We start from the raw sequence: 121,215 nt of genomic DNA on the forward strand, positions 1-121,215 counted from the left end.
CTTCTTTATTAAAAAACCACTTATGAAGATTATAGATATTGAGATAGTTCACCAGGTAGAGTGCACATTTTACCATGCCAGAGGACCTGATTTCAAGTCCCAGCTACCACATGGGAACACCATGCCAAGGGGAAGCTTCATAAGCAGTGGAGCAGTGCTGTGGTATCTCTACTTCTCTCACCTTCTGTGAGGGCAGGGGAGGGGTGGAGAGTTCATCCAGATGCGAAGCTTTAGCAGCAAAAAATAAAGAGCTGGGAAAAAAGTGCATACTGAGGCCTCAGGAGCTAGTTCACCTGGAAGAGCACATGCCTCACTGTGCTGGAGGCCCTTTATTCAAGGCCTCAGTCCACATGGATGGTTCAGAGGAGCTGCATGGACCGTGAAGTGCTGCTGTGGTGCCTCTCCTCTCCCCTTCCTGCCTCACCCTGTCACATCCTTCATTTTCTCTCAAGGGAAGAAAAAAAGAAAGAGAGAAAGGAAGAGAGAAAGAAAGAGAGGAAGAAAGAAAGAGGGGAGAAAGAGAGGGAGAAAGAGAGAAAGGAAGGAAGAAAGAAAGGGAGAAAGAAAAAGAAAAGAAAAGAAAAGAAAAGTGGTCTGGGAAGGTTGCTCACTGGTAATGTGCATGTATGAGGCCCTGGCTGCATTGCTGGGCATGTCATTATGTCATTAGCAACAACAGCATATACAGTGTGCCAGATCCTGAGCTTGGTGCTGTAACCCTTTTCAGTGGACAAGACTAACACTGTCCCTGCCCTTTTGGAGCCTACAGCCTAGTGAGGAGGGAGGCACTAAAGACACAACACACAATTTTTACTTAATGGCACCTTATGGGGAACAAGTGATGGTGCCTCCAGTAGAATGCACATGTCCCCACCTACACAGGGAAGCAGTGCTAAAGCTATCTCCTTTTCTCTCGCCTCTATTTTCTCCTTCCCTCTCAATTTCTCTATGGCTCTATCAACAAATAAAGATTAATAAATAAAATATGTATTAAAATAAATGCGACTATGATAAAAGTTAGGTACAGAACAGCATGAAATAAAATGTCAGGGTGGGGCTGGGGACATTGTTTAGTCAAAGGGAACAGGACTTGCAAACCGGAGGCTCCAGGTTCAATCTCCAGACTGCATATGCCAGAACTGAGCAGAGCTTTAGTATCTCCTCCTCTCATTAAAACACATACATAAATAAACCTTTGAAAGGAAAAATAGAAAATACCAAAGTAGAGGGATTAGGGAATACCTCTCTGAATAACATATGAACAAAAGGCTGTCGAGTAGAGTTAATGAGTGGGGAGATAACATAATGGCTATATATATATGAAGAGAGAGAGTAGAGTTCAAAAGGTGCAGGAATTTTTCACACCCAGGAAGCAAGATATGCAGGGACAGGGGAGCAAGAAGAGGAGAGTGGCCCTTGAAAGAGACCCATGAATATGGATGAAATGGTCCTGTTGTCTGTGGCGGTGGTGCTGGGACTGAGCCTGGGACCTCAGAGCCCCAGGCATGACAGTTTTTTGCTGAACCATTATGCTGTCTCTCCAGCCCTCTGGCTTTTTCTTACTGGCATAATGTTTTCATGTTTCACCCATGTTGTAGAAAGGACTAGAACTTTATTTACATGGCTGAGTGATGTTTCGCTGTATTTATACATTACGTTTTGTTTATCCACTTATGTGCTGATGGACTCTGAGTTACTTTCACCTCTTAGCTACGATGCAGAATGAAACTATGGACTAGTATTGTGTATCTGTTTGAGTCTTGTTTTCCATCCTTTTGGGTACATAACGAGAAATAGGATTTCAGGAGCCTACAGTTACCCTGTTTAGTTTTTCGAGAAGCTGCCAAACTGTTTTTCCACAAAGGTTAAACCATTTAAAATCCCTCCCCAAAGTAAGAAATAGTGAGGACCACTCTGCAGCTTGAACTTCTGTTTAAAAGCATCAGCAGGATGGGAGTCGGGCGGTAGTGCCCCGGGTTAAGTGCAGGTGGCACCAAGTGCAAGGATCGGGTCAGGATCCCGGTTCGAGCCCTCAGCTCCCCACCTGCAGGGTAGTCGCTTCACAGGCGGTGAAGCAGGTCTGCAGGTGTCTATATTTCTCTCCCCCTCTCTGTCTTCCCCTCCTCTCTCCATTTCTCTCTGTCCTATCCAACAATGATGACATCAATAACTACAATAATAAGTACAACAATAAAACAAAAAGGGCAATAAAAGGGAAAAATAATAAATAAATAAATGTGAAAAAAGCATCATCAGGTAAAAAGCCTCTATACTTCCACCCCATCAGCTGAGGCCCTAGTCGGGGAGTCCTGAGATTCCCAAACAGACATGATGGGCGTAGACTTCGAATAAACCCCTCTCTCCATTGTTACCGGTCATCTCTGTCAGGAACAACACAATAGACCCCTTTCTGGGCCCCCATAGGACCTTACCCTCAATGTGGATCAACAATGGCAGAGAATGTTCCATCTTCTGAAGGGAGGCTGGACAACATACTCTATGTTCCACCTGAGGAAGATGGGTCCTGAAACTGAGGCAGCTTGGAATGTTCCTACTCATGACCACAGAATGTGAGCTCAGATCTACAGGGATGCAGAGGTCACATAGGCTCCTAAGCTGATTATGGGCTCCAGATCAGATCAGATCAATGGGGTTTACAGTCAACAATATTTATACACCTTTCCTATATTAGGGAGCTACTCTCTTCCCTGATTCAGCTTTCTGGTCCTTTTTCCAGCCATGACATCATCTCCCTAGACAATACCTAGGATCCACCTGCATATCAGATTTCAGGCTCAGGGGGAAAAAAAATAGTATAGCCATAGGCCCTTTGGAATATAACTAAAATAGGCCTACTAACTATCTACAAAACAGAGACTCCCCCTCCCCAACTCATCGTCTGAACTGTTCCAGCCTTTAGGTTCATGATTAGTCAACAGTTTGTTTGGCTTTATATGTTAACTCTTTTTTCAGCCACCAGGATCCAGGTGCTAAGATGATGCCATCAGGACTTCCCTGGGCAGACGACTCCACCAGTGTGTCCTGGAGCCCCGCTTCCCCAGAGCCCCACCCCACTAGAGAAGGAGAGAGATAATTTGGGAGTATGGATCGACCTGTCAATGCCCATGTTCAGTGGGGAAGCAATCATAGAAGCCAGACCTTCCACCTTCTGCATCCCATAATGACCTTGGGTCCATACTCCCAGAGGGATAAAGAATAGGAAAGCTATCAAGGGAGGGGATGGGATCCAGAGGTCTGGTGGTGGGAGTTGTGTGGAGTTATGCCCCTCTTATCCTGTTTTTTGTTAGTGTTTCCTTTTTATAAGTAAAAATTAAAAAAAAAATCTATACTTCCTAGAAAGCAGAGAGCACGGTGCTCCTGCTTCTCTCTCCAGAGCCCAATCATGGGAAGATGCATTCACCAGGAGCATGGTGCAGAGAGCCAGAAGCCAGGGTAGAAGATGGTTGCTCTTACCTCCCTGTGACTCGAACCTCCAGGAGCAGGCTCCTGTGAGTTGCAAGCCTGGATGGAAGAAGCCGCCAGTTTCCAGATGATACCATGGTGCCAACCTGACTTCCCTGGGGAGACAACTCCACCATGTGTCCTGGAGCCCTACCTCCCCAGAGCCCTAGGGAGGGAGAGAGACAGGCTGGGAGTGTGGATCAACCTGTCAAGGCCCATGCTCAGCGGGGAGGCAGTTGTAGAGGCCAGACCTTTCCACCTTCTGTACCTTATGGTGATCATGGGTCTGTGCTCCTAGAGGGATGAAGAGTGGGGAAGCTTTTGGGCCCGGGGGTGGGGTGTGGTGGAGATTGGATGTGGAGCTCTGGGGTGGATATTGTGTGTGAGATTTGATGTGGAGATGTGCCCCTCCTGTCCTGTGGTCTTGTCAGTATTTCCATTTTATGGATAAAAAATAAAAAAATAAATAAAATCCTTCCCATCTACCCTCCCTCACCTGCTCCTCTCCACCCCCTCCCATGCAAGAGAGTTTAATTTCTCTGTGTTAATATTCACTAACACTTGTTTTTGGTTTGTTTTTTGAGAGAGAGAGATTATATCTATCCTTGTAAGTCAGAAATAATATCTTTATGTGCTTGATTTTGACTTCTTTGTCTCTTCAACAACCCATCTCTCCTGAAATTCTGAAACTTTTCCAGGGTCAGTAATTTGACATGAGGTTTATAATGATCTACCCCTGGGGCTTGGAGATAGTGCACACAGTAGAGTACACATACACTTTCTCATGTGGGAGGCTCAGGGGTTTGAGCCCCTATATTGTATGGGGCCCCTATAGCACTCTTCTACCGACAGAGGAGTGGTTCTTTAGCTTCTTTCTGTATCTCTATCTAAAACTGAAACAGACAATGAGAAAACTGTCTTGAAGGCCTGTGAAATCATTTAACTCAAAATAGTATGCTGCTTTACCAGGTGAGTAGCCCAGCTTTGAGCCTAGCCCCCTTAACATTGAAGGAAGTTTTGGTGTCATGATCTCTCTCTCTCTCTCTGCTTTTATTTTAAATATTTTAATTTAGTTTTTATTATTTATTGGATAGAGCTAGAGAGAAATCAAGAGGGTAGAGGTGATAAAGAGGGAGAGAGAAAGAGAGACAGACACCTGCAGCACTGCTCACCACATGCAAGCTTTCTCCTTGTAGGTGAGGACTGGGGACTTGAACCCAGATCCTTGCACATGATAACATGTGTGTTCAACTGGGTGCACCAACACTTGAATTCTATATTTATTTTTAAAAAAACAAAGTTGGTTTGGGAGTGGTGGAATTGTGCATGTGTGAGGCCTGGGTGCTACAAATATAATGGCCTGCCCTCTTATTTCACCCATGTCTAATTCCCTAAATAGATAGTTAACCATTCAGCAACTGTGGGAGGAAAGTGTAGGTGGAAAGTAAAATTTAAAAAATAATGTTTATTGGGCCAGGAGGATGGCATATGGCTTTGCAAAAGATCTTCACACCTAAAACTCAGTTCCCAGGTTTAGTCCCTGGCACTATCATAAACCAGAGATGAGCAGTATTCAGGTTAAAAACATAGAAAGAAATATTTTTATTAATGATTTAATAGCTTACAAAATTAAAAGATTTCAGGGGCATGGTTTCACACACACACGCATGGTGCATGAATGTCACTACATCCTCGACCAAAGTCCTCAGGGCCCCTCAACCACCATAGTTGTCACAAAGTCTAAGAGACAGTTTGTGTATCAAGAACTTTCTGCAAGTCCATGTATTTTGTGTGTGTGTGTGTGTGTGTGTGTGTGTGTGTGTGTGTGTGTGTGTGTAGTTTAAACCTGGCTCCTACCACACTGGAGGGAGATTTGGTGCTGTGATGTCTTTCCCTCTCTCCTTCTGTCTCTATCTAAAAAAAACTTGGTTCAGAGTGATGATACACAGGTGGCAACAACAACAGTTAAAAAAATAAAAGTAAAGTTTCCATAACTTCTTGTCATCAACTTTTATCTAATTAATTTGTTTTGGCTTCAAATTCTTGGTGTTACTTTTCTTAGAAATTATTTCTTTTCTTTTTTTTTTTTTAAATTTTTTAATTTCTTTATTGGAGGATTAATGTTTTACATTTGACAGTAAATAAAATAGTTTGTACATTATATTTCTCAATTTTCCACATAACAATACAACCTCCACTAGGTCCTCTGTCATCCTTTTTGGACCTGTACTCTGCCCCCCCACATACAACCCAGAGTCTTTTACCTTGGTGCAATACACCAACACCAGTTCAGGTTCTACTTGTGTTTTCTCTTCTGATCTTGTTTTTCAACTTCTACCTGAGAGTGAGATCATCCCATATTCATCCTTCTGTTTCTGACTTATTTCACTTAACACGATTTCTTCAAACACCGGGTTAAGTGCACATAGTACGAAGCACAAGGACCTGTGCAAGGATCCCAGTTCAAGCCCCCAGTTGCCCACCTGCAGCCAGGTTGCTTTACAAGTGATGAAACAGGCCTATAGGTTTCTCTCTTTCTCTCTCCCTTTCTGTCTCCCCCTCCTCTTTCAATTTCTTTCTGACCCTGAAAAAATGGCTGCCAGGAGCAGTGGATATGTAGTGCCAGTAGAGCCCCAGCGATAACCCTGGAGACAAAATAAATAAAGAAATAATAATTTTACTACAGTATTGGTAAGTGCAAAGTAGAGAAGCAAAAGATTGTTACGAGAGAGAGGGTCAGAAAACATTCCTCTGAAGACCTCTCTGGGGCCAGACGGTGGTACAGCAGGTTAAGTGCACATGGCGCAAAGTGTAAGGACTGGTGTAAGGATGGCAGTTTGAGCCCCCAGCTCCTCACCTGCAAGGGGGCCACTTCACACACGGTGAAGCAGATCTGCAGGTGCCTATCTCCCCCCATCTTCCCCTTCTCTTTTGATTTTTCTCTGTCCTAGCCAACAATAACAATAACAAACAACAACAAAATGGAAAAAAATGGCCTCTGGGAGTAGTGGATTCATAGTGCAGACCTAGTGATATCCCTGGAGGCATAAATAAATAAATAAATAAATCCTGAAAATGGAATCAAATTTAAAAGAAAAGCGAGAGAGGAGCTTGTTTATAAGAATAGAGAATGCCTAAGTGATGGACCAGTAGAGCCCTCAGGTAGGAAGTGTCCCTCATTTCCACGTGTAAGGAATGACCAGAAGGCTGAAAACAAAGCGAGAAAGTGGTCAAAAAGTGGTCTGAGAAGATACCCTTTTGTTAGTCTCTCTCAGCCGAGGTGAGCAAAGGGGAGAAACCATCTCTCAGACTAAGTTCTTCCCTTCTTGACTCTCAAGCCCACAGAAACCTCAAACTGCAGGCCACATGGCCACCTACTTTAAGATTCATTCACTCAAAGTTCACACATTCCACTTCACCTTTTGATCACAAAGGAAGAGCACATCCTGTCACACACTCCTAACACCGGACAAGTGAAAAGCCCCCAAGACCTTATTTCCTGGAGCCCTTTTAATGTCTTTAAAGCTTTGTTCTTCCTTCTCTATCTCACCTTACTGATTCAACCCTTATTCTTCTCTCAAATGCCTTTGTATAATTAAATGCCTGCATCAGGAGACTAATTGTATTGATCTTTATGTATCAACTCTTGTCATACTAGCCCCTGCCATAGGGGCAAGCTGACCCTTAAGAAACCTGTAATTTTTGACAATGCCCTTTGTTTGGTTTTCTATTTAAACTCTTGCCTACCTGATAATCAATGAGATCTGAGCACACTTCAGTCTCCCCAGTGTCTTTACTTTGTTTTCATTCCTTGAGCAAGCGAGAAAGAACCGGTCGGTTGCCTTTCTGCTGGAGATCACCCCACCAGAAAGCTGACATGCAGTGAAGAGCAATGAAGGGCAGAAAGACGAGGAGCAGGAGGAAGTAGATCTGCAGTTTGCATGAATGGAATGTAACCAAACTACTGTCTCTCACACTCATGAAAAATAATTCATCTGACTTGATCTGAACTGTCTTGGGTGCCTAATAAAAAGCCCATTAGGTGTCTATAACATGAAAGAGGCAAGATCTGCAAGCTTTATTACCCCCACCTTTGTATTGAACACCTACTAGCTGATTGATACAAGAAATACAAGTTGACCCTGTGTGATTATGCTAAGGAAAATGAAATAAAGAAAGGCCAGGCAGTGGCGCACCTGGTTAAGTGCACACATTACAGTGCACAAGGACCCGGTTCAAGTCTCTGGTCCCCACCTGCAAGGGGAAAGCTTCATGAGTGGTGAAGTAAAGCTGCAGGTGTCTCTCTGTTTTTTCCTTCTCTATCTCTAATAATAAATAAATTAAATTAAATAAAGAAGTGGTGGTTCTCATATGTGATATACAGATAGTTAAAGTACATGGACTTGCAGAAAGTTCTTGATAAACAAACTGTCTCTTAGACTTTGTGACAACTATGGTAGTTGAGGGGCCCAAGGACTTATCCTAAGGAACTTTAGGTTATATCTTAAGGAACCCAACACACCTATCCAAAAAGATTTGTGTATACCTATGTTCATAGCAGCACAATTTGTAATAGCCAAAACCTGGAAGCAACCCAGGTGTCCCAACAACAGATGAATGGATAAGCAAGTTATGGTATATATACACAATGGAATACTTACTACTCAACTATTAAAAATGTGCCACCATCCAGCCCCTGTAAAGTAATCTTTATTTTTTTTTATTTTTTAAATTAAAATCCCATCTTCCCAAGGAGTTACAAACCTTAAGGTAGGAAGGAACTTATTTTTCTGTTCAGCAGATGTTACACATGTACTAAGAGCTCAATATATATTTTAAAGATAGAGACAGAGAAACAGAGATAGAGAGTGAAAGAGACCACAGCATTGAAGCTTCTTCCAAATGGGCTGGAGACCAGGACTGAACCTGAGTCATTTGAATAGCAAGGTAGTGCACTATCCAAGTGAGCTATTTTACTAGCTCTCTGTGTGTATTTTGAAGAGATATAGGTGCTCTGGAATCTTTCATAGATGTCCTGTCTCTTGACTGGACTAGATATTTCTAACTAAAATGTTTTTTGATTGTCTGTATTAGGCTTCTATCAAAGTAAGTGCTGCTAGAGAAAGGATAAAAAAGAGAGGAAAACCTTTTGAGGTAACTCATGGGAAGTAAGACTGCAAACTTCCTGTGAGAGAGATTTTTGGCCAGCACAAGACTGTTTCTAGGCCCCATGCCAGGGTGTTGAGCAATGCTTGCATTTCTTTGAGAGCTTCGGCCAAGAAGCAGAAAACTGATGAGTGACCTGTGAATGCTGCTCACATTCTGGGTGACTCAGAGTTTATGGTATTCTGGGGAAAACAGTGTTGAACAGAGGGCTAAGACTGCCATGTGGGTGCTTGAGCTGGAAGTTGGGTAAGAGGCTATCCAAGGCCATAGTGTGATGGCCTCTCTTGCCAAGCAATGCCTGGGCCTTTCAACCACCTTCAAATTAGAGTCTCCAAGCAAGTCACTTATGGCTCCATTAGTTTCCTAGCTTCTTCTAGTGATAACAGCTTACATAGTCCTGGTTCAATAGGGAAAACCAAGAAATTGGCATTGGTACAGTTGACATATAATATATATTTCATATAGTGTGTTACAACTTGCTGTTTTCATTTGATATGTTTTTTTAAGACTATGATATTTAAGATATAGCTATAGTAAATCAGATCATGATCACTTCTTTTTTTTTTTTTTTTTTTAAGAGATTGACTTTTTTTTTTTTTTTTAAAGATGTGGGGAACTGCACAACTCAGCTTTGGCATATGCAGTTCCAGGGATCAAAATATATTTTGTCTTATTCTCATTTCAGTTTATTTTATTTTTGCTTCCAGGTTTATCACGGGGGATTGGTGCCTGCACTATGAATCCACTGTTCCTGGAGGCCATTTTATCCGTTTTGCTGCCATTGTTGTTTATCGTTGTTGTTATTATTGTTGTTATTGCTGTCGTCATTGTGGGATAGGACAGAAAGAAATTGAGAGAGGAGGGGAAGACAGAGAGGGGGAGAGAAAGACAGACACCTGGAGACCACTTGTGAAGCGACCCCCCTGCAGGTGGGGATCCAAGTGCTTGAACTGGGATCCTAATGCTGGTCTGTGCGCTTTGCGCCATGTGTGCTTATCCCGCTACACTACTGCGTGCCCCCAAAATATTGTAAGAGCAAGAGCCAACCCAGAGCACCACTCTGGATCTAGTGCTGGATAGTGACCCTAAGAACTCAAGCATGGAACTTTACCTGTTGAGGCACCTTTCTTTTTTTATTATTATTTATTTTTTATTTTATTTAAGAAAGGATAAATTAACAAAACCATAGGGTAGGAGAAGTAGAACTCCACACAATTCCCACCAACCAATCTCCATATCCCACCCCCTCCCCTGATAGCTTTCCCACTCTCTATCCCTCTGGGAGCATGGACCCAGGGTCCTTGTGGGATGCAGAAGGTGGAAGGTCTGGCTTCTGTAATTGCTTCCCCGCTGAACATGGGCGTTGACTGGTCGGTCCATACTCCCAGTCTGCCTCTCTCTTTCCCTAGTAGGGTGGGTCTCTGGGGAAGCGGAGCTCCAGGACACATTGGTGGGGTCTTCAGTCCAGGGAAGCCTGGCCGGCATCCTGATGGCATCTGGAACCTGGTGGCTGAAAAGAGAGTTAACATACAAAGCCAAACAAATTGTTGAGCAATCATGGACCCAAAGGTTGGAATAGTGGAGAGGAAGTGGGGGTGGGGGGTACTCACTGCAAACTCTAGTGTACTTCTGCTTTCAGGTATATATTTTGCACTAGTTTATGGATACGTGTGAACATATATCTGGTGTATATCTAAGTTTTGGAACTTTGTTAGAAAGTGAACCACCTAGGATGGAATTAGAGAATACTATGAAAGGAAAGGTCTCACCTGAGTAATGAAGCTGAAGGGTTGTCATTCCACATCTGAAGTCTCTGGACACAGTCTGAGCTGAAGCATGTTGAGGTGGCAATCATTGCGTTGATTAGGTTGCGATCGGCAGATGCAATATTATTTTATGTGAATTGGGAGAGGCATGCGGGAAAGTGGGCCCTATCCTAAGGTTCCAGGACTGGGGGAAATATAGGTTCTATAGTGGAAATGTGAGGTTCCTGCTGTCTTGGGGTTCAAAAAGACAATGGATAGTTATTGTTATCATCACATTATTTGGTAATTGGGTCAACTTTGAAAAGTCCTTTTGTTAGGGTTTCCTGTACAGTACCCAGTATCTTGTATATAGCCGTGACACCGGTTGCTTCTGATCTACTTGGTCTAGGCTTTTGAGAGAGTCCGCATATGAAATACACAGCCTATGTATTAAAAAGATTCAGTCTGTGTTTTAAATAGTTTGAGACATATAATCAATTTTCCCCCTCTCTTATTAATTAACTAGTGATTTATATGACTACACTTTAATGGGAGTGTACATAAACACCATTCCCACCACCACCACCCCCAATTGGCCCAGGAAGCTGCATGTCTATCCCTCACTACAGGGTTTTTACTTTGGTGCCCTACTTTCAATTTAGTCAGATCCTGCTTTTAGTTTCCCTTTCAGAACTCCTTTCTCAACTTCTGTTGATGAGTGGGATCATCCCATACTCATCTTTATCTTTCTGACTTAGCTCACCTAACATAATTCCTTCTAGCTCTGTCCAAGATGGGTCAGAGAAGGCAGGTTCATTGTTCTTAATAGCTGTATAGTATTCCATTGTGTATGTATACCACGGCTTTCTCAGCCACTCATCTGTTGTTGGGCACCTGGGTTGCTTCTAGGTTTTAGCTATTAGGAACTGTGCTGCTATGAACATAGGAGTACACACATCTTTTTGGTTGGGTGTTATGGAGTCCTTGGGGTATATCCCCAGGAGAGGAATTACTGGATCATATGGAAGGTCAATGTCTAGCCTTTTGATAGTTCTACAGACTGATCTCCACAGAGGCTGGACCAATTTACATTCCCACCAGCAATGCAAAAGGGCTCCTCTGTGCCCACAGCCTCTCCAGCATTTGTTGCTGCTGTCCTTTTTGATGAATGCCATTCTCACAGGAGTGAGGTGGTATCTCAGTGTTGTCTTAATTTGCATTTCTCTGACAATCAGTGACCTGGAGCAGTGTTTCATATGTTTGTTAGCCTTTTGGATCTCCTATGAGGTGAATGTTTTGTTCATATCCTCTACCCATTTTTAGATGGGGTCATTTGCTTTTTTGGTGCTAAGTTTGCTGAGTTCTTTGTATATTTTGGTGATTAGTTTCTTGTCTGATGTATGGCATGTGAAGATCTTCTCCCATACTGTGAGGGGTCTCGTTGTTTGTTTAATAGTTTCTTTGGATGTGCAAAAGCTTTTCAATTTGATGTAGTCCCATTGGTTTGTTTTTGCTTTAGTCTTCCTTGCAATTGGGTTTGTTTCATCAAAGATGTCCTTGAGGTTTAGGTGGGAAAGTGTTTTACCAATGTTTTCCTCTAAGTATTTTACTGTTTCTGGTCCAACATCCAGGTCTTTGATCCATTTGGAGTTGATTTTTTTTTCTGGCGAGATAAAGTGGTTCAATTTCATTCTTCTGCATGTTTCAACCCAGTTTTCCCAGCACCATTTATTGAAGAGAGCCTCCTTCTTCCATTTAATACTTTGGGCCCCCTTATCAAAGATTAGATGTCCATAGGTGTGGGGATTTATTTCTGGGCTTTCAATTCTGTTCACTGGTCTGTGTGCCTATTTTTGTTCCAGTACCAGGCTGTTTTGATGATGATGGCTTTATAATATAGTTTGAGATCTGGGAGTGTCATGCCTCCATTTCTGTTTCTTTTCCTCAAGATGGTTTTGGCAGTTCTAGGTGTTTTCTGGTTCCAGATATATGATTGTAGTTTTTGTTCTATTCTCTTAAAGAAGCTTGGTGGAACTTTGATGGGTATTCCATTAAATATGCATATGGCTCTGGGGAGAATATTCATTTTGATGATATTTATTCTTCCAATCCATGAGCATGGGATGCCTTTCCATTTCTTGGTATCAGTTTCTATTTCCTTGAGTAGCGACTCATAGTTTTCAGTATACTATGACTTCTTTGGTCAACTTTATTCCTAGTTATTTTATTGATTTTGCTGAAACAGTAAATAGGAGTGATTTCTGAATGTCTTCTTCTTCAGATTTAGTGTTTGCATAAAGAAATGCCACTGATTTTTGTACATTGATTTTGTAGCCTGACGCCTTGCTATATTGCCTAATAACTTCCAGTAGTTACCTGCTGGATTCTTTAGGTTTTTCTGTGTATACTATCAGATCACCTGCAAATAGTGAGAGCTTGACTTCTTCCCTTCCAATCTGTATTCCTTTGATTTCTTTCTCTTGCCTGATTGCTATGGCAAGAACTTCCAATATTATGCTGAAGAGTAATGGTGACAGTGGACAGTCCTGTCTAGTCCCCGATCTGAGGGGAAATGCTTTCAGCTTCTGTCCATTGAGTATGATGTTGGCTGTAGGTTTGCTATATATGGATTCTACTATCTTGAGGAATTTCCAATCTATTCCCATTTTTTGTAGAGTTTTGACCGTGAATGGGTGTAGCTTTCCTATTCTTTATCGCTCTGGGAGTATGGACCCAAGGTCATTGTGGGATGCAGAAGGTGGAAGGTCTGGCTTCTGTAATTGCTTCCCTGCTGAACATGGGTGTTGACAGGTGAATCCATACTCCCAGCTTGCCTCTCTTTTTCCATAGTGGGGTGGGACTCTGGGGAATCGGAGCTCCAGGACACATTGGTGAGGTTGTCTGTCCAGGGAAGTCTGGTCGGCATCATGGTAGCATCTGGAACCTGGTGGCTGAAAAGAGAGTTAACATATAAAGCCAAACAAATTGTTGACTAATCATGATCCTAAAGGCTGGAATAGTGCAGATGAAGAGTTGTGGGGTGGTGGTCTCCATTTTGTAGATAGCTGGTAGGCCTATTTTAGTTACATTTCAAAGGGCCTGTGGCTATACTAGTTTTTTTTTCTTTCCTCTGATCCTGAAATCTGATATGTAGGTGGATCCAAGTTATTGTCTGGGGAGATGATGTCATGGCTGGAAAAAGGACCAGAAAGCTGGATCAGGTAAGAGAGTAGCTCCCTAATATGGGAAAGGTGTATAAATATTGTTGACTGTAAACCCCATCGATTTGATGTGATCTGGGGCCCATATTCAGCTTAGAAGCCTGTGTGACCTCTGCATCTCTGTAGATCTGAGCTCACATTTTGTGGTCATCAGTAGGAACATTTCAAGCTGCCCCAATATCAGGACCCATCTTCGTCAGGTGTAGCATAGAGTATGTTGTCCAGCCTCCCTTCAGAAGATGGAACATTTTTTACCATTGTTGAATCAAGTTGAGGGCAAGGTCCTATGGGGGCCCAGAAAGGGGCCTATTGTGTTGTTCCTGATAGAGATGACTGGTAACAATGAAGAGAGGGATTGATTCAAGGTCTAGGCCCATCATGTCTGTTTGGGAATCTCAGGACTCCCTGACTAAGGCCCCAGCTGATGGGGTGGCCTGATAGTGACTAACGAGTCTTCATTAAAAACAATGAGATACCACTTCACTCCTATGTGAATGTCATACATCAGAAAAGGTAACAGCAGCAAATGTTGGAGAGGGTGTAGGGTCAAAGGAACCCTCCTGCACTGATGGTGGGAATGTCAATTGGTCCAACCTCTGTGGAGAACAGTCTGGAGAACTCTCAGAAGGCTAGAAATGGACCTACACTATGATCCTGCAATTCCTCTCCTGGGGATATATCCTAAGGAACCCAACACACCCATCCAAAAAGATCTGTGTACACATATGTTCTTAGTAGCACAATTTGTAATAACCAAAACCTGGAAGCAAGCCAGGTGTCCAACAACAGATGAGTGGCTGAGCAAGTTGTGGTATATATACACAATGGAATACTACTCAGCTATAAAAAATGGTGAACTCACCGTTTTCAGCTGATCTTGGATGGACCTTGAAAAATTCATGTTAAGTGAAATAAGTCAGAAAGAGCAGGATGAATATGGGATGATCTCACTCTCAGGCAGAAGCTGAAAAACAAGATCAGAAAAGAAAACACAGGTAGAACCTGATATGGAATTGGCATATTGCACCAAAGTAAAAGACTCTGGGGTGGGTGGATGGGGAGAATTACAGGTCCAAGAAGGATGACAGAGGACCTAGTGGGGGTTGTATTGTTTTATGGGCAACTGAGAAATGCTATGCATGTACAAACTGTTGTATTTACTATTGAATGTAAAACATTAATTCCGCAATAAAGAAATTAAAAAAAGAGAGACATCATTAAAGTATGCCAGTCTCTTGCCCTTATTCAGCTTTGCAGTCCTTGCTTTGATAAGGATAGCTTGGGAGTGAGTGAGAGAACTGTCATAGGAAGTAGGTGAGGAGGGTATCTAAGTCTAAGTAGACACTATTTCATTATAAACTTGATACTGACTCACTGTAGACTATTGTGTACTTTTGCTTTCAGGTAGGTATATATTTTGCCCTAATTTATGGATACATGTGAACATATGCTGTATCTTAGGGGACCTGGTCTATACCTAGGTTTTGGGACTTTGTTAGGAAGTGAACCTCCTGGAATGGAATTAGAGACTACCATGAAAGGAAAAGTCTCATCTGAGTAATGAGGGTGAAGGGTTGACATTCTATGCCTGATGTCTCTGGACAGTCTGAAGTGAAGCGTGCTGAGTTGGTACTTGTTGTGCTGATTAGGTTGGGATCGGCCGATGAAATATCATTTGATATTGAGAGAAGCATGCAGGAAAGTGAGCCCCGCCCTAGGTTCTAGGACTGGAGGAAATAACAGGCTCTATAAAGGAAGTGGGAGGCTCCTGCTGTCTTAGGGTTTAAGAAGACAATAGATAGTTCTTGCTATAATGACATTATTTGGCAATTGGGTTAACTTTGAAATATCCCTTTGTTAGGATTTGCTGTATCATACATAATATCACCATAATTTATGTCCTTTGACATTATTTGTATATAGCTGTGCCACTGGTTGCTTCTGTTCTCCCTGGACTATGCTTTTAAAAGTCAACATATCAAAGACTCAGCCTATGTATTAAAAAGACTCAATCTCTGATTTTAAAAGTTTGAGACATTCAATCAATTTTCCCCTCTCATATTAATTAACTAGTGTTTTATATGACTACAAATTAATAGGAGTCTACATAAACACCATTCCCACCACTAAAAGACTGTGTTCCATCCCATCTCCCCTCCCCACTCCCACCTCCCACCCCATGAACCCTCACCCTCAACCCAGGGTTTTTACTTTGGTGCCCTCCTCCCTATTACTCAAATCCTGCTTTCAGTTTCCCTTTCTGTTCTTCTTTCTCAACTTCTGTTTATGAGTGGTATCATCTCATACTCATCTTTATCTTTCTGACTTAGTTCACTTAACATAATTCCTTCTAGCTCTGTCCAAGATGGGTCAGAGAAGGTGGGTTCATTGTTCTTAATAGTTGCATAGTATTCCATTGTGTATATATACCACAGCTTTCAAGGATGTTAGGCACCTGGGTTACTTCCAGGTTTTAGCTATAACGAATTGTGCTGCTATGAACATAGGTGTACACATATCTTTTTGGTTGGATGTTATAGAGTCCTTAGCTTGCTTTTTAAAATAAAACTTAACCTCTTTTTAAATTTTATTTATTGTATAGAGATGTAGAAATTGAGAAGGGAGAGAAAAAAGAGATACCTGCAGCACTGCTTTACCACTTGTGAAGCTTTCCCCTTGGTGGGGGGCACCAGGGGCTTGAACCTGGGTCCTTTTGTGCATTGTAATGTGTGTGCTTAACCAGGTGTACCACCATCCAGCCCCTAGCCTGTTTTTAATCTCTTAATTTGTTTATCCAGTCTTTCTTATTTTATATTGCTTCCTGATTTTAACTTTTCTATTAAATATTTATTTTAAAAATTATATTTATTTATTTATTGGATATAGACAGCCTAAAATTGATACAAATGGGGAGAGAGAAAGAGAGACACCTGCAACATTGCCTCACCTCTTGTGAAGCTTTCCCCCTGCAGGTGGGGACCCAGGGCTTGAACCTGGGTCCTTGTGAACTGTAATGTGTGTGTTCAACCAGGTGCACCACCACTTGGCCCCTATTAAAATATTTATTAGTGAGAGAGAAGGCAAAAGAGAACAAGAAAGAGGAGAGAGAGAGAGAGAACAAGAAAGGAGAGAGAGAGAGAGAGGCAGAGAGAGAGAGAGAGAGAGGGGCAGTCCTGCATTGTTGAGTATTACTCTGGCACATGTGATACCAGGTATCAAACTCAGGACTTTATGCTTGGGAGTCCAACACTTTATCCACTGTACCTCCTCTTAGGTTACACTTCATGATCTTCAGACACAAATTCTGGTATTTTTTATTGCAAGCTCTAGCCCTGCATTTTTAAAAAAACATATCTTGAGACATCTATCAGAAGCAGGTACAAGTCTCAAACCTGTCCTTAATTGACCGGCAGTTGGTTCAAAACTACAAGAGAAGTTAGAAATACAGAGCAATTTTTAAAGTCTTGGAGATTTTAGTTAACTTAAGGATTAGTGAGTTAATAGTGCAGATTCTAAGACCTTTATTGTGTGAATGTGAGGTATTAAGTCTGACATGGAGGAAGCTATAACCCTGTCTTGCCCTGATGGTACCATAGGCTTTTACTTGGTTCTGTCTTGGAGGAGACATACTCTAATGGAACCACATTCAAACTGAGAGGAGGATGAGGAGAAAGACCCTCAAGACCTGGGCAAATGAGGAACAGTGGAGAGAATGGGATATTTTGATCCTAAATAAGAGAAGACCTTGGGTAGAGGTCGTCAAGTGTCTGAAAAGTTAAAAGGTCAAAGAGACATTAGACCTGCTTATTCTGTGATTTCCAGGAATAGAAAACTTGGGTTGAGTGGACTCTTGAGAAACACTAACAGCTCAGACCTACAAGGGTCAAGCAATGCATTACTCTGCAAACTGTGGATTTTATGCCACTGAAGAGTTGCAGACACGTTGGTGGTAGATGAATCCATATAACTTGTTTATTTTAATCAGAGTATTGCTCAACTCCGGTTTATGGTGGTGTTGGGAATTGAGCCTGGTCTCTCAGAACCTCGGGCATGGAAAATCTTTTCCATACTGCTAGGTGCCAAGACTGTGCTGAGGACCTCTTTACTTATTTCACTCCTGTCAATTCCCTATGATGTAGGTACTATTGTTATCTAGTCCTGTATTATAGATAAGGCAATTGGGTAGAATGGGGTCAAGTAGCAAGCCCAGGAACACGTTTGTTAAGTGGCAGAACTGGGATTCTGTACTTTTAGTCCATCAGTGGGATTCCATAGCGGTATAGAGGTAAGATTCTGTGACGAAGAAGAAGGAGAAGGAGAAGAAGGAGAAGAAGGAGAAGAGGAAGAAGAAGGAGAAGAAGAAGAAAGGAGAAGAAGGAAGAAGGAGAAGAAGGAAGAAGGAGGAGAAGGAGGAGAAGAAGGAGAAGGAGAAGAAGAAGAAGGAGAAGGAGAAGGAGAAGGAGAAGGAGACGGAGACGGAGACGGAGACGGAGACGGAGACGGAGACGGAGACGGAGACGGAGACGGAGACGGAGAAGGAGAAGAAGAGATTTCCTACTCCTACAGTGAAAGAATAGGCGGAGTAGCCTAGCAAGGTAGCCGGGACCCTGCAGCTTGGCAATAGCTGCGGTTTTCTTTGACTGGCTCCAGTCCCCTGCGAGGGACGGAGGCGAAGGCCCGTGTATACTCCAGTTGCCCCAGCTCTGGCAGGGAGCATTGTGGAGGCCGGGTTCTGCGTGGGTGTGAGGGAACGGAACAGCGCGCCGGTCCCTGGCGGGCGCGAGAGAGAGCGCGCGCACGCGCGCACGAGCTGGGGGCGGTGCCGGGGCGGCGGGGGCGGGGGCGGGGAGGTAGGGCGCCGCGGCGGCTGCGGCAGTTGCGCGTTGGGCTGGCTGTGGTGCGGTGGGTCGGTGAGTGCAGCGGGACCCGCAGCGTGAAGGGAGGGAGTAGGCGAGTCTGGGAGGGGCGGAAGGAGGGACGGAGGGAGGGTGCGCGACGGGGCGCGCGGCCAGGGTCCAGGCCACCGCCAGCACCGTCCGGTCCCACCCGAACCGCCACGCCTTCGGGCCGCTTTTCTCCTGTGGAGCGCCCGCCAGTTCCGGACAACGGCCCCGTACGCCCGGGGCCTGTCCCCACCTCCGCGCGGACCCTTCCTTGACGTGATGGAGACGCCCCCGCCCCCACGTCACGTTGGCGCCATTGTTTCCCCGCCGTCGGCGGGTGGGGGAGCGGCGCTGACCTCGGGGAGCTGCTTCAGAGCTGGCCCGCTGCGCTTCTCCCGCGCGGGTGGCCGCCTCCCGGACCGGCAGCCCCTTCGTCAGCTCCGCGGGTCTCTCGGCCCAGCCCCCTCCGCGCCGCCCCTGCAGACGGAGCCCGGGCCCTGCGCGCCCCGAGGGACCGGCGGGCCGCGCTGCGGGGCTGCGCGGGTGGCGGCGTCTCTGCGAGACCCGCCGGCGACCGCCTTCTGTCGCCACTGCGCTCGGTCGTTTGCACCACTTCCTCGCAGCCCGCCGGTTATTTCCAGATGGGCCGGGAGCCGGGGCTCCCCGCGGTCAGGTGGCGGGCTCGTCCTTTCCTCTCCCCGGAAGCCGCCCGTTAGGTGTGAGCTGGAGGCTCCGGGGTTTCGTCGATTCCGGGAGGCCCCCGGCTTTTAAAGGCGGCGGGCCGGAGGTGCCGGGCGCGCAGGCTTCGCCTCCCAGGTGGTGCGGAGGGTGACAAGGCTGCGCGCCCGCCGTCCCGGCTTCAGCTCCCCACCGCTCCCGGCGCCCAGGAAGGCAGCGGATGCAAAACAAAAACAAACCGTTGTCACAAGACCGGGGCGGTAAAGACACACTGCTACTCACGGTGGGGGCGTGATGTTATCGCAGCCCCTTACAAATATCTACCACGGTTTTTTCAAAACGAAGACATGCAGGCCCCGAGCGATTTAAGTGCAAGAGGACGCGGGAGCCAGTAAACGGAAGCAGAGCTCCGAGAGAGAGGTGCTTGCCCGCGGCTGGCGCACCCCGACGGACTGCCACACGCCTCTGTATTGCACCCAGGATATCGATGTTAGAATTTAGCAGTCAGCCGATCAGTAAGATGAGATGCTCTGCAAGGTTTCCTCCAGTGCTAAGATGTGACTCCAGTGTATGAAAGTTTGCAGTCGGCTGCGCGTTTCCAAAAGTTAACAATTACAGCAAGACGTGTAGTTTATTACTGGCTTAGTAATTAGTAGCAGTGTATCTTCTCATACCGTTCATTAGGCGAAGGATGCTCATTGATCTTTAGTCTATTTCAAAAGTTTTTTTTGTGGGAATGGGGTGGGGAAGGGGGTGAAAGCACCCACAAGATCATAATTACATTATGGCTATGCCCTTTAACATATTTAAATGTTTATTTTGCATTATTTTGGACAGAGAGATTGAGAGCGAAGGGGAGGTAGAGACCTGCAGCAGCACTGCTTCACTGCTTGTGAAGTCTCCCTGTCCTGTCCCCCCCCAGGTGGCGACCAGGGGCTTTAACTCTGGTTCTGTGCCACTGCCAGGTCCCTTAAAAATTTATTCTTGGGGGCCAGACCGGTGGCACACCTGGTTAAGCCCACACATTGCAGTGCAGGAAGGACCCAGGTTCAAGCCCCTGGTCCCCACCTGCAGGGGAAAGCTTCACAAGTGGTGAAGCAGGGCTGCAGATGGCTCTCTGTCTCTCCCTTTCTATCTCCCTGCTCAGTTTCTCTCTGTTTCTATCCAATAATAAAGAAAATATTAAAAAATTATCCTTGAGTAGAGAGGAAACACACACATTCAGAAACAACAACAAAATAGCATCACTCGGATATATTCAACACTAGGTATCAGAATCAGTACTTGATGTTCGCAGGTCAGGTGAGAGCTCCAGCTGCTGTCCTCCTCCAGGGCCCATTACACCTTTAACATAATTCTTACCTAATCGTGTTTTTTTTTTTTTTGTAGTTAAAATTGCTCTGTACATATTGTTTTAAATTTTGCGCTTGCCAGTGTTTCTGGGATGTTTATGTATTTAGAGAATTTAGCTGATTTATAATTGTAGAGGTTTTAAAATTTGCTTTCACACCCCATAGCCAGCAATTCTTGGTAGACAGGCTTTCAGTAAATTTTTTAAAAATATTCTTTTTATTTATTTATTTGTCTTTGCCTTCAGGGTTATCGCTGGGGCCAGGCGGTGGAGCACCTGGTTAAACACTCACATTACAGTCCACAAGGACGGGTTCAAGCCTCTGGTTCCCCACCTGCAGGAGGAATGCTTTGCACGAGGTGAAGCAGGACTGTAGGTGTCTCTCTGTCTCCATTCCTCTCGATTTTTGGCTGTCTCTGTCCAATAAACGATAATAAAATTTACAAAGATGTTTTAAAAAATACCTCAAACCTCCCCAGAGCCCTGTCCTAGTAGGGAAAGATCGAAATAGGCAGGAGTGGGAGTCGGGCTGTAGTACAGCGGGCTAAGCGCAGGTGGCGCAAAGCACAAAGACCGGCATAAGGATCCCGGTTCGAACCCCGGCTCCCCACCTGCAGGGGAGTCGCTTCACAGGCGGTGAAGCAGGTCTGCAGGTGTCTATCTTTCTCTCCTCCTCTCTGTCTTCCCCTCCCTCTCTCCATTTCTCTCTGTCCTATCCAACAACAACAACAACAATAATAAATACAACAATAAAACAACAAGGGCAACAAAAGGGAAAAAATAAATTAAATAAATTAAAAAAAAAAAAAGAAATAGGCAGGAATATAGATTGACCTGTCAGTGCCTGTGTCCAGTGGAGAAGCAATTATAGACATCAGATCTGCTTGTGTACCCTATAAGGATCTTTGGTCTATACTCCCAGAGGGATAAAGAATAGAGAAGCTAGGGGTTTGGACGGTGGTGCAGCGGGTTAAGCTCACAGGGAGTGAAGCGAAAGGACCAGCTCAAGGATCCCGGTTTGAGCCCCGGGCTCCTCACCTGCAGGGATATCGCTTCACAGGCGGTGAAACAGGTCTGCAGGTGTCTATCTTTCTCCCTTTCTGTCTTCCCATCCTCTCTTGATTTCTCTCTGTCCTATCCAGAAGCAGCAATAACAATAATGGCAACAACAAGGGCAACAAAAATGGGGGAAAAATAGAGAAGCTTCTAATGGAGAGGATGGGATGTGAAACTCTTGGTGGTGGGAATTGTGTAGAATTGTATCCCTTATACCGCAATCTTGTCAACCATTATTAAATCACGAATAAAAAATGGAGAAAATCACTACTTCCTCAGTAAAATGATTTGAGGGAAAAACAAAAGTTTGGGGTTATTAACTTTGTTTTTAAGGTCTTAGTTAATCATAGCAGTGTTTTGGAGAAATAGCATACTGTATCTCCTCAAGCTCAGTCATTTAAAATATTTTCTTTGCTGTCTTATATGTTCCTTTGTGACATAACCATGTTTTGGTGAAGGTATGTTACTAGCTAATGTATTCAGTTAGAAATAACCTTAAGGGTTGAGCAGATTCTAGGTCCAGTCAGAGCTCATCAGAGGCCCCCAGAAGTTCATTCTCCAGCACCAACATAAGCCAGAGCTGAGCAGTTCTCACATTTCTCTCACTCGTTAAAATAAATACATCTTAAAAAAAAAGCACCCTTACATTGGTGTAGAACAAATATATAACATTCTGACATAAAAGAGGTAATAGAATTCTAGGAGTAGCAATAGTAGAATGTTCAGGAGAAGATAATAAAATTCAGATTTTTTGTATACTTTTGACACTTGAATATTAAATAAATTTATTTTTCCAGCTACAGCTTCAGAGTAGATATTGAAGTATGTTATTGCTTGAAGAAGAAAAATGGTCAAGACTTAATAAGTACTTCTCAGTTGACAAGACCTCTTTTAAAAAGTCTTAGTATTTTCCACAGAGAACAAGGAACCTTTTGTTCCAAGGTCTGATGTTGAAATGTTAGCAAAATATTACATTAATCAAGCCAAGAATCTTACGCATTTCTGAACCAAGAGTAAGGTTTCACAAAGATTCATTGAAAGCATTAAAAGCAACATGCAATTTTCTTATGTTTTCAAAATGACAGTTATCTGATAGTCATCTTTCTTCTGATATATTTCCCTTAATATGATTATCTCCAGTTCATCCATGTTGTAGCAAAAGAGATTTCATATTTTCTTACAGCTGAGTGTGGTATTCCACTGGGTATATATACAACTTCTTAATCACTCTGTTGTTGGGCATATGGGTTGTTTCCAAATTTTGGCTATTATGAAGTATTGTCATGAATATAGTTGTGCAAAGATCTCTCTGGATAGATAGATGCCTACAGGAGGAATTGCTGGATTGTATTTATTGTAGGTCCATTTCCATTGTTCTGAGGAATCTCCACACTGTTTACCACAGAGGCTGAACTAATTTGTATTCCGATCAACAATGTGAAAGTGATCACTTTTCTCCCTATCACTTATTTCTGGCCTTTTAAAAAAATATATTTTAAAATTTTTATTTATAAAATGGAAACATTGACAAGACCATAGGATAAGAGGGGTACAAGTCCACACATTTCCCACCTCCAGAACTCCATGTCCAACCCCCTCCCCTGATAACTTTCCTATTCTTTATCCCTCTGGGAATATGGACCCAGGATCATTATGGGGTGCAGAAGGTGGGAGGTCTGGCTTTTGTAATTGCTTCCTCACTGAACATGAGCTCTGATAGGTCAATCCATACTCCCAGGCTGTTTCTTTCCCTAGTGGGGTAGGGATCTGGGGAGGTGAGGCTCCAGGACACATTGGTAGGGTCATCTGCCCAGGGATGTCAGGTTGGCATCATGATAGCATCTGGATCCAGGTGGCTGAAAAAGAGTTAAGGTAAAAAGCAGAACAAATTGTTGACTAATCATGAACCTAAAGACAAGAATATTGTAAGTGAAGATTTGGGGTCTCCATTTTGGAAAAAGCTAGTAGTTCTATTCTATGTGTATTCCAAGGGGCCCATGACCCTACTAGTTTTTGTTTGAGCCTGACATCTAATATGCAGGTGACCTAAGTTATTGTCTGGGGAAGTGGTGTCATAGTTGGAAGAAGGACTAGAAAACTGAATCAGGGAAGAATTTCTGGCATTTTTGATGTATGACATTTTCATAGGCATGAGGTGGTATCTCTGTCTTATTTGCATTTCTTTGATAGTGACTTAAAGCATTTTATTTATTTTTTAATTTATTTATAAAAAGGGAACACTGACAAACCCATAGGATAAGAGGGGTACAACTCCATACAGTTCCCACCACCAGAACTCTGTATCCCAACCCCTCCCTTGATAGCTTTCCTAGTCTTTAACCTTCTGGGAGTATGGACCCAAGGTCATTGTGGGATGCAGAAGGTGGAAGGTCTGGCTTCTGTAATTGCTTCCCTGCTGAACATGGGTGTTGACAGGTGAATCCATACTCCCAGCTTGCCTCTCTTTTTCCATAGTGGGGTGGGACTCTGGGGAATCGGAGCTCCAGGACACATTGGTGGGGTTGTCTGTCCAGGGAAGTCTGGTCGGCATCATGGTAGCATCTGGAACCTGGTGGCTGAAAAGAGAGTTAACATATAAAGCCAAACAAATTGTTGACTAATCATGATCCTAAAGGCTGGAATAGTGCAGATGAAGAGTTGTGGGGTGGTGGTCTCCATTTTGTAGATAGCTGGTAGGCATATTTTAGTTATATTCCAAAGGGCCCCTGTGGCTATACTAGTTTGTTTTTTTTCCCCTGAGCCTGAAATCTGATATGCAGGTGGATCCAAGTCAATGTCTGGGGAGATGATGTCATGGCTGGAAAAGGACCAGAAAGCTTGATCAGGGAAGAGAGTAGCTCCCAAATATGAGAAAGGTGTATAAATATTGTTGACTATAAACCTCATCGATTTGATGTGATCTGGGGCCCATATTCAGCTTAGAAGCCTGTGTGACCTCTGCATCCCTGTAGATATGAGCTCATATTTTGTGGTCATCAGTAGGAACGTTTCAAGCTGCCCCAATATCAGGACCCATCTTCGTCAGGTGTAGCATAGAGTATGTTGTCCAGCCTCCTTTCGAAGGATGGGACATTCTCTACCATTGTTGATCCAAGTGAGGGCAAGGTACTATGGGGGTTCACAAAGGGGTCTGTTTCGTTGCTCCTGATAGAGATGATTGGTAACAATGGATAGAGGGATTGATTCAAGGTCTAGGCCAATCATGTCTGTTTGGGAATCTCAGGACTCCCCGATTAGGGCCCCAGCTGATGGAATGGCCTGATAGCGACTAAAGAGTCATCGTTAAAGTATGCCAGTCTCTTGCCCTTATTCAGATTTTGCAGTCCTTGCTTTGATAAGGTTAGCTTTGGAATAAATGAGAGAACTGTAATAGGAAGTAGGTGAGGAGGGTGTCTAAGTCTAAGTAGACACTATTTCATTATAAACTTGATACTGACTGTAGACTATTGTGTACTTTTGCTTTCAGGTAGGTAAATATATTGCCCTAATTTATGGTTACATGTGAACATATGCTGTATCTCATGGGACCTGGTCTATGTCTAGGTTTTGGGACTTTGTTAGGAAGTGAACCTCGGGAATGTAATTAGAGACTACCATGAAAGGAAAAGTCTCACCCGAGTAATGAGGGTGAAGGGTTGACATTCCATGCCTGACGTCTCTGGACACAGTCTGAAGTGAAGCATACTGAGTTGGTACTCGTTGTGTTGATTAGGTTGGGATCAGCAGATGTGATATCATTTGTTATGAATTGAGAGAAGCGTTCAGGAGAGTGACCCCCACTCTAGAGGTTCCAGGACTGGGGAAATACAGGCTCCATAGAGGAAGTGGGAGGTTCCTGCTGTCTTAGGATTTAAGAAGGCAATAGATAGTTATTGCTATAATCATTATTTGGCAATTGGGTTAACTTTGAAATATCCCTTTGTTAGGATTTGCTGTATCATATACGTCACCGTAATTTAGATCCTTTGACATTATTTGTGTATAGTTCTGCCACCAGTTGCTTCTGTTCTCCCTGGTCTAAGCTTTTAAGAGAGGCAACGTATCAGAGACTGTGCATTAAAAAGTTTGAGACATTCAATCAATTTTTCCCTTCTCATATTAATTAAATAGTGATTTATATGACTACAAATTAATGAGTGTACATAAACACCGTTCCCACCACCTAAAGACTGTGTCCTATACCCCCCCAACCCTCCTGCCCCATGAAGCTGAACATCCACCCTCACCCTCAACCCAGGATTTTTACTTTGGTGCCCTACTCCAAGACTTAAAGCATTTAACTTTCTTCCTGGCCATCTTTGCTAATATGTCTGTTCACAACCTTCCCTCATTTTTAAATGAGATTGTTGTCTTTTGCTTTAATAGTAAACAAAAAACCAAAAGTGCCACCCTGACAAAACATACATTTTAGAAGAAGGAATTGACTGTATACAAACTGTCAGATACATTCCATTAACTGTTAATTATGCAAAAGAAAAATGAAGCTCGATGAATGATAATCAAGTGATATATGTGGGTAGGTTAATGTTGGAATGTTAGCCATCTGTCTTGTGCAAACTGCAAGTGATGGCTTTTGACAGGGATGTATAGTACAAACTGGGGTAAATGGTAGATTTCTTAATGAAAATAATCAGATGACAAATGAACAAAAACTGTTGACATGAATTGTTTAAAAGATAAGAAGCCATTTAACATAATTTATACACAACAACATTGCAGAATTTTCCTTTTTTTGGAAAATTGATATTCCTTTACCTTTAAATGTTTATTTATTTATTATTTCAAAAATATTTTTAAAATATATATTTTAAAATTATCTTTATTTATTGGATAGAGACAACCAGAAGTTGAGAGGGAAGGGAGAGACAGGGAGAGAGTCAGAGAGACACCTGTAATACTGCTTTACCATTCGCAGAGCTTTCCCCCTGCAGGTGGGGACTGGGGGCTTGAACCTGGGTCCTTGCACATTGTAACATGTGCACTCAACCAGGTGCGCCACCACCCGCACCCCCCCCCCAGTTTTTTAATTTATTCCCTTTTGTTGCCTTGCTGTTTTATTGTTGTAGTTGTTGTTGTTATTGATGCCGTTGTGGTTGGATAGGACAGAGAAATGGAGAGAGGAGAGGAAGAGGGGGAGAGAAAGATAGACACCTGCAGACCTGCTTCACCGCTTGTGAAGCGACTCCCCTGCAGGTGGGGAGCCGGGGGCTCGAACCAGGATCCATATGCTGGTCCTTGTGCTTTGTGCCATCTGCGCTTAACTCTCTGTCCTACTGCCCAACTCCCTTCTTTAAATGTTTTATATGATTATTTCATTGAGTGTATTCTTGGTATGATTGAAAGAACTAAAGTTACAAAATACTTTAAAAGCTATAGTTTATTTGAATTATAGGGAACATTATTAAGTATAGACATAGTTTTTTAGCAGTATTGTTTAATTAAACTTGGACCTGATTTTTCTTGTTTTCCAAGGAATTATTTTGTAATTAAGTTTGTTATACTAGAGAGGGAACCTTTGGTGGCAGTATGATGATACAACCAACTTGCTTATCACTATACTTTCTTCTTTTTACTTACTCATCTATCAAAGATAAGAATTGCCATAGGCTATGTGTAAAATGTATTAATCACACATATAGTCAATTATAATTTTAGCTTTTATTTGTCTATAAAGTTAAATTAGTTTGATATTTCTAATATGTAGTTGAAGTTTAAGACTAAAATTTCAGGCTGGTGAAAAAACTTGAGATCATCCAAAATTATCCTTTCTATTTAAATTTTGGAGAAGTGTTCAATGTTCTTAGAGTGGTTGATTATACATTTCATGTTTTGGATTTCAATACAAGGTAAATTTCCATTGAAGCTTAGCACACTGAATGCTTATACTTATTATCGTTATTAGCCTGTTATCTATAATGATACTTATTCCATTGAAAAATGAACTTGTGATTCCAACTGCCATGTTTCTTAAACACTTTGCCTAATAGACTGTTGCATTGTCTAAGTGCTACTCTTCACCAGTTCCTGAAATGATCTGAAGGAGACATTTAAAACGACTTTACTAATCAGACTGCAGACTGATAATTGGTTTTTTTTTTTTTTTTTGGTATTATCTTTATTATTTGTTGGATAGAGATAGCCAGAAATTGAGGGGGTGGGGGAGATAAAGAGACAGAGAGACACCTGCAGCCCTGCTTCACCACTCATGAAGCTTTCCTTCTGCAGGTGGGGACTGTGGACACCAACCTGGGCCCTTGAGTACTGTTAACATATGGGACCACCGCCTGGCCCTGCCATCAAATACTCTTAAAGTGTAAAATTTCAGTAATTTAAATCTTTGAGAGTTAATTTTGTTGTTTTTATTATGCCAACTGCTTTGTAAACTTTGTATTTTACATTGAAACAATCATTGTGTCACTATTTGAAAATAAAATGTTAACTGTCACTGTTTCCCTAGTTGTCCTTGTACTTTACTGAAAATTCTTTTAAGCTTAACACTGTAAATAAGTAACATATAAAATGTTAACTTACTTGTTGGAACTCCTCTCTACATGATAGTCATTTTTAATTTTATTGTCATTAGGTATAAACTTTAGCTAAATGGATAGAGAAAGAATGAGGATATAGAGCAAAACAGAGAGACAGACAGACAGAGAGGAAGAAAGAGAGAGGAATACTAAAATACTCCTCTACCATTCAAAGAGCTTTCCTCAGTGCCATAGTGCTCATGTGTGGTGCTGGGATTTAAACCAAGGGCGTTGCTCATGGTGGCTATCTCCTAACACCTCAAATGTGTGTGAGTGTTTTTAATAGATCTTATTATACAGATATCAATAATAACCTAGTAAATTACTTATTTTCTATTCTAGAATTCAGCATACAATTAAAATGACAACCTCCTGGAGTGACCGGTTACAGAATGCAGCAGATGTGCCTGCTAACATGGATAAGCATGCCCTAAAAAAGTATCGCCGAGAAGCCTATCATCGGTAAGTAGCCTATTTAGTCCTCAGTGGGCAGAGACTGTCTTTATTTATTTATTTTTCAATTATTTATTTTCCCTTTTTGTTGTTCTTACTGTTTTTCATTGTTGTTGTAGTTATTGTTATTGATGTCGTTGTTAGATAGGACAGAGAGAAATGGAGAGAGGAGGGGAAGATGGGGAGAGAAAGATCGACACATGCAGACCTGCTTCACCACCTGTTAAGCGACTCCCCTGCAGGTGGGGAGCTGAGAGCTCAAACTGGGATCCTTACGCTGGTCCTTGCGCTTTGTGCCATGTACGATTAACCCTCTGAGCTACCACCTGACTCCCCAGCTATCTTTATTTTAAAGATGATGCAATTAATCTTTAGAGAGGGAAATAATCATCCCTAGATGATATAGTTAGTTCATGGCTGAAACTCAGTCCAAATTCCAGGCTTTCACTAGTATACTATCCTGCCACTTTCTTTTTTTCTTAAATTTTCCCGCTACTGTTTATATTTACTAGTCAGCAGATAGCAATAACAACAACAATATCTACAACAGTACAACAAGGGCAACAAAAGGGATTAAATAAATAAATATGGGAGTCGGGCTGTAGCGCAGTGGGTTAAGCGCAAGTGGCGCAAAGCACAAGGACCGGCATAAGGATCCCGGTTCGAACCCCGGCTCCCCACCTGCAGGGGAGTCACTTCACAGGTGGTGAAGCAGGTCTGCAGGTGTCTATCTTTCTCTCCTCCTCTCTGTCTTCCCCTCCCTCTCTCCATTTCTCTCTGTCCTATCCAACAACGACAACAACAATAATAACTACAACAATAAAACAACAAGGGCAACAAAAAGGGAATAAATAAATAAAATAAATATTTAAAAAAATAATAAATAAATATTTCAAAAAGATCTTTAAAAACATACAATAGTGCGTTCCACCAGCTGCACCACCACCCGGCCCCCCAGTTTGTTTCTTTTTGACTTTGTTCTTTTGATTTGTTTCTCTACATCCCTCATATAACTGAGATCATCTGCTATTTGTTCTCCATTTTCAGTAATTTCTTCTCCTCCTTCTCCTCCTTTTCCTTTTATGAAGCTGGAACTTCATGCATTGGTGATTTCACTGCTCTGACTGCCCTTTCTTTGAGGCAGAGAGGCAGAGAGGGCCAGACAGCCACAGCACTGGCGTTTGCTCCAGTGCCACAGCACCTTCCATGTGACATGGGGCCTTGAACCTGGGTCACACGCATGGCAAGACATGTACCCTACCTGGTGAGTTGTGACTCCAGTTCCTGACTAATTTCGCTTAGCATAATTCCTTCTAATTCTATCCATGTTGTTGCAAAGGGCAAGAATTCATTTTCTTATTTTCATGATAGTGGGTGAGAGACAGAATTAGAGACACCTGTAGCACTACTCCACTGCTTATGAAGTTTCCCCCTTGCAGGTGGGGACTAGGGGCTTGGGACCAGGGCTAGGACCTGCATGCTTGCACATTAATGTGTATGCTTTACCAGGAGAGTCACTACCTGCTCCCAAGGGTTCATCTTTTGTCATAGCTGCATAGTAGAGAGTCATTTGTTTTTTTCAACAAAATTAAGATGCTTAACCTTTAAATGAATTTATAGGATAGAAAAATCTAGGTTCTAGTAGCTCTATTTCTGTTTCCCATCCTAGAAAAACCAGAAATAAGTGGAAAGGTTGGCATTTTGGTACTGCTAAAAAGTTGTATGGGAACTCCACAACGACTCATAACCATCCTTCTTCCTTGCCATAGTCTTTGCCACAGTACTCTTCCTCTCCTTTCTTGCACAACGAAGTGGAGCCATTTCTCCAGCTTAATTGTCCTCTATATTTTTAGAGGGAGAGGAGGAGTACTAAGGGGATTAGTACAATGGATATGCAAAAGACTTTCATCTCTTGGGTTTGGAGGTCCTAAATTTAATTCCAGATACCACCGTAAGCCAGAGCTCTTTGTTGCATTGATGAGAGAGAGCGGTAGGGAGAGGGAGATGCATCATGCCTCTGTTTTGTCATCCAAAGAGTTTCCATGGCCAAGTGCTCTTCTGTTGGGTGGTAGTAAAGAGGAAATATTGCTTACATTTATTTGTAATTTATTTTGTGTTACTGGGAATTAAACATATGTAAGCTATATACTCTACCACTGAGCTACAAGGCTGACCTAGAAATACTACTTTTGAGTTTTATTGGACAGATAATCCAATAATTTTAATTTATTCTAGTTTATATAGATTTGATTTTTTGTGAGTACCCTAAAAAATTAAAGTCTGGCTCCATATCCCTCTATAGAAAAACTAGGTCAGAATTAGATAGCATTTTGTTATTTCAAGCACTAATATTTTGATATTTAATGTTTTGGAAGTTATTTTATCAATAGTTGTTTTTAAAAGTCATCTAGTGATTGGAGGCCACTCACTAAGTAGTGTTTCTTTTCTTTCTTTCTTTCTTTCTTTCTTTCTTTCTTTCTTTCTTTCTTTTTTTTTTTTATGACCTCTGGTCTGCACAAGTTTGCTGTTTTGATTACTTTGTGGTACAAAGCTATCAGAAAAAAAAACATTATTTATACTAATGGTGTATGTACATCAAGGATCTGGAAAAGGAATTTATATTGACTTTATTTTTTAATTAAATTAGGGTGTGAGGGACAGGGAAAGACCACAGCACCTGAGCTTCCTTCAGTCAAGTGGAAGCTGTGTTCAAACCTGTGTTGTGTACATGCAAAGCAGCACACTATCCAAATGAGTTATTTATTTATAATTTTATTTATTTATTGTCATCATTGGGGCTTCATTGCCCTAGATTAACTTTTTTCTGATAAGTAGATGGAGAGAGAGAGAGAGAGAGAAAAACACACACACCCTCTGAAGCTTCATCCAGTGCTGTGGATTCTGGGCTCCAACCTGGGTCATACTCATGGCAAAACTAGCATATTCACTATCCAGATAATCTGTGCTGCCAATCCTATATGTAATTAAAAATATTAAAAAAATTTTAAATGGGAGAGATATAGACAGAAAGGTGTGTGTATGTATAAAAGAGATAGATAGACACCAAAGTGCTCAACTCTGGTTTATGGAGGTGCTGGGGTTTGAACCTGGTACCTCACAGCCTCAGGCATGAAAATTGTTTGCATTATCATTATACTCTTCCCTCAGCCCCTATATGTAATTTTAATAATCAAGATGCTCAGGAAATGCACCCAACTGAATGTATCTATTTTAAAATACGTATATGTGTGTGTGTGTGTGAATCAGAATCAGATACAGAATATTTCAATACACTAGGCCTAAGAACACTAGTGAAAATGACAAAATACAGGGTTATAATACCTCTGAAATTATTTCTAAGCAGTGAAAAGAAGAAAACAATTATAGTCAGTCAGAAGAGCTAGATCCAGGTTTTATAGTGTGATTTCTGGAGGGTCCAGTTAGCTTGTCTGAGTGATGGTTTCTTCATCTGTATATGATGGGATTAAATAGTATAAATCTCTGGGCCAACCAAATACTATACTTGGCTAATGTGCTATGTTGTCATATGTGTAACCCAGGTTCAAGCCCAACTCCCACTTGATTAATGGAAGCTTCCATTCCACTATTTCTTTCTTTTCTTTTCCCTCCCTTCCTTCCTTCCTTCCTTCCTTTCTTTCTTTTTCTTTTTCTTTTTCTCTTTCTTTTTCTTTTTCTTTCTTTTTTTTGCCTCCAGGTTTATCACTGGGGCTCGAGGAATCCACTGTTCCTGGAGGCTTTTTTCCCCCATTTTGTTGCTCTTCTTGTTGTTAATGCTGTTTTTGTTGGATAGGACAGAAAGAAATCTAGAGAGGAGGGGAAGACAGAGAGGGACGAAAAAGATAGACACCTGCAGACCCGCTTCACTGCCTGTGAAGTGACCCCCCTGCAGGTGGGGAGCTGGGGGCTCAAATTGGGATCATTACCCCGGTCCTTGTGTTTCATTCCATGTGCACTTAACCTGCTGCACTACCGCCAGGCCCTCTGTGGTTTTTTTCTTTTTGTGCCTCTATGTCTTGCTACTCTAAAAAATAGTAAGATCTCCCAGGCTTCTTTCAACCTTATTAACTTATTTTCTCAATTCCTTGCATGTGTGAAATTCCATTGCTGTCTGGCTGACATTTTTTTTTTATGCTTTTAATATCAAGTAAAGGTAGAGACAGAGAGGGAGAAATTGCAACCCACATATCTCTCTGTTGTTGTTCAGTATCTCTTAATCTCTTTCTTAGTTCTTTCTTTCTTTGAACTTCATAATTACTACTTAATAATTGCTCCTTTGGCAACTTATGATCCACACTGCTTGTTAGAATCTTTTAGTCAATAATCAGATGATCCACAGGTAAGAACAGGCTTCACATCTATGAACAGACTGAACAGACTCTTAGTTGTGGCCTATCATGTCATGATTCCAACAGTTAAAGCAGCTTTCTGGTATGTGGCTCTATTAAAAGGAAATAAGATATATCATAACAAATTGATAAAACTACTATACAGAAACACCTGCTGATTGAGTAACATTTCTAATTGTTTAGACTGTTGTTCCTTAAGCTGTAAAACTGAAAACATTACAGTCTTCATATATAAGATATGAAGACTCATAATGAGTCAGTTGGTACAAATGATCCTTTACAATGTATGACATGTGGGTAAATATGCATTGAATTAAAGTATAAAACAATGTTTATGTGTATCTATATGAAACATTAAATAACGGGCATTTGGAAAAGACTGTAAGATGTTGTATGCATTCTATTTAACAATTTGCTTGGTCATTCTATTAATATGCATTTGATCATGATTAACATTTATTAGTAGAAACAAAGGGGAGAATTAGGTAATGTAGTACAATGAAGAGAGATCACCTAGTAAACATCAGGTGTGTGTCTGACTCATTGGAATGATACTTCCTGAAGGATTTTACACAGACTTTGTGCCCTTTCCTCTTCATACAATAGAATAAAGTCGTCAGGGGCTGGGTGGTGGCGCACCTGTTGAGCACACACGTTATAATGCTCAAGGACCAGGATTCGAGCCCCTGGTCCCCATCTGCAGGGGGAATATTTTGTAAGTGGTAAAGCAGTGCTGTCTGTCTCTCTCTCTGTGTCTGTCCCTCTCTCTAATTCCCTTCTCTTGATTTCTAGCTGTCTTTATCCAATAAATAAATAAATCTTTTTCATTAATAAATAAAATCATAAAGTTGTTTACAGCTAAGAGGTATTATGTACATTACTGTATAGCTCTCATGACTGTCAATGCTTATAGCTCTTCATCTTGTAAAATTGAAGCTCTATTAAATTGAAACCTATTAAATAACAATCCTGTTTTTCTCTTGCCCCAGAATATAATAATCACCATTGTACACTTTGTTTTTGTGATTTTTGAATACTCTTGAATACTTCATTTCAGTGGACTCATAGTATTTGCCTTTTCAAAAATATTTATTTGTTAATGAGAGAGAGAGGGAGGCAGAGAGAGGGAGGGAACACAATAGAGCATCACTCTGGCACATGTGGCCAGGAACTGAATTCATGACCTTTTGCTTGAGAGTTCAACATCGTACCCACGGTGCTACCTTGGGACACTTTTATTTTATTGCCACCAGGCTTATTTCTGCATTTTAGTTAAAGGGGTCAGGGAGAGTGAGGAGGAGGAGACACTGCATTAGTGCTTCACTGATTGTAAAACTTCCCATATATAGGTGCTCCCATGTGGTGGTGGTGGGGTGGGGTTGGGGATTTGAATCCAGATTTTTACACATAGTTAGGTGTGTGCTCTACCATCTAAGCTATCTTCCACCACCACCCCCCATACACAGTATTTGTCTTTTTGTGGCTGACATTTCAATTAGCATGATATTTTCCAAGGCTTATTCATGTTGTAGGGTATCAACAGTTTCCCTTTTATAACAAAGTTGACTTTTTGAACTCTTGCAGATATTTATTTACCATCAGGGTTATCACTGAGGGCACTGTGCCTGCATGATTCTTTTGTGTTCAGCAGACTTCCCCCCCCCCCCCTTTTACTTTTGATAAAGAGTGACAGAGAGGGAGGGAGAAACAGAGTAGGTGAGAGACTAGAGCACTGCTCTATCACTTGTGAAAATTTCCTCATTCATGTGCTTCTAAGTGTTACGGGGGGGTGGGGGGTGAGGGGGCAGGGAGCTTGAGCCTGGGTCCTTGAGCATGACAAAATATATACTCTACTGTGTGAACCACCTCCCCCTCCTCTGGTCTTTATTTAAAAAATTATTTTCTTTTAAAATATATTTTACTTATTTTATTGGCTAGAGACAGGGGAGTCGAGAGGGAAAGAAGAGACAGGGTGAGAAACACCTGAAGCATTACTTCTCCGCACATGAAGCTTCCCTGCATGTAAGGACCCGGGCTTTGAACACAGGTCTTTGTGCTGATATTTAAAATCTTAAGCAGAAAGGCGCCAGGCAGTGATGTACCTTGTTGAGAACACACATTACAGTGATAAAGGATCTGTGTTCTAGCCTGCAGTCCCCACCTGCAGGCAGGAAGTTTCACAAACAGTGAAAAAGTGCTGCAGGTCTCTCCTCTCCCCTCTCCTTTCCTCCCCCTCCCTGCCCCTCCCCGCCCCTCCTTCCCCCCCACCTTCCCCACCATCCTTCCCCCCCACCTTCCCCACCATCCCTCTTAATATCCCTCTTAATATCTTCCTGTCTCTATCCAAAAATAAATAAATTAAAACAAATAGAAATTATCTTTCAAAAAATTATTTAAGCAAAAACCATTTATAAGAAATTTATTTTAGTTTTCTAATTAAGTCAATTTGTATTGTTTTGTTTTCAGGGATTTATATTAAATATGTTTATTAGAAATACTGATTATTGGTTAAATTAGCTGGAATATGATGATCATTTGTTATAGACGCTACATTATATATACTTTAGAGTACCCTTTTAGAAGAAGCTAAGTATTTTCAGTTAGGTAAATATATAATATCTACTTTTTTTCTTAATATTATTCTAAATTTCAGTACAGAAATTGTCATGTGCCATTATTAAGAAACTGAGATTTTGGGGGCTGGGTGCTGGTGTACCGGGTTAAGCACACATATTATGAAGCATAAGGATCCCAGTTCCAACCCCCAGTTCTCCACCTGCAGGGGGGTCACTTCGAAAATGGTGAAGAAGGTCTGCAGGTGTCAGTCTTTCTCTCCTCTCTCTATCTTTCCCTCCTCTTAATTTCTCTTTGCCCATTTTTCTCTGGAAAAAATGGCTCCCATGAGTAGTGCTGGCACCAAGCACCAACAATAACCCTGGAGATGAAAGAAAGAAAGAAAGAGAGAGAGAAAGGGAGAAAGAAAGAGAAAGAAAGGAAGAAAGAAAGAAAGAAAGAAACTGACTTTTTAAACTTAAGACATAAGAAAAAGTTTATTGAGGAAATGTGGATTTACAAGACCATTGTCATAGTGGATCATGTGACTGTTGTCCTCCCATTTCCTTATTATGACTGTTGCGACTTCTAGACGGAAGCTCATCATCAGACCAAACCCTTCATTAGAATAAATTTTGCTATATAACCAGTTGATTGGCTGAGCTGCTCAGATGTAGTAGTGACTTGAAGAAGGCAGGTGAACCAGTTGCCTGTAGTTCCTTATTTGACATGTACTCTGACAGTGACCAATACATATAAGAATTTGCATCTACTAAACCCAGTAATGGATCAATTAGATTTTTCAACTGCTCTGCATGTTGACTCTGACCAGGATGCTGAAATCAGGTATTTGATTCTACTGTTCCTTAAGTTTTAGTGATTATAGACAACAACAAATTTCTATAAATGAGTTAGCTCTTTGTGAACACAGCTTAAGTATTCAGTGTTGGAATTTTTTTTTCTTTTCCTTTCCCTCTTCTTCCCTTCTTCCCCTCCCCTCCACTTTTCCTCTCCTCTTTCTTTCTGTCTTTCTTTCCTGCTGCTCCTGTCAGACATTTTTCCTCTTTCAATTTCAATTAGAAAAAGACAGAAAAGAAAGAGTGAAACATACTGAGTAGAGACACCACAACATCTTTTCATGATTCGTGAAGCTCCCCCTTGCTGCTGTGTGGTGCACGGGGCTTGAACTTGAGTCCTTTTACATGGCAAAATATGTACTCTACTGGGTGAGCTATCTTCTCGCCCCTGGGAGTGGATTTTATTATATTGAACTGGTAATTTGAAAAATGATTGGGCTTGCAAATTTTTGGTTATCTAGTCTCTCTTTGCTTTATTTATTTGCCTCCAGGGTTATCTCTGGGGCTCGGTGCTTACACTACAAATCCATTGCTCCTGGAGGCCATTCCCCCCCCCCCTTTTTTTGCCCTCGTTGTATTTGTTATTGTTGTCATTGCTGTTGTTGGATAGGACAAAGAGAAATGGAGAGGAGGGGAAGACAGGGAGGAGGAGAGAAAGATACAGACACCTGCAGACCTGCTTCACCGCTTGTGAAGTGAACCCCCTGCAGGTGGGGAGCTGGGGACTCAAACCAGAATCCTTATGCCGGTCCTAGCGCTTTGCACCATGTGCACTTAACCCACTGTGCTACCGCCCAGCCCCCTCTTTATTTTAGGAGAGATCATTATCACATTGTCTTTTTATTATTTAATTAATTTTTATTCCCTTTTGTTGCCCTTGTTGTTTTATTGTTGTAGTTATTGTTGTTGTTATTGATGTCATCAATGTTGAATAGGACAGAGAGAGATGGAGAGAGGAGGGGAAGACAGAGAGGGGGAGAGAAAGATATAGACACCTGCAGACCTGCTTCACCGCTTATAAAGCGACTCCCCTGCATGAGGGGAGCTGGGGGCTCGAACTGGGATCCTTATGCCAGTCCTTGAGTTTGCGCCACCTGTCTTTTTATTTTATTTATACTATAAGAGAGAGAAAGAGGCCAGAGTATTGCTCTAGCGTGTGGGGGCTGTGTTTTGAACCATGATCTTTGCATGCAAGCCCTGCATTCCAGCTACTGAACCATGCTGTCATTTTATCTTTTAAAGTTCTTTGTATCGTTTGCTGAAAGTATTTTTTAGTTGGAATTTAGGCTTTCAAAACTATATCAGTTTTATTATTCAATCAAAATAAATTTACTGCTTAAGGAAAAGGAATATATATGTAGTTTGACACACTGGTAGGATTACAAATGTTTATGAAGTATATTCTTTTTAATCTCAGGATTAAGTTAGGTAGTAGGTTTTATGCAGACAGAGATGGTCAGGTTTATAAATCTTGATTTACTTCTCTTTTAACCACTATTGGTTTTAATTACTAATTGTATTACTAATATATTACTGTTTGTATTACTATTAAAACTAAATTAACAAAAAATAGAATGGGAGTTGGGCTGTAGCTCAGCGGGTTAAGTGCAGGTGGCGCAAAGCACAAGGACGGCATAAGGATCCCGGTTCAAGCCCCCAGCTCCCCACCTGCAGGGGAGTTGCTTCACAAGCGGTGAAGCAGGTGTGCAGGTGTCTATCTTTCTCTTCCCCTCTCTGTCTCCCCCTCCTCTCTCCATTTCTCTCTGTCCTATCCAACAACTACATCAATAACAACAACAATAAAGACAACAAGGGGCAACAAAAAGGAATAAATAAATAAATATTTTAAAAAGATAGGAGAATGGGTTTTTTTAAGATGATGAAACTGTTAGATTCTAGATTTTATAATAATACATGAATATAAGTATGTATTAAAATTCATAGATTTGGGAAGATGCCTACTTTGCCATGTGTGACCCAGGCTCAAACCTGCGCTGCCCCCTTCACTGAGGAATGCCAAGACACTGTTAGTGTCTTACCCTCTCTCTTTCCTCTCTCTCTTTACCTTAAAAAGTTGTGCTGGAGTTGTGAAGCCCTCGAGACAATGAAAAACAAAAATCAGACATGCCCTATGTTCATAGCAACACTATTTGTAATAGCCCAAATTTGGCACAGCTCAGATATCCTTCACTGTTGGGTTAGGGTCAGCCTTAAAACCTTCAAAGTCCCTTGGAGTTATAGCCTCTCGTCACAGTTTTCTTCAGATCAATTTCATAGTTTTATAAGACACTGCATTCCAAGTCTTAATTGTCATAGTTAACATAGTCGAGGATAATGAAATGGTATCACCTCAGTATTTAAGGTCACCTGAAAACACCACTGGAAGAGGGCACTGTTTTTTTGTTTGTTTGTTTGTTTGTTTAAGTTTGAACTGACATGCTGGTCCATGTGCTGGAACAGAGAGATTGTACTAGGAAGAAATAACTTCAGTTATAAAACTAAACACCTCTAGCAAGTTGTCCTGCAAACTTGGAAGATGAAAAGGAGCATTGCCCATTAGGAAGAGAGCCCTTGGAGACAGTGAACTTTTCTTGTAAAAAAAAAAAAGTATATGTGCCCCCATCCCCATCCCTCTAATGATGCACCTTAGTGTGCATCATTCATCTGTTTGATGAATAACTTTCTGGTTACCCAGGCTTTGCTGTTCATCTTCCACATGACACTTAGCTTGCTTTTTATTGTATTTTCTCTCTTGAAAATTCAAGGGTTTAAGTTTTAAATCCCTACTAGCATTCCAACACAACAGAATAAGCCTGTGCTTTATTTGCTTGTGCCCTGGCAGTGCCTTCTCTTTAGTGAGGTTGGCTCTGTTTGCCATTGTCTTCTAAAATGAACCATTCTAAATTAAAAACTTACTGAAGACTAAAACCCTAAGCCTCTACATAGTCCCTACACTCAGTGACAGAGGTTTCAGCAGCTTCTTTGTTGGCACTAGCTGCCTCTGCATACTTCACACTATGCATGCCCTCTCTCTTTTAAATGTATCAAACCACCCATCACTAGCTTTAAACACGTCACTGCTCTCATTACTTGTTCTAGGCATGTCTTTTAACTTATTGGCATGTATGTGTGTGTTTTGCTTTTCCTGCAAAGTATATACATATAGATGCAGAATCAACCTATTTATTTATTTATGTGAGTGTCAATGGTTTATAGTGCAGTTGTAGAAACCTGGCTACAAGTATCTCCCTGTGCATCATGCACAGGACTTCAAGGTGTCCTCCGCCCCTCTCTCCTTCTCCTTCCCCGGAGACCTTTGCTTTGGTGCAGTACACCACACCCAATCCAAGTTTTGTTTTGTGCTTTCCTTTCTGTTCTTATTCTCAAGTTCCACATGTGAACTTGCTATTTCTGATATTTTTCCTCTTCTTGGCTTATTCACTTAACATAATGTCTCCCCCCCTTTGTTGCCCTTGTTGTTTTATTGTTGTAGTTATTGTTACTGATGTCATCATTGTTACATAGGACAGAGAGAGAAATGGAGAGGAGAGAAAGACAGAGAGGGGGAAAGATAGACACCTGCAGAGAAATGTAAATTAAGACAAAAATGAGATACCATTTCTCTCCTTTGAGAATGACATACATCAGAAATGATAACAACAACAAATGCTGGAGAGGTTGCAGGGGTAAGGGAACCCTCCTGCACTGCTGGTGGGAATGTACATTGGTCAAACCCTAGTGGAGAGCAGTCTGGAGAACTCTCAGAAGGCTAGAAATGGACCCTACCCCATGACTTGACAACTACTCTCTTGAGTTATATCCTAAGGAACCCAACACACCCATCCCAAAAGATCTGTGTATACCTATATTCATAGCAGGACAGTTTATAATAGCCAAAGCCTGGAAGCAGCTTAGGTATCCAGCAACAAATCAGTGGCTGAAAAAGTTGTGATATATATATATATTACTCAGCTGCTAACCAGGCAGTCGCACACCTGGTTAAATGCACACATTACTGCAAAGGATGCAGGTTCAAGCCCGTGGTCCCCACATACAAGTGGGGAAAACTTCACAAGTGGTGAAGCAGTGCTACAGGTCTCTCTCTTTCTCTCTCCCTCCCTCCCTCCTCCCCCCTTCTTCCCTCCTTCCCTCCCCAGCTCCTCTCAATTTCTCTGTCTCTATTCAACAATAAATAAACAAAAATTAAAAAAGAGAAATACTACTCAGTTGTTAAGAATGATGAATTCACCTTCACCTCATCTTTGATGGAGCTTAAAGGAATCATGTGAAGTGATAGAAGCCAGAAAGAGAAGGATGAATTATGATATGACCTCACTCATGGACGGAAGTTGAGAAATAAAAACAAAGGGAAAACACAAAGAAGAACTTGGACTGGGCTTGGTGTGTACTGCACCAAAATAAGGACTCTGGGGGTGGTGGTGGGCTTTCAGGTCCTAGTGCATGATGGTGGTGGAGGACCTAGGGGCAGGGGGTGGGTTAGTGGGGGAGGTGAGAGTGTTTTGCAGAAAACTGTGAAATTTTACACATGTATCAAACAACTGTGTCTACTGTAAAGCTTAAATTCCCCCAATAAAATTTCCATTATATGCTATACTTTTCTAAGTAAACTGAAAATTATTATTTAGTAGTGATTTTAATTATTTGGTAATTAAGCACTTTACTAACTATGGTAAGGTTTTTAGGGTACTACTTAAAGAAATAAGGCTTTTTAAATGACAGTAGTTTGGGAGTCGGGCGGTAGCGCAGCGGGTTAAGCGCACGTGGTGCAAAGTGCAAGGGCCGGTTCGAGCCCCGGCTCCCCACCTGCAGGGGAGTCGCTTCACAGGTGGTGAAGCAGGTCTGCAGGTGTCTCTCTTTCTCTTGCCCTCTCTGTTTTCCCCTCCTCTCTCCATTTCTCTCTGTCCTATCCAACAATAATGACATCAACAACAGCAACAATAACTACAACAATAAAAAACAGGGCAACAAATTGGAATAAATATTTTTTAAAATGACAGTAATTAAACACAATTTTTAAAAAATCAGTCGGAATCCTCACTAGGAGGACTTCCTTGCCATCTCAGTACTCTTCAGCATACTTCTTTCTTTCCCTGTTGCATCATCCCTATGCACTATATTGGCCAGGAGGGAGGAGTGTTGCAGAGGCTTTTCTTTGAAAAGTCAATGCTCTCAGATTTGGAATTACCTTCAGAATGTTCTAGATTTACCCTCTTTTTGACAAAGAACTGTACATTTCTATCCACATGAACCCAAATTTTCAGACAATAGAGCAATTTATTTGTTAATACAGATGCTTTCCTTAAAAGCAGTAATTGATCAGGGGGAAAAAAAGATCTTAGTATGGAAAAACTTTGTTTCTCCTGTGATATGAATGACACATAAATACTTCCTTCTTTTATAGTTCACATTTTCACTTTCTAGAAGAGAAATAAACTGTTAAAAAACATTACTTACCTCGTTAATTGTTATTTTCTTCCAGAATAAACTGAAAATGATTTGGACTAAGTAGGATTGCTTGATTCTGTGATCTCACATTGTTTGCATACTGTTAAGCGGGCCTCATTAAGGGGCCAACTTGCTTTTTCTGTGTGTTTGCCAGTAACAATCCTGTTTCCTATGTGAACTTGCCATTTGGATTGTCTCCTTTCTAAATTTATTAGTGTTAAACAGTTCAGACCACTAGTTATTTCTCTTGCTTTCCATTTCCCCTTTGTTACTAGGTTTTCAAGTATTTAAAAACTGGATATTGGTCACTAAGATATTGCCTGGTTAGGGTTCGGCACTGTGCCCGAATTTACTGGGCCTCTCAGGGCCTGAGTTCTCTGTGATTTAACAAGTGAGCTACAGTTCTCAAGAGATTAGTGAAGCTTGTTTGTTGATCCTGTATTCTCATCCAGAGGAAATAGGTCTTTGAGAATGTCTAAGGAAGGGTGAGTTTGTTATTTCTTTTCCCTAATTTTTTCTTTCTTTCTTTTATTGAAGAGGTAGATGTTCTAGTTATCTAAATGAGCTGGGAGAGTAATAAGCAGTGCTAGCAGTTCAGGAATGATGATAGAGGCAGAGATTGAAAGTTTATTTTGATGGCTTCAAGTATAATCAACTGTGAAGTTAGTACTACTGTTTTGAAAGATAACATTGAAAAGGGACAGTCTTTTTTAAAATATTTATTTATTACCTTTTGTTGCCCTTGTTTTATTGATGTCATTGTTGTTGGATAGGACAGAGAGAAATGGAGAGAGGAGGGGAAGACAGAGAGAGGGGGAGAGAAAGATAGACACCTACAGACCTGCTTCACTGCCTGTGAAGCAACTCCCCTGCAGGTGGGAAAAAGGGACAGTCTTAACAGGAATATAAGTACTGTTTACTCCTTGGTATTTCAATAAAACTGTAAAGTTTGCAAGCAAATAGTGATACCATCTGAAATACTTACATGATAATGAGTGAAATTAAAAAATTTCAAAAATCATTAAAAATTGTACCTTTAGAAAATAGTATATAAAAAAAGGAAATAGTATAAAAGATTAAAGAATCAGCCTTTGGTTTGTTTCTAGGCTTTGTGGTGAAAAAAAATTAAATAGAATCTCCCTTCCTCTTTGCAGTATAAAATAGTTACGTTGTGTATGTGTGTGTTCATGTTATTTTTTCTTATACTTCAGAGTCTGAATTTCTGCTGGTTTCCTTTTTGTGACCACTGTAATAAATAACCTATAAATTAATGTCTGCATGTTGCTTATTATTTCTACCCTTTAGGCATAACTAGTCCAGGTTAATTTTAGAGAGGCATCCCTTTTGATTTATTTTTTAATATTTTATTTAGTTTAGTATTTTAATGAGGAAGTGTAAATACAGAGGGAGAGAGAGAGAGAGGTACCAGAACACTGCTCAGTTCTGGCTTATGGTGGGGCTGGGGATTGAACCTGGGACCTCAGGGCCTCAGGCTTGAAAGGCTGTTGCATAACCATTATGCTGTCTCCCCAGCCCTCCCCTTTGATTTAGTAGGACATTGATCTTTCAGAAAAAACTTAAAATACAGTAAAAAGTTAATTTTCTGGAATGTCTTAATATGTTTTTTTTAACATTTATTTATTCCCTTTTGTTGCCCTTATATAATTGTTGTAGTTATTATTGTTATTGATGTCGTCATTGTTGTCTAGGACAGAGAAATAGAGAGAGGAGGGGAAGACAGAGAGGGGGAGAGAAAGATAGACACACACCTGCAGACCTGTTTCACCACCTGTGAAGTGACTCCCCTGCAGGTGGGGAGCCGGGGCCTCGAACTGGGATTCTTACGCCGGTCCTTGCGCTTTGCGCCACCTGTGTGCTTAACCCACTGCGATACCGCCCGACTCCCTTAATATGTTTTTTTTTAAGAATTGTTCTGGAAATAGTTTTTGAGCACTCTGTTTATGTTATTTTATCTGATCCTGTTTGATTATGAGTAAAACAAAATTGGCCAACTTGACTGCTCTTTTTTTTAATTTTTTTTTTTTTTTTTAGGATTTATTTATTAATGAGAAAGATAGAAGAGAGAAAGAACCCGACATCACTCTGGTACATGTGCTGCTGGGTGGGGATTGAACTTGGGACCTCATGCTTGAGAATCCAATGATTTACCACTGCACCACATCCCGGACCACTAGACTGCTCTTTTTAAACCTCACTATTGAATAGAAAGAACAACCAAGTACATAAATACTTCCGTATTACTTTTAGACCTCTCATGACATCACTAGAATTTTAAAGGTTTTTTTTTTTTTTTAAATATGAAAATACTGCTTCTTTAGATCTGTTTTCTTCTATAAGTCTCCAAATTGCTACAAATCTGTAGTTATTAAACAGTTTTTGTGATGGTTATTATGATGACTTTACATTATAAGTTTTGTAGGTGTGTGTAAAGTTGGTTTTTAGATTTAAGAACTGAGTTTCTTAAATGCAGTAAAAAAATCTTTGGCAAGTAATTAGTACTTTTTCCCTATTAAAAAGTGTATGTTGGAATTGTATTGGTTAGTTAGGAGATCTGTATAAAGAACACTACAATGACTGCATCTTTTTAAAAAAAATTTTATTTATAAAAAGGAAACATTGACAAAACCATAGGATAAGAGGGGTACAGCTTCACTCAATTCCCACCACCACAACTCTGCATCCCATCCCCTCCCCTGATAGCTTTCCTATTCTTTATCCTTCTGGGAGTATGGACCCAAGGTCATTATGGGATGCAGAAGGTGGAAGATCTGGTTTCTGTAATTGCGTCCCCGCTGAACATGGGTGTTGACAGGTCAATCCATATTCCCAGCCTGTCTCTCTCTTTCCCTAGTAGGGTGGGTCTCTGGAGAAGCGGGGCTCCAGGACACATTGGTGGGGTTGTCTGTCCAGGGAAGTCTGGTCAGCATCATGCTAGCATCTGGAACCTGGTGGTTGACAAGGGAGTTAACATACAAAGCCAAACAAATTGTTGACCAATCATGGACCTAAGGGCTGGAATAGTGCAGATGAGGAGTTGGGGGGTCCTCCCTTTTATAGATAGCTAGTAGGCATATTTTACTTAAATTCCAAAGGGCCTGTGGCTATACTAGTTTTTTTTTTTTTTTTTTCCTTTTTGCCCCTGAGCCTGAAATCTGATATGCTGGTGGATCCAGATTATTGTCTGGGGAGATGATCTCATGGCTGGGAAAAGGACCAGAAAGCTGAATCAGGGAAGAGAGTAGCTCCCTAATATGGGAAAGGTGTATAGATATTGTTGACTGTAAACCTCATCGATTTGATGTGATCTAGGGCCCATAATCAGCCTAGGAGCCTATGTGACCTCTACATCCCTCTATATCTGAGCTCATATTCTGTGGTCATGAGTAGGAACCTTCCAAGCTGCTCCAATATCAGGATCCATCTTCCTCAGATGTATCATAGAGTATGTTGTCCATCCTCCCTTCAGAGGATGGAACATTCTCTACCATTGTTGATCCACGTTGAAGGCTAGGTCCTATGGGGGCCCAGAAAGGGGCCTATTGTGTTGTTCCTGATAGAAATGACCAGTAACAATGGAGAGAGGGATTTATTCGAGGTCCAGGCCCATCATGTCTGTTTGGGAATCTCAGGACTCCCCGATTAGGGGCCCAGCTGATGGAATGGCCTGATAGTGACTAAAGTATGCCAGTCTCTTGCCCTTATTCAGCTTTTGCAGTCCTTGTTTTGATAAGGTTAGCTTTGGAATGAGTGAGAGAACTGTAATAGGAAGTAGGTGAGGAGGGTATCTAAGTGTAAGTGGACACTATTTCATTATGAACTTGATACTGACTCACTACAGACTATTGTGTATTTTTGCTTTCAGGTAGGTATATATTTTGCCCTAATTTATGGATACGTGTGAACATATGCTTTATCTTACGGGACCTGGTCTATGTCTAGGTTTTGGGACTGTTAGGAAGTAAGCCTCCTGAAATGGAATTAGAGACTACCATGAAAGGAAAGGTCTCACCTGAGTAATGAGGGTGAAGGGTTGACATTTCATGCCTGACAGTCTGAAGTGAAGCATGCTGAGTTGGTACTAGTTGTGTTGATTAGGTTGGGATCGGTGGATGTAATATTATTTGGTATGACTTGAGAGAAGCATGCAGGGAAGTGATCCCCACCCCAGAGGTTCCAGGACTGGGGGAAATACAGGCTCTATAGTGGAAGTGGGAGGTTCCTGATGTCTTAGGGTTTAAGAAGACAATAGCTAGTTATTGCTAGAATCACATTATTTGGCAATTGGGTTAACTTTGAAATATCCCTTTGTTAGGATTTGCTGTATCATACACACCATCACCATATTTTATGTCCTTTGACATTATTTGTATATAGCTGTGCCACCGGTTGCTTCTGCTCTTCCTGGACTAAGCTTTTAAGAGAGTCAACATACCAAAGACTTAGCCTATGTATTAAAAAGACTCAGTCTGTGCTTTAAAAACTTTGAGACATTCAATCAGTTTTTCCCCTTTCATATTAATTAAATAGTGATTTATATGACTACAAATTAATAGGAGTGTGCATAAAAACCATTTCCACCACCAAAAGACTGTGTCCCATCCTATTCCCCCACCCCCACCCCATGGAGCTGACATCCACCCTTACCTTCAAACCAGGGTTTTTACTTTGTTGCCCTACTGCATCTTTTTTTTTTTTTTTTTTTTTAAAAGGTTTCTTTGTGAGAAAGAGTGAGGGAGAAAAAACTAGAGCATCTCACTCTGACTTATGAGATGCCAGGGATGGAGCTCACAGTTTCATGTTTGAGAGTTCAATCTGTGAGGCATTCGTTTCGGTTTTTTCCTGGGCATTACAGGGACAATCTCTTACTCTGAATTAGGTACAAGCACAAGTATGTTAGAAATGTGTATGCCATGTAAATGGAATTATTTAGCTTATATTCTTTTTTGCTGTTTTTAGAGATGAACACATCTGTGCATTGGCAGGAAATCAGTTGTACTCAGTTTTCCTGTGTGTGCTACTTTGACACACAGTATGCTTGCCATTTGTTATCTATGAAATATTTTCCAAATAGTAATAGGAAAGGATTGTTATGTGAATTAAATCACCAAAATTATACTTGCGCCTATGTAAACCAATAGTAGTTAAGACTTGTGTAATATAGTGACAGGGTCCGTAGGCCTATGCATATTTATATTTAGCATAGGAACCTATATGATCTCTGCGTCCGTCTCAGTCTGAGCTCACAGTCCATGGTCCACTGCGCACATTCTAGGCTGCACACATTGATTGGTCCAATAGGATGAGCTAGCCTCTCTTTAGAGAGTGAGGCAGTCCTTAACCGTTACTAGTTAGTAGTGAGGATAAGGTCTTGAAGAGGCAGGCCCACAAAAGGGCTACCCAAGGACCTTTCTGGTGGAAGTGATAGTGATGAAAAAGAGGAATCCACTAGAGATCTAGGCCCATAACACCTGTGTGAAAATTTAAGGATTCCCTGGCTAGAACCCCAGGTGATGAGGTGGCCTGGAACTGGCTAAAGTGACCCTACTAGGAATTTTGTAGACCCACACATATTGAGTCAGTTGATTTTTGATTGAGGCAAACGTAATCCAATGGTAAAAGGCTAGTCTTTGTAACAGGTGTGCTAGAAAACTACATTCATTAAATAAGTGAATGTCAGCCTTTGCCATACATAAAAAACTAACACAAGGGTTTGGGAAGTAGCTTATTTGGCAGAGCATACACCATTGTATTTACCATGTGTAAGGACCTGGATTCAAAGTCCTGGCTACCAAGTGGGGGCAGCATGCTACTGGGGAAGCTTCACAAGCTGTTGGGTAGTGCTGTAATGTCTGTCCTTCTCTGTTTCCCTCCATCTTTCTACCTAGTACTGGGGGGGACAAAAGTCCATGGGGGCAGTGGCTTCGAATAGATACAAAAAGCCTCAGTGATAAAAAAAAAAACAACTAATGAAATCAGAAAATGAATCATAGACTTAAATTTAAAAGTACAGTGTCCACAAAAAAGTCCTAGTGATCTTGGATTAAGACTTTTGTAAATAAAATACATGAAAACACAAAGGCCAGTATTGATAAATTGAGCTTTATCAGAATTTTAAAATTTCTGCTTTTTGATTGATATCAATAATAAAATGAAAAGGCAAACCATAAACTGGGAGTAACATGAATGTTTACATAAAGACTAGCCAATAAGGGGCCAGGTGCTGGTGCACCTGGTTGAACACACCTGTTACAATGCACAAGGACCCAGGCTCGAGCCTACGGTCCCCACCTGAATGGGGAAAGCTTTGCAAGTGGTGAAGTAGAGCTGCTGCAGGTGTATCTCTGTCTCTCTCCCTCTCTCCCACCCCCTTCCCATTTGATTTCTGACTGTTTCTATCCAATAAATAAATAAAGATAATAAAAAGATTTTTTTAAAAAACTAGCCAATAACATCTTACTAATTTGCCTTAATATATTCTCTAAGATGCTGGGTAAGTGGCTCAGTGGAGAAAACATGGGATCTGCATTTGTGAGACCTCAAATTTGCTCCCCAGCACCATATATTCCCAAGCAATGCAATGCTCAGATCACTCATGAGATAAATCTTAAAATAAGCATTAATTTTCTGAGAACATACTTACCCAAAGGAATACATTTTATCAGCTTGTATCTAGAGAACAGTGTTTGCTCTTTCTCACAGCCTCTGGCAACCACTAACTGATTGATAGTGAAATTTTAGTTGGTTAAATATTATGTCTGCTCTTTACAGACTGAACATGAAATGTTGGGAAGACAATAGATTATGGATCAGTGTTTATAATCTAGTAAAGAATGAAAAAATTGAGGCTACAGGAGTCATTGTCACATAGTCTATGGCTCAGTAAGAATAGTTTGTTTCTTCCTCTCCCTCCTCCCGTATCTCTCTCCTTCTTCTTCCCCTCTCCTCCTCTCTTCACATCCCCTCCCTTTCCCTTCTCTTCCTTTCTTTCCTTCTTAAAGTTCTAGGTAAGAACCCACCTCTTAGACCCATTCTTTCTCTCCCACACACATAGCAAGGCATATACTCTGCTGGCTGAGCTATTTTCCATTTAATATAGCTGAATCTTAAAAAGTTAAAATAAGAGTTAACTGAGAAAAACATTTCAGGTATAGGTAACAACATAAATGACCTCAGTGCATCTTAAGAAAATAGCAAATAGTTTATTTTGATCATTAGAGCAAAAGGTGCATGAGGTGGAACAATTTGATAAATAATCTAGTTTGAGAAAAATGGTAGAATACTTGAACTCTTTGAAGGTACAGAATATTGTAATTAATTGGTTGGATAGATTAGATGGTGGAGAGTGTAAAAAGCTTACTAAGTAGGACAGCTAAGTGATTGGAACTAAGTCCTATGACAGCGCTTTTCAAATTATAATGAAAGGTCACTGATTTTCCCCCAGTCTGTGTCAAATTGATATACTTATAAATTAAACAAAAAAAAAAGAAGAAGCACTAGAAGAAGAAACAAGGGCTAGGGAGATTTGTATTGGTAGCGCATTAGACCTGTAATGCTAAGGCCTCAGAAGTCTCAAAATCATTATTCATCATCACCATTTGCCAGAGCTGAGCAGAGTTTTGGTGCCTATCTCTTGTCTTTCTTATGAACATAAGTCATTTCTCTTAAAAGACTAGAAATTATTTTAAAATTATTAATTTTTAAAAGATAGAGACGGGGGTCGGGCGGTGGTGCAGTGGGTTAAGTGCATGTGGCACAAAGCGCAGGGACCGGCGTAAGGATCCCAGTTTGAGCCCCCGGCTCCCCACCTGCAGGGGAGTCGCTTCACAGGCGGTGAAGCAGGTCTGCAGGTGTCTATCTTTCTCTCCCCCTCTCTGTCTTCCCCTCCTCTCTCCATTTCTCTCTGTCCTGTCCAACAACGAACAACATCAACAATGGCAATAATAATGACCACAACGAGGTTACAACAACAAGGGCAACAAAAAAGGGGGGAAAATGGCCTCCAGGAGCAGTGGATTCATGGTACAGGCACCAAGCCCAGCAATAACCCTGGAGGGGGGGAAAAAAGATAGAGACAGTAAGGCAGAGAGAGAGAGAGAGAGAGAGAGAGAGGAAGAGAGAGAGACACCGAGACCATAGTACTAAAGCTTCTTTCAGTGTGGTAGGGGCCAATTTTAAACTTAGATAGTACACATGGCAGAGTAGACACTATCCAAATTAGCCAATTTCATGGCCCTAATATTAATATATATACATATATATATAACAAAAGTCTGCCTTTTGAATTATAATCAGTAGGTAATTTCTCAAGTTACTATAAAAGTGCCTAAATATTTTCAGTTTCTCTATGTATAGTATTCTGGGTTAGTAATAGTTGTTCATAGACCAGCTTTTGGCTTGCGGGTTATACTTTGTAAATGGCAGAAGATTTATGCAATCTGAAGAGAAAGCAGAGTGTGTGTTCCACTTTTAGTAGCATTAAATCAGAGCAATTAATTTTATGTTTTTATGCAAGAAGAGCTATTGGGAAGTGATTGCTGAGAAGTTAATGAAGGTGTGGACAAGTTATTAGTTATTAGTCTGCATTCTGGAGAATTGAAATTTAAATGAAGCCATATGAGATAACAATATGGTATGGATCTGAAGGAGAGGAAAGAATCAAAGGATATTAACAAAATTTTAGGTTTGAATGAGATGAGAGTGTCAAAAACAGAAGAACTAGCTTGAGGAGAAAACTATATTAAAAAAATTCACAACTGTTTTTCTGTTACATGAAAACACACATGCAGAGAGAGATCATTTGTGTCATAATCTCACCGTAACTATGAAAAAAAGCACAGGCAACTTTTTCTTTATAACAAGCTTTGAGTATATAGTAATACCCGTACATAATCAGAACGTTCCCAAGAAGATTTTATTCTTTGTATTCTTAGTTTTATTTGTTATTGCAGACATTGTTGGGCACTTTGCCAGGAAATTGTGACTGCTAGGCGAGGGAGGAGTGAGGGATAAAGTTTACCATTGCCAAAGAAATTCTATTCCAAATGGATTTGTGTGGAGCAACAGTGATATCCAATGACAAGTTAAATTAGACTCAGAGGTGTTTTCTCCAACACTGCCTCTGGAGATACATGCTGCTGAGAGGCCTAGTGCAGTCTGAAACAGTCTTTTTGAAGTTAGGTTAAAATCACACAAAAATTATACTAGGAACTTGAAGAAGAATTTTGTTATGTAACTTCAGGATCTAGTTAACTCAGATAGTTTCACACTTTGCAAAACGGAACCAGTGGCAGATGAGGTAATTTTGCTTTGAATTAAGTTAAATCTCAATATCACTAAGAATTTGCTCTTTATAAAATTTCAAGTTTAGTTAATTGCATGTTCATGTTCCTTAAATGTGAAACTATTAGAGCCCTCTTCTTAAAGCACTGTGTTAATAGTCTTACTGTTAATATCTGTAGTTATTTATTTGGATGGCATTTCTTCAAATTTCATGCCATATTACAATGGGATATGGTAAACTGCTGCACTGTTGTGTTGAAGTGTGTGGCTGTTTATATAGTGTTCCCCTGTCTACCTCCTAAAGATTGTTTCTCTTGTTCATGTTGAAATCTGTACTTGCAAATTACTTAGTATGTAGAAATTTCTGGCAGATAACTGTTGTGTTAAGGTTGAAAGTTTAAGTTAGCCATAGTTCTAGGTGGAGACTGTGTGTGTTTTTGAAACAGGCTTTGAAAAGTTAATCTCACAAGCATATTAAAACCTTTTGAAGTTACAGGTAGAGAATGTTGTGTTGGTTAATGATTTGAGAAAAGTGCCACAAATGGTATTGCTAAAGGTATGTCAAGGTCCGGGGATCAGTAGAAAAATTTTGATTTCTCAGGTAGATATAATTGTTGTATTTTAAATGTATGGTAGGACATTGAGTTAGTATTTTAGTATGGTACCTAACACTTCCATTTGCTGCAACAGTAAAGAATAAGCATTGGTTTAGGCCAGGAGATTAGTTTCTCTTGAAGACTGTATCCTGGAAACATGGTATTTCTGGCTCAAGCCTGCTTCATTCTGCTAAAGTTGGTGCATGCTTTTAGCATTTGGATGTTTATTCTTTTTGTAAGTAATATCATACATACATTACTGTACTTTTATATTATAGCTGTTTCATTTTGTCATTAGAGCTTTACTTATATTCTCATTAGATATAATTTGCACACAAATTAGACTTAATTTCATATTACCCTGCCCCTAATGTTCTTTTTTTGTAGCATGAATTAGTAAAGAAAAGGACATATTAGAATATATGTGAGATTTTTATTTTTGTTTTATGATAGAAGTGAGCTAGATCATTTGGACATGGAGAGGAAGATTTAAATTCAGGAATTGTTTTTGTGGGTGAGGATACTTATTTTGAATGCAAATGAAAAAAACAGAAGTTTTTTGGTGAAAGATATTCATAGGAAAACATCCTACTTCTTAATTTTCTACATTTAGAAAGTCTTTCTTAGCTTTGGCCACTCCCTAAAGGATGGTTTCTGTAATACAAGATTTAATAATTTTTTTAGTAGTGTTGTGTAGTAGGCATTCAACAGATGTATTAATCAAAGAATTAAAGTGATTAGTCAAAGAGGAGATTTGATGGAATTTAACAGTATTTGGGAAAAATACATTTCTGAAATACGTGATTTTCTGTTTGTTTAGATAACTAAGGTACAATATAGTCTTTATATGTTTAGGAAATATGGTAAAGAATACAGCCTTAATTTTTTTTTCTAGTCAAGAAGGAAACTGGTAAATTATCTTGTTGGATTTAGCAATACTTTCCTCATTAACTCTGATTGAGTGATACTAGCATGCCCCTACCCTAAACCAGTTTATATTTTTCTATTAGGATCAAATATTTTTAGTATGTGGTTCCACATGTATCTCTCCTAGATTGTGTAGTCTTCCCAGTTCATTCCTTCCTAAATTCTCAAGGAATATTTTAGGCATGTCAGCTGTTTGCACTCTGATCAAGGATTTGATCCAGTTGGCCCCTTAGTCTGAATTGAGAGTGTGTTTAAAAAGTTTAAGCTTCTTTGGTAACATTTAGTTTCCAGAGATTATTTTTACCATTCAGTACATATTAAAGCCATGAAATTATTTTCTACTTCTGTTTTGTTCAAAAGAATATATGTGACTGGGAAAAGTTGATAATAAAGTAGGTCCACTTTTTAGTAAAAGCAGAGTGAATTTTGATGTGATGATGGAGGGGTGACAGTGATATAGTTTACGGTAGTGGATTGTTTTAAAAAAGATTTGGGTCAATATCATCCTCTAACTTTTGTATGCTTTAGTTGTTCACTATCCCTTCCCCCTTAATTGATTATTAACCTAAGATAATATAAGCACTGATATTCCAGAAGACTAGGATTTTGTAGAGAAAGAAGCTATAACTTTTCTATAGAGCATCTTTCTCAGCAATTAAGAGTTTTATAGAGCTAATCTAATATTTACTAATTATCTCATAATGTCCTATGAGATAAGTAGTAATTTTCATATTTTAGAAGAACCGTGAATTTAAAGGTCTATTGATTTTAAGTTCTCAATAAAATTTTGTAAGCAAATATTTGAAAAATCATCTGCATTTAAAATTAGTGCGTACATTTTAAGGTGAGAGGAAGAAAAGTCTGCGCAAGATTGAGTTGGTGTTGATTTCCAGAGTTATTGCCTAGGTCTTTCGTTTCCGAATTCTTAAATATTTCATCAGTTAAGATATGCAGTGTTCATCCATTTATGTTCTTATTTATAAATTATCTACATTAGTGTATTTACATAGTTATTACATAAATTAGGCATTTTAAAATGGTGAAGTAGATTTAATAATATGTTATTTTTTTAAATAAAGTTTATTTTATTATTTATTGTATAGAGATGGAAATAGAGAGGGAAAGGGGAGCTAGAGACAAAGAGAAAGACGTCTTCAGCACTGCGTCACACTCATCGTGAAGCTTCCCTCCTGCAGGTGGGAAACGGACTGAACCTGGGTTCTTACACACTGTAGTAGTAAGTGTGCCTAACCAGACTCACCATTACCTCTGACCCCTAGTATTTTCTTCTACAGTCCCAGTGGAATTTATTCCCTGCTTACAGTCACTCCAATTTGGAGTCTACTGCCCCATATCATTCGTGGGGGAGCCCAGGCCTGTCTCTCTCTCTCTTTTTCCAAGGTTTTACTGGGGTTTGGTGTATGGTTCTTCCCAGTGACCATTTCCCCCCTTTTTCTTTCTTTTTGATAGAGGATCAGAGACAAAGATAGAGACAAAGAAAAGGAGAGACATTTGCAGCACTGCTCCACCATTTCCCCCTATAGGTGGAGACCAGGAACTTGAATCTGGGCAAATTCACCACTTGGCCCTCCAGATTTTTTTACGTTAAATTTTTTTTATAGTGTTAGAGTATAGCTCACTGGATATAGAGCACTTGCATACCTTGCTGTGCATATGACTCAGCCAACTTCAGCACCACATGGGAGATACTTTGGCATTCTGTCCCTGTCTATCTCTCTCTGTCCTTCTATATGAATTAAAAAGGGGCCTGAAGCAGTGAAATCATGCATGCCCAGTGCCTCACATCTGCTACCTAACAACAGCAATAACAACCCTCTTAGCAGTCTCATTTGTTACACTTTTTTAATATAATTTTTTAAATATTTATTCCCTTTTGTTGCCCTTGTTTTATTGTTGTAGTTATTATTGATGTTGTTGTTGTTGGATAGGACAGAGAGAAATGGAGAGAGGAGGGGAAGACAGGGAGGGGAAGAGAAAGATAGACACTTGCAGATCTGCTTCACCACATGTGAAGAGATTCCCCTGTAGGTGGGGAGCTGGAGCTCAAACCGGTATCCTTAAGCCGGTCCTTGCGCTTTGCGCCATGTGCGCTTAACCTGCTGCGCTACCGCCTGACTCCCTCATTTGTTATACTTATGAAATGAGGGCAAAGAAATGGTTTGGTTGTAAGAGAATGAATAATCCTATTGTAATTTTGGTCACCAAGTTATGCATCAGATGGAAAGGGCCACCTTATTTTCAGAGATGACAGAACTTATATCAAAGCACAATCATGGTGATTTGACATATGACTGTATGTTTACTACCACACTACTATATGTTTAATTCTTCCTGTGTCTTCTTAGTAATTCTGAAATTTGAGCTTGGCTATTTTATATCCTCAAAATTCTAAGAATTTGTTTCTGTCTGCCAGATAATATCCAAACCCCCTATGGTAACATATCACATTTTCATAATTTTGATCCCTGCTATCCCTTGTAGCTTCATAGCTTTTATTATCCTTTCCACCATTCCTGTTCCTCTGGAAAAACTTCCTTTTATAAGACCATCATGGGGAATTAAAAAAAAAACAAAAACCTTTTAGAAGAACCGAACCCCCCCCCCCAATTGCTCAGTCCTAGCCTTAATGCTCTATGGTTCACTATAAACCTTATCCTTAGTTGATTCGCTTTAAAGTATCTCTTCTGATAGGTGGTGCTTCGAGGACAGGGGTTATAAGTTAGTATATAGGTTCCATGAGGGTAGGTCTTTATTTGCTAACTGCCATGCCACAGCTTGTGGCATATAGTAGGTCTTTAATGAAGTATTTGCTGAGTGAATATATTTATGTCTTTAATATGTGGCACATGTTAAGCTTCAAGTGAACCTTTGTTTATTATATAAATTACAAATGAGTGGTTGAATTATAACATTTCAGAAATAAGCTTATTTTATAGGGATATACTTTGAAAGGGAGTGCTGATTATTTTAAGTCGAGTACGATACATTGTTAATATCAAGAAGGCACAATAAGAAAACCTACATGTTTCCATATAATAGCTGCTTTCATGTATCATATAAGGAAAACTTGAATACTTTTTATCATGAATCTTTTTTTAAATTTAATTATTTTTTAATTGCCACCAGGTTGTCACTGGGGCTCAGTGCAGGCACTAGGAATTCACCATTCCCCATGGTCACCTTTTCCTTCCCCGGCCCCCTCCCCTCGCCCTCCCCTCTTTCCCAGTCCAACACTCTTCCCTTTTCTTCCCCTTCCATTATTTCCTTTCCCCCTCCCCTCCCCTCTCCTTCCTTCCTTCCTTCCTTCCTTCCTTCCTTCCTTCCTTCCTTCCTTCCTTCCTTCCTTCCTTATTTTATTTGATAAGATAGAAATTGAGAGTGGAGGGGGATAGAGAGAAAGACACCTGCAGACCTGTTTCACTACTCTGTGAAATGTCCCCCTTGTAGGTGAGGGGGTGGGACTTGAACCTAGGTCCTTGCCTGTGGTAATGTGTGTGCTCAGCCATGTGCACCACCACCTGGCCCCCATCATGAATCTTAATATAGATATTTACATAAGAAGATTAGATTACCAAATCATTTCCATTACATTTTAAGAATTTTAAAAGTTTTCACTGTTGAGATAACCACTTTTTATTCCTTTTTCTTTTTTTTTTTTAGGGTGTTTGTGAACCGAAGCTTAGCCATGGAAAAAATTAAGTGTTTTGGTTTTGATATGGATTATACACTTGCTGGTGAGTAACACTTTCTAATTTGAATAGGAACTGTTTTGAATATAACAACAGTGGAGTCACAGAAGACAATTCAATGATTTAATTTAATCAAACATAACTGCTGCTATAAGCTATTATCAAACTAGTTGATATTTGTGAATATAAATATGACCAAAAATGAAATCCTTGATATTTATAATAGTTTGTACAGATAGGTGGAGCAAATGCTAAATTATTTTAAAGGCCTTCATTAACAAATAATAGTGTGTATGTGTGTGTGTATGTATGTGTGTGTTGGGGGGTTACAGGTGGTCCACCCAGTAGAGCATACACTGTACCATGTGCAAAGGACTCAAGCTTCAAACCACAGCCCCAGGCTACTACATGGGAGGGCCTGTTTGTATGTGGGGAGCTCCACAAGCAGTGGGACAATGCTGTAGGTGCTTCTCTCTCCCTTTATCTAGAGGAAAGATGAAAGAAAGGCTGCAGGGAGCAGTGACGTAGTATGTGCATTAAGGCCCGGCAGTAGCCCTGGCGGTGGGGGGTGGGGGGCAAAGCAAAATCATACAGTTAATGTGTACATTTGGCTACTTTTTCTATTAAGTTATTCTTCAGAGATGGAATTTTATATGTCTTATTCTACCACAAAGTAAACTTACTAGACATTTTAATGCTATTCTTAAGTGGAAACTTTTTATTTTTATGGGAATAATTACAAATGTTATGTAGTTTTTTTTTTAAACTAGGTCTACTTTATTATTATTATTTTTTTGTCTCTTCCTCTCTGTCTCTGTCTTTCTCTATGAATGATAAAATGGCGATGAGGCTCACAAAACGGTTCACTTTGGTAGTGTGATGCTCTTTCGTGTGGACGACCCAGGTCTGGGTCTGACCCCCACCACACTGATGGAAGCTTTGGTGCTGTGGTCTTGTTTTCTCCCTTTCTCTCTCAAAGGGTCATCTGGAGTGGTGAAGCCTTAGAGACAACCAAAATAAATAAATAAATAAATCTGCCAGGGAACTATAAAATTGTACCTGCATAAGGCCCTGACATTGAAAAAAAAAAAATTCACATTAATCAGCAGTACCTTCTTGGCTGTATAAGCTGGAGTGTAGACGACCTAACTTCTGCCCTTAAGAGTATGATATCCATTGAAGACATAAATTTGAAGACACTAGGAGGGGGATCTTTTATGGTTGGTCTACCTTATCTTTTGGACATTATTAAATAGACTTTAAATAGCAGCACTACGTTGTTTTTCCTTTTCTGTCTCTAAGATATGTTTCAAGTAATTATATTGTTGTAATATCTTTTTAGAACTAATATTTTTATTAAAATGTTTGCAGTTTGTTGACAATTTCATCTAAGTAAAGAATAAGGATGAGGGCTGCCGTTTGATCACGTGTGCATACGTATTTGTCATGTTGCATATGCGCTGCTGCTATCACACTCACAAAAGAATCGGGAATTTTCTTTAAATGCTATCTTTTAAGAGCACAGAAACCTTCAGATGTATAAGTTAATTTATCTTCTGGAACATTTATATTAGAAAGCTGATATCTTCTGGAACACTTATATTAGAAAGCTGATGTCTAAAATAGCAAGAAGAGAGCTTATTTACTATATGCTCACCTGTTTTCCAGAATGGTATTCATTAACTTTTTGTGTGAGTAACCTTGTTAATTTATCTTCTGGAACATTTATATTAGAAAGCTGATATCATTTATATTAGAAAGCTATAGTTGTATAAATACTTCTGTATTACTTTTAGACCTCTCATGACAAATTTGATATTTAAATTATTCTTTTGGGTGGGGGGGTAGGTAGGTAGGTAGCGCAATGATTATGCAAAGAGACTCTCATGCCTGAGGCTTCAAAGTCCCAGGTTTAATCTCCTACACCACCATAAGCCAGAGCTGAGCAGTGTGCTCTGGTAAAATAAATAAATAAGTAAATAAAAAAAATTATTCTTTTAATTATAGGTAAATATTGTAAATGTACAAAAATGAACTTTGGCACTTGTCACATATTTGTGTCCATTATATTTATTAGGAAATTATATATTAAAATATATACTGATTTGATCTGAATTATTCTCTCTTATTTTCATACATATTGTTGTTTATTTGGTTTTCTATTTCCTTAAAACTGTTTTTGCAGAATTTAAAGTATTTTATATCTTCCTGACTAGACTCAGAAAAATTCAGGATCATTTGTATGAAAACAGATGCAAGCATTTCCTTCCTTCCTTCCTTCCTTCCTTCCTTCCTTCCTTCCTTCCTCTAAATTGCTCACCCTGTAAAATGATCACTTTATTGAGATGATTTCTCCTTTTTTTTTTTTTTTTTTTAACACCAGAGCACTGCTCAGCTCTGGCTTACTGTGGTGCTGGGTATTGAACATGGGACTTCAGAGCCTCAAGCTTAAGATTCTGTTTGTATAGCCCTTATGCTATCTAACCACCCGCCCAGCATTTATTTTCTCAGTATAGATATTGAAGTTCAAATTGAGAGAAAACACTACAGTTTTTCTCCTTTCTAGAATTCTGACTTTCCAAGGAAAGTAATGACCAGGTCATTCAACAGCTCAAGTGAGATTGTCTAAAATAGCAAGAAGAGAGCTTATTTACTATATGCTCAACCTGTTTTCCAGAATGGTATTCATTAACTTTTTGTGTGAGTAACCTTTAGTTATTTAAAAACCAAATAGGGGGTCGGGCGGTGGTGCAGTGGGTTAAGCGCACGTGGCGCAGTGGGTTAAGCGCACGTGGCGCAATGTGCAGGGACCGGTGTAAAGATCCCGGTTCGAGCCCCCGGCTCCCCACCTGCAGGGGAGTCGCTTCACAGGCGGTGAAGCAGGTCTGCAGGTGTCTATCTTTCTCCCCCCCCTCTGTCTTCCCCTCCTCTCTCCATTTCTCTCTGTCCTATCCAACAACAAATCAACATCAGCAATGGCAATAATAACCGCAAGGAGGCTGCAACAACTAGGGCAACAAAAAGGGGGAAAAATGGCCTCCAGGAGCGGTGGATTCATGGTGCAGGCACCGAGCCCAGCAATAACCCTGGAGGAAAAAAAAAAAAACAAAACCAAATAAACCATACCTTTGAAATACTAAGAACTCTGTAAAAGAAAAATGTGTCATGACAACTACCGGATGGTTTCACTTATGTGGAATCTAGAGAATGTTTTTCAAAACATGAACTTGCAAAAAAAAAAAAAAAAAAAAAAAACCACAAAAAACCAAAATACAGAAACAAGAAAGCTGCTTCTAAGATGTGTGAGAACCATGGAGGTTATCTTTAGGAGATGGGCCGGTATGGACACGGGACTTTGGTGGCGGGTGTGGTGTGGAACTGTGAATTGTCATCTTAGAATATTGTAATCCACTGCTAATCACAAATAAAGGAGAATTGTCACAAAATATAGAGGTGAGGCAAAGCTTTTTTTAAGGCTTTGAGCATTTGTAATATACATGCCTGGTGTTATCTCAGGGTAAATACATACCTTTGTTCTGAAGCCTTCCCTGAAAAATTATCTTCTAATCCTGACATGTTGGTAATTCATTCCATGAATGCAGTTTATTTATCGATTGCAGCTTCTGTTTTACTTTCCCAAATCCCTGTCTTTATAAGAGGCACTCACTTGCTGAGTTCCTTGAGTTCAAAGGCTTGTTCTGTGTGTTGCCTAAAGCCTGATATGTGGTGAACAATTTAGCTCTTTATGTACCAGTTTTAAGAATCATGGTATTTGGATGAAATCAGATAACCTCATTTATAGATGAAGACTTAAGAAACAAAGGGATAATACAGGGTGAAATGTAGACTAACTATAGTCTAAGGGAGAGATGACTGAAAGGGGGTGTGCTCCCAGTGCACTATGATAGAGGAAGCTGTCAGTTGGTAGTGGTTGTGGCATGCAGACACCTATCATGGGGAGATAAGAAACTTTGCATTTGTGACAACTGTTTTATAAATCATTATTTCCCCCAATAAAACAACAAAAAAAGGTTTATGCTTCTTTATCATATCCAGAATAAAATAGATACCAATAAAATAAAGAACTTTTTAACATGAACTTAATTAAAAATGTTATGTACAATAAAACACATGGACTTTCAGTATATAGATTTGATAAAATTCATACATTTCTGTAACCATCATAATTATGACATGAATATTTCTTTTTTTCTTTATTAGATCCTTATCTATTGATAGAGACAGCCAGAAATTGAGAGGGAATGGGGAGATAGAGAGGGAGAGAGGGGCTGGGTGGTGGTGCATCTGCTTAAGCCCACATGTTACAATGCTCAAGGACCCAGGTTCCAGCCCCCCTCCCCCAACTGCAGGGGGAAAGCTTCACAAGTGGTGGAGCACTGCTGCAGGTGTCTCTCTGTTTCTCTTCCTTGCTATCTCCCCCCCTCAATTTCTGGCTTTCTCTATCCAGTAAATAAACATAATTTAAAAAATATAAAACAAAGAGGGAGAGAGACAGAGAGATATATCATAGAATATTTCTACCACTCCAAAATGTTTCCTTGTTGTTTCTCTGAAGGTACTTTTCTCCTATCCATCCCTTTGCCCCTGAACTTTTTGTCACTGTAGATTAGTTTTACTATTTCTAGAATTTCACATAAGTAAAGTCATGTAGTAGGTTTTCTTAAGTCTGGCTTCTTATGCTCCACATAATGTTTTTGTGTATCATTTATGTTATAGCATCTATCAATAAATAGTGCATTCTCCTCTTACTATTCTCTGGGAACATGGCCCAACACACTCATTGGATGCCTGAAACAGTAGTAAGGAGCCCTATATGTTGCCTGTATGTGTGTATTTTTGCCATGCAATCGATGTTGGGGCTTTGAGCTTCTGTGATACCACTGCTCCCTGTGGACTCTCTCTTCCCTCCTACTTCCCCTCCTTCCCTCCCTCTTCTAGTTAGAGAGGGGGAGAGAGATATACCACAGTACTTCACTGCTCATGAAGCCTACCCTGTGCATGTGTATACTTAACCATACACAAATAACTGACTTTGAGTCCCCTATCACTACATGGGAACACCATGTAAAGAGGAAACTTCATGAGAGATGCTGTAGTGACATTCTTTCCCTCCTTATCTTTCCACTTCCTCACCTGAAATAAAAGAATGAAAAAAAAATTCTGTGGGAGCAGTGAAACTGAGGCTTTTGAGCCAATATATGTAATAAATGCTCAGTGCATTGAGAGAGACCCAGAAAGCATTCAGCTTTGGCATATGGTGGTGCTGGGGATTATATTTGTGCCCTCTGGGTCAGCATGAAAGTTTGGTATGCTACCTCTGTGTATTTCCCCAAGTCTGTTGAAGTATCAAATGACTTTTGGGAGTTGGGTGGTAGTGTAGCGGATTGATTAAGCACAGGTGGCACAAAGCGTAAGGACCAGCATAAGGATCCCAGTTTGAGCCCCCGGCTCCCCACCAGCAGGGGAGTGTCACTTCACAAGTGGTGAAGCAGGTCTGCATATGTCTGTCTTTCTCTCCCCATCTCTGTCTTCCCCTCCTCTCTCCATTTCTCTTGGTCCTATCCAACAACAACTACAACAATAAAACAACAATGGCAACAAAGGGGAATAAATAAATTTAAAAAAAATTTAAAAATGGCTTTTAAAACTGTCTATTATTATGTTACCAAAGTTCTTTGTTATCAATTCTGAATACTGCTTATTTTATAGATACATGTCTTGTGAATATGTTTGCTAACTTGTATTTGTTGGCTTTTTTTTTTTTCCTCAGAAAATAGCACATGGTGGTAATAACTATGGTGGTTATATTTGGGAGGTGGGAGGATGGGGGATAGAGGACTCTCATGGTGGGTGTGGTGTAGATACACTGTGACCTTACATTCTTGTAACCTACTATTTATCACAAAAAAAGGAAAGAAAAAAAACAAAAGAAAATATCATGGTTTATAGTTTTGAAGTCAGGTAATGAAAGACCCAAGACAGTTCTCCTTTTGATTTGTTTGGGAAATTGTAAGTCCTTCACATTTCTTTCTAAGTTTAGAATCAACTGTTTTAGTTTTTCAAATAAGCCTGCTGTGATTTTGATTTAAATTCCCTTTATCTCTAGGTTAGTGGAAAAATGAATCTTAATTGTATTTAATTTTCCAGTCTGAGCATGATACATTGTTTTAGTCATTTAATTACCAATATTTCTTAACATTTGAGATTTTTGGTATAAAGCTCTCATATATATTTTGTTATGCTTATCTGTTAAGTATTTGTTTTTGTTTTGCCTCCAGGGTTATTGCTGGGGCTTAGTGCCTGTGCTATGAATCCACTGCTCCTGGAGGCCTTTTTTTTTCTTTTTCATTTTTATTGCCCTCGTTGTTGTTGTTGGATAGGACAGAGAGAAACTGAGAGAGGAGGGGATGACATGGAGAGAGAAAGATACCTACAGACCTTCTTCGCCTCTTGCGAAGTGACCCCCCCTGTAGGTGGGAAGCTGGAGGCTTGAACTGGGATCCTTACATTAGTCCTTGTATTTCGAGCCATGCGCACTTAACCCACTGTATTACCACCCAGCCCCCCAAGTATTAGATTGGTTTTTTTTTTTTTTTTTTTTTTTGCCTCCAGGGTTATTGCTGGGGCTCGGTGCCTACACCATGAATCCAATGCTCCTGGAGGCTATTTTTCCCCTTTTGTTACCCTGGTTGTTTTTACCATTGTTGTGGTTATTATCGTTGTTATTGATGTTGTTGTTGGATAGGACAGAGAGAAATGGAGAGAGGAGGGGAAGACAGAGAGAGGGGGAGAAAAAGACACCTGCAGACCTGCTTCGCCGCCTGTGAAGCGACTCCCCTGCAGGTCTGCAGGTGTCTATCTTTTTCTCCCCTTCTCTGTCTTCCCCTCCTCTCTCCATTTCTCTCTGACCTAACAATGACATCAGTAACAACAACAGTAATAATTACAACAGTAAAAAAGAGAAATATCTTTGAAATGATTATTTTTCAAAAATAATAAAATAATTATTGGGTGGTGGTTAGTGGTTTTTGGTAAAGTTGTTGACACATGGATACAATTTCTCATCACTGCATGACAGGTGTCTATAAAACATCCCCAACTTAGGTCCTTTTCCACCACTGTGGAAACACCTTCTCTACCTTTCCCATCCCCTTTTCTTACAGAATCCTTTGCTTGGGTGCAATATATCACAACCAGCTCAAGGTTCACATTGTGCTTTACCTTTCTTTCCTTGTTTTTAATTGCAAATTAATTACATTTTCCTTCCTAGCTATATATCTCCTTAAATTAAATTTTTTATTTATTCTCTTTTGTTGCCCTTGTTGTTTTACTGTTATAATTATTATTGTTGTTATTGATGTCGTCGTCGTTGTTGGATAAGAGAGAGAGAAATGAAGAGAGGAGGGGAAGATGGGAAGAGAAAGACACCTACAGACCTGCTTCACCGCCTATGAAACGGCTCCCCTGCAGGTGGGGAGCCGGCGGCTTGAACCAGAATCCTTATGCCATTCCTTGTGCTTTGCACCATGTGCCCTTAACTCACTGTGCTACCTCCCAACCCCGAAATTAAAATTTTTAAGGAAGTACACGAACTGTCTCAGATTCTGTGAGAACAGTAGTGGTTATCACAGGGCAGGGCACGTGACTTTGACAGTGCATTGCCTTATACACACTATATATGGGCTTGAACCATCAGTGTCTGGGGCCTCAGGTTTATAAATTGGTGCTCTGACAGACTGAACTGTTTCTCTAGCCCTATCATCATCATCACCACCACCACCACCATTTTTTTCCCCTCCAGGGTTATTATCATAGGCTCACTGCTGGCAGTATGAATCCACTGTTCCCAGAGGCTTTTTTTCTTTTTCTATTTTTTTATTGGATAGGTAAGAGAGAAATTAAGAGGGCAGGGAAAGATAGGGAGAGAGAAATACAGACACCTGGAGATCTGCTTCACCACTTGTGAAACAACCCCCTGCAGGTGGGGAGCTGGGGTCTCAAACTGGGATTCTTGCTTAGTTCTGTATACACTTAACTGAGTGTGCCATGGCCTGGCCCCCTCGTTGTTATTATTACTATTGAAGCTAGGGCCTTGTCCATGTTTTATTTCATTTTTCCAGGCCAGTTTTTATTCCAGTCAAAAGACTCCATAGCAACAAAGCTTCTTCCTTTGCCCCAATACCTCCCAAGTCATGCTGGGGCTGGAATCTGGGTCAAATGTGTGCCAATGTAGGAACTCTACCAGTGAAGCATCTCTGCAGTCCCTAGGAAGCAGCCTTTGGTCTCAGTTGATTACATAAGGAAATGAGGGGGATTTAAATTTAAAGGCAATTTTTAGAGTAATTATACATATGAGGTTATCATCTGTTTGCATTGTAATTGATCCTTAAAAAAGTAATTATTGGGGGGCTGGGTTGTGGCACACCTGGTTGAGCGCACATGTTACAATGTTCAAGGACCCAGGTTTGAGTCCCTGGTCCCCACTTGCAGGGAGAAAGCTTCACAAGTGGTGAAGCAGTGCTGCAGGAGTCTCTCTGTCTCTTCTTCTATCTCCCCTCTTGATTTCTGGCTGTCTCTTATCAAATAAATAAAGACAATAAAATTTTTTTAAAAGTAATTACTGGCTGGGGGAGATAGCATAATGGTTATGCAAATGACTTGTTCCTGAGGCACCAGAGATCCCAGGTTCAGTCCCCATACCACTATTAAACCCAGAGCTGAGTAGTGTTTTGGTAAAAACAAACAAAACATTATATAGTGTTTTGTTGTTGTTTTTTTCTTGGTCACTGCAAAATCTACATGTGCTCTGGTGAAATCTTTGCCAGTCCCTAGCCTCTCACACCTCGAATCAGTGGTTTCACCACTTTCGGGCCACTTCTTTATTCAGATGGACACAGAGCAGGAGAGATACCATAGTACTGGAACTTCCCTAGTGTTAACAGCATCTCCCATATACCGTTGGGGCTCCAACTAAGGTAACATGACATGACAAATAACCTACCTACCCAGTCAGCTAGCTCTATGGCTCCTCGTTGGTGTGGCTCTTTAAATCACTGTTTTGGGTTGGAGCAATAGCATATGTGCACAGGTCTCCAGTTTCACTAAACAGAATTATTGGGTTGCGTGGCGGAGGAGAGAGAAGAGACCAGGAACTCATGGTGGAGCGGGAATGCAAATCTTTATTCACAAGGACGTCCCAGAGTTGGGTGTGAGCACGGCGGTTTAGGCCACGTGGAGCTAGCAAAATGGCCGCCTCCCCCTATGCCCACCAGCCCTTCTCCAGGTCTTCTCCGAGTCAGGATGTGGAAGAGAAAAAAGGGGCGAAATTGGAATAGCAGTGGGTTTTATAGAGTAAAAACCAGAAGTGGCAAGTTGGAAATGGAAATGGCTAGGAAAGGGGGTGGAGAGAGGCAAAAGGCATGCTAGGAAAGTGAAGCGTTCTTAGCAACTGTTTTAATGGTTTTAACTGAACTAGCAATACCCTGAGGGTATAATGTGGTGGGGATCTTTCAGGCAAGACAATGATTATGTAAGCAGAGCAGGGGGGCCCAACACAGGCTTTAAGGCCCAACACAAAATTAAGTTGTCTTGGGAGAACACAAGTTTGCTAGCAGCTACTTCACCATGGCTCCACCTCTGAAGGTCCTGCACAAGTTTTTTTTTCAGGGGTTTCATTGGGTCTTTGCATCTATATAGTTCTACTGCTCCCAGCAGGGTGTTTGTCTTTCTCTATTCCCTCCTCCCTGCTCCAGAGAAGAAGAGACAGAATATTGCTGCACTATTTATGAAGCTTCCCATTTGTATGGTGCTCCCATGTGTTGTCACAGACTCGAATGTGTGTCCTCACACATGGTGAACCTTTGTCTTCTCCCTGGTGAGCTATTGCCCAGTCCCCCACAGTTTTAATTTTGGGAATACTCTTAAGAGTATGAAACATCAGTGGTATTATACAAATGCTCTGTTCCAACCATTAGAATGCTAAAATTGTGCATTTTTTCTTCATTTTAAAAATCTTTGGAATGACTGAAAATATATTTTACATTGATATTTTTATCTTCATCTCCCTAATAGGCCATACATATCATTAGCCAGCAGGAATAAAACTCAGTTAATCCTGCTAGGAAAAGACAGAATCAGGCTGGGGGTATAGATCGACCTGTCAACACCCATGTCCAGTGAGGAAGCAATTACAGAAGCCTTCACAGACCTTCCACATTCTGCACCCCATAAAGATCTTTGATCCATACTCCCAGAGGGATAAAGAGTAGGGGAACTTCAGCGGAGGGGAGGGGATATGGAACTCCGGTGGTGGGAATTGTGTGGAATTGTACTCCTCTTGTACTACAATCTTGTCAATAATAATTAAATCACTAATAAAAAAATACTCAGTTATCCTCGACTTAAGTGCTTTGCCTAAAGTGGAGAGAGAAGGTAGAGTGAAGCTGTTTAAGAGTACTAATTAAATGGGATAGAGAATGGGAAAGCTCTCAGGGGAGGGGGCGGGATATGGAGATTGGGTGGTGGGAATTGTGTGGAGTTGTACCCCTCCAACCCTATGGATTTGTTAATTTATCCTTTCTTAAATAAAAAATAAATTTAAAAAAAGAGTACTAATTAAATTTTTAAAAGCCCTTATTTATTTTTTTATTTATTGTATTTTTTACCAGAGCACTGCTCAGCTCTAGCTTGTGGTGTGGGGTATTGAACCTGGGACTTGGGACCTGGGAGTCTCAGGCATGAAAGTCTGTTTGCATAACCATTATGCTATCTCCCCTGCCCCTGTGATATTGTTGAGTGGCCTTCTGCCCCAATTTTTTATTCTTTACTTCTTTGATAAATAGGGGAGAGAAGAGGGAGGAATAGTTGAGGACGGATGGGGTGGGAGGTGGGGAAGACTATGGAACTGCTCCATCAAAATTCCACTGGTGCCATCTGTGGCAAGGTGCTTTAATCCAGAGCCATGCACAGATAAATCCATGTGCTTTACTAGATGAGTGATCTACTAATCCCCGAAAACCTATTTTTGGTAAATTGGAGGGTTATCCTGCTCCTAGTAGAAGCATTTCAGGACATCTGATCTCTCATTTTATTCTCTCATGCTTAGTAGATGTACTTTGCTCTGTTTTGTTATTGGAATTGACTCAACTCACTCTGACATTCAAATGAATGTTGTTAGCATGGTGTATTTACTTGGACTATAGATGAGGACATGCTGCTCATGCTTCTGTTATCCAGTGTTCATTCTCTCAAACATAGTGGCTTTAGGGACATTAAAGGGGTGAGGAAAAACAAACCAAGGTAAATACTATACTATATTCAAATACTGTCACTGAGGACATTTCAAACAACGTAGAATGCTTTAATTGTGCTAGCCTTACATAAAATTTACTAGTTTAGCCATGCTGAGGTATATAATTAGGTGACACTGCTTATCACTGCCCATTTCTAGAATTTTTTCATCAAACAAATTCTTCATCTATTAAACAAATTTCTCATCCTCTCCTCTTTAGCCTCTAGTAACCTCACAAAGGCCTCTGTGAATGTATTATTTTCTATATCATATTGTTGGTTATTTTGTTTCTGACTTTTTAAATGCTTAGCTTGATATTTCTGGGTTTTATCCATGTTGTATCAGATTTTATTCCTTTTCAAAGTTGAATAATATTCCATTATAGGTCTGTATCATATCTTGTTTATTCATCATTAGTAGACACTGAGGTTGTAGGCTCCCCCACCTATTGCTAATAGTTCTACTGTGAATATCAGTGCAGATGTATCTGTTTTGAGCCTTTTAAAAAATATTTATTCCCTTTTGTTGCCCTTGTTGTAGTTATTACTGTTGTTGCTATTATTGATGTCATCATTGTTGGATAGGCCAGAGAGAAATGGAGAGAGGAGGGGAAGACAGCAAGGAGGAGAGAAAGACTGATACCTGCAGACCTGCTTCACCACTTATGAAGTGACTCCCCTGAAGGTGGGGAGCCAGGGGCTCGAACTGGGATCCTTATGCTGGTCCTTGTGCTTTGTGCCACTGCACTTAACCTGCTGCGCTACCACCCAACTCCCCCTTGAGCCTTTATTTGTTCTTTTTGCTTATATACCCTGGAATAGAATTTTTGTGCTGTGTATTAATTATCTAGTTTTTTGTTAAGTTGCCAAACTGTTTTCACAGTGTTTGTGCCATATTATAATCTCATCAGCAATGTATGATTGTTTCAGTTTCTTCATATTCCTCGCAGAACTTGCTTTGAAGATATCATACAAATGGGTGTGAAGAGGATTTTAGAAGTTTACTTTTCCCTTAAGGCTAGTGATGTCAGGCATTTTTATTTTTTAGCTCTTTGTGATATGTGTGCTTAACCAGATGCACCATCACCCTGCTCCCTATTTTTTAGCTATTTGTATATCTTACTTGGAGAAATGTCTGCTTAACTCTCTTGTCCTTCTTAAACATTATATTGTTAGGGTGGAGAGATAGCATAGTGGTTATAAAGAAAGACTTTGATGCCTGAGGCACCAAAGCTCTCAGGTTCAATTCCCAGTACTACTATAAACTAGAGAGAAGCAGTGTTTTGGTTAAAAAAAAAAATATATATATATATTTTTTTTAATTATCTTTATATATTTATTGGATAGAGACAGGTAGAAATCGAGAGAGAATGGGGTGATAGAGAGGGAGAGAGACAGAGACACCTGCAGCCCCGCTTCACCACTTGTGAAGCTTTCCCCCTGCAGGTGGAGACCAGGGGATCGAACCTGGGTCCTTGCGCATTGTAACATGTGCGCTCAACCAGGTGCACCACCACCTGGCCCCATATATTTTTTTTTTATCACCACCAGGGTTATCATTGGAGCTCTGTGCCTGCACATTGATGCTTCCGGTGTCTTTTCTTTTTTTTTTTTTTAATATTTATTTTATTTATTTATTCCCTTTTGTTGCCCTTGTTGTTTTTATTGTTGTAGTTATTATTGTTGTTGGCGTTGTTGGATAGGACAGAGAGAAATGGAGAGAGGAGGAGAGAAAGATAGACACCTGCAGACCTGCTTCACCACCTGTGAAGCGACTCCCCCCTGTAGGTGGGGAGCCGGGGTTCGAACTGGGATCCTTATGCCGGTCCTTGTGCTTTGCGCCACCTGCGCTTAACCCGCTGTGCTACAGCCCGACTCCCCCGGTGGCCTTTTCTTGCTTGCTTTCTTTTTCTTTTCTTTTTGATAGAAACAGAGGGAAAAGTGAGAGGGAAGCAGGAGATACAGGAAAGAGACACCTACAACTCTGCTTCCACTCCTGTAGGTGGGGAGCAGGATTTTAACCTTGCTTTCTTCTTGAGCATGAGAATGTGTGTGCTCTCCTGGGTGTGTCACTGGCTGGCCCTCTGTAAACTTTTGTGTCCATATTTTGGCATCCTTTCTCTACTTTTTTCTAATGTGCTAGGGAATAAACCCAGGTTTTCCTACATGTGCTCCACTGCTGAACTGCACCAGCCTGATTTTCCTTTTTCTTTCTTTTTTTATTTATTAATTTTTGGGTTGTTACTGGGACTTCACTGCTGCAAGATAATTTTTTTTTTTTTTTTAAGACAGAGAGATAAACTCCACAGCACTGAAGCTTCCTCTAGGGCAATGTAGGTTTTGCTTGAACCTGGGTTGTGTGCATGACAAAGTAGGCATGCTATCAAGTGAACTACTTTGCTGACACCAGCCCAGTTTTTCTCTTATTTTCATGGTGAGGAGAAGGAAAGGAAAAGGGGGGGAGGGCAGAGACAGACACATAGAGAGATGCACAGTAAAGCAGTACTCCACCATCCATGGAGTTCCTATCGGTGAGCTATCTCCTAACCCACAAATGTAAGGTTTTCTTTTCTCTCTCTTTTTTTTTAATTAAAGATTTACTTACTTTTATGAAGGCAAGAAAGACAACACTCCTCACTCTAGCATATGTGGTATTGGGAATGGTCAATCATATAAGTCCTCTGCTTTATCCCCTGAGCTATTTCCTATCTTTTTTTTCACTTAGTGGGGGATTAATGGTTTAGAGTCGGCAATAAAATACAGTAGCTTGTACATACATAGTATTGCTCAGTTTTCCACATGACAGTTCACCCCCCACTAGGTCCTCCTCTGCCATCATGTTCCAGGACCTGAGCCTTCCCCGCCCCCAGAGTCTTTTACTTTGGTGTACACCAAATATTTCCCATGTTTTGGTGTATACCAAATAATACACCAAATATTTCCCATGTTTATTATTTTTAAAATTTTTTAAAAGACTTTATTTTTTATTATCTTTATTTATTGGATAGAGACAGCCAGAAATTGAGAGGAGGAGGGGAGATAGACAGGGAGAGAGACAGAGAGACACCAGCAGCACTGCTTCACCACTTGCAAAGCTTGCCCCCTGCAGGTGGGGACTGAGGGCTTGAGCCTGGGTTCTTGTGTACTGTAACATGTGTGCTCAACCAGGTGTTGAGCACACATGTTACAGTACACAAAATATAAATTGGCCCAACCCCTGTGGAGAGCAGTCTGGAGAACTCTCAGAAGGCTAGAAGTGGGCCTACCCTATGACCCTGCAATTCCTCTCCTGGGGATATATCCTAAGGAATCAAATATACTCATCCAAAAAGATTTATGTATACTCATGTTCATTGCAGCACAATTTGTAATAGCCAAAACCTGGACACAACCCAAGTGTCCAACAACAGATGAGTGGCTGAGTAAGTTCTGTCTATTATACACAATGGAATGCTACTCAGCTATTAAAAATGGTGATTTCCCCTTCTTCGCCCCATCTTGGATAAAGCTTGAAGAAATTATGTTAAGTGAGATAAGTCAGAAACAGAAAGTTGAATATGGGATGATCTCCCTCATAGACAGAAGTTGAAAAACAAGATCAGAAAGGAAAACACTAAGCAGAACTTGGACTAGAGTTGGTGTACTGCACCAAAGCAAAAGTCTCTGGGGTGGGTAAGGACCTGGTGGGGGTTGTATTGTTATGTGGAAAACTGGGAAGTGTTATTATGCATGTACAAAGGATTGTATTTTACTGGTGACTATAAACCATTAATCCCCCAATAAATAAATTAAAAACACACACACACCAGATATTATCCCTTTATACAGTCACCTGATTAGGGTAGATTTATTCCAAACCAACATCTTTATCATTTCTTAAATATTTTAGGAATACTTTTCTGAGCCAAGTTACAGTCCCACAAAAAAAAACTACTCATACCTGTTTTATTTTAACGTAGATTTCTCCATTTATTCACTAATTGCTTGAGTGACTCCCTCTACTCCATTTCAGATTGAAATTCATCAGCTGCTCATGAAAAATTGCTTCGAGGATATGTAAACAATGTGCTGTAGATTCTGAAAGTAGTTTTGAGGAGTTTCAGTTGTTTTTGAGTATTATCATTAGATTGTTGAAATGTATGTTATATTGGGGATTATTTTGGAGGGTAAGGAAAAAGGAGAGGGAGGTAGAGAAAGAGATAAGAGACAGACACCAACCTTCAAGCATCACTTTGGCATATATAACGCTGGGACTAATATTCATAACACTATGCTTATGAGTCTGGCACTCTAGTCACTGTATAACCTCCTGGGGGGCTATTATTCTTATTTTTAAAAAATGCATTTTATGTGACATCTCATAGGTTGACTGTTGCAGCTTTAGAATTGACCTTTTCTGGGGCTAGGTGGTGGTGCACGCAGTAGAATGCACACATTTCAGTGTGCAATAATTCAGGTTTGAGACTCTGATCCCCACCTGTAGTGAAACAGTATTGCAGGCATCTCTATCTCTATCCAAAATAAATAAAATTAAAGGTTAGAAGAAATATAATCTCTTAAAAATAATTGTTTTTTCCTCTAATAATTGTTTTAAGATATTTGCTTCTTAATTTGGAATAAATTCAGTGATCCATAGGTAAAAATACTTGTTTGTTTCTTATTTATTTATTTATTTATTTATTTTCCCTTTTGTTGCCCTTGTTGTTTAACATTGTTGTGGTTACTGATGTCGTTGTTGTTGGATAGGACAGAGAGAAATTGAGAGAGGGGAAGACAGAGGGGGAGAGAAAGACAGACACCTGCAGACCTGCTTCACTGCTTGTGAAGTGACTCCCCTGCAGGGGTGGAGCCGGGGGTTCAAACCTGGATCCTTAAGCTGGTCCTTGTGCTTTGTGCCACATGCACTTAACCTGCTGCCTTGCAGCTCAACTCTCTATGTTTGTTTCTTTAAGCTATTGTGGATGGCATTCATAATTTAATTTTTTCCCCTGGTCCCAAAGATAGTTCATCCAGTAAGGGTTTATGCCTTGCCATGCATGAAATATGAATTTGAGCACTGTCACCACACGAGAGTGTCGAGGCTGTGGTGCCTTTCCCTTCTCTCTCTCTCTGGCTGTCTCTCTCTCTCTAAAAAGAAAAAAAAAATGAAAAAGACAGTCTGGGATCAGTGAAAGACAGCCTGGGATCAGTGAAATTCTGTGTTCATATATATGACACTTGTATTATCGAAATGTTTTGTCAAGTACTAGTTTAACATTCAAACACTAAATGTCTAAAAGCATTTTGAATTGAAAAAAAATTAATTTGATAGGATAGTGAGAGAAATGGAGGAGAAGGGAGGAGTGAGAAAGGAGAGAGAGCCTGAGCACATGTGAGAGAGAGAGCTGCGGCACTGTTTAACCTTTCACGAAGCTTCTTGCAGTTGGAGACTGGGGGCTTGAACCCAGGTCTAAAACCATTTTGATCTGCTGGAGAACAATTATTGAATAGATTGTAGCAAGAATCCAAAATAATGATAATTATTAAAACTTGGTTGATAGGTTTAAAGCAGCTTATTTAATATTCTGCTTTTATGGTTAATTAAAAATATGCTTAGGAGGCCTGGGTAGTGGTACACCTGGTTGAGTGCATATGTTACAGTGTGCAAGGATCCGGGTTTAATCCCTCGTCCCCACCTGCAGGAGCAAAGCTTTGCGAGTGGTGAAGCAGTGCTGCACGTGTTTCTCTTTCACTTTCCCTATTACCCCATCCCTCTAGATTTCTGTCTGTTTTTATCTAGTAAATAAAGATAATCAAAAAAATTAAATATATATAGTTAGGATAAAAGATATAGTTCAACAGGTACAGCACAGGCCCAGGTACAGTACTCAGCCCAGGTTTGAGCCCCATCACCACATGGGAATGCATTGGTGCTGTAGTATCTCTCTGAATGAAGAGATGGCCTAGGGTAGGAAGTTACACATAGTCCAAGGCCTCAGCTCTGAGGAAATGTGCTTCAGTGGGGCTGTTATTAGGAGACTTTCTTGCCTGTGGTTGACAGAGGTTCTATAATGAAGGACAGGTAAGGTCTTAAGTAGAACAAGAAATGTTTATTAAAATGAAAGTATATCCAACAAGAGAGAGCACATGGATATATGATCTCTGTGAAACTCCAAACAACTCAAGTTTACTACTTCCAACATAAAACTAGGCAGGATGGACATACTTCTTCTCTGTCCCTATCATCCATTCCCCCAAACACAAAACACTTTAAAGGACAGAGGAAAGAAACAACAGAAAGGATAGGCCATAACCTCTGCCCCCCACAAAGGGAGCAGTATACTCCTAAAGAGTAGCTGGAGTATATACATATCCCATAAGTTCTTTCTCAAGTCATCTGTTGATGGGCATTTAGGTGCTTCCACTCTTTGCCTATTGTGAATGCAGTTATAGACACGGGTGCACATGTTCCTATGAATTAATGTTTGCATGTCCTTTGGATAAATGCATAAGAGTAGTATTGCTGGATCATAAGACAATTCCATTTTTACTTAAGGACCCTCTTATCAGTCTTCCACAGGATCTACATTGCATTTGTTCCCACCAGCAGTGTAGCAGAGACCCTTCCCACCTCCCCTCACCCCCCCCCCCAGTCTCACCAACACCTGTCATTTCCTGTCTTGTTGTAGGCCATTGTCATAAGGTGGAATCCCAGTGTAGTTTTAATTTGTATTTCTCTAATGATAAATGAAGTGCAATATTTTGATATGTGTCTATGGGCCATGTGTAGCTCTTCTTTAGAAAACTCTGTTTAGTCCTTTGGCCCATTTCTTTATTGGCTTTTTTTTTTTCTTTTGTTGAGCTGTACCAGTCCTTTGTAAATGTTTGCTATCTGATGTTTGTTAAATGCGTGATGTGCAGATATTTTCTCTTAGTTACTGGGTTGCCTTGTGTAGTTGGCTTTTGAAGTGTAAAAGCTTTCTAATTTTTCTAGTTATGGGATATTTACTGTATGGACTACTGCCCTGCAATAAAAAAAAAAGATGATACTGTCTTTTGGAACAAAATGATTGGAACTAGAGGTGATTGTGTTAAATAGTTTCACTCATATGTGAATTCTAGAATCTAGAGTGCACTGTTACCATTTTGAGAACTGGGGTTCAAACTTCTGGTCCCCATCTGCAGGGGGGAGCTTCACGAGTGATGGAGCAATGCTGCTATCATCTCCCCTTCTCTCTGTTTCTCTCTTACGCTTTATCCCTCTGTTTCTGTCTCCCAACCTCTATGAAAAAAAGAAAGGATAAGGGTGAAATGCTGCTGGGAATGGTGAACCTCACAATAACCCAGGTGACAAAACAGAAATTGCCAGCCTTTCAAACTTGACTTGTGTTACTTTGCATGTTTACATATCTAGACATTTGGAAAGGTAGGGGTGTGTGTGTGTGTGTGTGTGTGTGTGTGTGTTACTATTGTGTGGTATATAACGTTTCTTTTCCTGTGCAGTGTCAGGAATGACTCTAGGGTCTGTCGTGTGTTTTCTAGTGCTGAATAGCCTCCCTGGCTCATTTTATTTTAATCTTATATTTCTATGAGAGACACATACATCTCAAAGTATCACCCTACTATCTAGAAAGCTTCACCTATTTTTGTCTTTGCTCTCTCATGTGGTGCTAGAGGTAGAACTCAAAGCATGTGTTCTGAAAGCCACATCCACAGCTTCTATTCAGTTTTTGTATTTTAAGTAACTGTGTAAATGAAATAATTTTTAGACTATATCAAGATTTTTTTTGATCACTTGTGATTTCTTGGATTAGAAATAGAAACTTTGACTATATCTCTGTGATTTTGTTAGGAATTTCATATGATATCTTAATCTGTTTGTATGAGAAATGGAAAGATTTTATGTAAAAAAAAAACTATAATGGGGGCCAGGTGGTGGTGTACCTGGTTGAGCGCACATGTTACAATGTGCAAGGACTCGGGTTCAAGTCCCCAGTCCTCACCTGCAGGGGGAAAGCTTTACAAGTGGTGAAGCAAGGCTGCAGGTGTCTCACTAACTCTGTAGTACCCCTTTCCCTCTCAATTTCTGGCTGTCCAATAAATATCCAATAAATAAACAAAGATTAAAAAATGGTTTTTTAAATCTGTAATGAAGGGTGGGAGAGATAGCATAATGGTTATGCAAACAGACTCTCATCCCAGAGGCTCCAGGATCTCAGGTTCAATCCCCCATACCACCATAAGCCAGAACTGAGCAGTGCTCTGGTGTTTCTCTCTCTCTTTGTCTCTCTCTCCCTCTTTCCCTCTGCATCTCTCTCCAAAATAAAATAAATAAGATATTTTAAAAAGAAAAAGGAATCAGAATTTCTAAAAAATATATCTAATGAAAATATGAACTGCTATCTTTCATAGTTAGTCTCAGAGAACCATTATTTCAAAGTCTAATAAGGTGTTTATGTTGGTCACATTTCTAGCATATAAACAAAAAATATTCATGGGTGTTTAGGTTGGATTGTTTTTCATTATGAATAGTAGTTCCTCTTGGACTACTTTTAACACTTTTTTACATTTGGCCATTTCTGGTCTGTTTAGTGTCATCTGCCTTTCACGAAGTCTACAGAAATTAAAGGAAACTGTTTTTTTTAAAGCCAAAATGTCTCTGGGGTGGGGGGGGGGGAAGATCTCCATATAATAAAGCTACATATACTGAATATTTTAAAAGTGTCAATGTGTCTATAAAGGATGTGTGGATGTATCGTCAAGTCAGTTAATTACCAGACTAGGTAGTTTAACTTTAGGAGAGTAGAATAGTGTAACTCTGTTTACCAAGAGCAAATATCCACTGACAGAATAAAAACAATCTTCCTGGGAGTCGGGCAGTAGCACAGTGGGTTAAGTGCACATGGCATGAAGCGCAAGGACCAGGGGAAAGATCCTGGTTCAAGCCCCCGGCTCCCCACCTGCAGGAGAGTCGCTTCACAGGCGGTGAAGTAGGTCTGCAGGTGTTTCTCTTTCTTTCCCCCCGTCTTCCCCTCCTCTCTCCATTTCTCTCTGTCCTATCTAACAACAACGACATCAACAACGACAGAAAAGCAACAAGGGCAACAAAAGGGAAAATAAATACAAAAAAATAAAATAAAATATATATAAAAAACAACAACAAAAAACCAATTTTCCTTCTATTTGACATTTTGTTATCTAGTTAGGTTTTCCGTAGCATGTAGTTGGTTCTTACCTATATCAACATGACAGATTTAGGTGTTAGGAGGGTAAAAAATTTGGTAGATAAGTACAGGTAGATTTAGTTCATGGGTACCTAAAAATAAGATGTGACTACTCTGGTTTATGCTTCAAACCCTTTAGTGTGTTCTGCTTGCTATAGTTGAGTTTTAAGCGTTGTACTACATTCAGTTTCTATCATATAAACCTGAAAAATGCTATGGAAAGTGAATTAAAGCAAAATGAATTTATATTTTTGTTAGTCTTTAACTTAACATTTTAGGATCATACTTGGCTTTCCTTCTATGTCTAGGGTACCAGAAAGTAATCATGTACAGTTTTAGGTTTATCTTTACTATCCTCATTTTGTTATTGCCAACTAGATGAATTTTAGTGATGGTCTGAAGGAGGACAGTAAGTCCTATAAATACCAGTTTCCAAATGGTGTCTTTATTCCAGCCCATCACAATAGTTTTAAAACTAGTTTTTTTTTGTTTTGTTGCTTTGTTTTGTTTTTTTTAACAGGCGAGCCAGTGTAACTCCTTCAAGACTGGAGTGACACACTCTGCATCTTCATCTGCCTCATGTGAGTTCTCATTTTGGCAGCAGCACCCTGCTAGGCTGGAACCTCTGTAGAGGTTTGCCCTTTCTTTTTCTAAAACCTGTAAACTACTAGGATGTCTTGGTGGCAAAGGTAAAACATGCATGAGAATCCCAGACCTCCCTGCAGAACATCTCAGTTCATTCTAAAGGGACTGTATCCTCTTAACAGGTTCTGTGTTACATGAATAGTGTCTAATCAGAACAGAGCCTACAACCTTCATCTCCACAATATGCAGTTGATACATTTTTTTTAAAGAGCTGTTTTTTCCATGAAGATTATGGAGTAAAGAATATCTTTAGATACTCTCTGTAGCTTCAGCTTTCAAAGCTTTGGTTGTTCTCTTTATAGTTACTTACGTAACTGGAGAACACTGTGTACTACCCTACTGGATAAGCAGTCCACTCTTTTGGACTCTGACCCCTAAAATAGCTCATTTCTTTGTCTTCAGATATTGGGTAAATTAGGATAGTTCTAAGGACTTTCTCAAAGAAGAAATAAACACTAAATATGTGAGATCATGTATACTCTGAAGATCTTGAATGTGTTTTGGGAAGTCTGTTGTAATAACCTAGCTTGAAGCTGAGAGCATCATTTACTTGCCAGTTTTGCTAAGGAAATTGAAATTAGAACCTTTGCAGCTGTGAAAGGGCGTTGAGCTCTACATTCTGAGGTGATACATATGGTTCCCCACAGATGTCAAGGCTGGCTTTGAAAGAGATGGCTGATTAAAAGACAATTTTTGCTATTTATTTATATTTTAAAGGAATGGTGGTGCTCTGTAGGTTTTAGGAATAGTTTCTTTGGCCATCATGTCCAAACAGATTATAATGATTTCCCAGGAATGCTTAAACCAAAACGTCTAAACTTGTACTATGCAGTTCTGCTTCTCCAGCCCTGGCAATACTGTCTAGTTCTCTAGCAGATGATTAAATAACTTGGGAGTTTGTGTTACTGAAACGATTATCTGGGAAGCTTCTGAGAAAATGTCAATTGGTTGTAGGTCTTACTGATTAATATAGAGCTTAGTGAAATAGATAGTCTTGTCAAAGTGGAACTTGGACTCTTTGTTAATTCCATTCCCACCTGTGTGACTCGAGCAGGGTTTTATTTATTATTTTTGGACTAGAGGAAAGAAATTGGAGAGAGAGTGAAATGTTTCAACACCAAGCTTAAAGTCCGATGACTTGTGTAATCTGAGATTGAGTTTCACATGAGAAAAAGAGAAAGAGAAAGAGGGAAGCCAAAGAGCCACTTTATCAAATCAGGGACCTCAGACACACAAGTTCTGTGTTCTACCAGCTGAGCTATGTCCCCAAGCCTAAAAATTTATTTTTAACAGTGATGGTTAGCTCTCTACAAAGAGCTTTGGATAAGAGACTTGGGAAGATAAGAGTCTGGCTATAGTTGTTGTTTGTACTTGCTATGTTGACTTCAGGTCAGCCAGTGAGGAAAATAATTCTTATTTTTGGGAAGTACCCTAAGTGCATTGAGAGAAAGGAAATTTAAAGTGTTCATTTCCATAAATGGAATGTTTAATAAGCTACCTCATTTGGGCACTTGGAATCCCAGACTTCTCTGCCCTGGAATAAAGCAATGCAACAAGTGTAAAGTGTTTTTTGTTATTCTAGAGTTCTGTTGACAAAATGGGAATTTGAGGATTCTCCTTATCCTAGTATATATCTTTTCTCTAAATATTTTGAATATATTAAATTGGGTTTTAATCCAAACTGTTTCACAGACATAGGTTTTTAATCGTCAGTTACTCCATCACCCTGATTCACTTTGAGGAAAATTGCTGATATAGGGGTCAGCTTGGGATGTTACGATTTAGATTTGTTTTTTGCTTTCCATTCTTAACATGGAAAGTTGTCTTTCTGGAAAATGAGTACATCATTTTATATGGACCAAGACTTGTTAAGAATGAATGTCAGTAAATTATTGAAATTACTTAGCTACATGAAGTTTTGTTTTATTAAATTTTTGAATTAAATGGGACTTTGTTAGGAGTAAGAAGTGATACTTATTTTGTGAAGTTATTGTTAAAATGAGTTTATTTCCTTTTGGGATATAGCATAAGGTGGGGGTGAAAGATGTTATTTCTGTTGTGATAAGAATTCAAATAGACATTTGAGTATGCTATGTTTTCCTGGTTTTTATGATAGCCTATCAGCTTTTATCCTGTTAGTGCATATTAAGTATGCAGCACTTCCTTGTATATATACATCATTTAGATTTTAAAATCCCACGTTAGTCTTCAAAAAGTGTTAGGAGACAGTGGCAAGGATGGGACTAGAATTGAAGAGATGAAAAAATACATAGCCACTTTTGAAAATGTTAGGAGGCAGAATTAGTGTTAGCATTGAATCATCTTTACTTCCAAGACAACAAAAGAAATCACAGCTTCTTTTGGTATTGCTCTTCTGAGACTCAAACATGTAAAAAATAATTTTTTTCTGTTTAAAAAAATATGAAAAATGTTTGTTAAAGTATTTGAATGCTCAGCCTGCCTTTAAAAAAGTTCAATGAGATGTAAAAAGTACACTAGTGTGTTACAGGATATTTAAGTTTTAGAGGAAAAGATACTAAAGTCTCTTCCTATCTCTTAGTTATTCAGTCCCCTGCTATTGAGGCAGTCAGTATTACTGGTTTATTTTCTATGTTTCCTGAAATATTAAAAAAGATTGCTTTTGGGAAGGGACAGTTGAATTGTATTCATTAAAATATTAGCATTGTCTTAGGCAGACTATTATAATGAAAGATCAGCTGGAGTCATAGTCTAAATGATAATTATAGAAGTGTGATAATATAATCATAGTGCAGCTATTATGAGACTATAACATGGAAATGTATATTTTGTCTCATTCAGCATTTAGCAAGATTGCAGGTCTTATAATTTTTTAAGATGTATTTATTTATTAATGAGAGAGAGAGAACCAGAGCATCACTCAGCCACATTTGATGCTGAGTATCAAATTAGGGACCTTATGCTTGAGAATCTAATGTTTATCCCCTGCAACATCTCCCAGGATGATATTTTTTTAAAATATGATTTAATCAGAAATTGATATAAGAATGGTTACATAAATATTTAATTTGAAAGAAACCTATTTAAAGGAGCAATATTTTTTCTTACAATGAACTACATGATAATTGTAAAAGCTGTGTTCATCATAGATTATTTCATATTTATATTACACTGGTAGAGACCCCCCCCCATTCCAAAATCTATTTTCTTCATCTGTAATAAACTTACTATACTGTTTTGTAAGATAAGGAAACACATATAATACTTATACATAATATACCTATTTACTCTTCCATAATTATATATAATACATGATTTATTTATTTATTTAATTTATTTATATTACCACTAGGGTTATTACTGGAGCTTAGTGCCTGCTCAATGAATCCACTGCTCCCGGTGGGCCTTCTTTCCTTTTTTTTTTTTCTCTCCCTCATTTCTTTTTTTTATTAGATAGGATAGAGAAATTGCAAAGGAAGCGGGGAGGTAAGGGAGAGAGAAAGAGAGACACCTGCAGACTTGCTTCACCTCTTGTGAAGCTTCCCCCCTGCAAGTGGAGAACAGCAGATTGAACCTGGGTACCTTGTGCATAGTAAAATATGCACTCAACTGGGTGTGCCACCGCCCAACTCCCAAGTCATAATTCTTTAATGCTTAATCCCTACTTCATATCCATATCATTTCCTTAGTTATCTCAAACACATCTTTTTATGGTTGATAATCCCAGTAAAAACTTATAAAATATCATTTTAAAGATGCATTTATGAGAGGGCGAGGAAAGAGAATGAATGAGAGAGAGAGAGAGAGAACGAGAGAATGAGAGAACCAGAGCAGCACTGTGGCATATGCAATGCTAGAGACCTGATGCTTGTGGGTCCAGTGCCAGATTCACTGTGCTACTTCCCAGGTTGTGCAGAAAAATACTGTTAGTGATGATAAGAAAATAGGTTAATCCGAACAGATAAAATTATGCTGAGTACAGAAGGGAGTGTAAAGCAACTATCAAACAAGTAAGAGTTAAAAAAAAAACAAACTGACAACAAATTTTTAAAAAGAGTTCATTTTAAATGATTCTTATTCCAATCAAGCATACCAGCGAAGCCTTGAACATATGTAGACTTCTCCACGAGTTTTCTCTTCACTTATGCTCTTGTGGTTATTATCATGCTGTGGATATTTATTCTGCCTTTAGACTGTGTTAATGAAGAAATAGATAAGGGAGAAAATTATTGAATTAGTTTTCCTAATTTTCAGAAACTATCCTGAATTGTCTGATAATGCATCATGTTGCTACTGCTCTTGCTCTTATGTTCACAGACTAACACTTAAGTTCTGTGGTTATTTGGGCAGTTCAGAACATGGAGTTTGAGGAAAAAAGAAAAATGACAGATTATAAGAAAGGAGAAATTGGGAAAAGAATAGCAATCCACTCATTTGCCTTCTATTGTAACTTGACTGTTGTCTTAATGAAAACCTCTTCTTTGTGCAGTGTACAAGTCCCCAGAGTATGAATCCCTTGGCTTTGAACTTACTGTGGAGAGATTAGTTTCTATTGGCTATCCTCAGGAGCTGCTCAACTTTGCTTACGACTCTACATTCCCTACCAGGTAATTTAAAAAATTTATTTATTTATTCCCTTTTGTTGCCCTTGTTGTTTTGTTGTAGTTATTATTGTTGTTGTTATTGATGGCATTGTTGTTGGATAGGACAGAGAGAAATGGAGAGTGGAGGGGAAAACAGAGGGGGGAGAGAAAGATAGACACCTGCAGACCTGCTTCACCGCTTGTGAAGCGACTCCCCTGCAGGTGGGGAGCCAGGGGCTCAAACTGGGATCCTTATGTCAGTCCTTGTGCTTTGCGCCACTTGTGCTTAACCAGCTGCACCGCCCAACTCCCACCAGGTAATTTTTTAAAGAATTTTTTTTATGACTCCTTTACCTAACTATAGAATTAGTGATTCCAGATTTATCTCTGACCAAGAAAAAATCATCAAAGACTTTAAAAAATATTTTATCTATTATATATTGGGTAATGACAGAGAGAAATTGAGGGTAAAGAAAGATAAAGAAAGAGAGGCATTGAGACACCTGCAGCACTGCTTCATCACTCATGAAGCTTTCCCCCTGCAGGTGGGGACCAGAGCTTGAACCTGGGCCCTTGTGCATTGTAACCTGTTCTCAATCAGGTATGCCACCTTCTGGCCCCCAACCATGGACTTTGTGCTCCTGAATTGAGCTTAAGTTAGTGTTATTGAAGAAGGCCTATTTATCAGAAAGAAAAGAAATTATTAAAAGTAATCATAGATGCTCTTCTTCTTTTTAAATTATTAAATATTTATTCTCTTTTGTTGCCCTTGTTTTATTGTTGTTGTCATTGTTGGATATGACAGAAATGGAGAAATGAAGGGAAGACAGAGAGGGGGAGAGAAAGATAGACACCTACAGACCTGCTTCACCGCTTGTGAAACGACTCCCCTGCAGGTGGGGAGCTGGGGGCTCGAACCAGGATCTTTACGCTGGTCCTTGAGCTTTGCGCCACGTGCGCTTAACCCACTGCACTACTGCCCGACTCCCAATAGATGCTCTTCTTACCTTTTGTTGTTGGAGAGCAGTTTTGATATTATCCTTAATTTGATAACCAGGAGTCTTCTTGGTAGTTTGCATTTCTGAATTTGATAGAAAAGATTTAAGACTAAGACAGGTGTCTACTTGTGATACCAACATACTATCATAAATGCCTTGTGTATAATAGCTTAGTAGGGGGGAATATAAACCAGCTCTGTTGTCCAGGGAAATTAAAAGGCTGTTTTAGAATGGAATCAGATGTACAAGAGGAATTATGACTTAAACCTTATTTGATTGTGCTCTTATTATTTGTAGAAAACAGTTGTGTTTATCTGGACAGAGGAAGTACTTTTTAGTTACTTTGGTGTTAATTTCTAAGATTTAGTCATCTAGTCTCTAAATTTTTATTGTTTTGGGGCATACTTGAGTTGTTGTGATGCTTTATGAAGAGACTGGTTACACATAAGATTTCAGGTATACTCTGGAGATATTGTGGATTAGCAATCAAGTGAATATAAAAAGTGTGTTAAAACAAGTGTCATGGGAATTTTTGGTTTCTCAGTTCATAATAGTTATGTTATATTGTGATACATTAATTATACAATAGCATTGTCTAGAAAACATTGCACAAACTTTAATTAAACATGACATATATATAAGGAGTAAGCACTTACTGTTTGCTCAAGTCAGGCTATCACAAACCCTCAGTTTGTAAAGAATGTAAGATTTATAAAGTGCAGTAAAGTGAAGCACAGTAGGAGGTGTGCCTGTATTGCTTGTCTTGTTTGGTGTTATTGATGATGTCTTCACTTCCGTATAGGGGACTTGTTTTTGACACATTATACGGAAATCTTTTGAAAGTTGATGCCTATGGAAACCTTTTGGTCTGTGCACATGGATTTAACTTTATAAGGGGGTGAGTACAATAAAATTGTAACCTCTTTCTAGTGTGTTTGTATAGTAAAACAATATGAAGATGACATTGTCTCCCTAAATATAATGAACTTTCCTACCCTTTCATCATAAAGAGCAGTTCATTTAGATGAGGAAACTTAACCAGTTATGTACTAGGCAATTGGAACCCAAACTGACTTATAAACATAGTTACCAGTTAGATTTTGTTTAAATACATTCTAAATATTCAACATCCAATAAACCTAATCTTGAACTTGTCCAAAAAGAATTATAGTGACTTTAATTATTTGAAATTCTAAGATTTTTATTTTCTCCTTTTTAATACAGTTCTCAGGTAGCTGCTCAGAAGAGGTATGTACAAAAAAGTGCTTTAAAAATTAAAGTTATAGCAATGTAAATGATTAAGATACTTAAAGCAAAATATTTTATAATCTAGTGAATATGACCATGTGTTAAAGTTTTGGTTTTTTTTTTTTTTAACATGGAGCCAAAAACAAGTAGGAGGTGATAATATTTAAGCAAATAAGGATAAATTTTATTTTTGTAATAGGAATATTTCCACTGTTGTCACTGGTTTTAGAATTCTTTCTTTTTCTTTTTTTTTTTTATTTATAAAAAGGAAACATTGACAAAACCATAGGGTAAGAGGGGTACAACTCCACACAGTTCTCACCACCAGAACTCCATATCCCATCCCCTCCCCTGATAGCTTTCCTATTCTTTAACCCTCTGGGAATATTGGTTTTAACTTTCTACCATAATAAACAGCAGATAAAATTAGCAGTTACTATTTTTTCTTTTTTGGTGAAACATTTCAGTCTCAGCTTTGTTCTTTTAAAAGTAATACCACAATTTGGCAATTTCTGTACTTGTGGCATTATAGTTACATATTTTTCTCTACTTTTTTTTATTTTTTATTTATAAAAAGGAAACATTGACAAAAACGATAGGATAAGAGGGGGTACAACTTTGAACAATTCCCACCACCAGAACTCTGTATCGCATTCCTTCTCCTGATAGCTTTCCTAGTCTTTAACCCTCTGGGAGTATGGACCCAAGGTCATTGTGGGATGCAGAAGGTTGAAGGTCTGACTTCTGTAATTGCTTCCCCGCTGAACACGGGCATTGGCAGGTCGATCCATATTCCCAGCCTGCCCCTCTCTTTCCCTAGTAGGGTGGGGTTCTGGGGAAGTGGAGCTCCAGGACACATTGGTGGGATTGTCTGTCCAGGGAAGTCTGGTCGGCATCATGCTAGCATCTGGAACCTGGTGGTTGACAAGGGAGTTAACATACAAAGCCAAACAAATTGTTGACCAGTCATGGACCTAAGGGCTGGAATAGTGCAGATGAGGAGTTGGGGGGGGGGAGGTCCTCCATCTTGTAGATAGCTAGTAGGCATATTTTACTTAAATTCCAAAGGGCCTGTGGCTATACTAGTTTTTTTTTTTCCCCCTTTTTTATTTTTGCCCCTGAGCCTGAAATCTGATATGCCAGTGGATCCAAGTTATTGTCTAGGGAGATGATGTCATGGCTGGGAAAAGGACCAGAAAGCTGAATCAGGGAAGAGAGTAGCTCCTTAATATGGGAAAGGAGTATAAATATTGTTGACTGTAAACCCCATCAATTTAATGTAGTCTAGGGCTCATAATCAGTTTAGGAGCCTATGTGACCTCTACATCCCTCTATATCTGAGCTCACATTCTGTGGTCAAGAGTAGGAACCTTCCATGCTGCCCCAATATCAGGACCCATCTTCCTCAGGTGTAGCACAGAGTATGTTGTCCATCCTCCCTTCAGGGATGGAACATTCTTTACCATTGTTGATCCAAGTTGAGGGCAAGGTCCTATGGGGCCCCGAAAGGGGTCTATTGTGTTGTTCCTGATAGAGATGACCGGTAACAGTGGAGAGAGGGGTTTATTCAAGGTCTAAGCCCATCAAGTCTGCTTGGGAATCTCAGGACTCCTCTATTAGGGCCCCAGCTGATGGAATGGCCTGATAATGATTAAAGAGTCATTGTTAAAGTATGCCAGTTTCTTGCCCTTATTCAGCTTTTGCAGTCCTCGCTTTGATGAGGTTAGCTTTGGAGTGAGTGAGAGAACTGTAATAGGAAGTAGGTAAGGAGGGTATCTAAGTCTAAGTAGACACTATTTCATTATAAACTTGATACTGACTCACTGTAGACTATTGTGTACTTTTGCTTTCAGGTAGGTAATTATATTGCCCTAATTTATGGATACTTGTGAACATATGCTATATCTCATGGGACCTGGTCTATGTCTAGGTTTTGGGACTTTGTTAGGAAGTGAACCTCTTGGAATGGAATTAGAGACTATCTTGAAAGCAAAGGTCTTACCCGAGTAATGAGGATGAAGGGTTGGCATTCCATGCCTGACATCTCTGGACACAGTCTGAAGTGAAGCATGCTGAGTTGGTACTCGTGTTGATTAGGTTGGGATCGGTGGATGTAATATTATTTGGTATGACTTGAGAGAAGCGTGCAGGGAAGTGAGCCCCACCCCAGAGGTTCCAGGACTGGGGGAAATATAGGCGGCTCTATAGAGGAAGCAAGAGGTTCCTGCTGTCTTAGGGTTTAAGAAGACAATAGATCACATTATTTGGCAACTGGGTTAACTTTGAAAAATCCCTTTGTTAGGATTTGCTGTGTTATACACACCATCACCATATTTTTAAAAATTTTTTTATATTTATTTTATTTATTTTATTCCCTTTTGTTGCCCTTGTACCATCACCATGTTTTATGCCCTTTGTATATAGCTATACCACCGGTTGCTTCTGTTCTCCCTGGACTAACTTTTAAGAGTCAACATATCAGATACTCAGCCTGTGTATTAAAAAGACTCAGTCTGTGCTTTAAAATGTTTGAGACATTCAATCAATTTCCTCCCCTCTCATATTACTTAAATAGTGATTTATATGACTACAAATTAATAGGTGTGTCCATAAACACCATTCCTACCACCAAAAGACTGTGTGCCATCCCATCCCCCGTCCCCTCCCCTCACCCCATGAAGCTGAACATCCACCCTCACCCTCCACCCAGGGTTTTTACTTTGCTGCCCTACTATTTTTCTCTACTTCTATGTTACTTCATTTACTGTTGACGCTGAACTGGATCAGAACAATCTCCATAGTCAAAGTAGACTGTACATTAGTCTCTTGAGTAACTTTTTTATATAGTTTTCCCAATGATAGTGGTAAAATTCATACAGTCTTCAATGAAATTTTTATTTTCTAGTGCTTGGTCTTCTTTCAAAAGCACAATGCCACTCTACTTCTAGGCTGACTTTTTCATTCTTTTTTTTTATTACAGGGAGAGATAAAGAGAGGGACTGATAGAATGAGAGAGAACACCACCATTGCACCATCTATGTAGTTTCCCTTGGTGCATTGGTGCTCTTGTGTTGAGATTTGAACCTGAGGCTTCACATATGGTAAGGCCTATGTTTCACTAGGCAAGCTGTCTGGAGATTGTTAAAGAGATCATGTCTTTTTGGTAAATACCTGTTGTGATAAGGGACCCAAAAAGCAAATTATAACAGTATTTCTTTTGCATCTGAGTTCACAGCTGTACCTTATTTGAAATACATCTGACATAAGACTCTTGGGTTGGCATTCTAAGCTCAAAATTGCCGTAGGACACGTAGAGTAGTTTAAAATAGACATCTATCTTGACACATCTGCCATATCTGCTTATCTTTTACTGCTCATCTCATGAAGTGTTTGCTCAAGATCCATGTCTGTTAACCAGGAAGAAAGATTAAGAATCTGAATTGATTGCAGATAGTACTGGAAATCCAATCTATATCATATACAGAAACCATCAGTAGAAATTCAGAATTCCAGTGAAGATAAACCAAGGCTCTATTTTTTTTAATGTCTGAAGTGGAATTTTTAAAGATGCATTTAAAAAATATTTAGTTATTTATTTGATAGGGACAGGGAGAAATCGAGAGGGAAAAGGAAGATAGGGAGAGGGAGAGAAACCTGCAACACTACTTCACCCCTTACAAAGCTTCCCTCTATAGGCGGATACTGGAGACTTGAACCTGGATCCTTGTGCATTGTAACATGTGCACTCAACCAGGTGCACCAGCACCTAGAGGGTTTTTTTTTTTTTAATGTGGGAAGTATTGATAGTAGAGAAGGGGGGGGAGTTAAGTTATATTACCATCAGATTTACTAGTTCAGGATCCACAAACCTCTTTTCTTCTCCCTCCCCAACCAATAATGTTTCCAAATAGACCCTCAAAATATATTTAATAGTGTTTCCAAAATAGATCATTTATAAATAAATGCAGATAGGATATAGCACTGTAAAAAAAAAGAGTAAAGAGGAAAAGTTCATGAGGAAAGGGAAGCTGAGAATGGAAGTTGTAGAAGAGAATTCTATATATCTGTTTTGGTAGACAAAACTGGAAGTAAGAATTCCATCATGATGTGCCTTGTCAGTGAGTTGTCAGTGACTTTTTTTGAACATTGGGAAAACATCTACATTTTTGAATGAAGAATCCTGATATTAGACCTTTATTCTATAGATCACAGAAAATTAGCAATAACCTGTGTAATAATTTGAACAGTTTTCTTCCAAGTTCCATGTCTGGCATTCCTCCTTTTATGATGTATTACCTCATCCTGAATTAAGTTTTATTTTAAATATATACTAACATTGTCAATTTAAATAAAATATAATTGATACCTTTATAAGTCAGTTTGAGTTCTCATTGCCTAATAAGTAATGGTCAACTATCTTTACATGAAGAATTTGTTCTTTAGTGATAAAGGGAATAGGAAAGCTTATCATATCTAAGGGGACACTGTCATCTTACTAACCTTACTTAGGAAAGCTTATTATTGTTCACTTTTACCATAATTTTCATTGTAGAAAATCTTGGAAGGCTAGAAGATGTCCATAAAAATTTTCTTTACTAGGAACTCTTATTTCAGAAGGGTGACCAAGTCAGGAACTAGTGTGATTTTATATTCCTAATTAGAGTTTATGCTGTTGCTAAGCAGGAATTTACTTAAGTTACTCTTAAGTATGAACTTTAAATCTAGTGTACTTCATTTAGTATATCTCCATATAGTCACCATGTATTTTTAATCAAAATTATATTTTTATAAAAATCGTGAATTTTTACATTTTATTCTTTATGCTTTTTAGTTTCTCTGTGGTATTTTATTAGTACTGTTCTCTTCTTCTTCGTTTCCCATAGTAAGACTTTAACACATCTTTTAACTACTTACATCTGTTGTGATTGCATTTTTCTTTTAAGTCCTAAATATTCTCCATGATCATTGTCCCAGTCTTCTCTTCCTCCTCTGTACTTTGTGGCCTCACTTATTCTGCTAGTTGTCATAATTTTATCTACTACTTGTGCATAGATGATCCAAATTATCTCTCAAGTCAATCTCTAAGTTTTTGACCTTTGTTTTTAGTTGCCTGTAAATATCTATTTACTTTTTTTTTAAGATTTTGTTTATTTTATTATTATTTTTTTAATAATTTATTTCTTTATTGGGGAATTAATGCTTTACATTCAACAGTAAATACAATAGTTTGTACATGCATAACATTCCCCAGATTCCCATTTAACAATACAACCCCCACTATGTCATTCATCATCTTTCATGGACCTGTATTCTCTCTATTTACTTTTAAGTTAATATATTCAAAGTAAAAATCCTCTTATGTCTACTGGCCAGTTTCCATATTTGTTAGTGGTACCACCAGCCTCTCAGAGACACCTTATTATGAACATCGTCACCTTTTGTTAACTCCCCTATCTCCCATAGTCAGTTGCCTGCTGTCATTCATTTAACCATGGCAATCTCTCTAGCAAACATTCTTCCTGTTCATTTTCTTTGCCATCACTTGTAGAGAGACTCCTGTCCCTCTTATGTGAGCTACTACATAACCGCTTCATCTCTCAGTCCTTTTGTCTCTGTATCACTTAGCTTTTTGCTGAATCATGGGAAATTCTAGAATTGCTCAGCTTATCTGTTGATACAGTTGCCATGCTCGGTGTCTGCTCTTGGACAACCTGTTGTCAGGGCGCCTCATTTCTGCACGACACCTTTCATCCTTCTGCACGCTCTTTCCCTCTAGTCACACAGTAGGCTCAGTTCCAAGTGCTCCAAGAGTAAGCAAGCCACAGTGACACAAATGTTTTCCATTTCTCTGTTTGGATCCCATTTGCTATTTTTCTTTTCCTTTTTTATTTCTTTTTTTCCCCTTTATCCTCCAGGGTTATCACTGGAACTTAGTGATGGCACTACGAATCCACTGCTCCTAGAGACTATTTTTTCCACTTTTATTGGATAAGACAGAAATTGAGAGGAAGGGAGATACAGAGGGAAAGAGAAGATAGACACATGCAGACCTGCTTCTCTGCTCCTCAAGTATCCCCCCGTGGGTGGGAAGCCGACAGCTTGAACCCAGATCCTTGTGCAGGTCCTTATGCTTAGTACTATGTGTGCTTAACTAGGTGTGTCCCTGCCCGTCCCCTCTTATTATTATTATTTTTACCTTTAGGGTTATCACTGGGGCTCCGTGCCTGCACCCTGAGTCCAGTGCTCCTGGAGGCCATGTTTCCCATTTTATTGCCCTTGTAGTTGTTAGATAGGACAGAGAGATATGGAGAGAGGAGGGGAAGACAGAGAGGAGGGGAAGACAGAGAGGAGGAGAGAAAGACGCCTGCAGATCTACTTCAGCACTTGTGAAGCGACCCCTTGCAGGTGGGGAGCTGGGGGCTTGAACCCGGATCCTTATGCCAGCCCTTGTGCTTTGCACCATGTGCGCTTAACCCCACTGTACTACCACCTGCCCCCCCTTTTTATTTTTTTTTATTGGGGGGATTAATGGTTTACAGTCAGCAGTTGTTGGTACCTGTGTAAAATTTCTGTTTTCTGCAAAACACTCACACCCCCAGACTAGGTCCTCCTCTACCATTGTACACAAGGACCTAAACAACCCTCCTTCCCCCCCTTAGTTCTCTACTTTAGTGCAATACACCAATTGCTACTTTTCAAGGATGTAGTCATCCTGAATTTAAGGATGGAGAAATAGACTGAACCCTTTTTTTTTTTTGCCTCCAGAGTTATTGCTGGGATTCAGTGCCTGTACCTCGAATCCACTGCTCCTGGAGGCTGTTTTTTTTCCCTTTTGCTGCCCTTGTTTTATCATTGTTATGGTTATTATTATTGTTGTCCTTATGTCATTGTAGTTGGATAGGACAGAGAGAAATGGAGAAAGGAGGGGATAGGGAGAGAGAAAGATAGACACCTGCAGGTTTGCTTCACCACCTGTTAAGTGACCTTCCCCCCCCCTCACGTGGGGAGCCACGGGCTCGAACCAAGATCCTTACTCCAGTCCTTGCGCTTTGCACTATGTGTGCTTAAGCCACTGCACCACTGCTCGGCCCCCAGACAGAACTGTTTTATGTTTTGTGATTTATTTTATTTCATGAGATATCGAAGAAGAGATCAGACCCTGAGCCTCACACATGCAAATCGTGTGCTCTGCCTCTGAGACACCTCTCCAGATGCTAGACTGAGCTTCTTAGAGGAACTTCAAAGTTACATTCCTAAGAGACAGGAAGGATTTGTAGTCATTTTCATAACACATCAGATTTTTTTCTCTGTTTTCCTAAAACTGCTGCTAAGTTAATTAATAATTTGATAGTTCACCTCTGATGGATTTATCCCGTACTCCACTCTGCTGCCCCAGAATGAAGCATAAAAATAATAGCATGATCTACTTCAATTCATCTTTCAAGCTTTACTAATATTTTTCTCCCTTTTCTCCACTCAGATTGGGCTAATTTCTAAATTGGTCTACTTAGCTTTTAAAGATTACTTCAGTTGCCACCACTTTCATGAATTCTTCTTAGATTTTTCCCTCCTCACTCTCACATTCTTTTTTCTCTATCCTTTAAGTGAAATGTTTTCCTTTCCCTCAGTTTTCCTATTAGTCTTTGTACTTTTCTGATAGTATATGTATTTTTAAAAAATTTACACACTGCCTATGAATATAACTCACCTCCTTTATTATACTGAGATTGTCTTAAGGATTGAACCCAGAATGCTAATGCTTATTCATCTTCATAGTTAATCCATGTGTAGTATTTGGGACCCTGCCTTGCACATAACCATCAAAATATTACAAATATCAGAGTGAATATTTCTTACAGTTAATATATTAACTTTTGGATATCAGTTAATTGTTATATTTTCTTTCAGACCAGAAACTAGAGAGCAGTATCCAAATAAATTTATCCAACGAGATGACACTGAAAGATTTTACATTCTGAACACACTATTCAACCTACCAGGTAGATTCATTCTGTGCTTTTATTTAGATGATTGTCCTTTTCCAAGATCATTTGTTTTTGCTCAAGGAGATAATGAAATAATGTGAATTATCTCACTATAACTTATGAATACTTGATTCTTTATTTTTCAGAGACCTACCTGTTGGCCTGCCTAGTAGATTTTTTTACTACTTGTCCCAGATATACCAGGTATGTATATACTAAACGTTTCTTTTTTTCCAATTGATTTTTTAAAAATTTATGTACAGGGTTTTAGAGAACTGGCCATTGTAGGTTTTTTCTGCTTTTCTGAAGTGAATTTAGTGCTAGTGAGAGATGCCACATTGCCAACCTGAGAGATGGGACAGCACCAGCAGCTTCATGCAGGCTCTCACTCCCACACGGCCCCTCTTCTTGCCAGTGTGCTGCTGCCATGTTTGGAAGGGACCACTTCTGATTGGCTTCTCCTGGGAATGAAGACTGCCAGCAGAGGTGCTAATTGTGACAGCTGAGTGGGAGGTTTGTGTGGTGATTATCTGTCCAAGCAGAATTACACTAAAACCCCCCAACTCATTTCACAGCTGCTACCCAGGAGCCACTCAGGGATGGTAATTTAGTTTCATTCCCAGGTCTAGCAAATTTGACTGAAGAATAAATCTTGTTTATCCTCCCTGAAGTAAAATTTTGCTTTAGTTGTGAACTAGATATCCTCTCCTTTTTTGAGAGGGAATTGTATAACCAAGTTGAAAGTTTAGCTGTATGTGCCAGACTTTGCTAACTTCTTAACCCTCTTTAGGCCATATCCACTTGAAGACACTAACTTTGGTGGAACACTAAGCTAAGTGGAAAATTAGATAATACATTTGTACTTAGAGATAATATCAGAAAAGACAGGATGGACAGAATCTAATGTCAAGTTTTTTTTTTTTTTTATGGAACCCTATTTCTTTTTTTTTTTTTTTATTCCCTTTTGTTGCCCTTGTTGTTTTTTTGTTGTTGTTACTATTGTTGTTGTCGTTGTTGGATAGGACAGAGAGAAATGGAGAGAGGAGGGGAAGACAGAGAGGAGGAGAGAAAGATAGACACCTGCAGACCTGCTTCACCACCTGTGAAGCGACTCCCCTGCAGGTGGGGAGCCAGGGTTCGAACCGGGATCCTTATGCCGGTCCTTGTGCTTTGCGCCACCTGCGCTTAACCCGCTGCGCTACAGCCCGACTCCCGGAACCCTATTTCTTAAAAGTAATAAAATAACATATTGAACTTTGAGCTTCCATTCAGTATATTTTTCTGTCATTTTGTTTGTTCAGGATATTGCAGTCCATTGAACACTAATCATGTCTAGTGGTCAAAATGGACTTTCAGTAGGGAGTAATTACTTTCCTAATTAGTGACAGTTTTTATCCATGTGATAATGGAACCTTTGGGCCCCTTGGGCAATTCTTGACAACTTCTTTTTATTTACCATCTGTTGGGTTCACTGTCATATTCTTTTCACTTCTCTAAAGCTGTGAAACAGGATTTAAAGATGGAGACCTCTTCATGTCTTATCGAAGTATGTTCCAGGATGTAAGAGATGCTGTTGACTGGGTTCATTATAAGGTAATTAGAAGTTACTTCATTAGTTTACTTCCTGGCATGTGTTGTTTGTTTGTTTGCTTGTTTGTGTGTTACCAGAGCATTGCTCAGCTCTGGCTGATGGTGCTGGGGATCAAACCCTGGGGCCTTGGAACTTCAGACATGAAAGTCCTTTGCATGAACACTATGCTATCTCCACAACCCTTTATGTATGCTCTTATGCTAATTTTTAAAAGTATAAATAGAGTAAAACTGTTCAGGTTTTAAAAAATGGACTTGTCAGGGGTCAGATGGTGGCGCACCTTGTTGAGTGCATGTGTTACAATACACACGGGCACAGGTTTGAGCCCCAAGTCCCCACCTGCAGGGGGAAAGCTCTGCAAGTGTCCCTCTGTCTGTCTCCCTTCCTGTTTCCCCCCTTCCTTCTTGATTTCTGGCTTTCTCTCTCCATTAAATAAAAATATATATTTAAAAAAATTTAAATGGATTCGTCCCTCTAGAGATAGTTTTCTAAAATGATTTAGTTCTGACATTTGGTTGTCTTGTTTTCAGGGTAATGCCTATCTTTCCTCAGTGTTTATACATACTTAATTTCTAGATCTTATTTCAGTTTGCATTCCCCAAAGAACAGGCTTTAGAATTAAGAGTGTATTTGCCATATCCTTTGAGGATGACTATGGACCATTTTTTTCCCAAAGTCCTTAGCATTTCACTAATAACATTAATAAAAACATTAATAAATCTATTTATATCTACTATAAATTATACTGACTAAAATATAAGGTGCTGTTTATTTTTAGTTTTTATATAGAAAAAAACTTTTGTACATCAGATACCTTTGGAGGCAAGATCTCAGCAAATTGTATCAGCTAATCTATTTCTGTGTTTTTGACTTTTCTGTTTTGGTAAATACTTAAAAGTACATTTGGGTTGATAGTGAATACATTCTTCTCACCAACTTTTAAAAACTGATTGTGTTTCTTCCTTATTCCCATTTTTCATCCCCCTAGGGTTCCCTTAAGGAAAAGACAGTTGAAAATCTTGAGAAGTATGTAGTCAAAGATGTAAGTAAGAAACTGAAAAAATATGTGATAGCTTATTTTACCTATTGGAAAGTGAATGTGTATTTATAATGAAGTTCACAAGGGAAGATACTTCTTTGTCTTGGCATACTATGTGCTAGGTATTATCATCAAAGGTTTTCAGCTAGACTGTTATTATTACACTCTTTTTGTCTATAAGCATGGCCCAGTATTCTATTTGTCCTTTTTATCTCTTAATTATAATAACAGCAGCAACTAGAGTAGTTACGGTGTGTATATTTGTGTTCTAATTGATTACATGCATTGTCCTATTTCACTTTGGTATTATTACTTCTGCTTATAGATTAAGGAATCTAGGAACAGAGGGACTAAATCACTTGTCAGAATTCATAGTAAAGTCAAGTCACGCCTAAACTAACCCAAATCATATGCACAATGCCAGATTGACTCAAAAAATGCACACGTGGGAGTCGGGCAGTAACACAGCGGGTTAAGCGCACATGGTGCAAAGTGCAAGGGCCAGCGTAAGGATCCTGGTTCGAGCCCCCAGCTCCTCACCAGCAGGAGGTCACTTCGCAAACAGTGAAGCAGGTCTGCAGGTTTCTTATCTTTCTCTCCTCTATCTTCCCCTCCTCTCTCCATTTCTCTCTGTCCTATCCAACAACAACAACAGCTATGACAACAATAACAACTACAACAAGCACAACAACAAGGGCAACAAAATGGGAAAAATAGCCTCCAGGAGCAGTGGATTCGTAGTGCAGCCACCAAACCCCAGCAATAACCCTGGAGGCAAAAAAAAAAAAAAATTCACACGTGTGACTGTCATTTAAAATGTTATCAACATACTAACAGAATGATGAAAAATTCTTTTAAATATATTAATGGAAAATATAATGCAGTTTATAGAAATTTATAGTTAATAGTAGTGCATCAATGTGTATTGTACATATATATTTATATCTATTATCTTTATTTTATTTTTGTCACCAGGGCTTAGCTAGAGCTTCCCACCTGTGAGATTCCACTATTCCTGGCAGATTCTCCCCCCCAGCCCCCAATAGAAGAAGAGACTGAAAGAGACATCGGCATAGGACTGCTTCACAGCTAGTGAAACGCCCTCTGCTGTATAATGTTCCTTTTTTAGTGGCCAGGGGCTTGAACCAGGTCCTTACACATAGTAAAGTGTATACTCTACTGGCTGAGCTATTTTCTGACCGTTTAGTGTTAATTTCTTAATTTTGACCATTGTACTGGAGGCATGTACAATGTTAATACAAGATGTGGTTTTTAAAGGTTATTATGTAAACCTTTACTATTTTCACAACTTTTCTATAGGTTTGAAATATTTTCAGAAACTGAATGTGTGTATACACAAATGTAAACACAGAGAAAGCCCTAAAATGAGACTCCTTTTCCTACAGAGTAAAAATAGTAAAATGCAGTATTTTCCCTTTGGCTAAGCTTTCTGTTGTTTTCAGTCTTTGTACCTCCTATTTCTTCTCCACTCTTATCCACTTCCTTGTTTTAAGAACACTGAAGGATATAGGAGAGGTCTAGGAGAATATGAATGAAGGAACCTGTTTACTGTGAGAGGAAAACAGTTGTTTTTCTTTGTGGTGACAGTAGAAGTTAAAATATCTTTATCTGCAAGTGAGTATAGGTGGTTCTAAGTTAGTGCATCCTATATATGCCATATCATTTTCCAGATGCTTTATATACATTGAAGTCATTTCTGGAACCCTATATATTTTGCCGGTGATGTTTCAAATAAACTTCTGCTACAGGAAAAGACTAATTATATTATTGTTACTAGGTGCTTAATTGCAAAAATAGGAAAGCCTGTCATTTAAATATAGACTGTGCATTATTCTTGTAACAATGACATCATGTAATTGTGATTGGCTATTGCTTTATATATAAAAATCAGTGTTAGAGTATTAAATCAACTTCACTTGACCCCTAACACACCTAATTCATATGCTTTAAGAAATTGTAAGGTGCTTTAAATTCTTTTTTGAGGCAGATACAGCAATGCTAGGTTATTTATAAACATATAATACTTTATATATTTTATAGAGACATATATATACTATTTACACTATGCATGTTAATGTTTAATTCATGGTGAGTAGTAATCTTGTCTTTTCGATCCAAAGTTCTGGAACTAACCCAGCTTTAAAGTGCTTCCCCTCATCCTATATAAGTGGACAGAGTCCAGCATATAATTGACCAGTCCATGTTGCTTATCATCTCATCACATTACATTTCAGGGAAAACTGCCATTGCTTCTGAGTCGGATGAAAGAAGTGGGAAAAGTATTTCTTGCTACAAATAGTGACTATAAGTATACAGATGTAAGTCCTAAAAAATTCACTGTTTATTGACATAGAGGGATTACTTTGGCTTAAAGAATTATAAGAGTAATAAGGAAGATAATAGTGTATTAAATAGCTGCAGGGTTTTTGTTTTTGTTTTGTTTTTCACTTTAGAGTGATGAAAAATACCTAAAAAATGGATAAAAGCTTCACCAGAGTAGTTCTCAAATTTTTCTAAATAGTTCCACTTTCCCTACTTATAATTGTCTGCTTGAAGGGACTTTTTACTGGTTTATGTGGCTTTTATTTCTTTTTGGTGCATCATTCATGTAAATCATCCTTTATTGCACAACTGCACATGCCCTCCCTTGTCATTGGTAGCTAGACATCAATAGGTGGTACAAATTTGCTACCTTCTAATCTAAACATTTGTTTTTGCTGTGATTAAAGCATTTAAAGAGTTGAGTTGTTTCTTTAATTGTACTTTTATTAAAATAGTAAGTTTATAGTATTAGCAAGAAGCTTAGCACTCCCCAGTTTTCTATATAAAAATCTTGATTTGGAAGTTCAGTTTGGGGTATGCAGCCTTACAAAGCAATGGCTTGGCTTTATCTAGAAACAGGTAATATGTTACTTTGATGTAACTCACTGGTTTTCTTTATACCCTTGATTCATATGTATTGTATCTCCAGGAAAGTAGTATCCTACTATTCCAGTCCAGTAGTAATATTGAATAGAGATACAAGCATGAAGTTGTACAAAATATCTTCCACAAGAAGTCTATCCTCTGAGACTTTAAGAAACTTTTGTTATGAAGGATTAAGTTCTGATTTCCAATGCCATACATAGTTTCATAGTCTTAAAAGAGATAAGAATATGTATCCTATATTGAAAAAGACATCTTATGAAAAACTTGATTGTAATTTTAAAGAGATTTTGCATTTTTTTCAGAAGCAGTAAACAAACCTTATGTTGGATTTTTTTTCTCTTCCAGAAAATTATGACCTACCTGTTTGATTTTCCACATGGCCCCAAGGTATTGCATGTAACTTAATAGAATATTGCTTTATTAGTAATGGATACATTTAATAATCATGGGATATTGAGGGTATGGAATTGGTCAGATGCATTCAGAAATCTTCTGTAGAATTAAAAATATTGTAGAGCTGGTAGAACTGGAAGGCAGTAGCAGTTTGAACACATAGTACACAACAACAGGCATGATTAGTATTTTAGTAGCATGGGACTAGAAATTTATGCCCAGTAATTCCTGTGTATAATTGTTACATTTGTGTGGCAGAAGATATTTGATGAAAAGAAATAGAGAAAATTGTATACCTTTCTGACAATTTCTACGTTTAGCTGTTAATTACTATTGAATTTTATGCCAAGAGGACAGTTAACTTTGATATTTGGCAGAGAAATCTTTCTTCCGGAAATATGGCTGCAATTAGATTTTAAAAGAATACTTGTTGCAACTTAGTCACATACCTGTTGGATTTTAGTCTTGTGCTTTCTTGAACAAATGTGAGTAAATATCTATTTTTTGAACATTCAAAAACGTAATATTCAGTGCTCTTCAGTTTGGCCTTCAGATGTTATTGCCAGGATTCCACTTTAGGATAGAAATAATGGCAACCAATATAGCCTGCAATATAGGCCAAAGACCAATGTTTACTTATAACCATCACTCTGAGAACATAACTTATAAAATGTCCCAGTAATAATAGTCCATTGTCAGTTTGTGTACTGCAGTTCTGATGCTGATCTGCCTGGCAATGTGTCTCTCCCATTTGCCCTTTAAGCTTGTTTGTTTAGTCCATTTCTGTATACTTCTTTCAATGTTTAATTACTGTGAAGTAAGTTAATATGTAGTAGATGATTTTAAAATGTAAAGACTATTAGAGTCATTGACTTTTTATATTCTCAGTGCATCTGCATCCAAAAGGATGTGGCTTATAATGAGACATTGTATGTTTTTAATAAGTGGTAGAGTCTTCTTTTGGTTATACTTTCCTTGCATCTGAGATTAAATATTAATGCCTTAAAAGTGAGGAGTGATTTTTTTTTTTTTTTTTTTTTTTTGGCTTTTGTTTGTTCTTCATCAGCCTGGGAGTTCCCATCGACCATGGCAGTCCTACTTTGACCTGATCCTGGTGGATGCACGGAAACCACTCTTTTTTGGAGAAGGCACAGTACTACGTCAGGTGGACACTGTAAGTTGATAAAATGATCTCTCTAGCTAACAATACTAGCAAGTTATCCATCATGCTTCTTTTTCTACTTACCCTGAGAAAACAGGTTTTTTAATTTTATTTTTTAATTTTATTATTATTGGCTAGATAGAGAGATATAGGGAGGTGGGAGGGAGGAGAAAGAGATACCTCACCACTACTTCACTGCTTGTGAAGCTTTCTCCCTGCAGGTGGGGGGGACCAAAGACTTAAACCCAGGTCCTTGGCCCCCCCTTTTTTTTTCCTTAGCAGCTTTTTCTTTCTGTATCTCTTTCTGAAATTAAGAGTTGTGATCTTAAGTATTACAAAGACCATATTTTTTTTCACACAGAAAACTGGTAAACTGAAAATTGGTACCTACACAGGCCCCTTACAGCATGGCATTGTCTACTCAGGAGGTGAGTGACAGCCTTCATTCATTTACTATTAGTCTTTGCTCAGATGTCACTGTGAAAGCTTTGATGTCCTCTTGGCACCACACACTTATATTTTTAAAATTTTCTTAAAATATGGATGTTAATAAAGTAGAAATTTACTAACATTTGAATGTAATACATTTAAAATGTAGAGATTTAAATATTTATATACCTACCTAGGATAAGTATTCCAGAGATGTGCTAACGCAGTAAGAAATAAGGATAATGGGCTTGAGATGATCTTAGTGTGTCTTTTATTTTATTTATTTATTTATTTTTAAAAGATTTTTATTTATTTATTTATTTATTCCCTTTTGTTGCCCCTGTTGTTTTGTTGTTGTAGTTATTGTTGTTGTCGTTGTTGGATAGGACAGAGAGAAATGGAGAGAGGAGGGGAAGACAGAGCAGGGGAGAGAAAGACAGACACCTGCAGACCTGCTTCACCACCTGTGAAGAGACTCCCCTGCAGATGGGGAGCCGGGGGCTCGAACCGAGCTCCCTGGTCCTTGCGCTTTGCGCCACATGCGCTTAACCCGTTGTGCTACCGCCCGACTCCCTATTTATTTATTTTTTTAAGAAAGAAGACATTAACAAAACCATAGAATAAGAGGGGTACAGTTCTGCACAATTCCCACAACCCGATCTCCATATCCCATCCCCGATCTTAGTGTGTCTTAATGAATCTGTGACTTTTTTTTTTTTCATTAAAAGGATCTATTTCCCCCCATTCTTATTTATTGACTTGGGGAAAAAAAACTACTTTTTTTTTTTCTTTTTTAGTGTTCTAGAATAATTTAGATTTGTTTCTAGAAGGTCCTCAAGGGTTTATGGTCTAAAACTATAGATGCTTAATTTTGTTGGAGTTATGAACAGTTGAACAAAGCCAATTTAAGGCAATTCTGTGATGAGACGTGGTGGTGGCACTTTTTAGGGCTGTACCCACCAGAGAGATAGGTAGTTTCTCTTATATTTGGTAATCAAGGTTTCTGGCCAGCAGAATTGAAGACTTGTCTTAGAAGCAATAAAAAGAATCATGGGGAGGTGACTTAGTGGGTAGAGTGCATACCTTACATGTATGAGACTTTTGGTTTGATCCCCAGTACTGCATAAAAGCAAGGACAAAACAATTAGAACATCATTAACTATAAAGCAGTGTGCTCTATTCTCTTTAATTAAAAAAAAATTAAGGGAAGGTTTTTTTTTTTTTTTTTTTTTTTGCAATCTGTTCCTTACATAAATATAAGATTAATTGATTATATAATTTAATGACTATGGTTCTTGGAAGACTGTTTCTCACTGTGAATATATGTATTTTACTGTATGTTCCATTTTGTTAGGTTCATCTGATACAATCTGTGATCTGCTGGGAGCCAAGGGCAAGGATATTTTATATATTGGAGATCACATTTTTGGGGACATTTTAAAATCAAAGAAACGACAAGGATGGCGGACTTTCTTAGTGATTCCTGAACTTGCACAGGAGCTGCATGTCTGGACTGACAAGAGTTGTAAGGAAACATTCTTACTTTATAAATCCTTTATGTATCTAGTTTGTCTCAGTGGCCAGCTATGAGTCAGCCATCTTTGATGGGCCATTACATGTTATGTTATTTGTAATTTAATAGTATTTCACAAAACTATAAGATTTCACATAAATAATTTCACATCCATATATTGTTGTGTAAGCCATACATGCCCTTCACCAAAGTCATGTGCCCTACCTCCTGACAACCACTGTAGCTCTTACAGTGTCTTAAAGACAGTTTGGTTACCATTTTACTTCAAGTCATTTAATTTAGTGGTCTTTCCTTTCTTCTTTCACTTAAAATAATCACCTGCACTGCAGAGGGACTATCACTTTGTTTTTTAATTATTATTATATATTTTAGTGATTTATAAGATTATAAGGTAATAGGTCTATAATTCTATACCACTCCTACCACAAAAGTTTTGTGCCCCTATCCCTCTCCAGTGGTAACTATCATAGTTCTCCCAAGGTCATAGCCATAGGTTGAATATATATAAACTTTTCTTTGTTCATGTGTTTCAATTCTCTAAATTCCATATATGGGTGAAATCATCTTGTTGTTGTCTTTCACTCCATTACTTACTTCACTAAACATAATCACCTCCAGTTCCATCCTTTTGTCCCAAATGACACAATATAGTCTTTTTAACTGCTGAGTAGTATCCCATCGAGTATATGTCCCATGACTTTTTTAAAAAATATATTTATAGACTTAAATGAGTGATTTTTATTGCATTGTTAAAGGCTTTTCTCCCCTCTTTTTTTAACATATTTTTAAAAAAATATTTATTTCCCTTTTGTTGCCCTTTTTGTTGTTGTTGTTGTTGTTGTTGTTAGTCATTGATGTCGTTGTTGGATAGGACAGAGACAAATGGAGAGAGGAGGGGAAGACAGAGACAGGAAGAGAAAGGTAGACACCTGCAGACCTGCTTCACCACTTGTGAAGCGACTCCCCTGCAGGTGGGGAGCTGGGGGCTCAAACCGGGATCCTTACACTGGTCCTGTGCTTTGCACCACGTGGGCTTAACCCACTATGCTACCACCCGACTCCCTCTCCCCTAACTCTTTAAGTATCCTTTATAGGGTCCTCCCTCCCCGCCCCCCACACACACACCCCACTACCACCACCACCACCAATGTTTTAAGCTTTTAATCAGGAAAATGAAAAGGCCTGCAACAGGGAAGCATGTGGGATATTGGGGCAAAGATGGATGACACCAAGTGGAAGCTGATGCTCATTTTTACTTAATTCTAAGGCCCCACCTTCACTTCCTTTCTAAGCCACTCATACACCTATTGCTACTTCCAGGTGCGGCCACCACTTTGTATGCAGAGGGCCTGTAGTATTTCTTGATGTTAGGATACTTCTCTATAGTATAGCCGTATAGTTCACAAAACTCTAGAATTTTTTTGAAATGTGACAACTTAGCCTATTCGTTCTTCTTGAATCCTTTCAAGATTAAGTGCAGAATGTTCATGTCCTGAATATAGCTACAATAGAAGCTAAACAGAACTCCTTTCTCTGTGGTTCTGTATTTGTTCAGCATGTCTACTAGTTTCAGTTCCTTTGCTGTTAGTCCACTATGTGATTCACTATGTGGGTCACTGATGCCCTGAGTGTTAATCACTTCCTGGTATTTTTTTATTTGTTTTTCTAAGAAGTATAGAATGAAGCTGAGTTGCATTCTCTGAACTGAGCTACATGTGTCCACTGAATTAGCTGTGACTCTTATTATGTAAAGATCCTGACACACAGGTTCTCCATCCAGTCCTAGCTAGCATCACCGAGTGTAATGAAAGGTACTGCCTCTTTTTAAGAATTTTGAGACTGCACACCCAGTAGAGTCCATGATTTCTGCATTCCCTTAATAAGAATATCTATTTCCTAATGCCTAGGACACATACAGTAGGGTAATGTATTAAAAAGATGTAACAGCCTATTGCAGCCAGGGTTTTTCACCTGAATCACAGAATACAGTAAATGACTGGAATGTGAGTTTTCCCAAAGGTGATGGATAAAGAAAATGTGTTCCATTCAATGGGACTTAATTCTCTTTGGGACTCCCCTCACCAGCTGGGAAAGGCTAAAACACACAGAAAGCATATGACTTGCTGGTTGTTGCTATCATCTTAATTGTGGAATTTTGTGGCTAGTCTTTCATCCATGTTTTCAGCTTTCTACTATGGAGTTTTAGAAGTCAGGTTGAAAAAAATATTTATTTTTCCCTTTTGTTGCCATTGTTGTTTTTTATTGTTGTTTTTTTTTTTTCCTCCTCAGGGTTATTGCTGGGCTCAGTGCCTGCACCATGAATCCACCGCTCCTGGAGGCCCGTTTTTTTTTTTTTTTTCCCCTTTTGTTGCCCTTGTTGTAGCTTAGTTGTGGTTATTATTATTGCCCTTGTTGACACAATTCGTTGTTGGATAGGACAGAGAGAAATGGAGAGAGGAGGGGAAGACAGAGAAGGGGAGAGAAAGATAGACACCTGCAGACCTGCTTCACCACCTGTGAAGCAACTCCCCTGCAGGTGGGAGCCAGGGGCTCAAACCAGGATCCTTACTCCGGTCCCTGCGCTTTGCTCCACATGCGCTTAACCCACTGCGCCACCGCCCGACCCCCTTTATTGTTGTTGTTATTGAGGTCGTCGTTGTTGGATAGGACAGAGAGAAATGGAGAGAGGAGGGGGAGAGAAAGATAGACACCTGCAGACCTTCTTCACCGCTTGTGAAGCAACTCCCCTGTAGGTGGGCAGCCAGGGGCTTGAACTGGGATCCTTATGCCAGTCCTTGTGCTTTGCGCCACGTGCGCTTAACCCACTGAGCTACCACCTGATTCCTCTAATTCTCATTTTTAATTTGAAAAATGGAACTGTTAATACTTTGCTGATTTGGGATTTAGCTCAGAATCAGCTTGATAGGCAGTGGTGTTTAAGTTGGAGGAAAGGTAATTAAAGAGGAAACTGGTATACATTTACTGACCAGAACCCAACCAGAGTATATTAATAGGTTTCCCCTGTGTGGGGAGAAGTCCTTATCTTGACTTCCACCTATGGCTTACTTTTCAGTAATAAATGCGACCTTTTAAATGTACTTGCAGTAGCAATTAAGTACTTAATGTCTTTTATTTGACTTATAACAGATTTCATTTCTTTCCAATTTTTAACTAGCACTTTTTGAAGAGCTTCAGAGCTTGGATATTTTCTTGGCTGAACTCTACAAGTAAGTTCTCTAACTCAAAAAAAAAAATCTTCCTAAAAATGATCTAGTCCTTTGGAAATGTAATAGGTGGCCTTTTTCACTGGATTTTTCTTTTGTCTCCAGGCACCTTGACAGCAGCAGCAATGAACGCCCTGATATTAGTTCCATCCAGAAACGTATTAAGGTATCCAAATGGAATTTGAGAGGAAACTTGGAAAACAGAATTTGAGTTACTGTCATATTCCTGATCTTATAAGACCTAGTATACATCTGGTGCTCAGAAAATGTATGTTGAATAAGTTGAAATTCAGATCTTGTTCTTTATTTTAGAAAGTAACTCATGACATGGACATGTGCTATGGGATGATGGGAAGCCTGTTTCGCAGTGGCTCCAGGCAGACACTCTTTGCCAGTCAGGTGATGCGCTATGCTGATCTCTATGCAGCATCTTTCATCAATCTGCTGTATTACCCTTTCAGCTACCTCTTTAGAGCTGCCCATGTTTTGGTAAGTTAATCAAGCCTTAATCTATTTTTTTTTTTATAGTTAAGATACATTCTAAAGGCTAAAATTTGCAATGAGTTGAATGGAATGCTACAAGAGAACGAGGATCTAGTAGGTAAAAGCCCTGGGCATGTTGCACAGTTGGTTCCATAAAAATAAAAATTCTTGAGAAAGTATGAGCAGGGTAGAATGTTGGAATGTAACTCTTTGAAATCTATGTTTTTTTTATTTCTTTATTGGGGGGGTTAATGGTTTACAGTCAACAGTAGAATACAATAGTTTGTATATGCATAACATTCCCACATAACAATACAAGCCCCACTGGGTCCTCCTCTGCCATCATGTTCCAGGACCTGGACCCCTACCCCCACCCCAGTCTTTTACTTTGGTGCAATACACCAACTCCAGTCCAAGTTCTGCTTTGTGTTTTCTCTTCTGTTCTTGTTTTTCAATGTCTGAGTGAGATCATCCCATATTCATTCTTTTGTTTCGGACTTACCTCACTTAACATGATTTCTTCAAGCTCTATCCAAGATGGAGTAAAGAAGATGAAATCCAGGTCATGGGAGAAAAAAATTCTACTTGACAAATCTTGAAGGCAAAGCAGTCTCTAAGAATGTTCAAGATAGGGTAGAGTCAAAATGGTTGACTGTAGTGTACCCATTCTCCTAGCATCAACATAAAAATCACACCAGTAAGGGGCCCGGGTGGTGACACACTGGATTAAGCACACAAAGTGCCAAGTGCAAGGACTGGAGCAAGAAGGTTCTGGTTCAAACACTGGGCTCCCCCCTGCAGGGGGTCACTTCACAAGTGGTGAAGCAGGTCTGCAGGTATCCATCTTTCTCTCCCCCTTCCTATATTCCCCATCTTTCTCAATTATCTCTGTCCTATCCAACAACAACAACAAAATGGAGAAAAAAGATGGTTACCAGGAGCAGTGGATTCGTAGTGCAGGCATGGAGCTCCAATAATAACCCTGGAGGAAAAAAAAAATTATACCAATATGAGGTATTCCATGTGCTGTGTATCTCTACCCCGTAATCATATAATCCTGTAAGCCATTGTTCAATCTGTAGTAATAATAATAATTAATAAAGATGAAATCACCATTTTTTATTATTTCTCTTTATTTATTGGATAGAGACAGCCAGAAATTGAGGGGAAGGAGAAAGTAGAGAGAGAAAGGGACAGAGACACCTACAGTACTACTTCACCACTCGTGAAGTTTTCCCCCTACAAGTGGAGACCAGGGGATTGAACCTGGGTCCTTGGGCATTGTAACACATGCGCTCAACCAGGTGCACCACCACCTGGCTCCAAATCACCATTTTAAATAGCTGAGTAGTATTCCTTTGTGTTTAGATACCACAACTTACTCAGCCACTCATTTGTTGTTGGACATGTGGGTTGCTTCCAGGTTTTGGCTATTACCAGTTGTGCTGCTGTGAACATAGATATACACAGATCTCTTTGGATGGATGTGTTTGGTTCCTTGGGATCTATCCCCAGGAGAGGAATTGCAGGGTCATAGGGTGGGTCCACTTCTAGCCTTCTGACTGCTCTCCACAGGGGTTGGACCAATTTACATTCCCACCAGGAGTGCAGGAGAGTTCCTTTGTACCCACAAACTCTCCAGCATTTGTTGCTGCTACCTTTTCTTATGCCAGTCCTTGTGCTTTGCGCCATGTGCGCTTAACCCTCCGCACTACCGCCCGACTCCCGTCGCTACCTTTTCTGATGTATGGCATTCTCAGAGGAGTGAAGTGGTATGTCCTTGCCTTGATTTGCATTCCTCTGACAGTGAGCTGGAGCATTTTTTCATATGCTTATTAGCCTTTTGGATCTCTTCTGTGGAGAATATTCTGTTTATATCCTCTCCCCAATTTTGGATGAAGTCATTGGTTTTCTTGTTGCTGAGTTTGGTGAACTCTTCATATATTTTGGTTATTAGCCTGTTGTCTGATGTATGGCATGTGAAGATCTTCTCCCATTCTGTGAGGGGGTCTCTTTGTTTGGGTGGTGGTTTCTTTTGCTGTGCAGAAGCTTTTCAATTTCATGTTGTCCCATTGGTTTGTTTTTTATTTAGTCTACTTTGTAATTGGATTCATTTATTGAAGATGTCTTTAAAATTTATATGGAAAAGAGTTCTGCAATATTTTCCTCTAAGTATTTGATAGTTTCTGGTCTAACATTCAAGTCCTTGATCCATCTGGAATTTACTTTTGTGTTTGGTCGTTCAGTTTCATTCTTCTGCATGTTTCAGAATACCATTCCAATACCATTTGTTGAAAAGACCTCTTTTCCCCATTTAATAGTCTGGGCACCTTTGTCAGAGACTAGATATCCATAGGTGGGGCTTACTTCTGGGCTCTCAGTTCTGTTCCACTGGTCATTGTGTCTATGTTTTGATCAAAATTGCATTATAATATACTTTGAGATCTGGGAGTGTTATACCTCAGTTCTGTTCATTCTTCTCAAGATTGTTTTGGCAATTCTAGGCCTTTTCTGGTTCCAGATAAACATTGTAGCTTTTGTTCTATTCTCCAAAAAAAATTGGCTGGGATCTTGGTGGATATTACATTAAATTTGTATTCATTTTGACCCAAGAACATGGAATATCTCTCCACTTCTTTGTGTCTTTTTCTATTTCCTTGAATAGTGACTCATAATTTTCAGCATACAAATCTTTCACTTCTTTTGTTAGGTTTATTCCTAGATATTTTATTGCTTTTGTTGCTATAGTGAAAGGAATTGATTTCTGGATTTCAATTTCTTCTAGCTTAGTGTTTGTATAGAGGAATGCCACTGACTTTTGAATGTTAATTTTGTAGCCTGATACCTTACTGTATTGCCTGATGATTTCCAAAAGCTTCTTGCTGGATTCCTTAGGTTTTTCTATGTATACTATCATGTCATCTGCAAATAGGGAGAGTTTAACTTCTTCTCTTCCAATCTATATGCCTTTAATTCCTTGCTCCTGCCTGATTGCTATGGCAAGAACTTCTAGCACTATGTTGAATAGTAATGGTGATAGTGGGCAGCCTTGTTAAGTACCTGATCTGAGGAGGGATGCTTCCAGTTTTTCACCACTGAGTATGATGTTGGTTGTAGGCTTGCTATATATGGACTCCCAATATGTTAAGGAATTTTCCTCCTATTTCCATTTTTTTGTAGCGTGTCAAAGGCTTTCTCTGCATCTATTGATATGACCATGTGGTTTTTGGTCTTGTTTTTACTGATGTGGTGGATCATGTTGATTGATTTATGTATATTAAACCAACCTTGCATCCCTGGGATAAACTCCACTTGGTCATGATGAATATACTGCTGTATCTGTTTGGCTAGAATTTTGTTTAATATTTTAGCATATATGTTTATCAGAGATATCAGTTTGTAGTTTTCTTTTTATGTTGTATCCCTGATTTTGGTATCAGTGATGTTGGCTTCAGAGAAGCTGGAAGGTGATATTCCTGTGTCTTCAATCTTTTGGAAGAGTTTTAAAAATAGAGGCTGAAGATTTTATAGAATTCATTTGTGAAACCATCTGGTCCAGGACTTTTATTCTTGGTAAAGTTTTTGATAACTGTTTCAATTTCATTGGCTGTGATTGGCTTGTTCATACTTTCTAGTTGCTCTTTGTTTAATTTTGGAAGTTTGTAGGTATCTAGGAACTTGTCCATTTCTTCCAGGCTCTCTAGCATGGTGGCATATAGTTGTTCAAAGAAGCCTCGCATGATACATTGGATTTCTGTGGTGTCTGTTGTGATATCTTTAATCTACAATCCTATTTATTTGAGTCTTTTCCCTTTTTTCTTTTGTGAATCTGACTAAGGGTTTGTCAGTTTTGTTTACTTTTGAAGAACCAGCATTTAGCTTCATTGATCTTTTGTATCGCTTTCTTATTTTCAGTGTTATTTATTTCTGGCCTAACTTTAGTTATTTCAGTCCTTCTGGTTACTTTAGGGTTCCTATGTTCTTCTCTTAAGTCTTTAAGATGTGTAGTCAGGCTGTTTATTTGATTTTTTTCTCATTACCTAATGTGTGCTTGTATGGCTAGGAACTTCCCCCTCAGTATTGCCTTAGCTGTGTCCCAACTATTTTGATACCTTGTGTCTTCATTTTCATTGAATTCTCAGAACATTTTGATTTCTTCCTTAATTACTTCTTTGACTCAGTAGTTGTTAAGTAGTGTACTGTTGAGTTGTTTCTTTTTTTTTGGGGGGGGGGCATTTGCTAAATTTTTTTATTGTTGCTAAGTGTTAATTCCACTGTGGTCTGAGAAGATTCTTGGGATGATTTCAATGCTCTTGAATTTGTTGATACTGTTTTTGTGGCCTAACATATGGTCTATCCTTGAGAATGACCCATGTGGACATGAATAGAATGTGCATTCCATTTCTTGGGGTGAATGACTCTGAAAATGTCCAATAGTTCTTACTTATCTCTTTATTTAGCTCCTTCATTTGTTTATTGATTTTCTGCCTGGATGATCTGTCAAGTTGAGAGAGTGGGGTGAAGTCCTCTACTATTACTGTGTTGATGTTAATATATTGCTGTAGCTCTTTCAGTAGATGTATTTAGATGGCCTCTCATTGGGTGCGTAGATGTTAATAATTGTTAAGTCCTCTTGATTGACTGATCCTTTAAGCATTAAGTAATGCCCATCCCTATCTTTTTAAAATTTTATTTATTTTAAGGTCTACTGTGTCAGATATGAGAATAGCTATTTCTGCCCTTTTTTGTAGTCTATTGGCTTGTATAGTAGTTTTCCATCCTTTCACTTTGAGTATTTGTTTGTATTGTTGAGTTAGGTGGGATTGCTGCAGACAACATATGGTTGGATTGGATTGTGTTTTCTGATCTATCTTCCTACTCTGTGCCTTTTAATAGGTGAATTCAGGCCATTGACATTTAATATTATAGATCTAAGATATTTTAATTCTGTTCTTCTAAACTTTTATTTAGTGTTCTGATACATGGTATGTTTACGGTGATTTTTTTCAATTTTTCTTTTTTTTTTTATTGGGGAATTAATGTTTTACATTCAACAGTAAGTACAATAATTTGTACATGCATAACATTCCCCAGATTCCCATATAACAATACAACCCCCACTAGGTCCTCTGAATCCTTCTTGGACCTGTATTCTCTCCACCCACTCACTCCCACGCCAGAGTCTTTTATTTTGGTACGATACACTAATTCCATTTCCGGTTCGACTTGTGTTTTCTTTTCTGATCTGATCTTGTTTTTCAACTTCTGCCTGAAAGTGAGATCATCCCATATTCATCCTTCTGTTTCTGACTTACTTCACTCAACATGATTTTTTCAAGGTCCATCCAAGATCGGCTGAAAACGGTGAAGTCACCATTTTTTACAGCTGAGTAGTATTCCATTGTGTATATATACCACAACTTGCTCAGCCACTCATCTGTTGTTAGACACCTGGGTTGCTTCCAGGTTTTGGCTACTACAAACCATGCTACCAAGAACATATGTGTACACAGATCTTTTGGATGAATATGTTGGGTTCCTAAGGATATATCCCCAGGAGAGGAATTGCAGGATCATAGGGTAGGTCCATTTCTAGCCTTCTGAGAGTTCTCCAGACTGTGCTCCACAGAGGTTGGACCAATTTACATTCCCACCAGCAGTGTAGGAGGGTTCCTTTGACCCCACACCCTCTCCAGCATTTGCTGCTGTTACCTTTTCTGATGTATGACATTCTCACAGGAGTGAAGTGGTATCTTATTGTTGTCTTTATTTGCATTTCTCTGACAATCAGAGACTTGGAGCATTTTTTCATGTGTTTCTCAGCCTTTTGGATCTCTTCTGTGGTGAGTAGTCTGTCCATGGCCTCCCCCCATTTTTGGATGGGGTTATTTGTTGTCTTGTTGTTGAGTTTGGAAAGCTCTTTATATATGTTGGTTATTAAACTCTTGTCTGATGTATGGTATGTAAAGATCTTCTCCCATTCTGTGAGGGGTCTCTTGGTTTAGGTAGTGTTTTCTTTTGCTGTGCAGAAGCTTTTTAATTTAATGTAGTCCCATAGGAATATACTTGCCTTAGTCTTCTTTGTAATTGGAATCGTTTCATTGAAGATGTCTTTGAAAATTATGCGGAATAGAGTTCTGCCAATATTTTCTTCTAAGTATCTGATAGTTTGTGGTCTAACATCCAAGTCCTTAATCCACTTGGAATTTACTTTTGTATTTGGTGAAATATGGTGGTTCAGTTTCATTCTTCTGCATGTTTCAACCCATTGTTTCCAACACCATTTGTTGAAGAGACTCTGCTTTCCTCATTTAATAATCTGAGCCCCTTTATCAAAGATTAGATGTCCATAGGTGTGGGGGCTCACTTCTGGGCTTTCAATTCTATTCCACTGGTCAGTGTGTCTATTCATGTTCCAGTACCAAGCAGTTCTGATGACAATGGCCCTATAATACAATTTGAGATCTGGGAGTGTGATGCCTCCAGTTCTGTTCTTTTTTCTCAAGATTGTTTTGGCAATTCTAGGTCTTTTCTGGTTCCAGATAAACATTTGTAGCATTTGTTCTATTCTCCTTAAAAATGTGCTTGGGATCTTGATAGGGATAGCATTCAATTTGTAGATGGCTCTGGGTAGTATATTCATTTTGCTGATGTTAATTCTACCAACCCATGATCATGGAATATCTTTCCACTTCTTTGTGTCTTTTTCAATTTCCTTGAGTAGTGACTCATAATTTTCAGTATACAAGTCTTTCACTTCTTTGGTTAGGTTTATTCCTAGATAATATTGTTTTTGTTGCTATAGTAAAAGGAATTGATTTCTGGATTTCAATTTCTTCTAGCTTAGTGTTTGCATAGAGGAATGCCACTGACTTTTGAATGTTAATTTTGTAGCCTGAAACCTTACTGTATTGCCTGATGATTTCCAAAAGCTTCTTGCTGGATTTCTTAGGTTTTTCTGTGTATACTATCATGTCATCTGCAAATAGGGAGAGTTTGACTTGTTCTCTTCCAATCTGTATGCCTTTAATTCCTTGCTCCTGCCTGATTGCTATGGCAAGAACTTTCAACACTATGTTGAATAGTAATGGTGAGAGTGGGCATCCCTGCCTAGTACTGATCTGAGTGGAAATGCATCCAGTTTTTTACCATTGAGTATGATGTTGGCTGTAGGTTTGCTATATAGAGACTCCACTATCTTGAGGAATTATCCATCTATTCCCATATTTTGTAGTGTTTTGATCATAATGGGATGTTGGATTTTGTCAAAGGCTTTCTCTGCATCTGTTGATATGACCATGTTTTTGGTCTTGCTTTTGTTGATGTGGTGGATCATGTTGATTGATTTACGTATATTAAATCAACCTTGCATACCTGGGATAAACCCCACTTGGTCATGATGAACAATCTTTTTAATATACTGCTGTATCTGGTTGGCTAGAATTTTGTTCAGTATTTTAGCATCTATGTTCATCAGAGATATTGGTCTGTAGTTTTCTTTTTTGGTTGTGTCCCTGTCTGCTTTTGGTATCAGGATGATGTTGGCTTCATAGAAGCTGGCAGGGAGTATTCCAGTGTCTTCAGTCTTCTGGAAGACTTTTTTTTTTTTAATATTTATTTTATTTATTCCCTTTTGTTGCCCTTGTTGTTTTATTGTTGTAGTTATTATTTTGTTGTCGTTGTTGGATAGGACAGAGAGAAATTGAGAGAGGAGGGGAAGACAGAGAGGAGGAGAGAAAGATAGACACCTGCAGACCTGCTTCACCACCTGTGAAGCGACTCCCCTGCAGATGGGGAGCCGGGGTTCGAACCGGGATCCTTATGCCGGTCCTTGTGCTTTGCGCCACCTGCACTTAACCCGCTGCGCTACAGCCCGACTCCCCTGGAAGACTTTTAAAAGTAGAGGTATTAGTTCTTCTTTGAAGATTTTGTAGAATTCATTTGTAAAACCATCTGGTCCAGGACTTTTATTTTTGGGGAGATGTTTGATAACTGTTTCAATTTCATTAGCTGTGATGGGCCTGTTCATGTTATCCACTTCCCCTTTACTTAGTTTTGGAAGTTGGTAGGTATCTAGGAAATCGTCCATTTCTTCCACGTTCTCTAGCTTGGTGGCATCTGGTTGTTCATAGAAGCCTCACATGATATGTTGAATTTCTGCAGTGTCTGTTGTGATATCTCCTCTTTCATTTAGTATCCGATTTATTTGGGTCTTCTCCCTTTTTTGTTTTGTGAGTCTGGCTAAAGGTTTGTCGATTTTGTTAACTCTTTCGAAGAACTAATATTTACTTTCGTTGATCTTTTGTATGTTTTTCTTATTCTCAATGTTATTTATTTCTGCCCTAACTTTAGTGATTTCTGTCCTTCTGGTTGCTTTAGGGTTCCTTTGTTCTTCTTCTTCTAGGTCTTTAAGATGTGCAATCAGGCTGTTTATTTGTGCTTTTTCTTGTTTCCTAATGTGTGCTTGTATAGCTATGAACTGCCCTCTCAGTACTGCCTTAGCTGTGTCCCAAATATTTTGATTGCTTGTGTCTTCATTTTCATTGAAGTATCAAAACATTTTGATTTCTTCCTTGATTTCCTCTTTGACCCAGAGGTTGTTAAGAAGTGTACTGTTGAGCTTCTACACTTTGGGACTATTACTAACCTTTTGTTGATTGTTAAGTGCTAGTTTAGTTCCACTGTGGTCTGAGAAGATGCTTGGGATGATTTCAATGCCCTTGAATTTGTTGATGCTGTCTGTCTTTGTGGCCTAACATATGGTCTATCCTTGAGAATGACCCATGTGGGTTTGAGTAAATATGTATTCCAGTTTCTTGGGATGACTGACTCTGAAAATGTCTAATAGTTTTACTTTATCTATCTCTTCATTTAGCTCCTTTATGTCTTTATTGATTTTCTGCCTGGATGATCTGTCAAGTTGAGAGAGTGGGGTGTTGAAGTCCCCTACTATGACTGTGTTGCTGTTAATATATTGCTATAGCTCTTTCAGTAGACGTTTGATGTATTTAGGTGGCTTCTCATTGGGTGCATAGATGTTAATAATTGTTAAGTCAGGGTGGCATCATGATAGCATCTAGAACCTGGTAGCTGAAAAAGAGTTAGGCTATAAAGTAGAACAAATTGTTGACTAATCATGAACCTAAAGGCTAGACTATTACAGATGATGTTTTGGTTGGGGGTCTATTTTGGAAAAAGCTAGGTCAATTTTAGGTATATTCAAAGAGGCCTATGGCTTATTTTGCCTGAGTCTGACAGCTAACATGCAGATGGACCCAAGGTTTGTCTGAAGGAGATGGTGTCATAGTTGGAAGAAGGACTAGAAAGCTGGATCAAGGAAGAGAGTAGCTCCCAAATATGGAGAAAGTATATAAATACTGTTAACTGTAAACCCTATCGATTTGATCCGTTTTCCATACTCAGCACAGGAGCCTCTGCATCCCTGTAGGTGTCTGAGAAGGTTGTGATGCCTCCATCTAGTCTGAATGACAGTCTAGCAGGATACAGTAGTCTTGACTGAAAGCTTTTCTTATTGAGCACTCGATAGGTATCTTGCCATTCTCTTCTGGCCTGTAGTGTTTGTGTGGAGAAGTCTGCTTCTAATCTTATTGGTTTTTCTCTGTAGGTGACTCTTTGTTTTCCTCTTGTGGCCTTCAGGATCCTTTCTTTATCCTTATTCCTTTGCATTCTAAATAATGATGTGTCTTGGTGCCTTTAAGTCTGGGTTAATTCTGTTTGTGATTCTCTGGGATTCTTGAACCCTTATATCTTATGTTGTCTAGAATAGGGAAGTTCTCAGATACTCTGTCCTGTAGAGTGCTTTCTTCCCCTCCTTCTCTCTTCCTCTGGTAAGCCAGTAATGCGAATATTACTTCATTGGAATTCATCCCATATGTCTCTATTGTTGTTTTCAATATCTCTCAATCTTTTTTTTAGATCTTTTCTTAGTTTTCTCTAATCTTGCTGATTCTGTTTACTGCCTCACTTATTCTATTTTCTCTCTCCCCTGTTGTTTTCTGAAGCTCAGCTTTATTTTTTTACCCTGTTCTGATACTGTTATTAGCTTGTTCAGCTAGTTGTGCTCTGAGCTCAGCTCATTCAGCTTTCAGCTAATTATCTCAAGATAATTAGTGTTTTTCTTTTAGAGTCTCATTGCTGATTCCCCATTTCTGATAATACTTTCAAAAGCTCTCCTCACGACTACAACTAATTCCTCAATTAGTGTTTGGATATTGACCTCATTCTTATGTGCTTCTACCTTTGGGGGGCTTTTAGCTGGACTTTTGTCCTGGTTCATTTCTCCAGTGTTCCTTCTTGGTTTAACCATTGTTTATAGTGTTTTATGAGGTCCCTCTCTCAGTACTTTTCAATCTACTGATCACTCTTGCCTGGATTGGCTTGTGTAAGTAAGGTACTTGTATTATAAGATTATAAGAGTTTGGGGGCCAGGCGGTAGCACAGCAGGTTAAGCGCACAGAGTGCAAAGTACAAGGACTGGTTAAGTATCCCAGTTTGAGCCCCTGGCTCCCCACCTGCAGGGGGGTCACTTCACAAGTGGTGAAGCAGGTCTGCAGGTGTCTATCTTTCTCTCTCCCTCTCTGTCTTCCCCATCTCTCTCGATTTCTCTCTGTCCTATCTGACAGCAATAGTAGTAATAACAATAATAATAACAACAATGATAAACAACAAGGGCAACAAAAGGGAAAAATAGCCTCCAGAAGCAGCAGATTCGTAATGCATGTACCGAGCAATAACCCTAGAGGAAAAAAAAAAAAAAGAAAAAGAAAAAAAGTTCTAGAAATTAACAGTTGTTTCAATGCTATCTCAATCTCTGAGGTAAAGCACAGTGGTTTTTAATCCCTCTTAGGTGCTTCCCTGAAGCCTGAGGACTTTTTAACTGCAGGTAGTTCTTTTTAGCTTAATCATTCACTTGACCAAGAGATAAAACAGGATGGGGAGAGAGAGCACAATTGTTATGCAAAGAGACTCCCATGCCCCAAGGTTCCAAACCTGGCCCAGTTCAGCTGCTCTGCCAGTAGTCAGAGCTGAGCTGGGCAGTAGTCTTTGGCCCTATGAGTTTCTAAACAAATTCTGTTTGTACTTACTCTGTGGCTCTGAGGCAGTTATTCACTGTGTCTCCCAATTCATCAGGAGAAGAATTTGGAAAGGCTCCCACTCTACAGCCCCACCTCCAGACCACCAGGAGTGTAGATCTTCTCCTGAGTTACCTAGTCAGTTCTCTGCCCCCTGATGCCAACCCCCAAGGGACAGTAGCAATGGAGACTCAGAGTTGCAGTTGGTGAGACTTACTGGGTCCTCTCCCTGAAGCAGTCTTTTTTGTTGATAAAACTCAGACCAGAGGTAGCTTCTCAACTGGCAAACTGCTGGGCTGTTACCAGCTGCTCTTGAGTAGATAGGGCTTTTAGCCCCAGGAATCTGCCAAGCTCCCCTCTGTCCATGAGGCACACATGTTTGCACTCACCCATGACTTGGTGGGTTCCCAATGTAATCCTTGTCTTGTCTTGTTGCATTCTCAGGTCATCCTCTTTGCTATCCTAGTAGACCTGGAGCATGAAAAGCAGCCACTCTGAAATCTATTAAAAGTTGTGTTTCAGTGACAAAGACTTCCTCCTTTCTTGGCACTAATTGAGAGAAATGTATTTTTACATCTGTATTGATACTGACTAATGTTTTGGGACTGTATTTTACTGTGAAATAGTAAATCAGAGTCTCTTCTTTACCATCTAATTCAGTTTCATGCTGTAATAAATGATCTACCCATAGTTTTGAGGATCAGGGAGAGAGGACAGGTAGTTCTAGGAAGATATATATTTTTTATATTTATTTTCCCTTTTGTTGCCCTTACTGTTTTTCATTATTGTTGAAGTTATTATTGTTGTTGTTGATGATGATATCGTTGTGAGACAGGATAGAGAGAAATGGAGAGAGGAGAAGAAAACAGAGGGGGAGAGAAAGATAGACACCTGCAGACCTGCTTCACCGCCTGTGAAGCAAATCCCTTGCAGGTGGGGAGCCGGGGGCTCAAAATGGGATCCTTACCCTGGTCCTTGTTCTTTGTGCCACCTGCACTTAACTCACTGCGCTACCGCCCAACTCCCTAGGAAGATTTTTATTACTACATTGGCCTAGCCTCTGGTCTGTTGTAGATATAGCTCTACATAAGCACCTAATGGAGAGAAAGGGGTTAGAATTTGGAGGAAAATAACTCTTTAGCTCCTCCTGCTTTCTCAACCTCTGACTTTGTTCTAGATGCCACATGAATCAACTGTGGAGCACACACATGTAGATATCAATGAAATGGAGTCCCCCCTTGCCACCCGGAACCGTACATCAGTGGATTTCAAAGATACAGATTATAAGCGGCACCAGTTGACACGGTCGATAAGTGAGATCAAACCTCCCAACCTCTTCCCACTGGCTCCCCAGGAAATTACACACTGCCATGATGAAGATGATGATGAAGAAGAGGAAGAGGAAGAAGAATAAGGAAAACTAAAACTGAGCACCCATTAAAATAAGTTCTGGCAGGACTCATAGGAGCGAAGGATGTTCCTAGTTGGGTCCTACTTGAGGGAGGGGGATCTCCATCAAAGGCACATCTAGAAAATTTCTGAAGACTTCAAAATAGTCTTATCACATGGGGAGATACTTGTTTTAATTTTATGTGTCTGCACTTTGCAGGTCCAAATTATAATGGAGTCTGTATTGAGAGAAAATAAGGGTAAAGTCAGGCTAAAAAGCACAGATGACTCCATTGTGACTTGTGACATTGTTTCTTGTTTCATCATCAGTATATTCTAGTATTTCTAGATACACTAAGATTGGTGAAGGGTATCAGAATGGAACAAGAAGGATTATGGGAACGAGGTGATCAAAAAAGGTATTATCTTACAAATTGTGCTGTTACTACAAAATCCACTTTTCTCCCAGTGCATTTGTATATCAGTGGACAAATATATTATTTCCATTATCAAATGTAATCTTCCGTTAAGGTCAGGGTTTCTTTTACAAGGCTTTATGGCTCCTCAGTGTTTGTAATCAGGTTGCTGTTTATCAGTGGCTTTGCAGATGTATTCCATGCTTGTTTTAGGGCCTGTCTGGAATAGACTGCAGCAATTTCATTTTGAGATGAAAGTCTTCACTTTCACATTTTTTTAAAAAAGAAAAAGTGTTATTCAAAGATTCTTTTTCTTAACTGAAATAGATCAATAGAAAAAATTTAGTTGAAAGAGGACAAAGGAGCAAGCTCCTGCCCCTAGAAAATGATAACTTTCTTATATTGTAGTAAACTGAGTAAAATTCACTAATGTGGGTTAAAAATGTGGCTCTTGCTACTCCATTCCAGCCATCTGTATCCTCAAGGGTTGATTGCTATATTTCAAACATGAATATTAGAGGTAAGAGGGCTCTGTAAGCCAGAACCTTACTAAAGCAGAGGGCACAATCAGTGTGAATAAATTCACTTCAGAATCCCAAGTGAAATTACTTGTTTTGAGCAAGAATATGTCATTACTATGTGTATTTTAGGTTATTATAATTGCCTCGCAAGTACAGTGAAAGTTGTTCAACATTTTTAATAGTGTAGATTCTTACTTTAACCATCACATATTTTGTCTGTCCTTAATGTCATTAGTCAAATTGGGAAGGTAGATTAGTTATTCTAGAATTCAATAAAGTATAATATTTCTAATACTGACTTTGGCCCCTTCCTGTGGAACAACTGTAATATTTATTGCTCTTCAAGGGTTTAGGTTTGGCTTGGTGATACCATTTTGGCATTCTCTTACAGGAAATCAAGTTAAGCATGATTCATTAGTGGTTAAATTTATGGCATATAATAGGCCTACTGTGTTTTTCATGAAAAGTTTTTTGACGCAATAACATGATGAGACTTTTTTTTTTAAAGTCATTTTCTAGATAGAGAATTCATCCAAAGCCACATTACTTTCAGTGTATAGATGGTTTTACATTGCCAAGTCATTATTCCAACTGTTAGCTATTGAGAATGTATATATGCTGCCTTAAAAGTAACAGGTCAGAAATGCTACTGTAGTGAGTTGGGCGTAGCGCAGCAGATTAGGCACATGTGGCACAAAGCGCAAGGACCAGCGTGAGGATCCCTGTTTGAGCCCCAGCTCCCTACCTGCAGGGGAGTTACTTCACAGGCGGTAAAGCAGGTCTGCAGGTGTCTATCTTTCTCCCCCCCTACCCCCCGTCTTCCCTTCCTCTCTCAATTTCTCTCTGTCCTATCCAACAACAACGATATCAATAACAACAATAACTACAACAACAATAAAAACAAGGGCAACAAAAAGGAAAGAAATATTTTTAAAAAGAAAGAAAAAAGAAATGCTACTATAAATAGCAGTTAGGTAGTCTCCTTGTTTTTAATTTTTGAGATTGTTTGTGATCACCCCAACAGTTTATTACTCTCATTGAAGCTGGACACATAACGTCACAAACTTCTGAGTGACATAACTAACTCATGATAGTACATCTATATGTGTCTATTTAAATTTAATAGTACTTATTTCACTTTTTGCAAAAGCAAACACATCACTTTTTTTTTAAGATTTTATTTATTTATTAATGAGAAAGATAGGAGAGAGAAAGAACCAGACATCACTCTGGTACATGTGCTGCCAGGGATTGAACTCAGGACCTCATGCTTGAGAGTCTAGTGCCTTAGCCACTGTGCCACCTCCTGGATCACACATCACATTTTTTTAAGTCGCTCTAACTTTTTTATACTGAGTTTCCAATAAGAGTTTGTCTGTGTAAGAGGCTTTTAGCCAGCTTTTTCTCACAGTGAAATTGAGCAGTAAAAAAAACAGTTGGAAATGAGAATTTTATTGCTGGTCACAGTGCTTTTCAGGATACATTTTAAAAGATATTTGAAAGAACTGGGACTCTAATAAGAAATCTGAGAACCAGAGTAAAATAGACCTCTGTGTATTGTTCCTATTTAGAACTCAATGTGCTAGAGAAGGGAGTGAGTGGCCCACAAGTCAGCACTCAGGGCACTAATTTGGCTTGTTAAAACTAGAATGTTTCTCTCTGTTGCCTGTGATGTAGACACCTGAACTGAAAATGTATACTTTTACTTTTTTTTTTTTTTAAATCATTGTAGACCATGAAAAGACAGATCTTCAACCTCTAAAGAATTTCTTTCCTGAGTATTTGGGAAACATTGCTCACTTCTGTGCTCTGTAAAGCACCAGACACTTTTTTGGTGATACTGAACTACACAATTTTTGGCAGATACCAACTAGCAAGGACCCAGCAGTAAGTCAGAAGCACAGCAGACTTCAGCCTTGCTGTTTCCTGTGCAAGAGGCCTTGCCTGTTCATCTCCACACTAATGCTAATTCATGCTCAGGCATTAGATTTCAGAAACGGCGTTTAAAATAAGCACACTCTGCTTAGACCTTAGATAATCTGCCACCATGAGATATTTCTGCTAAGACTAGCTCAACTCCCCTCTCCCACTTTTTAAGATGCTTTTTTTGGGGGGGTAAAGGGGGAGGTTATGAGGGTCTTGCACCTGTGTGATTCCATTGCGCTGTCTTCCAACTTATTAAAATTTCAGATTGAGAAAGATGGGGAAAGAGAGAGAGAAAGGACCCCACAGTTTAACTCCACCATTGGCGTTCCACCCAATTCCACATAACATGGGAGATACTCCTGTGTGACCCCTAGGTTCTTGAACATGGTAACGTGGAGGCTCTGTTGAGTGAGCTATCTCGCAAGCCCCAAGATGCTTTTTACAGAAGTCATTCTGAATGGGACTAGAATAACTTGGCATTAACCTTTTAGACATCTATTGTTTTTAAGAAACCACTTTTAAAAAGCACTTGCAGTTGTATGTAAAACTTAAGTCCTTTGTCCATGTTTAGATGTTTCTGAATCAGATTTATTTATTTAAAAAATATTTTGTCAACTTTAAAACCCTACAGTTTTTCCAGGCTGCGAGAGCATTTAAAAATACTCTTAGTCACCACAAATAGCCTGAGACAAACAACTGCATATTTAAGTCTGCATTAAGGGTAGTAGACTTTTTGACATTCCATGCTATGGAAACTATTTAACCTTTCTTTGAGG

The 121,215-nt window shown here is 39.5% G+C and overlaps 1 protein-coding gene across 2 annotated transcripts; it reads left to right on the top strand.

The window, feature by feature from the left end:
• The first annotated feature begins 18,412 nt into the window (after window positions 1-18,412).
• On the top strand, window positions 18,413-118,811 carry NT5C2 (5'-nucleotidase, cytosolic II). Of its 2 annotated transcripts, XM_060171409.1 has the most exons (19): window positions 18,413-18,504; window positions 28,453-28,572; window positions 56,311-56,384; window positions 81,966-82,083; window positions 83,860-83,955; window positions 84,282-84,305; window positions 92,214-92,305; window positions 92,437-92,494; window positions 93,790-93,883; window positions 94,870-94,923; window positions 97,176-97,259; window positions 98,215-98,256; window positions 99,329-99,436; window positions 99,786-99,852; window positions 101,208-101,378; window positions 104,563-104,614; window positions 104,717-104,777; window positions 104,924-105,100; window positions 117,365-118,811. In XM_060171409.1, exons 2-19 carry the CDS (start codon window positions 28,472-28,474, stop codon window positions 117,599-117,601), a joined length of 1,710 nt encoding a protein of 569 aa, XP_060027392.1. In that variant the 5' UTR covers window positions 18,413-18,504; window positions 28,453-28,471; the 3' UTR covers window positions 117,602-118,811. The 2 variants fall into 2 exon arrangements, with proteins under 2 accessions (XP_060027392.1, XP_007530688.1); XM_007530626.3 differs by lacking the exon at window positions 84,282-84,305.
• The last annotated feature ends 2,404 nt before the right edge of the window (window positions 118,812-121,215 follow it).

The sequence above is a fragment of the Erinaceus europaeus genome, chromosome 14, assembly GCF_950295315.1.
Source record: "Erinaceus europaeus chromosome 14, mEriEur2.1, whole genome shotgun sequence".
Lineage (NCBI taxonomy): Eukaryota > Metazoa > Chordata > Mammalia > Eulipotyphla > Erinaceidae > Erinaceus > Erinaceus europaeus.

Bases quoted from the DNA above. Each gene is read 5' to 3' on its own strand.
- NT5C2 (XM_060171409.1), top strand. From the start codon at position 28,472: ATGACAACCTCCTGGAGTGACCGGTTACAGAATGCAGCAGATGTGCCT. The intron at 97,260-98,214 runs GTAAGTCCTAAA...TTTCTCTTCCAG, and splicing joins GTGACTATAAGTATACAGAT to AAAATTATGACCTACCTGTT. The intron at 104,615-104,716 runs GTAAGTTCTCTA...TTTTGTCTCCAG, and splicing joins TTCTTGGCTGAACTCTACAA to GCACCTTGACAGCAGCAGCA.